At 56.9% G+C, this 140,422-nt stretch overlaps 1 protein-coding gene across 5 annotated transcripts; it reads right to left on the bottom strand.

The window, feature by feature from the left end:
* Window positions 1–55,079: 55,079 nt before the first annotated feature.
* Window positions 55,080–108,032, bottom strand: PCDH1 (protocadherin 1). Of its 5 annotated transcripts, none has more exons than XM_086851463.1 (6): window positions 107,870–108,032; window positions 99,949–100,763; window positions 96,226–98,418; window positions 80,315–80,534; window positions 57,628–57,670; window positions 55,080–55,889 (listed from the first exon to the last, which is right to left on the bottom strand). In XM_086851463.1, exons 2-5 carry the CDS (start codon window positions 100,744–100,746, stop codon window positions 57,645–57,647), a joined length of 3,237 nt encoding a protein of 1,078 aa, XP_086707589.1. In that variant the 5' UTR covers window positions 100,747–100,763; window positions 107,870–108,032; the 3' UTR covers window positions 55,080–55,889; window positions 57,628–57,644. The 5 variants fall into 5 exon arrangements, with proteins under 5 accessions (XP_086707589.1, XP_086707588.1, XP_086707587.1 ...); XM_086851462.1 differs by lacking the exon at window positions 107,870–108,032 and adding an exon at window positions 106,593–106,967; XM_086851461.1 differs by lacking the exon at window positions 57,628–57,670.
* Window positions 108,033–140,422: the final 32,390 nt, after the last annotated feature.

The following is a 140,422-nucleotide window of genomic DNA, read 5'->3' as shown; positions in this document are numbered from 1 at the left end:
GGCCTGGGATCGATGGCCCTGCGGTGCTGTTGTCCCTGTCCCTGTCCCCATCCCTTTCCTGTCCTGTCTCTGTCCCACTGCTCTGGCCCCACAGAGCTCCCTGGATGAGGGATCCCCATCTGGACCCCCAAGCAGTGACCTGGCCCTGGTTCAGCAGTGTCTCCTGCTGTGGTGCCAGGAAATAGCTCAGGGAAATGCTGAAATCTGGCTGGATTGGGAAATCCAAGGTGCTTCAGCCTTGGCGTGGCTGTGGGATGGGGACAGAGGGGTTGTGGATGGGGTGGGGACACGTGGGCTGTGATTCACCGGCCCTTGGGCCACGGGAAGAGGAACTCCCAGGGCTCCTGGAGCTCCTGGAGCCAGAGCAGGGTCAGCTCCTGATAGGAATCACTGCCCGGGGGGGGCAGTCCCACCTTGTTTTCCCTTCAGACTGGAGGGAAAGAGACAGAATTTCACAGCCTGGAAACCTCCCCTGTGCCCTGCATGGGGATCACAAGCTGGATCTTCCCATGGGAATAGAGGTGGCCAAACCCCAACCCCCCCCCCCCCAAATCCTGCTTTTGGTTGATTTTAATGGTGACACAAACTGTGGGACAGCTGCAGCCAGGGATTTGCAGCACAGAGTTCTTCTCACAGCAATGGCCTCTCTTTTTTTCCCGTTTCCCAACATTTAACAGCTGAATGTTCTCCTCGTGGCGGTGTTACCTGTGTGATGAATAATGCACACTGCTCCTGCTCTTTGTGACTGTATTCCCAAATCCCAGCTGCATCCTGTGCCTGCACTCAAACCTCCAACCAAATCTGCTGCTGGAATCATCTCCAGGGCCACCGCTGTGGCTGCAGCGTCCTGCTGGGAGTGTGCCCTAAAAAGGGGATTTTCTGTGCTCGCTGCTCCAACTTCCTCAACAAAAATTGCCCTCAGAACTCAAGAACTGAGTGTACAAGCTGCCAAAAGGAAAATTCCATGGATACAGGGGTGCAAAGAGGATTCGGCATCCCTGTAGAGTCTCTCCCTAAGACTGGAGAGCAGAGCTGGAAAAACCTGGCTCTTGGGAGGTGTTTATTTGTGCCTTCCTGGTAATGCTCCCCAAGTCCCCTGTGCTCCAGGCTCCTGCCTTGCAGGAGGAATTCTGTCATTCCCTGGATGTGCGGCCCCTGAGCCTGGCATTAGTCCCTGTGGCATTTTTCTCTCCTGATAAGTCAGCTCATGTCCTTGATTTTCACAGCAATATTTCAGAGAGGCTGAGCGGGGATTCAGCTGCTGTTCGTAGCAGAAGGAAAATAACCCCCAGTGCCATTTCAGGAAAATATTGATATGGCACTGAACAGGGGGAAGGGACTGTGAAATCCCAGCTGGAAATTGGGACTGTGAAATCCCAGCTGGAAATCGGGACTGCCCTCCCAGCACTGAGCTCTCAAATGCCCCCTCTGAAGAGCAGTGGGATAAAGATCCCAAATTCCTCATAGGATAAACCAGGAAAGAAATGAGCTGGCAATGCTGGGAGCTGAATTTTTCAGGGAAGCTGTGGCTGCCCCTGGACCCCTGGCAGTGTCCACAGCCAGGCTGGACAGGGCTTGGAGCAGCCTGGGATGGTGGAAGCTGTCCCTGCCCATAGCAGGGGTGGGATAGGATGGGATTTAAGAATTCCAAATCAGTCTGGGACTCCCTGATTCTATTCCATGACCTATCCCAGGTAGTTCCTGCAGCACTGTGCTCTAACCCTAATTAATAATTAATTAGTTAACCCTTAATCAGCAACTCCCATTCTCATTTCTCTTTTCCAGGTGGGTTTCCTTGTTTTGCCACAAGGAATTGGGACCCTTTGCTATTTTCCCTGCCTTTTTTTTAAGCCAGATTTTCAGCACCCTCCCCAAATTTTCACTCAGGCTGTGAACCAGCTGAGATGATGAGAGCCAGTCCCACTAATCTTCCCCCCAATTTTCCCACCTTTCCAGCACAATCCATTTCCTCCACGTCTGCAATCTCCACCCTCATCCGTGGCCAGGGCTCTCGTACTGTGCTGGAGATGGGAGATAGAGCACATCAAAGTCAGGATTTTCCCCTTTTCTTGCTGCTCTCTGCACAATTTATTATCAGGGAATTGTGCCAATCTCGTGCTGCCAGGGCTGGGAAGGCGCTGCTGCTGCTGCTGCTTCGGATTAATTCAATCCAGGTAAAGTTGTCTGGGCTGTGAATTGTCCCTTTCCTGGTGCCAAGTCTGCTTGGCCAGGTTATCACTCCTCAGGAGCCAGCTCCTCCCGAGGCTGGGAGGCACACATGGAAATATCCACTGCAGGTTTGCCTTGGAGAGGAGGGAAATTGGAAACTGGGGAGCTGGAGGAATGAGGAGGGAGCCCCTAAATGCAGCTCCTTGCTGGTGAAGAGCGGGCGAGCTCAGCTCTGTGAGAATCTCTCAGATTCTCAGTGCCCTGAATTCCAGTTTGTCCTGGTAAATTATTAATCCGGCAATAAAAACATTCCCCCTTTTCCAGGCCTCAAAGCTCCGCTCGGGGTCTCCCGTGGCTTTTATCCCCTGCTCCATCCCAGAGGAGGAATGGAGGTGATGGGATGGTCCCAGGGGAGACAAAGGGATGCATTTGTGTCCCTGAGCTGCCATATTCCATGTCCTGCATCCCAGAAAAAGCTGCCGAGGCGTAGCTGGGGTGTCCCAGCCATGTCACTGCCAGGGGGCAGCTGGAATTTGGGAGCAGCCAGCACACAGAGGTGCAAAGTGCCCCATGGGAATGTCACCTGGGGGGGCTGGGCTGACTCCCACACCTCCCGGTGAGGGCAAGAAATTCCCTGGATCTCAGAAACCAAGGCTTTCTCAGCCAGGTGCAGTGAAAGCCCCCTGGATCCGTCCCTTGGGAACAAGCAGCTCTGCATTTCTCTGCTGGGAAAATGGGGAATGCTGTGGGTTGAGTGAGAACAGCAGGAGTGGGGATGGCAAACACCATCAGGACCATGGAATGGCAGAGCAAGGAGAAGATGGACAGGGCTTGGAGCAGCCTGGGACAGTGGGAGGTGTCCCTGCCCATGGCAGAGGCAGAACAAGACGGGCTTGAAGTCCCTTCCAATCCAACCCATTCCATTATCCTGTAATTCCATGAACTTTGTTTGCCATTTGAAAGCAGAGCCAGGATTTCCCTGACTTCCCTCCCCAAGGATGGGACCTGCAGTGCACTTTGGCGTCCTCTTATCCCACACTCCGGCAGGGATTCGATGCTGGATTGTTTGTTGAGCCAGAAGCTCTGTGCGTGCTGCCTTCCTCCTCCCCTCCTCAGGTGTTCAGGTGTCCCTGTGCCCCTCCCTGCCCTCTGGCAGCTCAGCAGCAGCCCCTTTTCCACTTTTCCACCTTTCCACTTTTCCACCTTTCCACTTTTCCACTTTTCCGCTTTTCCAGCCCTTTGAGCCGCTTACCCCGCTCAGCGCCATGGCACCGACACCAGCGCTGGTGTCACCTCTGATCGTGGCCCCCATGTGTCCCCTCAGCACAGGAGGAGCCACTCCAGATCCAAATTGAATCAGGTAAACTTTGCTTCCTTAGAGATTTTGTACTCAAAGTGAGGGGAAATGGTTGAAGGATGGCAAGGAACACAGCATAAATTCCGGTCGCCATGTGACTGGGCCTCTGCTGGAATTCTGAATTGCACCATGGTGGCTTGGGAACCACTGTGGACACGATTTTCTGAACATGAGAGAATTTCAAGCTCTCAGGGGCTGATTGTTCCCAAGGGAAAGTTTTTGAGAACTTTTTCTCTCCCAAGGACTGTTTGTAAAAATAAGGTTTTACTTGCCCAAAACAAGGCACAGATATTCTGAGAGCGTTTCTCTCTTGTCCCTCCAATGGGATGAGGGAGGTGCTGTTCCTTCTACCAATCAAGATAACCTGTATCAGAACACCTTATAAAAAGGGTTGAAAACCCCCAAAACAAAGGCTTTTGCCTCATAAAAACCTCTGGCTGCTGCTTGTGTTATTGGAACCTTCGCTCTATACTTCGTGTCCTCTAGCGACAAACCACCACTCTGGCCAAGCTGCTTTCTCTAGCCCCTTGAAAAAATGATTTGGAATTCAAGCATGAGATCTGATTTTGCCCTGCTGCTAATGTCCACTAACCACTGCAGCTCAGCAGCAGCCACTTTTCCACTTTTCCACTTCTTTTCCACTTTTCCAGCGCTTTGTGGTTGCTTACCCCACTCGGTGCTGTGGCACTGACACCGGTGTCTGCTCCGATCGCAGCCCCCACGCGTTGCCTCAGCACAGGAGGAGGCAGCCAGGCAGAAAGCACAGCAGACGTCAGCCCTCCTCGTGTTTCCGGGCCAGAACATCACCTGGCATCACCAGAGACACGGGCAGCGCTGGGCGATCTCCTCCCTGGGAGCCCAAGGACAGCCCTGAGCCTCGAGGCAAGAGAGAGCTCGGGCGTTCCCGTCCTGCTGGCGCTCGGGAGGGAAAACACATTTCTCCAGAGCGTAAAAACATTTCTCCAGAGCATAAAAACATTTCTCCAGAGCGTAAAAACATTTCTCCAGAGCGTTAAAGCACCTGGGAGCAGAGCCCAGCCTGGTCCACGCGGTCCTGAGGAGATGGAATTGCTGCGAACTCTCCAGGCAGAGCTCGTCCCCTTGGCTGTGCCACCAGAGGTTGGGACAGCTTTTCACCAGCTCGCTTGGGGATGTCTCTGTCACTCAGAACTCCTCCTTCAGGAGAAGTTGTCCTCATTTTCCCACCTCTGGATAGTTCTCCTGGAGCCCCTTTAGCCCCTGGAAGGGGCTCTGAGGTCTCCCTGGAACCTTCCTATCGGGATTTTGAGAGACAGGAGCGTTGGGAGAAGTCTTAATTTATTATTTGTTTATATTTTCTTTTTATTATTTTAATGTTTTTATTTGTATAATATATTTATTATATCACTATTATATATGATTATATAGTTTATATATTCATTATTTTTATTATTTTATTCTGCAGCCTCATGAAGGAGTGAGTGCTTTCATTCACTGAACATTCCCAGTCAGTGCTCACAAGATTTTCTAGAGGGTATTTAGCCAATAATGCCACAAAATGATGTTTCGACTTTCACACCAAAAACTAATTATGTTGTTTCATATGACTTCTTAAATATTTTATATAGTGACAAACAAAACTACTTATTATACCTTAAACTTCTTCATACTTTAATAATTACTACTATATCCATATCTTAACTTTAAAGCCTTAAAAGTTCTTACAACTTAACCTAGTGTCTTTCTATTTAAACTCGCATTCTTACTTACGATATTAAGTCTGGAAGATTTCTCCAAGGCCTCAAGTCAAACCCTATATTAATATATATTTCTATTTCTATTTCTATTTCTATTTCTATTTCTATTTCTATTTCTATTTCTATTTCTATTTCTATATCTATCTATATTCATTATATATCTATCTATATATATATTTACAAACTATATATATTTAATATAGATATATAATATATAGAAATGCATTATAATACATTATATATAAAATATATAAAATATCATCTATATATGATATAAATATATATTTATATTATATTATATATATTTATATTATATATATTTATATATTTATATATTATATTATATTATATTATATTATATTATATTATATTATATTATATTATATTATTATATTATATTATATTATATTATATTATATTATATTATATTATATTATATTATATTATATTATATTATATTATATTATATTATATTATATTATATTATATTATATTAATACGAAAATAAATATTTTATATAATATATTTATATTTATATTGTATACAGTATAATATATCTATCTATCTATCTATATATATACATATCTATATATGAATATATATAAACTATATCTATATTTTATTTATAAACTATATCTATATATAAACTATATCTATATAAACTATGTCTATATCTATATTTTATCTACATTATATCTATATTTTATATATTTATCTACATTTTATATATCTATATTTTATTATCTATATTTTATTATCTATATTATTTTATATAATATATAAAATATATGTTATATATTATATATATATATTTAATATATTATGTATAATATAATAAACATTTATATTTACATTTACATTCATATTTATATTTGTATTTGTATTTGTATTTATATTTACATCTAAGCTTGCATATTTTGTGTTTGGAATTCCCACAGCTTCTCTCTCCAGGTGAGCATTCCCAGCTGTCCCAGCCTGGCTGCAGAGCAGAGGGGCTCCATCCCCGTGGCCTCCTCTGGAATCTCTCCAGCAGCTCCAGGGTCCTGTGCTGGGACCCCAGGGCTGGAGCTGGGCTCTCTCAAGGACAGAGCAGAGGGGATCAATCCCCTCCCTGAGCTGTTGGTTCTGCTCCGCGCTCCAGCGGGAACCCGCGGCTCTCTGGGATTCCGGGAGCCGCGAGGGGAAGGGCGGGAGGGCTGAGCTGGCGCACACCTGTAATGAGGATGATTGAAGGCTGAGTGCGGGATGATACAGAACAATATCAGTAAGTGGTTTTAGTGTCAGCAATCTTCAAACTCGCTGTCAAAGGGAACATTTAAACGATTTTCCTGCTACTCCAACGCATCCAGGTTATATTTATATCCGGAGAAGACTGGTGCTATAAATGTCAGCTTTGGAGAAGGGCTGGCTGCATCCATCAGAGCAGGAATTAGGAAGGAGGGAGGAATGATGTATCACTGCCAGCTGATGGACCTGTCTGCAAGGAAAATCCCTGAGGCCTGATCTGTGACAGGGAACGTCCCAGCCTGGGAATATCCCAGTGTTTGGGACATCCTCTGTTTGTGGGGACAGCAGGAAGGGCCCTGAGCCAGACAGAGCTTGGAGCTCCAGATGTCTGAAGTGTTCATCAAAGCCAGATTTTAACAAAACACAGGAGAATTGTATAAAATGGGGAGAGTCCTGTTTTGCTGGAGTGAGAATAAGAATAAAAGAGGTTGTAAAGAACCTTCCCGCTGCCCACTATCCAGGAATTCCTACTTTCTCCTAGTCTGGTTCTCAGGGTAGTTTCCAGTGGTTTCCAGCCACCCTTGTGGTGTTTTTTCCCTGACTCCAGCCTGGCTGGGAATCTGTTCCCTTTCCTTCCTCACCTCACTGCCCTCGGCCTGGCACTGCCCTTTGGAAAAGCCTGGTCCCGCTGCCATCCCTGCAGCTGGAGAGGGAACCTGGTCCTTCTCCATCCCAAGGGATTGGCTGCACCTTTAGGATCTTTCTCTGCAGGAAGTTCCTCTTTGGGCTGGAAGGATTTCCAAAGTCCTTCCCCTGGTCCTAAATCACCCCTCTCAGGAGTTCCCTTCTCCAGCCAGCTCCATCAGAGCTGGATTCCTGTTCTCCAAAAGTGGGGGAAGGTGGGAGACACCAGGGAATCTGTCAGAAAGGGAGGAAATCAGGAGCTGGAGCAGCGCAGGAGATGCAGAGGTTGCTAGGGTGGAGAGGCAGCACTTGCACTTTGTTATCCCAGCAGGAATGGCCTGGGAGCTGCTTTTGGGGGAGCCAGAGCAAGGAGAGGATGTGAGGTGTGAGGTGTGAGGGGAGGTGAGACACACCCAGGGAATTCCCAGAGCTCTCTGGATCCTGGGATGGCTGCGGGAAGTTTTTCAGAAGGTCCTTTATGACCTCTCAGGTAATGAGAGCTGCTCCTGCAGGAATTTGCTGTCATGGAGCTGAGCCAGTTGGGAAGGACATCCTGCAGCTCGGGGTTTGGACACCCCTCAGTGGGAAAGGTTGGATGCTTTTATCCCAAAGCCTTTCCCCAAGCCTCTGATGATTTCCTCATGATGAGCCTTTTCAGCAGAACCTGGGATTCCATCCCACCGGGAGCAGGGAGGGCACCTTTGGGAGATGCAAACATTGGAATTTAAGAATTGAGGGAGTTCAGGTCTCACTGGTGACCTCGGGAGGTGGAGACATCCCACCTCTGATGTCAACACCCCACCTCTGATGTCACCACCCCACCTCTGATGCCACCACCCCACCTCTGATGTCACCACCCCACCTCTGATGTCACCACCGCCCCCTGCTCCAGAGCCCTGAGCCAGCACACACCTTTCCCGGGTGCTTCAGCTGCTCAAAGAATGCCGTGTAATTTGCTTTTTCCCACTGTATCCCGTCCTGCCCACCCTTTTCCAGGCAGGACGAGGTTGGAATAAACGGCCTGGGGGCTGCTGCTGCCAGTCTGACAGAAATATGGTCATGTTTTCAAACAGGACACGGGGCAAAGTGGCCCTGGCAGGTGAAACAGCCGCACAGGCTCCTGCTAAATGTGAGGACTTGCCGAAATCCTGTTAATTGCAGGGCGGAAAATACAAAAAAACAAGGGAAAAACATTGACATTCCTGAGAACCTTCGGCATATCAGTGGGAAATTGTTCCCAGCTCGGTTCATGGGTTCTGCTGGCGAGTCCAGGAGCAGGGAAAGGTCAGCACTGCAGGGGTGGGAGGGCGTGAGGGGCTTCCAGTGGCAGCAGCAGCCTGGGAATGCCCCCAACCCTCCCCCATCCCTGCCTCCCTCCATGGATGCGCTCGTGCCTCCTGCTCCGAGCCATCTGCCCCTACAAAACGCTCTGGGAACGGAGCCCAGGCAATCCCTGGAGCCGTGGGAAGGGAAAAGTGAGGGCTGGGGCAAACGGCAGCGCTGCAGGAACCTCCCCTTCAGTGATTTCTGCCGGGGGAATCCACCTCTGCCCACATCCTGGGAATGCCAGCTGGATCCTGCCTCCACCCTGGTGCTGCTGGAATGGAGCAACCCCGCTCCCATCACAGCCAAACTGCCCCAGCACATCCCCTGTAGGGAAGTCAAGGATTGGGATCCCAGAATCCCAGGAGGGTTTGGAGTGGAAAAAGCCCTGCCGTGGGCAGGGACACCTTCCACTATCCCAGGGTGCTCCAAGCCCCGTCCAAAGCAGCCTTGGACACTTCCAGGGTCATGTGCTTGACAAAAAAAAAAAAAAAAAAGGAGGTGAAAGAGTAACTTGCTCAGTCTGGGGAATAAAACTTTGATTATTGGTTCAGGAATTAAAGCAAAATCAGAGCCAGAACCAGATATTGGTAAATTTAGAATTAAAAGATTTGTTTGAGGGAAGAGGCAGCACCAGGAGTTCTGTCAGGCCTTCAATGCTCCAAGTGGAAAAAGGCAGTGACACCTGTCCTTGGGCCAGGATGGATCAACTCTGCATCAATCTCAGGACAAATCACTTCAAAACCAGTTTTTAACGGCTGCTCCCCACACTTGGGCTGGCACTGCCCAGGTGGAGCAAGAGGGAAAAGGGATCTGAGCCAGGACCTGGCTCCTGCCCCTGCTCCAGCCCTGCTCAGGGGCAGCTTCTCCATGGAATTTGGCAGGGATGGAGAGCAGGGATGGAGGGCAGGGATGGAGGGCAGGGATGGAGGGCAGGGATGGAGCACAGGGATGGAGGCAGGGATGGAGGGCAGGGATGGGACACAGGGATGGAGCACAGGGATGGAGGCAGGGATGGAGGCAGGGATGGGACACAGGGATGGAGCACAGGGATGGAGCACAGGGATGGAGGCAGGGATGGAGGGCAGGGATGGAGGCAGGGATGGAGGCAGGGATGGGACACAGGGATGGAGGCAGGGATGGAGGGCAGGGATGGAGGCAGGGATGGAGGGCAGGGATGGAGGGCAGAGAGAATGGAGACCCGGCTCTGCTTTCCTACAGCACCGCGGAATCCGAGACGGCACCGAGAGGGGCGAAAGATTCCTGGAGCCTGGGAACGTCTGCACGGCATCAGATAGTGCTGAGGGTGGAGAGGGAGGCTTGGAACCAGAGCCTGGACACTCTCGCCTGGATTCGGTGGCGGCCAGGGTCAGGTTTCAGTGGCAAAAAGCAGAGGAATTGTCGCTGTCCCTTCAGGACACGCAGCTCCTGTGAAGCGGGGGGAAGCACCCCCCTTCCCTTCCCCAGCTCTCCGGGCACTGCCCAGGCACTGGGATATTTCCAGAGGTGTTTCCCACACCTCCACCCTGCCGTGCTCCTCCTGTGCTTGGCTTTTGGTGCTTCCCAGCCATCCCAACCGCTCCAGCAGCTCCAGGAGCTGCAGGGCGTCCCAATCCTGGTGCTGCAGGAGGAACGAACGGGCTCTGGGCTCACCCTCATCCCTCTGCTCCGACTGGGAGGGGAAGCTCAGCCCAGCTCCGTTCCCAGCTCCCAGGTGACTGCTGGATGCAACCAGGGTCCCACGGGATTTTCTTCTTTCACTGCTGGAACTTTGTCCTGCTCTTGGGGCTTTTGCCAGACAACCAGGGCACTTCCAGGGCGCTTCCAGGCCTCAGCACGGGAACACTGGAGGGATTAGTGCTTTCCCTGACCTGAGCCGCTCACCGAGTCTTATTTTTGTTAGGGAGAGAATGGATTAGGGAGTCCTATTTCTTGGTTGTAATCCTATTTCGAAAGATACTCGGAATCCTGTGGCCCTGAGCAGGGAGGACCTGCCTCCAGCTCCACTCCCAGCTGATTTCCCTGGCACCTCCACCCTCCTGGAGCTTTTGGCACCCACAGGTACCTGGAGTGTGTGGAAATGCCCTGGGAGAAGTCCCCGCACACCAGGGCTCAGCTCTGGAGATGTGTTTTTATTTCAAGTTCTGGTTCTGACACGCTCTGAGTAAGGAATGCTGGTGTTGAGGTATCTCCCAGCTTCCCAAAACCTCCTGGATTCAGGGATTTTTGTCTCCTTGTAAGTCCCACAGTGTTTTGTCCTGGTCCTTCCCTTCCAGCACTTGAAACATCAGAGGAGCGAAGTTGGAGCGCATCCCTCACCCCTCTCTGCTCCCCCTCCATCCCTCTCCAAATTCCTTCAAGCTTTTATCCCAAATTTCACTCCAGCACACTCACCCCATGGCGAGCTGGTTTCTGGAAGGACTCACATTTCCTGTCATCCGCTCTTTCCAAAGGGCTGGAAAAATTGGGAAATGAGGATGTCTTGTCAGCCACAGGAGAAGCCACAGCATTGCTGGGATTGCAGAGCATTCCATGGGGAGCAGCAGCGGTCCCAGGATTGTCCCACAGAACCTTTCCTGGCTTTTCCATCTCTTCTTCCATCTGCCTGGCAATTGGGAGCGTTCCCGTGCAGGGCAGGGAGTGCTGAGCCTTTGCAAAGCGTGGAGGCCATTCCTGAATCCCATAAATCTCCCTCTGGGCTCCAAGGCAGGTGTGAAATACAGGATGCTCCTCGTGTGTCCTGGAGCTGGGCAGGATTTACTCCACGCCAGGCTCTGGATGCACATTTCTTATCTCAGCCCCGAGATTTATGGAGTCCCTGAGATTTATTCTGCCTGTAAAACGCTGTTAAATGCAGGGCTGAGTTGTGCAATGGCCATTGTTTGGGAATGCTTTGTGCCTGCTGGCAGAAAAACGGGCACGGCCCTCCCTGAGCGGCTGCCAGGTGGGAAGAGGCACAGGAGGGATGTGAGGAGCCGGGTGCTGCTGCCAGAGGGGTGGAGAGGGGCTGGGATGCACCAGCGTCCCATCCTGGTCCTGCTGAGGAGGGATATGGGCGAGGGAAAACGGGGAAAGCACGGAGGGGATGGTGAAAATCCCAACGGGGCTGGGGATGCAACTCCATCCCTCCCTGCTCCTGCTGAAAGGAACACTTGGGCGAGGGGGTACTGAGCCAGAGAGGCTGAAAACTGGGGAAATCTGAGGAAAATGGATGGAGGGTGTGAGGGGATGGTGAAAATCCCAGTCCTGTGGTGCTGGGGCCGCACCACCGCCCTGCTCCTGCTGCAGAGAGACGCTAGGACAAGGGGATTCTGAGATAGACCAGAAAAGGGGGAATGCTGGGGAAAAGGGATGGAGGGACTGAGGGGCTTGTGGAAAGCTCAGCCCTGTGGCCGCTGGAGCTGTACCATCACCCTGCTCCTGCTGCGGAGGGACACTTGGGGAAAGGGATAATGAGCAGAGAAATGGGGGGTTCCGTGGAAGAGGGAACGAGAAACACGCCACGAACCCAGCCTGGTGCTGCATCAGCTCAATTCTGCCCTGCTCAGGGGGGATTCCCACCGGCCGAGGGCAGATGGGCAGCGGGAAGAGCTTCCCGAGGCTCCCCGGGCGCGGCTCAGCCCGGCTGGGGGAGGCGGCGCCGGCGCTGCCGGCAGAAAAGGCCCTTTTGATGGGAACGAGAAAAATGTTCGCTTTTGAAAAACCTGGAGTCGGGGAAGGAGCCTCGGGGTTACCATGGAAACTCAGGGCTGAGTGTGCCGCAGCAGGAGCCGCAGCCGCGGCGGCTCCGAGGGCTCGGGCACAGCCCGGGGCTCGCCGGGCGCATCCCGGAGCGCTCCGGGAAACCCACCGGGCAGCGCTGGGAAAAGGCATCGCCTGCCGGGAAGGGCTCGGTGGATGGGCCGGGAGGCAGAACCCGGCCGTGCTGAGCGGAGCAGGGGCCACCAGCCCCGCTGGAAACAAATCCTGCCGAGTGACAGCGCTTGGCTCCCGCTCCTATCTCCGGGAAGATCGATAGAACAAATTAGAGCGGGCAGAACAATGCGAGAGAGAGCCCTGCAAACCCCAATTACCCCAAAGCTAATGAATGCGTTTTTAAACAAACATTATGGCAGCGCTTCAAACAGCGCCAAGGCGGCCGCAGAAGTTTCACGAGGGCGGCGGAGCAATTCCTTTAGCCCGGGGCTTTGGGGTGGGAAGGATCCCAAAACAAGAGCAGGGAGGGAAAACAATTGCTCGATCCGAGCACAGCTGGGGGAAAGAGGGAGCTCTTTCCAGCGCACAGCACGGGGACTGTGCTCCCCCAGCATCCCGCAGGGCTGCAGATCAATAGTCCTGGAGAAAAACAGGGGACGGGGGAAGAAAAGGAGGAAAACGCACCGCAGCAGCTCGCTCAGCCCTTCTAGGAAGGAGCAGACAAAGGGATGTGAAGCTCAACCTTCCTGAAAGGACTCTGACCCGGAAAGCTGACCCCTGAACAAAACGGGATCCTTGGGAAAACAATGACACTGGAACACGGCACCGCCTGTTCCAGCTCCCATGCGGGAGCGCTGTCCCAGGCCGGGGCTAAGGAAAACACAGGAAGGCCGGTACCCCTGGACATCCCTGCACACCTCCTGGACATCATCCTGCCTGGAAACCCCCCTCAGCCACAACACCAGGAACATCCCTGCGGCAGGAGCACAATCCATTAAAGCCTAAATTGGATCCTGCCTGAGAAAAGGCAGCCACAGCATCTCCAGCTCCAGATGTTCAATGGGAGACCAGGGGAGGTGTTTGCCTGCCCCGGGGATTGGGGGAAGAAAGTGCCCCTTGAAGGAACTGGGAGAAGATCACCTGACAGCACTGAATCCCTGCATGGATCTGTCAGGCCTGGGATAAAAACAAAGAGGCTGAAGCCAGGCCCAGGGTGAGCATGGTGCAGGTACCAGGAGCTGGGCATTGTCAAGGAAATATTCACTGGGGATCCCGGAAAGCTTCCAGGCTCACAGCAGCCCGAAGGGGCTCCAGGAGAGCTGGAGTGGGACTGGGGACAAGAGATGGAGGGACAGGACACAGGGAATGGCTCCCAGTGCCAGAGGGCAGGGCTGGATGGGATATTGGTCAGGAATTGTTCTCTGTTAAGGTGGGCAGGCCCTGGCACAGGGTGCCCAGAGCAGCTGTGGCTGCCCCTGGATCCCTGGCAGTGCCCACGGCCAGGCTGGAGGGGGTTTGGAGAGCCTGGGACAGTGGGAGGTGTCCCTGCCATGGCAGGGGGTGGCACTGGATGGGCTTTAAGGTCCCTTCCACCCCAACCATTCCATGATCTTGTGATTTCCCCAGACTTTCCTGGCTCCTGCCATGTGATTCACAAACAATTCCCATGAGGGTTGTTGTGATTTTTGCTCAATCCAACTCAGGATTTTTCACCCAAGAATTTGTTGAGGCTTTTAGCACTGACACACTTTTCCAGACTGGGGGTGGAGTCTGTGGTTGGGGAAGGAGGATTCTGGAATTGCCCCACGTTGGTGGCCCAGGCCCTCAGCCAAAGTGCTCAGATGGCAGCAGAGCCCCTGCTGGGAGTCCTCTGTCCCTCCTTAACCCAGCAAGGCCTTGTTTATCCCTGGAAAAGCAGCTGGAGGATCTCCAGGAGGGATTTCACTACCCAGTGATGGGGGACTGGATTGGATGGACCCCAATCCTGCAGCCTGGATGAGATAGAACACAGCAGAATGCTGGATCCAGCCCCAATCCTGCAGCCTGGATGTGACAGGACATGGGGAATGCTGGATCCAGCCCCAATCCTGCAGCCTAAGCCTGAAGTCCCTGGAGCCAGTCCCTACTCAAACGGGGCCAGTATTGGAGACACCTCTGGCTCTTGGCTCTCCTTCCCTCCTGCTGGTCCTTGCCTATTGCAGGGGACCCCCAACCCCCAGAATCCCATTTTTGGGTCATGTCTCACTTCCAAGCTCCCTGCCAGGAGACCGAGGACAAGCCCCCAGCTCCAGGCACTGCCAGCACCCCCTGTGTCGGTGCAGCTTCTCCTTGCTCCCAAATCTGCTGTTCCCAGCCAGCCCTGGGGTCCCCATCCCTCCCATCCTTTCTCCAGCTCGGATCCACAGGGATGGGAGCAGGAAGGGAGAGAGGCAGCAGGAAGCCCCAGGAGGGAGGATTTGTGCCCTCGTGTGGGGGAGTGCAATCCCATGCTGTTCCTTGCCGGCTTTCTCAGCCTCTTGTTCATCTCCTTCCCTCCTGCTCCTGAGCGATGGCCCAGGCGGAGCAGGAAGCAGCTGGGGCCTGGATTACCTGGGACAATTCTGTGCCCTGACAAAGCTCTGGAAGGAGCAGGAAGGAAGCAGCACAATGGCCCAGGGCTGGAGGAAGGGTCCGTGCAGGAAGGCACCCCTCCCTCCTTCCCATCCCTGCTGTGCCTGGGGACCTTCTCCAAGCATCCCTTCCCTTGGATGGCAGCCATGCTGGAGGAGGAGGATGTGAACCTCCTGCTCCTCATTTCCCTGCGCTCCAGGTGCTGCAGATTCCAGCCCTGGAAGTCCAGGTGAGCAGCCTAGCCTCGGGGCTCCCCAAGGAGATGCTGTTCCAGCAGCTGATCCCGCAGGAAGCTCTTCGGCAGGGGCTGGGAGAGACTCGGGAGCCAGTGGTGGTGGTGGCCCATGTGTGGCACTGTCCCCTCTGTGCCACCCTGCCCTCAAGGGTGACAAGGGGGAAGCACAAAGCAGGATAAGCACCAGGGGAGCTTTGGATTGGATATTAGTGAAAATTTCTTCTCTGAAAAGTTTGTCCAGCACTGCAACCGGCTGCCCAGGGATTTAAAAGGAGTATGGATCTGGCACTCAGGGACACGGTCGGTGGTGGCCTTGGCAGTGCTGGGGGAACAGTTGTACTTGTTGATCTCCAAGGTTTTTCCCAACCTAACCAATTCCATGTCCCCCCATGCATCCGGGCTGGATTCCCGTTCCTGGCAGGTGCTGCAGCTCCTGTCAGTGTCCCTTCCCAGGTGGCCTCTCCCCCGTGCTCCATCTCATCCTCCCTCTTCTGTTCCTCCATGTCCCTCCCTGCTCCCATTTGTGCAGATCTCAGGGCTCCCTCTCTGCCTCCATGCCACCCCCAGGGGCCTCTCCCTCTGCTCTGCTCAGGTCGCTGCTCCTCAAACTCCCTCTCAAACACTGGCAAAGCCTCCTGAGGGAACTCCAGCCAGGGAGCCTGCTCACCTCGGCCCGGGTTCCCTCCTTCTCCTGCCTCCCCTCAGCCCCAGCAAGGTGGGAATTCAGGTGTTTGCCTGGATGGCTCCCAGCGAGGAGCATCAAACGGGAGCGGAGCACAAAAGGCACCTGGGGGGGAAAGAAAAGCTCCTGATGCATCTGTGAGAGCGCGGGGAAGGAGCAGGGAGCAGCAGGATTCCAGCAGCATCCACCCGCTCCGTGTCGGCACAAGCAGGCGCTGGGAAGAGACGGATCCAGGGGTGGTCTCCCAAGATCCGTGTGAGCAGTGCCTGCCCCGGCCTGCCCCTGCCTCAGGACACGGATTCAGCCCGTGGTGGAGCAGAGGAGCTGCTGCTGCTGCCTGTGGGAATCTCCAATTGCTTCCTGAAGCGTGCTTGGATAAATGGCACCGTGGGAATTCAGAGCGGGAGGCCGGGGACAAGCTCAGCGTGGCTCTCAAAGGCTTGGCTTCGCTGGGATCAGCGCCGGAGGACTCCAAGGACGTGTCATTATCCTCTGTAGAGAGCCAGCAGATATTTGCTGGGATTTGTCCATCCCTTCTGAGTCGCATTCCCCTGGGACAGCTCCGGCTGCCGTTTCCCGTTCGGAGCAGAGGACGAGCTGGGAGCAGACACGGATCAAACCCCCCTGCAGTGCCCTGGAGCCTTTGCCAGGGAAGGATGGCAGTGCCAGCTGCCCTCCCTGCCCCGTCACACCTTGCTGGGGTTTCGAATCTGAAATCCCAAGTGCTCACATCCAATTCCTCCTGCAGCACCCGCGGCCTGCGGAAGGGACCCTTCCAACGAAGCTCTGAGCCACTCAGCCGTGGTCACAGCAGAGGCCACTTCATTCCAGGACATCTGACCCTGTCCTTGACCTCCTCCAGCCCAGTGCCACCCCCAGCCCCTTCCCAGCTCTGCTTCCCACCCTCTTCTCCCCTCCCTTTGCTCCTGGATGGACCAGCTGCTCCTCCTCTCCTCTCCCACAGCCTCCCCCACAGCCTGCTCTGACATCCAAGCGTTATTTAATGTCTGTTTCACTGCCAGGAAATGCGGTTTGGTGGCTGGAGATGGGGAGGGAGAATCCCCACGGATCCCCGGCAGGAGCTCAGCCCCTTCCCCGGCGCTCCAGGGAGCGAGAGGCAGCCGTGGCTTGGAGCATCCTGCCTTCCAAGGGTTAATTCCTGCTGTGGAGTCCCTGATTTCTCCCTCAGGGCATTTCCCATCCCTCTCCAGGACTCGAGAGAGGAATCAGCACCCCCAAACCCCTCATCCCGATGCCCATGAGCTCAGCGTTCAGCAGAGGGAGGAGCAGGAGCAGCAATTTCCCCAGTCCAGGAGCCCTGGACGTGCAGGCAGATTAATTTAGCATGAACAAAACGCTCTTGCAACACAAATGCCCTGCAGCGACAGGGCCCAGGGCTGGGATTTGGTCGGGAGCAGGAATGCCGAGGCCGAGCGGCGCTGCCCTGGCTTTGGGAAGCAGGCAGGGATGCAGGAAAGGGTCACCCCGGGAGCCTGGGAGAGGGGCTGCAGGCGGTCCCTGGGGCGAGCAGAGCACGGAAATGGGAGGCAGGAGGAGAGGGATGCTGCCAAGAGCTGTCCCAGCATCCCTGCCACAAATCCCGGCGGGAGGATCAGGGTGCGGGCTCTGCCCCGGGGGACACCCTGCCAGGGGCACGTCCAGCTCAGGGGAGAGCGACACGGAATTCTCGCTTGTAGGGCAAAATCATTGCCAGCTGTGCCAGCCTTTCCTCCCAGCAGAGCTGCTCCATCCCTCTGCTCATCCTGGAGCCTCCTCTGGCCTGGCTCCAGCAGCTCCAGGTGCTCCCTGTGCTGGGCCCGGGGCTGGGGCAGCTCTGCAGGTGGGGTCTCACCTGAGCACAGGAACAGATGTTATCGAGGTTCCCTCTCTCTTCTCCAGGCTGAATAGGGTCCTTAAGCCACTTCCCATCACAGAGATGCTCCACAACAAATTCAATCCCATTTTTCCTATTGCCCAGGAGAGGAATTTCCTTTCTGACCCATCACAAGTTCATTTCCCTGTGAGACTCTGATGAGGGACATTGCCCAAAAGCCTTTTGAAAATCCCAGCAGATTCTCTCGAGCAGATCTCCTTGTGCCCAAAAAATAAAAAAAAAATAAAAGGAAATTTGGGAATGGAGCGACTCCAGCTGAATGGATTGGGGTGAAATGAGGTGCAGTGAAAAGGACTCGATCCCTTCAGTGAACATTCATGGACTCTGGATACACGATATCCTTCCCCAGACACCGAAGGAAATTTTTCCTACTGGAACCCATTTATTCATGTACCCAACAGCTCCATTTCTATTTTCCTGACACAAAGCCTGACCCACTGCTCTGTGAGACTCCACATCCCATTTAATCCTTAAAAAACCCCACACAACCCCCTCAGGCCACATTTGATCCCTTCCCTGCTTTGCCACCGAGCCCATTTCCAGCACTAGGTTTTCTATCAGGAGATGGGAAATATCATCTTTTCTTTCTGTGCCATTCTTTGGGTGAATCTCCCTGGTTCTGGCAATTAGTTCCTATTCATGCCATCAATTTGCTCTAAATTCCCTCTCCTAATGGCAATTCCATCTGAATCAATTCCTTTGATTTCCCTAAATCAACCTGCAGTGGTACCTGAGGCTCAGCCTGCCTCGGGGACCCCACCAGCCCCATTTTCTCCCACTTTCCCCTCTCTCCTTAATTTCCTTCCTGACTCTCCAGCTGAGTTCTCCCCCTCCCTCTCTTGCTGGGCCTGGGTTTGTCTCCTGCCAGCCCCAGTGTTTTCCTGGGATTTACAGCCTGGCTGTGTTCTCAATTAGCAGGTTCCTTCCAGCTTTTATGGCTTCCAAGTCACAACATTTCCGAGGCTGCGGCAACATATTGGGGACTGCACATGGAAAATAGGTATTAAAATAGGAATTAACTGCACCGAGATCTGCTCAGCCTCGAAATTCCCAGCTCCTGGGAAGGCTCCACCAGGTTTGGAGGCAGATGTGGCTTCAGACCACGCTCTCTAAATCACCTTTCCTGGAGCATCCCAGGGAACAAAAACCTTCCTGCCTTGGATGTCCTTCCAGCCCCTCCTGTGCTTTTGCCTCCTCCTCCTCCAGCTCCTTGGGAGTTGGGCAAGGCTGGAGAGCCCTGGTCAGATTTATCCCTTTCCCAGGACAAATTTCCTCCGGGATAAGCTGGAGAATGGTGGGAGCAGGAAGGGGTGAGGAATTCTTTTGTGGATGAAGGCAGCCCAGCTGCCTGCAGATGAAACATCCTGGAGCAAGGGATGGCTCCCAGGGGGGAGGTTTGGGATGTCAGGCTGGAATTTTGGGCGTCCAGGAGCCTCTTTCACAACCTCCCAGTGGGGCACTGCTGGGCTGGCTCCATGTGTGATCCCTGGGCTGGAAAATCAGGGCTGCTGTGGGGTGGGTTCAGCTTGGAAAGGCATCCCTGGGTCTCCGCACTCTGGGAATTCAGTGCTCACGGTGCACAGAACTCTGGATCTCCCTGCAGCCCCTGCCAGGGTCTCTCCCAGCTGCCAGGCTGATCCCGAGCACGGCTCTGCTCCCGCCTTTCTCTCTCCTCTCTCCCTGCCCGGCTTTATTAGTTCAGGAAATGAAGCCGAACATCCCTTAGGAAAAGCCTGGAAACTCTGCCTGACTCGCTCAGCTTCCCCCGCTGGAGACGAGGCCGGGCGAGGCTTGGTGGAGCGTTTGGAGCAGGAGATAAATGCCTGGGAAGAGAACTCTGCCTGTGAGACTCCATCCACAGCTGGGTGAGGCTGGAGCCCGCTGGTGCCCCTGGAATTGCAAAGCAAACAGGGTGGAAAGGTTGGGAAGCAGCAGAGGCTCAGCCGAGCTCGCTGCAGGGCTGTCCCCTGCCAGGACAGGTGGCTCAAGCAGTGACCACAAGAAATCACCCCCTTTTCTCCCTTCCAGCTCCACTTAAAGCCAAGCAGGACAAAATTCAGGAGCTGTGACCCTCAGCAAACCAATTAATGCCAAGGTCATACATAGAATTAGGGAAGCATCCACAGATGGGATTCCTGGGGAGAGGGGGTGAGGACGTGGCAGAAATGGGAATTCCCTCCTTGGCAGGGTGGGTGACGGGAGCACCGAGCTGGAGCTGTGGCTTGGCTGGAGCCATTTGGCCATCAGGAATGCGAGGGAATGTCTCCGGGTGTTCGCTCTGCTCCCAAGGCGTTCCAAAGAATAATAGCACTGATCTTGGAGGGATTTCAAGCAGCTGAAATTAGAATGAATGCTGTTTTTAATTTGGACTAACGAGCTTAAAGAGCAAAATGAAAGACTCCCAGCAATTTTGCAGAGTCAAGACACTTAACACGAAACTGGGGAACATCAGAATCTGATCTTTGCAATGTTTCCCATCTGATCCGCAGAAAGAGCAAACAAGCCCCAGTGTTTGAGTCAGATTAAATGGTTAATTATTACTGCTATTGTTGAACTCTGACAGTGTGGCAAATCAGTGATGGATGGCAGAGAAATAAAGCCAGGCTGGCTGGGAGCAGCCTGCAATGCTCGGGAGAGCTCAGCGAGCAGCGGGGACGGGCAGCGGCACAGCTGGGCTTGGCAGTGTCACCCCACCCCTCCTGAGGGCACGGGGACCTTCAGAAAGGGCCTGGCTGGAGGAGAGGATGGCACGGGGGAGGAGAATATAATAATTAATTATATCATTATAGAATTATTATATAATATAATTATGATAAAATTATAATTTTCTATCATTATATACTATTTTATACATATTGTTATATATTAAATATTTATTTATTATTGTATATACTATATACAATATATAGTATATATAATATTTATTATACATATATTTATATATTCATATATTTATATATTTATATATTATATATAATTACAATTATTATATAATTATATATTACATATGTTATATATACAATATTATATACACTATCTAATACATATATTATATAATATATTAACAATACATTATATATTAATCATAAATATTAATTACAGAAATATAAATAATATAAATAACATAGAAATAAATAAATATATAAATACAAATAAATAAAATAAATACATAAATATAGAGATAAGAATATAAGAATAATATAATAATATAAATAATACAATTAAGATAATAATATAAGAAAAACCCCAAACACGAGAAATACCCACATTTATTGGGATGGTCCCTGCTCTCTCTGAGGCTCAGAAACCCCCGAGGGATTTGCTGGACGCTGACATCATCCCCTGAGCAGCCTCTCTGGGGCTGAGTTAAAATTAAAGCACCTCCTGCCTTGCCATAACAGACTCCAAGGTTTGTTGAGAGAGCATCTGGCCAGATTATCTAAAAAAACAAAATAAAAAAAAAATGCAATTACAATAGCGGCGAGGTGCAGAAAGGAAAATAAATATCCCCAGCTGTGTGACAAAGGCTCTTGATGTGACAGCCCCCGTGCCAGCTCCTCATTTCTGGAGAGCCAGGTCTGTGCAGCTGCTGCTTGAGCTCCATCCCACAAGGGGGGAAATGAAGGGCTCTGAGGGCTTGGGAATGATGCTGCCCATGGAGGCGATGCCTTGGGAATGCTGACCTGGAGCAGAGGCTGGACAGAGATCAGGATAAAGCAGGGATTTACTGAAAGGCCTTAAAGGACACACCTTGGGCACTACAAGAGCCCAGCCAGGGCTGCACCCAAGATGGACCAAAAATGGTCACAAAATGCACAACTGCTCTCGAGGGCTCACATTTTTATCAGTTTTGGTCCATCTGCATATCGGGGTGAATTGTCCAGTCCCAGCTTCAGGTTATGGAGTCCCACCCTTCTTGTTTTCTCTCTCCAGCCCAGCGCTGTTTCTGCTCTGGGGCCTGGAACTTGTAACGATTGTCCTTGGTAGCAAGCTGGAAGGGAATTGTTTTGTCTGCCTGCTCTGTGCAGAGAGCTCACTGACACTCAATATGAAGCTCAGAGCTACAGCTCCAGGCTGGGCAGAATATGAGAAATATAAAAGATAAAACGTAAGGCATCAGAGGGAGCTCAAGTGCTGAGCCACAGTGTCACAGCATCACTCTCAACAGGATCATCCCCATGGATGATGGTCCCAGAGTGTTCCAGGGGGAAATTTAACTGTTCTTCCTCTGGAGCTGAGTTAAGCCTTTATTCATTAAGCCTACATTCAACCAGGGCTTGATGGTGCCTCTCACCACCTTCCAGTGGAGGTTTCTGGCTTAATTTGTTGCAAAGAAAACCTTTAAAATAAACCTCATTGTTTCAGGTGGACACCAGTGTTCCAAGGGTTTTCCAGCTTGCCAGGACAGAGGTGCTTGGGTGAGATGAACTTCCAGGTGTTTGGGGAGCTTGAATAACGTCCTGATCACATCCCAAAGGCTCCTCAGGATGTGGAAACCAGCCTGTGCCAGGCCAGGACATCCAAGGAATCCCCCCTGGCATTTTTGTCAGGATGGGGAGGAGGCACATCCCGATTTCTTATAACGAAGATCCCTCCCTTCCCTCCCAGCTCCATGCACATCCCTTGTCCTTCCCTCACTGCTGAACTCCCCCCTCTTCCAGACACTCCCCTGGATGCAGGGAGTGCCTGGGCATGGAGCAGAGGGAGGGATGTGCCCAGAGCTGGGGCCTTTCCCACCTTTGGAAGAGGCAGCTCCGAGTGGGGACTGCGCTGTTCCAACCTGAGGTGTTGCCAGGATGATGCAGAAGCGGCTCCATCCTCCCTGGCATCCCTCTCTCCCTCACTCCCAAGGCCTCCTCCAGCCAGGAGCAGGTTGGAGGAGCCTCCTTCCCGCCCACATCCCGCTGGGAGAAGCCATCAAGGTGGGGATGGGGAGCGGGGTGGGATCTGCCAGGCTCTCAAGGGCCAGCAGGGACTGAAACAATCCAATTTAGCCGGTGCTGCTCCCAGGGACATGAATAATGGGAAGTTGATGCTAAACCGGAGCCATAATTTTCATAGCAGTGCAAACAGATCCAAATTGTGATAAAAGGTTTTCATCTGCCGAGGCTTGGAGAGGCCCCCGTGTGCTGATTTACGGCGCTTCTTAACGTCGCATCTGACAGCGCTTTGCAAACAAAATGTTCTGCCCGAAATCCCAGACAGTGGCTCCGGGAGGCTGGGGGAGGGGAGGAGGGAGGCGAGGGGTGAGGGGGATGCTCCAGGTGTTTCCCGATTTTCCCACCAGAGGCCGTGGGAAGGCAGGAGGAAGGTGAGGCTGAAGGCAAAGCAGCCAGGCTTGGGAAGCTCCAAGGGAAGAATCCATCTCCTCCTGCCCACTTCCACGGGGGCTGCAGGTCCAAATGACAATTCCCATCCCAGAGGGGATGTCCCGAGTCATCAGGAGCAGGGAATTGGCTGCTCTGGCTGGGAGCATCCACGGCTTGGCAGGGCCTTCCCTGCCTCCTCGCCGTGTCCAACGGGAATTGTGCACTCAGCAGGTCTCCTTGGGAGACAGGCCCATGCTGGAATTCAGTCAGATGAATCCTTTCAACCTGGATCTCGGCTTTTCACTCCCCCCAGGCTCTGTGACCCAGCCCAGGAGGTTTTGTTGTGCCGCTCCTCGGCGTTTCCATCCCCTTTCCCTCCCCTCTGCCGCGGGCACATCAGCATCCCTGTGCCCCATCCCTGCCCTGCCGCCTTCCCCTGCTTCTCCTGACCGCACCCGGGAGCAGGGAGCCACATCCCTGCGGAAAACATCTCCAGAGGCCGGCAGGAGAGGTGTCCTTGGTGCCTGGGCAGGGCTCTGGGTGTGCTGCTCCAGCCGGGAAAAAGCCGGGAAGGGATGCGGGCAGGGATGCCGCGTTCCTGGGGAAGCGGGAGCTGCGGGCTGATGGATCACAGCCCCCGGGCGTCTGAGCACGCGGATCTGCTGCAGTTTGCACCAGTGGAAGCTTTCTCAGCCTGCTTGGCTCCCTTCCCGGAGATAATGAGCTGCAGTAATTGAGCCCGGAGGTCAGGAATGTGCGGCTCGCTGCTGCCAGAGAGGAGAGGGCACTGTCGTGCGCGCAGGGAAGCTTGGCAGGGGTGATGCCGTGTCTCCATGGATATTGGGATGTCGAGCGGCGCTGCAAGGAGCAGGAAATCTGGGAAGAGCGGTGCCAGGCGAACAGGGCCGGGGTGAGCACTCCGGTGGTGCCGCCCTGAGCGGAGCCAGCAGGACCCCGGGGGGCTCCGGGGTTTTGCAGGAGCTGTGCCCTGGCTGGAAAAGAGTGGGGGGATCCCTTTGGGACCCAGCTCCGGGCCGAGGTGGGATCTCATCCTGCTTTTCCCGTGTGGAAGCTGGGCCGGAGCTCTGCTGGTCACACTCAGGTTTGGCCATCACGTCACGCTGGGTGACAAAAGGTTTAACAGGACCTGGTGTGTGCAGGTGGGGAGGGAAGGGTGGGATTCCCACCTTCCAAATGCTGGGATCATCCTATTTCTCTTCTTCTCTTTCCCCTGGCTGGGGAACAGGAGCCCTGAGATGACAAAACCTGCACCAGGTTTAGGGGAGCCTAACAGGGCTGGGAGGCTGAGCTGGGAACACCTGGAAAACATTTCAGGCACTGGAGCTTTTAATAACCCTCCAAAATACAGGACAGAGGAAAAGCTGGGACAAGGAAAAGCTCAAGATGTGCCCTCAGACCCACAGGGGAACCGGTGGGCACACAGAGCTCACCCAGAGCTTCCCCCCTCCTCAGCAGGGAATGAAGAGACATTCCCCTGTCAATTCCCACTATAAACCACCCCAGTTAATATTAATTAACTATTAAAACAGTTAATTCCTGCTATAAACCACCCGAGGGCACATCCCACACCACTGCCAGCTGTGCTCTCACCCACAGGGTGTTGGGAGAGTGTCTTGGGGTCAGGTCCTGGAGTTTGGGTTTGGGCTGGGTGCGTGGGGATTTGTTTGTGCCACCCAGGGCGCTGCTGGCAGGAGGCTCAGCACACTCACTCCTTCTGTGCAGGATCATATTTACAGGAAAATGGACTAAATGAACCAGCCCGACCTTCTGGAGCTAAAAAAATAAGGTGGACTTTGTAGATAAAAAAAAAAAAAAAAAAAGCTAATGTTGCAAGAAGAAAAAAGAAAAATGTTCCTAACAAACAAAAAGGTGTCAAACCCAATAAAATGGCACTTGCAGCCTCTACCAATTAGATTAAAAAAGAGATCCATGCTTGCCTCGTGAGCAAAGTAAAACCACCAATCAAGAAATGCACGAACAAAGCAGAGCCACCAATTAAACAGTGCGTAACTATGTAAACCAAGGTAAGAAATAAATGTAAGCAATATTTAAAAACACAATAAACAGCTTCATTCACATTGAATCATACAAAATCCTTTGTTTTCTTCTCACTTCTTGGGGTGGAATTCACTATGGGAATTCCATATCCCACCCTCCTGCCAGCACAAGCAAGGAGATTTTGCTCCTTGGGTAGCCCTCAGGTGGCAAGGGAAGCCCCCGTGGCACTGGGGCACAGCCAGGAGCTGCTCTGGCACAAGAAACCTTTCTGAGTGCACACCAAAACCTGACATGGACATAGAAAACTCCCTAAAAAGGAGAAAAAAATCATTTGAAAATAACCTCACAGCCCTACATGGGAAGATCTGCAGTGGTTTGGGGTCCAAAAGAAGCCCAGGGATGAGCAGCAGAGGCTGTGGCTGATGGGTTTCCATCTGAGCTGGGCAGGGAGCTGGGAGCAGGGTGTGACTTCCAGAGCGGTTTTTGCTGCCGCTTGGTTGCTGCTTGGTGTGAGAATTCAGCCTTCATAAAGCACTGCTGGGTCCTTGATTAGAAAGAGTTCCTTTATCCCTGTGCCAAAGGAGCCAAACTTCACCATTCCCATCTCCCCCCTCCCGGGAATGCCTGTGGGTCACTGCTGTGCTCCGGAGCCTTTGAAAATCCTGCAATTCCAGCAGCCACACTGGGGCTTTCATTGCCGGGGTCACGGCTCCTACCAAGAGTTATTAGCGTGCCTTTCTCTGGCCCTGAAAGCTCTCTCCTAGAATGTTCCGTCTGTTTGTGTTTGGGAAGGATTTTCTATGGATTTCATGCTGCTGGGGGCTTTTTCTTGGGGGGAGTTTTCCCTGCAGTGGGGCTCACGGTGCCCTTTGGCTCTGCCCCTGCCCAGAGGGATCTCTGAGGGGCTCTGGGATGGGGGGATCTGAGAGGAAAAATAAAAATATCAGCAGCACTGATTTTCCCAGATTCCCAGGGGGATGGGTCATGGCTCCTCCCAGGAATATCAGGACAAACAGGCACCAATTCCAGCAGCCAGAAGACACAAAGTGCAGCCTGAGCCTTGTGCCAGGGGTGTTCCCATCCCTGCTGGGCTGTCAGGGCTCCCTCTCTGTGAGCTTTGTACCCAGGGCTGGAAATTCCTGCCCCAAAAGGAGGAGTATCCCTTGTCCCCCCAGGTTTTTCCCACTCTGCTTGGGACAGCCTCATCCCCTGGGAAAGCAGCTCCTGCTCCTTCTTCCCTCTGCTTTCCACAGCCAGAAGCTGATTCCTGCTCTCCCCTTTCCCCACCTCTGGCCCAGAAATCTCCCAGGATTCTGCAGCGAGGATGAGGCACCTGGTGGATCCAGGGAATCTCCAGGGGGACAATCCAGGTTTGCTGCCTCCTTCCAAGACTCAGTTGGTGCCATGGCAGCTGCACCTCCTGCGCTGTTGTCTGACCCACCTCCAGGCTCCACACCAAGTCCTGCCACATTCCCAGGAGGGATCCCTCTCCCTGCAGATCCCTGAGGGCACAGAGGGATGGTTTATGACCCAAAGAATGCAAGGTTTTCTCCTGGCTCAGCCAAATGTGTGATCCCGTCCAAGGGTGGCCCCAGGGACCTCGTCTAACCCATTTCCAGGTCTAACCCTCCTCTGATCCCTGTTAAATCCACATCCTCAGGCGTTCCTTGTGGCCATGAGTCCCTCCAGCTACGCCTCTGCTGTGCATAGGAAACTGATTCCTTTTATCTGCTTTAATTAGGAACCCTCTGCTTTCCTGCTCTGGCACTTCCCACTTGGAGAGAAGGGGAAAGGAGCCTGTTGATGGCAGCTGTGATGGACAGGTACCTGCACCACCTCCCCAGCCTGCACCTCCTCCCACAGCAATCCCAGGCATGGAATAACAGAATGGTTTGGGTTGGAAGGGAACTTAAAGCTCATCTCATTCCACCCCTGCCATGCCAGGGACACCTCCCACCATCCCAGGCTGCTGCAAACCCCATCCAGCCTGGTCTTGGGCACTTCCAGGGATCCAGGGGCAGCCCCAGCTGCTCTGGGCACCCTGTGCCAGGGCCTGCCCACCCTGCCAGGGAACAATTCCTGCCCAATATCCCGTCCAACTCTGCCATTCCCTGTGTCCTCTCCCTCCAGCCCTTGCGAATTGTCTGTCCATGTTTCCTGCAGGCCCTGCAAGGCCACACTGAGCTCACCCCAAAGCTTCTCCTCTGCAGGTGAACATTGCCAGCTGTGCCAGCCTTTCCTCCCAGCAGAGCTGCTCCATCCCTCTGCTCATCCTGGAGCCTCCTCTGGCCTGGCTCCAGCAGCTCCAGGTGCTCCCTGTGCTGGGCCCGGGGCTGGGGCAGCTCTGCAGGTGGGGTCTCACCTGAGCAGGACAATTCCTCTCCAGTTCCCTGCAGTACCTGGAGTGCAGCACCTCCCTCCCCTGATGCCAGCTGCTTCCCAGCATTCCCATATTCACACTCCCAGCTCGTTGTCCTTGCGCTCCTCTAGGCCAGAATTCTCTTCATTATCCATCTCCTGTCCCAGGTCACTGTTGCCCTTCCCCTGTGCGTGACCAACCAAGGCTTTCTCCCCCAGCTTTGTGTTCCACCACCAGGCAAAATCTGCCAGATCCTCCTGAGCGCAGGAGAAAACATTCCACCTTGGGAAGGCAGGCAGTGCCTCTGGAGAAAGGGATATGTGGGATGGGAGCGAGGGAGAGCTCATCCATTTAGCTCAGAGCCTGCAGGAAAATCAATCCTCTGGTGTTGAATTCCCCTCTCAGGTGTGGACACCGTGCCACAATTCCTGGAAAAGCTCCTGCCCTGCCTGGCTGTGCCCAGGGTGTGAGTGTCAGCAGGATGAGCTCAGACACCTGAGCTGAGATGTTCCCACTCGGCTCTGGGTGTCCGTGGCTCACTCCTCGCTGCTCATTCCTGTTTCATTCACACTCTGCAGAGGGAAATAAACTCCCAGGCACTGCACGTCTGATGGAGTCTGGCACACACCCTTGAGCTGCTGCTGGAGGAGCCCAGGGTGATTAACAGGGGTGAAGATCCCACCTCTGGCCTGATTAGTCTGACCTGTGTCTGGTTTCATCTTCTCAGGAAGACAATTCCACAAGGAGGGCCAGTGGCACAAAAAGCTGCAGTGCAAAGGCTGCGTCCGTGGGAGCTGGGAGCTCTTCTTCCTAAAATGAGAAGAAAGCAAAGAGCTGAAAAAAATCTGGGAGGGCTGGGAGGAGTTCAAGCCCTGTCTAGAGGCTTTCTAGGAGGCACAGAGCGATGCCCTCCAGCCAGGAAGGGTCAGAGCCAACTGCCTGGGCTCTGCCCAGGGCTCAGATGTTCTGGCAGAGTTTCAAGGGCAGCCTCCAAGTGCCCAAAGCTGGCTGGAAAATGGGCGAGGAGCTGACCCCCAGGAGAGGAGCCAGCACACCCCAGCCCCCCTGGGTAAGGGATGGGGGGCCTGGGGAGCTTCCTGGGGCCCAAACCTGGCGGCTGGCACAGCACAGGGCAGTGCTGAGCCTGGGTGAGGTGTGAAATCCCTGCTCTTCCACATCCCAAGGGAGCACAGGCTGCTCCCAACTGGCTGCAGGGACCCCCCTTCTCCTGCCACTGCTGTCACCTCCTGCAGCTGCTGCTCAGGGCCAGGTGCCCAAGGGAGCAGGCAGGGGATGAAGCAGGAGGGAAGGTGAACGAGGCAGGGACAGGGAGCCCACAGGAGGATGAGGCTGGCAGGGGGGTGAGGAAGGAGGGAAATGAGGGAGGGAAATGAGGCAATGCAGGGACATGAGGCAAACACAAGGATGGAGAGCGAGAGGATGGAGAGGCAGGGGATGAAGCAGATGGGATGAAAAGGTAAAGAATGAAGGAGACACAGGGATGAAGAAGGCAGGGAATGAAGCAGGCAGAGGATGAAGAGGCAGGGAATGAAGAATGTAGAGGATGAAGCAGGCAAGGAATGAAGCAGGCTGATTTTAGTCCAAGCAGCCAAGCCCTGCTGCTGCAGAGGTTTCCCTGGGCTGCTTTACCCAGGACTGGCCCAGATCCCTGTGTGGGACAGATGATGGCCTGCAGGGGCTGGAACTCACAGGAGGCCCAGGTGAGGAGCTCCAGCAGGACCCTGGGGAGCAGGGGGGCACAGAGGGGGGCACAGAGGGGGGCACAGAGGGTGGAGCCCAGCCATGCAGGGACACGGTGACACCCACGGGCTGTGCACACCCATGTCCCTCACGTCCCTCTCATTTGATTAATGGCCCCTCTGGACAGCTGGAGAAATTGTTGGACTCGGCAGCACAAGAGCAGAGATTGGCAATCATGTGAAAAATAAGGAAAAGGGTTCAGTGAAACCCTGGCACTGTGAAATGAATGGAATTAATTCAAAGGCAGGCAGGCCACGGTGTCACCAGCGTCACAGGCAGGCAGTGCCCTGCCCGGGGAGAGAGCAGAGCCTGGGAATGTGGGCATGGCCCCACGGCCATCCCATCCATCCAGGCTGGATGAATCAGGGAAGTGCCTGGAGCCACATCTGGCAGCTTGAACAGGGATGGGAATGGATGTGTGAGAAATGCCAAGGGCTGGGATGCAGAGCACGGGGACAGGGCAGTGCTGAGGCACAGCCTGAGGGAAAACAGCACCTGTGATGCTGCAGGGAGAGATGGGGGCATTGGGGACAACGAGAAACTGCCCAGATTTCATCCAATTCCACCTCTGGGTGACAGGGAAGGTTGGCAGGCGAGCCACGAGCAGGCTGTGTCCCCTGCAGGCGCTCCAGCAGCGGTGACACGGAGTGGGGATGTGCGTGGGCAGCGGGGTCAGGCTGTAGCCAAGAGCTGCTGTGACAATATTTGCTGCTGCTGCTGTGTTTGTCACCTCGGAGCAGCTCCAAGCTCCTGGCTGGGCACAAAATGATTCTGTTTCACGAGAACGGAGAGAAAAGCCCAGAGCAAAAAACCCATCGAGGGACAAAGGGGAGCTGTCAGCACTTTGAAAATGAAAAGGAAAGAAGCACCAAGCAGTTCCCAGGGTGACGGGTGGGCTCCTCCAGCAGGATCAGCAGGACAGCTGGAGGGATGCAGGGATCTAGGCAGGGATGGGGTGTGGTGGAGAGAGGGCTGGGAGAATCTCATGCTGGAGGATCCCTCCCATAAATCCTCCCAGTGCAGCCCAGCAGGGCCGGAGGGAGCACGGGAAGCTCCTGGGATGGTCCCAAAGATGCCTGCTTAGATATTTGAATCCCCTGTGGCAGCCGGTTGCTTTCCAGCCCTACCCATGAGGGTATCCAAACCCTTCACACCTCAGAGCTGCATGGATTTCATTTCCATCCAGGGGCGATGCCAAGGGATCACAGAGCTCCTCTGGCAGGATCAGAGCAGGGCAGGGTGATCCCCAGACTGTGGGATGGGATCCAAAGCACACCTGGGATGGCTCCATGCCGGCACTGCTCGTGGTGTCATTCCAGGTGGACTTGGGGATGCTCATAGGATGCTGGGATGGGGGGAAGGTCCCTCTGACCTGCTGGATCAGCTGGTTCCCATTTGGAAGTGGCAACGGGAGCACGAAGGAGTCAGCAGCAGAAGGATGAGCATATCAAGCTGAACATCCCGATTTTGCCGGCTGAGAAATGGGAAGTGACAAAAGCCGGGCTCCTCTTGCCGAGGCAGGAGATGTTCCTGGCACGGGCAGCCCACTCAGCATTCCTCGGGGACACATTCCCTGCTGCAGGCCCTGCCCTGGAGCTGCTGCCACCACGGCACAGGCAGCACCCGAGAATCCCTTTTCCCTCGCAGGGATTTGCTCCTGCAGCCACCGAGGCGTGGGATGTGTGCAGATCCCAGCGTCACTCCTGGGAAAGGCCCCACCGCTGACAGCACAGCGGGTTCCAGGTGCTCCACGTGCTCCACGCTCCAGGTTGTGCAGGAATTTTGTCTCCAGCCAGGAGCACTTGGTCTAGCTCTGGAAAAATGCAGCTGAAAACTCGAGAGATACCCAAGTCTTCCATAGAAACTCCAGAAGAGACAAGGATCTGCCTGGGATCTGGATGTGGAAGCTGAATTTTCCACTCTTATCCCACTCCTCCAGTCACTCATACTGGGATGTATTGATGCATTTGGAGGTTGCAGCTTCTGCTGCCAGGGAACAGGGACAGGAGGAGAGGGAACGGCCTCAGGCTGGGCCAGGGGAGGCTCAGGGTGGACAGCAGCAGGAATTTCCCCATGGAAAGGGAGCTCAGGGATTGGAAGTGCCCAGGGAGGTTTGGAGTGCCCATCCCTGGAGGTGTCCCAGGAAGGGCTGGAGGTGGCACTGAGTGCTCTGGGCTGGGGACAGGGTGGGGATGGGGCACAGCTGGGACTCCTTGGGCTGGGAGGGCTTTTCCAACCTCAGTGATCTTGGAATTCTGTGCTTCCCCATTCCCTATCCTTACATGATAGAGAGGAGGAGAAATGGCAGAGGATCCATGGATGGAGATGTGTTCCTGGAACAGGCAGGAGCTGCTCCCCATGAGCAGCCTCTGCTCTGGGGCTCCCTGTGATTCTTGACTTCAGGAGCTGCTCCAGTTAAAAGGCATTCCCAGGCTTTTATTGGGAAGATGTGGTGAATTCTTCCTGGCTGAAGAGCACAAACAAGGAATTGGTGTCCAAAATCCAGGCTCTGGGGAAAACTCCAGGAACTCCTCTGACCCTTTCACCCTCCAGTTCAAAGACCTGTGATGTTCTCAGCAGTTCAGGCTGCATTGGGAACTGACCAAAATTTCCACCTCGTTTGTTTATAATCAGCTCTGAGTTTTTTTATCCATGGAAGCTGGCAAGGGGACACGGTTGTTTATTCACCAGAGCTTTGCAAACATGGAGTGCAGGGGGAAGGGGCTGGGAGGCTGCAAATGCAGCTTCCTGATCCAAATGTTTGCTCTCCCTTTTCCCCCTGGGTCTGCACAGTGTGGAAAGAGGGTCAGGGAAAAGCGTCCCTGCTTTGGTCACATTCCCATCGGAAGCATCTGCTGCTAAACATATGGTGCGGAATAAAACCCATCCCAGAAACACAAACACAACCTTTTCCTTGGTTTCTGCCTCTCAGAAAATTCAGGAAGGGGTTCTGGGAAGAGGGGAGATGGCCTGTGGGATGTTGGTGGCACAGCAAGCTCAGAGTGGAGCTGCTTGCTGAGAGTGGGATCAGTGGAACTCTCCATGGATCCATCAGCTGAAGGTCAGGAGGGAGCTCTGAGCTATCCCAGCTGTGCCAGCTTCCCAGGAAAACAGAGCATGGGGAGATGGAAATGCTGGAATAAAGTTCCTTTGTACCTTTTGGGCAGGGGGTTCTGATTGCCGCTCAAACTTTGGCGTCCTTATCCATCACCAAGAGGTGGGAACATGTTTTCCATGGAAGCCTGGGCTGGAGTGTCCAGGGAAACAACTCTGCAGCCTCAGTGGCTCTGGCCTTGTGCTGCAGGTCCCTGGACTGGGAGCAGAGCCAGAGCTGCCCTCTCCTCCCTGTCCTTGGCCAGACACTGCTGTGCTGTGAGAGCCTGGACTGACAAAGGGAATGCCACACCTGGAACATCATATCCAGGGTATAAACTGCGGGAGTTACTGGGAAAGGGCTGATCTGGGGTCTGGAAGTGGGGCCTGGCATCAGTCAGGGCGTGGTGAGCTACTGTTTTGTGCATCACTGGGTTTTTGACAACATTACTATTACTATTACAATTACAATTACAATTACAATTACTATTACTATTACTATTACTATTACTATTACTATTACTATTACTATTACTATTTCTTACCATTACTATTTCTTACCATTACTATTTCTTACCATTACTATTTCTTACCATTATTATTTGCCATTACTGCTTTTTACTTTATTATCAAATATCAAACAGTTCTTATCCCAATACACAACTTTTATTTTGATTCTGCCCATTCCACCAGGGTGGGTCACACCTGGGAGGCTTCTCCAAGCTGTTCAACCTTGCCAGGCTGGATTCCCAATAATTCCCTTCTCCTACACCACGTGCCCACAGGAATTTTTCCCTGGGATGAAGAACTGACTGACCAGAAGCAAGGAAAAAACAAGATCTGGAGAAAAGACAACTTGAGACCTGACCTGAGCAAGGGGCCGGGCTTTAGGACAGACTTTAAAAGAAACTGTAATTAAAAGCACTGAAATAAATGGAAAAAGGGATTAAATCCCACATGGATTTACCAAAGGCACTCCATGGCAGGTTGGCTTTTTTTAGGAAAGTAGCTGCTTTCCCAGACAAAAGAATTCCAGGAGATCTCATCTTCCTGAACCTCAGCCAAGCATTTGATGTAAGGCACAGGAGAAATTATTAATTAAACTGGTGAGGATGGGGATTAATGGAGAAAGGGACCTGGGAAAGCTGGGAAATGCCTGGAGGGAAGGTGGCAATGGATGGAGCTAAACCAGCAAGCTCGGAGCTGCAGGCAGGCTGCTAATGGAGTTCCTCAAAGATCCATTTGGGCTCTGATTTTCCTTAATATTCCCACTAATGATCTTTGCTCAGAAGGTAGGAGGTTGCTGATAAAACCTGCTGGGGATTCAGAGGAGAAGCGGGTGATGGCAGCAGTGGAATATCAAACAGAAGAGCTCGGGTGACCTCAAAGGCTGCAGGAAGAGACCTGGAAGGGAATTCAAGAGTACAAATGTGGAGTCAGGGGCTCAGGAGCTGATCCAGTAAATGAAAGGCACAAGGAGCTGCTGGGGAGTCACTCAGAGAAGGACCATCAACTCTGTTTGGAGCAGAAGGGGAAAAGGGTGGTCAGCTGAGCTCCAGGAGCTCCTGGGGACAGAAATCCCTCAGCTCCAGGACCAGTCTCGCCACTTCTGCTCCCTCCAAGCCTCTCCCCCTTCCCACACTTGGAAGGATTTGGCCTCCCTGCCCACCAGGATTGCTCTGCCACCCCAGAGTGCTCCAGGCAGGGCATGGGGGAGAATCTTCTGAGCTGAGAGGTGACGTGGCACCAAGGAAAACAAGGATGGACAAGCCATGAGTCCTGGAATAACAGAGGGAAGAGGACAAGTTGCAGCAGTGCCTACTGAACATTTGTGTGGCTCTGGGAGGGCTCTGGGACCCCCAAGATCTCCAGCCCCATGGCCACACAGGGATGTGAACCCCGTCCTCCAGGTTTGCATGAATTCAGGAGGAATTTCTCCATGGAAAAGTCGGTCAGGCCTTGGAAGGGGCTGCCCAGGGAGGTTTGGAGTGCCCAACCCTGGATGTGTCCAAGGAAGGCCCGGATGTAGCACTGGGCTGGGGACAAGGTGGGGATTGGGCACAGCCTGGCCTCAATGATCCTGGAGGCCTTTTCCAACCTCAGTGGCTCTGGGATTCTGGGAATGAGCCAGCTGGACCAATGCTGTATCACTGCTCTCTTCCCTGCCTGCTGCCAGAGGCTTGGCACCGAGCTGGGCACAAGGGACGTCTATCACAACGTGTCACCTCCCCTGTGTCACCTGGCCCTGCTCCAAACCTCACATGACAAGGTGTCCTGTGTGCAGTGGCCAAATGCCCTCCCTGGCCTTCCACCTTCTGCTGAAGCCCCTGAAAGCCACGCATCCCTGACACCCCTTGCCCTGGGCTGGACCCTCAGAGACGTCCCCTCTCAGGCTGCGCTGGCATGCGGGGTGAGGTGACAAGGCTGATGTGTCACTGCTCCATGGAGCTGACAGCTCCAGAGATCCATCGGGGCTGGCAGGACATGCACGGCCCGCGCCGAGCGCGGCTCATCCCAGTGCCAGCTGCTCCTGCTTCCACTCCATCGCTCCTTGGAGCAGCTCCCCGGCGCTGGCAGCAGCTCCGTGGTCGGGAGCATGGGATGGCAGCTCCTGGAGGAGGCCTGGGCACGTGGCAGGGTGGTGACAGTGACAGGACATGGCCCCACGGCCAGGGCAGGGCAGAAGTTGGATGTGGGATGGAGGGAGAGGGAAATGTCAGGAGAGGGTTCCAGGTGCTCACAGGGTTATCTGGAGGGGATGGGTTAGAGGAAGGTGGGAAGAAGGTGTTCCTGGTTCCAGGAGATTTCCTGAAGAGAAGCCCAAGGCCTTCACCTCCTCCCTCCTTTCCTGGAGGACATTCACGCCATGTTTTCAGCTGGGAACAGCCCCACTGCCTCTCCAGTGATCCCAAACCGCCTTCAGCCACGTTCCAGCAAACCCACCTGGGCTGCCTGGGCCCTGCTCACAGGAGAGACGAGTTCTCCAAACATCCTGAGGGAACAGTTTGATCCTGAGGGATGCACATCAGCTGGAAAAGGGGTTCCAGGGATCTGCTGGGTCTCACCCTAAGTAGTCCTTAGGATCTTCCAGCTGCCAGCTCAGCAGAGCCGTCCCTGGTTACCCCAGGGAGAGCTGGGGAATAGGTGTGGACTGCAGGATGTATCCCTCGTGCCGAGGACAAACCACATCCCTGTCCCCTCCTGCAGCTTCCCTGGCACCCACCACTTCCATTCCCTGAGGGATTACCCAGCTGCTGCTGCACTTCAGCCTGTCCTCCACATCCTGCTGATATCCCAGCACCCAGAAATGGGAGCTGAGATCCTTGAAGCCTGGCTGGGGAGTCAATCCAACACAACCCCAGCTCCGTCACTTGCTGTGCATCCCAAGCGAGAAGAAGCAGGCAATAAAAAATTCCCAGTGACCTTGTTGTGCCTGGAGGAGCAGCTCTGCAGCTGGAGGGGAGGGATGTGCCCTGAGAATGGGGAAATGTGGAGGCCCAGGGGCCTATGACTAAAATCCCCATGCCCCAGTCTTGGAAAGGAGGGAACAAAGAGCCCCTTCCAAGGCTGGGATGAGAGAAGGCCTCTCTGATCTGCATGGTTATATGTTAATGCATTGTTATGTTTGTTCCCCCATTGCTTTGCCAAGTTCATGTCACCCTGTCCAGCCTCCGTTCACCCTCTTTGTCAGTTCTCTAGAACGCTCTCCCTTCCCTCAGTCCCCATTGGCCCCAGTTTGCTGCAGTGCTCCACCCCCATCATCCTATTGGTTCTCCTGATTCCCAGCCACGCCCCTGCATGATTTCCCCTATCCCTATTGGCCCTGTCTGTCCCAAATTTAACCCTGTGCCCTCAGCCCAGTTCTCTGTTCTGGTCCCTGAACCCATTGGAAGCTGTTCCCATCCCTGGACCCCTTTGTTGTTCCCTGTTCATGAGGAAATAACCTTTGGATCCCCGAAGGAGAACCCATCCTTGGTTATTTTAGCCGTGTGCTCCAGGCCCCGGAAGCACAGGTCACGCTCAAGGCCTGAGTTCTCTCAACAGGGAGAAGCTGGGAATGAGCCCTTCCAAGCCTTTCCAGCCCGTCCTGCCGAGCTGACTGTGTTTCCACAGCGTTAAATATTGATCTGTGGGCTGGGAGGCGCTTGGGATGATGTCTGTGCTGGAGCAGGGAAGGGACTGCCTGGAATGAAGCACGGCTTGGAGTGACACCAGCCTGTCACCACCCTGTGCTCACCCCTGGGCACAGAGACGTTGTTCCTCGGGGTCAAGCGAGCCGTGAGTCAGCCCTGAGCGGCGTTTTCCTGCTGCTTCCCTTGGGCTGCCCATGGAAATCCAGCCCTTTCCCTGCCTCTCTGGTACAGGATTCACTCTCCTCGTTGTTGGCTCATGCTGCTGCTCTCAGGGCATCCCAGTCCAAGGGCTGCTGATTCCTGCTTTTTTCCAGCTGGAAAAAAAAATCAATGGATACCCTGACACGCCAGTCTGGCCCCGCTGCGGGCTGCAGCCACGCTCCTGCCTGGTTCCAGAAATGGGATGATGCCTCTGGAATCCACCTCTGCTCCTGTGGGAATGCTGCGTGTGCCCCACAGCGCTGTGCTTATCCCATTCCCAGAGGATGCGCTGGAAGTGGGAATGGTGTCTCCTCAGCTTCACCAGCACGGCAGATTTACGAGTGCATTGATGGCCAGGAATGGAATTCCAGGATTTCCCATGGGATGTGGGCTCCTGGCTGGCTGCTGCCCAGGATCCTGGCCAGATCCATCGCTGGGGGGATGCAGGGAGCAGGGGGCAGGATGCTGCTGGGCTGGGACACAGCCCTGGCTCCCTCCTAGGCAGGGGCTGCGTTTTCCAGCTGCCAGCAATTTCCATGAAAAAACCTCATCAGTGCAGTCAAAACACGTTGGCTGAAACTGTGCAATTTTGAGGGGGAAGAAGAAAAAAAAGATACTTTAAGCGATATCTTGGTCAACAGATAGAAATCCTGGGGAGCCTGGAGGAAGAGATGTGGGAAATGGGGAATTTTAAAGGGAATTTTTGAGGGGCAGGAGAGCTTGTGAGAGTGGCTGAGCCCACAGAGGATTGAAGGCAAGGCATGGCGGTGACAATGTGGCCCAAACCTTGGTGTGGGGACAGGCTCTGCAGTTGTGAGGAGCTGTCACACATGGAAATTCCCAGCTTGGGAAAACAGGGAGAGATCTGACATGATCCTGAGCAAATCCCAGGAAAAAGGAGCCCCAGCTGCTGCCAGCCAGGCTTTGTTTTGCTCATTCCTGGCAATCTGCAAATACAATTTTGCTGTGACGGGTCCAGTTCCTGATAATATTTTTCTCTCCTAACTTGATTGTGCTCTGGAATGAAGTGGCCTGGGAGTTCATCAGTCCCATGACGCTGGAGCCGTCCTTGGCAGGCAGCTTTGGAGCCAGACTCGGAGCTTCCAGGGTGCTCAGCTTGGAAACAAAGGAGCTGCAGCACTAGTGAGATCCAAGGTGCTGCGAGCACATTTCTTGCTCAAGAGATCAGCATTTCATGGCCTGTCCCAAAAAATAAAAAAAAAAAAAAAAAAAAGGAAATTTTTTGCAGGTGGATTATTCCAGAGATTCCTCAGCATGTGGTCAACCATGGATGATGCTGTGGGTGCACCCAGAACAGCAGGGCTGAGCTGGATCCTGCAGGATGAGGGAGTGGAGCTCCAGAGCTCCTTCCCCTCTCCTGACCAGCTGAGAGATGGAATAAGATACCCAGAGCAGCTGGGGCTGCCCCTGGATCCCTGCAAGTGCCCAAGGCCAGGCTGGATGGGATTTGGAGCAACCTGGGATGGTGGAAGATGTCCCTGCTCATGGATCTGATCCTTAAAGTCCCTTCCAACCTAAGCCAGTCTGGGATTCCATGATCCAGTCATTGGCACAGCCCCGAATGCCTCCAGCACAGAGCATTCCTTGGAGCACACATCCTCCCTCAAACAATTTAGGATTTTATCTTTTATGGCGATTTTGCCCAAATCAAAGGGAAAAAAAAAACACCCACTAAAATATGTCTATTCCCATCTTATTTTATTTTAATAGGATTAAGTATCCTTGTGCTATCAAAATGTCTGTTTCAACATTTGCAGGCCGAGGAATTTCTCTCTCTGTTCCAAATGACATTTAGGAACAAAATTGAATCTAAGTGTTCCTTCTACTTGTGTTTGAAACAGTCCAAATTGCAGTGACGTATTTGGGCTTTGTTGACACGGAACATTTGGATTAATCCAAAAGAAACACTTCCCAAACTTCATCTCCAGAAAACACTCAGACTTTGATGGGCCTGTTTCATTTGCAAATGAAGGGAGAAAAAAAAAAAAAAAAAAGGGAGAAAAAGTCACATCCTCAGCATTTCCTGGGAAACTGCAGCTCCATTCCTTCCCCGTGGTCTCTGAGGATGTGGGATGTGCTCCAGGGAGGAACCAGCTGGATCCCAGCCATGGGATCATGGGCAGCTGGGGCTGCTGGTGCTGGGCAGGGCGGGGGGAAGTAGTGCAGGTGGCACTGGGCAGACTGGGACCGTGGGGCCTGGCGCTGGTGGCCCTGTCCCCAGCAGTGGGATCTCCCAGTCTGATCCAAGTCTGTTTTCAGCAGAAGCCCAGAGAAGTGCCCAAGGCCAGGCTGGACAGGGTTTGGAGCAGCCTGGGATAGTGGAACGTGTCCCTGCCATGGCAGGGGCTGGTATGAGTTTGAACATCCCATTCCATGATTCCATGAAGAGCTGTCCCACCCACCCTTCTCCCAGCCCTCAGACCCAGTTCCCACAAGCTTGGCCACCAGTGGACTACCACATGCCAAGTGAGGGGAAGCTTTGGATACAACTTCCAGCCAGCCCTGGAGCATGCCAGGAGCGTTTTCAGCAGCTGGAATCTTGTGACCTGCAGGGAACATCAGCCAGTGATGGATTCAGTGGATATCTCTGCTGCTGAGGGTCAGTCTCGGGGCTCCTCTCCCACTCCATGGGTGTTGTTTGCTTCTTTGTGCTCTCCATTCATCAGCTGTGAGCTCTGTGTGCCAGGGCACAGCTCCTTAGGAGAGATTTCACAGAATCCCAGGATCACCGAGGTTGAAAAAGCCTCCCAGCCCATGGAGTCCCAGCTGTGCCCCATCCCCACCCTGTCCCCAGCCCAGAGCACTCAGTGCCACCTCCAGCCCTTCCTGGGACACCTCCAGGGATGGGCAAACCTCCCTGGGCAGTTCCAGTCCCTGAGCTCCCTTTCCATGGGGAAATTCCTGCTGCTGTCCACCCTGAGCCTCCCCTGGCCCAGCCTGAGGCTGTTCCCTCTCCTCCTGTCCCTGTTCCCTGGCAGCACAGCCCGACCCCCCAGCTGTCCCCTCCTGGCAGGGACTTGTGCAGAGCCAGAAGGGCCCCCTGAGCCTCCTTTTCTCCAGGCTGAGCCCCTTTCCAGCTCCCTCAGCCTCTCCTGGGGCTCCAGCCCCTTCCCAGCTCCGTTCCCTGCCCTGGACACGCTCCAGCCCCTCCAGAGCTCTCTGGCCATGAGGGACCAGAACTGGACACAGCCCTCAGGGGCCTCAGCAGAGCCAGCACAGGGGACGGGCACTGTCCTGGCCCTGCTGTCACACTGGTTCTGATCCAGGCCAGGTGCCCACCTGGGCTCGCTTCTTCTCAAGTCTGATGCTGCTTTACCCACTCAGGCAGGGCTGGAATTTTGCTGGAATTAATAAACCATCAAGGCACAGACCCTGCACTGCATCCCCTGCCTGTCCCCCCATCCCTGGGCTGCAGGTGGGAGATGTCAGCAGGAGAGGGTGGCATTTTTGGGGTGGGATGAGAAGAGCCTGGCATATTCTCTCAACAATAGAGCAGCTTCCAGCGAGTCACCAAACATGGAGCAGGCAAAGAGCAGGCAGCAGAGCTGCTGGGAGCTGGGATGGGCTGGGACGTGATGTCCTGGAGACGGGGGGACCGTGACTCACTGCAACCTGCTGGAGGGGGGGAGGGAAGGCAGATGAACTCATGCTGCCAAAGAGGGGAAGGGGAATCAGATGGGTTTTACAAATATACCAGGGGAGTCTCAAATACTGGCAAGAAAGTAGGAGCCATTAATAAATTAGGAAGAAGATTAAATTAATGATGACTCTCAAATGGCTGAAGCACTGCAGAGCCTTCTAAAATCTGTCTTTAACCAAAAAAAAAAAAAAAAAATGAAAGGGAAGAGAAGAGGAGCTAAAGAGCTTCTGTGGACAATAAGAAAACAAAGGAAATCTTGTCAAATTGTCACATTTGAATCTTCAGGAAAGGCAGGTGAAGCTGAGCAGCTGAGCAGGGCTGGGGGCAGGCAGAGGGCCTGGGGTGGGACCAGGCTCCTGGAATAAAGCAGAGCCCCACAATAGAGCTGTTTAAGTTACAGAGGAGCAGGAAATTACCCGAGGGGCTGGGAAAAGGAAGTACAGCAGCCTGCATGAAAGGACAGCGATCCCAGCAGCGATAACAGCACGGCTCCATCTTCAACCCAACAATGGAGAGCCAGGGAGACTTCTGGAAAAGAAATGGAATGGGGCAGCATTCCAGGGGACTGTGGGGCCAGAGGGGACCAGCCCAGCACCTGCAGCCCCTGCAGGTGGGTTTGCCCCAGGACTTACCCACAGAATTCCTGCCCTCTTTCCACGCTGCCCAGGGAATTGGGGAGAAGGCTCTTCCTTCCCTTTTCCGCTGGAGCTGCCAGCTCGGTCCTGCTGCTTCCAGTAGAGCCATTCTGGGATTGGGAATCCATTGAGGCATCCAGACCATCAGAGGAGATTGTGGAAAGTCCTCGCTGGGTGCAGAGATGGGAACACACTTGTCGCTGTCCCCAGGAGCTGCTGGGTAGTTCTGGGATGGGAATGTTGGATGGGATTTTCCAGCTTGGAAGAAGCTGCAGCCTGGGGAGCTCTGACCTCAGGCTCCTCTGGGAATGAGCCAAGATCTCCCAAATCCCTGATCCAGATCCCACTTCTGACCTTCTGGGTCTCTGTAGGATCAGGGAAACCTGTCTGGATCAGCCCCACATCCTCATCTCCAGCAGGCTTCACATCATTCTGCATCATTTCCCCCACAAATACAAGAACCATCGCTGGGTTCAGCCCAGAGCAGCGATTTGGGCCAAGATTTGGCAGAGAGCAAGCCATGCAGGAGAGAACCCCAGGCAGAGCCCTGGCACAGGCCAGGAGAAGCCCTGCAGTGCCTGGAGCTCAGCTGGGCACAGTGGGATGCTGTGGCCCCAGCACGGAGAGAGGGGTGATTCCAAAGTGTCCCACGGCTCCTCTCCCCACCTGGCTGCTCTGGCAGCTGTTTCCTTCACCACCCATCACAGCACAGGGGATAAAGGCGTCTCAGGAGGTCCCCGTCTCACCCGAGGGTCTCGGTGCTGGCAGAGATGCTCCTGCAAGCAGAGGGGACACCACAGGATGTCCCCAAGTGTCCTCAGGGACCCAAGCACCCTGCAGGGTCACACCACACACTCCAGGGCTCCCAGGATCAGCATTCCCACTCAGATCCTGCAAATAAATGTGAATGAGAATGAATTTGAATTTGTGCCTGGGCACAGCTGGAGGCATCGCTGTCCCCACGAGAGAAAGGCACGAGGGAGATGCTGAAGGGGCTGAAGGGTGGGATTTAGAGGCAGATTAAATGAACTCAATCTGTCCAACTCTGCTGATCAATCATGCAGGCAGGAGCCGGATCACTGTCTCCGAGTGCCCAAGGGGTGGAAACAGAGGGAGGTGGAAATTGCTCACTGGAGTTGGGGGGCCAGGGGGGGATGGGGAAGACCAGGGCTGCTGACTCAGCTCTTCCTGCCCTCCATGGTGGTTCTTCAGGGGCAGGGATGGGGCTGAGCCCCATCCAAACCAACCTGGGCAGCAGGGAAAGCTCCTGGCCCATGGCTGCAGGTCAAGGAGCTCTGAGGAGACCATCTGGGATGAGGGGATAGAGCAGGGAAAACGTGGTGGGAAAACAAGGCTGTGCAAGGAGAGCAGAGGGGTGAGGGAGGCGGGATGGGACAGGTAAAATCTGCAAAGGTCAGACAGGTAAGAAGCTGCCAAGATTGGCAATTTCTTAAAAATCGGAATTTCTGTGCTGGTGCAGACCCCGATCTGGCACCGTGGTCCTCCTGTGGGATGTTCCATCAGCCCTGCAGGGAGCTGCTCCTGGGGATGTCTGAGCAGGAACTGTGCTGGAAGAGCCCAGGACAAGGGAATGGGCTCCCTCCACACAGAAATCCACACACAGGGATGGAGTTATTCCAATACCACAGGGATGGAGGTCACCCCAGTCCTGTCATCACCGGGATGTTATCCCAGGGGGCGCTGGGATTGGGACCCATCTCTCCAGGCATCACTCCCAGTCCAGGCACATCTCCAGCGCCACAGAGCTGCTCTGTGTTTCCCCTTCCCTGTCTGGAGCAGGAGTGGTGGCTTTAAGGTGTCCCCCCCTCAGTGTCCCCCCCTCAGCCCTGCTGTTTCCTGGGGCCTCTGGTAGAGCTGTGCCTCATTCAGGCTCTTTATCTGTTTTCATTTTCTATGCACACCTCTGGGGCACTGCTCAGATATAAAATAATCAAAATGACAGTCCCCAGATAAAGGCCACTTCTGTTAGGAACACACCAAGTTCTCATGGAAAAGCACACAAATGGCAGTTTATTTTCTACCTCAGCACCTTTTGGGTCTTGCAAGTGTTGCATCCAAAGGAAAATCTCCCGGTCAGCTCTTTCCCACCTGTGAAACGTGGTGCAGCGCATAAAGTTCAGAGGCAGGAGTGAATAACAGCGACTTTCATTAAGTGTCAAGTGAAAGCAGAGCCAGGCTGGAGCCTAATTCCAGTTGGGACCCGTTCAATAGCAAATTAACCTGCCAGTGATCTCCCAGGAGGCTACTGAGCAGAGCAGGAGGAATAATTTGAAACCAGGTTTGGAGAGCTAGGTAATATCTTTTTTATTAGATCAGCAGATAATTTGTAGCCAGATATTTATTCCGCGAGCCTCCGTGTGCATGAGGAGCCCTCTACCTCCACCTCTCCCTCCCAGATACATGAAAACCTCTCTGGATATTCCCATCACGGAGGCAAAACCCAAGCAGGGGGTCAGGGATGCCCTGGAAAGGGCACCAGGGGCACTTTTGGGTGCTGGTTTCTGGGCTCTCACCCTGGCCGTGCCTAGGCGAGGGGAGGCAGAGCGAGGATGGCCACGGGCATGGCTGAAAATGCTTTTTCCCCTTTTTCCCCCCCTTTTTCCCTGGATGCTGGCAGGGAGAGGCCGGGCAGGCGGGCAGTGCTGGAGCAGCATTACCTCACCAGCGCCGAGCCGCGTTGGCTGCAGCACCCGAGGAGGAGGAGGAGGAGGAGGAGGAGGAGGAGGAGGAGGAGGAGGAGGAGGAGGATGTTATCTCCTGGCAACCCCCGCGCCTGTCACATCCATCACGGCAGCGGATGCAGCACAGGACCCGCAGCTCTGGTGCCACGGGGGTCCTGCTGAGGAGGACTCCCATCCCTTGGAATAAAAGCCCTTGGAATGGGATTTTCTGGGGCTGTGGGTGACAAGGGTGGCAGCTCTGGGCTGGGATGAGGGCAAAAGGAGTGAGAGCAGTGTTGGGAAATCAGGCTGGAGGGAATGGGTCCTGCCCAAAACTGAGCTCTGGGGGATCCAGTGTCAGAAATCCCACCACCAAGGAGGGGCTGCTGTGACACTGAGGGCCCTTCCTGTGATTCCAGCTGTGATTTTGTCCATGCTGGACATGAAGAGCTGCCAGCACTGGATCCTCCAGGATCCCAGCAGATCCCATCTTCATGTGGAGCTGCCATCCCTCTCCTGCCACAGCCAGGCCACTCCGCTTTCCCAAATCTTCCAGCATGGCAGATTTTCACCTCTGGCCCCCAAAAGGAGCAGGATGAGGTGAAATATTTGTGCCCTCTCTGCTGGGGGATGCATCCATCCTCTGCCTTTAGCCAAAGATTCCTTCCTGAGCATCCATCCCTGGCTCTGAGCCCCCTCACGGGTGGTTGGGGACAGTGGGGCCACACAGGCAGGGACATCCCAGCAGGAGCAGCACGGATGTGTGGATGAGAGGCATGAAAAGCTGGGAACCAGCCTGGGGCTGCCAGCCACCGCTTCTCCTGGCTACAGGCAAGTTGCCTTCAGCCTCACCCAGTCCTCCAATACCAACATGTCCAGGGATTTCCACTGGAATGGGAATGGGAATGAGGCACCAGGCAGTGCTGGGGTGGACTGGAGGAGGAGCAGAGGGATGGGGGAGCAAGAGCAGAGAAGATCCAAGGGGATCCAAGGAGATGTTGGCTCCTCCGGAGCTGCTCTGAGCCATGGGCACCATTTGCAGCAGATTCAGCACCATCCTCGCCAGGACGGGGGCTGGAGGCATTCAGCATCCCCGGGATGCTCCTGGCAGCTCCCAGGGCAGGGATGGAGATGGAGCTGGAGAAGAGCCACGATGGCCCCGCACTCCCTGAGCATTCCACGCTCCCGGGCTCCCGCGGCAGTGTGGGAGAGGGGCTGGGAGGGAGGGGAGCGGGGAGGAGCGGGGGAGGGAGCGCATGATGAGGAATCCGGGAATGGGAGGTAGACAGAAAAACTAATCGGGGATGATTGAGGGAGAGCAGGAGGATGAGTGAAAGATTGAGACAGAGTGATAAAGAATATGTCAGACGGACAGGAAAACTAATAAAGAATAATAACAGCCCCTGGCCCTGCGCTGCACCCGTGCCTGCCTGGGGCTGTGAGGGGGGAGCCCAGGCTGGGTGTGACAGCCACCCCCTGCCCAGGGGACACATGGGAACATCCTCTGTGTCCCTCCCGGACACCTGGTCCTGCACAGAGCAGCTCTGGTAGCTCAGCCATGCACTCACAGCCCTGTCGGTGTCCCCAGGGGTGTGTGTGGGTGTGCAAACCTGGGTGGCACTGCCCCCACACTTGTCACTGTCCCCAGGCTGCTGTGGACACCTCCAATGCAGCCCAGAGGGGGGGTGAGGTGCTGAGGGAAGTTTGTGCTTGCCATGTGCATCCTGCTGGGTTAGGGGCACACACAGCTGGCCAGCCCAGCATGCAGGACCCCAGAGAGCCCTTCCCTTCCCTTCCCTTCCCTTCCCTTCCCTTCCCTTCCCTTCCCTTCCCTTCCCTTCCCTTCCCTTCCCTTCCCTTCCCTTCCCTTCCCTTCCCTTCCCTTCCCTTCCCTTCCCTTCCCTTCCCTTCCCTTCCCTTCCCTTCCCTTCCCTTCCCTTCCCTTCCCTTCCCTTCCCTTCCCTTCCCTTCCCTTCCCTTCCCTTCCCTTCCCTTCCCTTCCCTTCCCTTCCCTTCCCTTCCCTTCCCTTCCCTTCCCTTCCCTTCCCTTCCCTTCCTTCCCTTCCCTTCCCTTCCCTTCCCTTCCCTTCCCTTCCCTTCCCTTCCCTTCCCTTCCCTTCCCTTCCCTTCCCTTCCCTTCCCTTCCCTTCCCTTCCCTTCCCTTCCCTTCCCTTCCCTTCCCTTCCCTTCCCTTCCCTTCCCTTCCCTTCCCTTCCCTTCCCTTCCCTTCCCTTCCCTTCCCTTCCCTCCCCTTCCCTCCCCTTCCCTCCCCTCCCCTCCCCTCCCCTCCCCTCCCCTCCCCTCCCCTCCCCTCCCCTCCCCTCCCCTCCCCTCCCCTCCCCTCCCCTCCCCTCCCCTCCCCTCCCCTCCCCTCCCCTCCCCTCCCCTCCCCTCCCCTCCCCTCCCCTCCCCTCCCCTCCCCTCCCCTCCCCTCCCCTCCCCTCCCTCCCCTCCCCTCCCCTCCCCTCCCCTCCCCTCCCCTCCCCTCCCCTCCCCTCCCCTCCCCTCCCCTCCCCTCCCCTCCCCTCCCCTCCCCTCCCCTCCCCTCCCCTCCCCTCCCCTCCCCTCCCCTCCCCTCCCCTCCCCTCCCCTCCCCTCCCCTCCCCTCCCCTCCCCTCCCCTCCCCTCCCCTCCCCTCCCCTCCCCTCCCCTCCCCTCCCGTCTTGATCCCATCCCGTCTCCAGCATGACAGCACTGTGGGTTTTGGTGTGGGATTTGGTGTGGGATTTGTTGTTTCCTGCTGTTTCCCATGCAGGGTGAGGATCTCAAGGAGCTCACTTTTGCCTGGGTATGGGAGAACCAGCGCCCCAAAGGCTCAGGAGGAGGGAGGATTTCCCGTTCCATCTGTGACCTGTTTGGGATCCCAGCGTGTCCCCAAGGCTGCTGAGGGCTGGCAAGGTCCCATCTTCGGTCCTGCTGCCCTCAGCCCTGGCCGGTGGCTGTGCTGGAGCCGATTCCAGCATCCATCGGCTGCAGGCGGAGCCCTGGAACAGTGAGTGGGATTTGATCATCTCATCTCCTGCTCGTTTCAGCCATGAACATATTTCAGCAGCCGGGGAAAACAGCTCCTCCTCAGCTTTTCCTTGGAAATTGTCCTTCCCCACCTGCCTCACCCCAAGCAAAGACTTTTGGGGTGCAGAGGATGCCGTCACATTTGGGATGAGCTGGTCCGCACAGCCAGGGAGCTGTGCCATGGCAGACCCACCCTGGCAGCCAGAGAGGCCCTGGGAAAGGTGCCATCCTTTCCAGCAAGCTTGGAACGGGCTGGGATGTGCAGAGCTTTTCCCGGGAAAGGAATGCCATGTCCGGGGTATAAATTTGTGCTGATATGAATCCTGCAAGGATCCACACATGAGGGAGTGATAGATCTGCCCTAAGGGAGCTGGGACAGCTGGGATCTGTGTGTGGATGGAGGACCCGGACCTGGTGTGGCAGATCAGGAGAACCAGAACCAGGAGCAGAGCAGCGGTCAGGAGGGGATGGGAAGCATGGGGAGGGATTTGGGGTAGCGATAAAGGGGGTAAGAAGTCTCCATCCCTCCTGGCACTTTCCCAGTGCTTCCCCACATCCCTGCCCTGCACATCAACCCTTCCCAGCTCTCTGCAGATCCATCCCCGCTGTCCTGGCTCTGTTACAGCCAAGTCCCTCTGGCACAGAGCCCTCTGCTCTCTTCCAGGCTTTCCTTGAAGGCCTGGTGTTCCCGGGATGTGCCCTCAGGGTGAGTGCTCAGCAAGAGGGCAAGTGGCCTCTGTTATCCAGTCCCTAAGGGTCCCTTTGGAACCCCCCTGCTGTGTTTGGGTAGAAAGAACTCAGTTTTGGGGCTCTTCCTGGATTTTGATGGAGTTTCCCTGGGTGAAGGAGGTGCCACTGGGATGGGGTGGCAGCATGCAGGCAACGAGTTGGGAGTGGGCACAGCAGCCTTCCCTGATGGTTCTTCCAGATCAGATCCATGCAGGGAGACTGAGGAATGATTCAAGCCAGTTGATTCCAGAGACAAAGTTCTGGGACCACTTTCAGCTCTGCCTCATTCTGTAGGATCATAGAACATGGAATGGTTTGGAAGCAACCTTAAAAATCACTTTGTTCCACCCCTGCCATGGGCAGGGACACCTTCCACCATCCCAGGCTGGACCAAGCCCCTTTCAGCCTGGCCTTGGACACTTCCAGGGATCCAGGGGCAGCCCCAGCTGCTCTGGGCACCCTGAGGTCCTGCCCATCCTCCCAGGGAACAATTTCTTCCCTATATCCCATGTGTGGCAGTGCCAGAGGAACGGAAATCTCTGCCCTGTGCTTGCAGTATAACACCCCAGTGGGTTATGAGGGATTCCTCGATGTTATTACAACACTAATTAATCACTGGGCCTGATGGTTTTCCTATGGGATCCTTCCCAGAAAGCCAAGCTGAGCCTCGCGGGTCTGCAGTGTCCCTGCAGCGCTGGAGCTGTGACAAGGCTGCTGCAAAGAGGGAACTGAGGGGGGGTTGGATATCCAACCCCTTTTAAAACCTCCTTTTTTAAAGGCTTTGGGAAAGAATCTTCTTTCTCTGGAGTCAAACATTGCAATTTGGGGCTGTTTCAGGAATGCAGGTGGGACTCAGCTGTGTCCACAAAGAGATTGAAGTGCCGAGATGGGCGCAGGGAGCCCAGAGATCAGATCCACCGCCAGTGTTAATTTGGAGTTTTCCAAAGCTGCCTTTCCCCAGGAATGTGGGTGCTGGGATGTGATTGGCACCTGCTGGGCTGATGGACAGGCAGGAGGGAGCCGGGGAGGGAGGGCAGGCACAGTTCCCTCTCCGTGGAGCAGAGCGTGGCTCCCATTCCCGCTAATCCCATTAGGGCTGCTGGCATTAAACCCCCTGAGCCCTGCCTGCTCCAGGGGTGGCTGGGCCCTGCTGGGCCAGGCTCAGCTCGGGTGGATGGGCAGGAGAGCCCAGCCCAGGCAGCTGGGCCTCCTTGTGGGATTAAATCATGGTGCCAGGCCAGCCTGGGGGTCATACCGGGATAAAGGGTGTCCTGGCACTGGGAGAGGATGAGAGCAGGGCAGGGGTGGGGACAGGGTGGGGTGAGAGCTCCGGGGATAAGAGGATGGGGACAGCAGTGTGGGGGACGATCACCTGGCCCTGGAGACTGTCCCCGTGCTGGAGGATGACAGTTCCCTGCTGGCAGAGGAGCAGAGCTCCTGCCCGTGATGAGCTGCTGGTGGCAACACCCAGCCTCGTCCCCATCAATGTGGGAACAAATGGAGCCGTGCGTTCTGCTGGGGCTCCGGCTCCAGAGCCCCCCAGAGAGGGGGCTGGGCTGGCTCTAAATCTCCTAATCCCCTTCATCAGAGTGCCAGACAAGCAGAGACACCGAGCAAACTGCCTGGGGCTGGGCCCCCCTGCGTCCTCTGAGCTGCTGCAAATCCCAATCATCCTGCGGGCGATTACAGGGGCTTCTCCTGGAGCACAATATCCCATCTCCCCCAGAGGCCACCGCAACATATGCAGGGCCAGGCTCCAGGGCCACCGCGGGCTTGTCTCCCGCTCATCCTATTACCGGAGTGCCTGGCAGGGATGTGCGGGGCCGGGCAGCTCCCGGAGCCAGCGGGGGAAGGAGGGAGCGGCTCCCCCGAGCCTTGGTCCAGCTCCTCTGGCACTCCGGGCTCTCTTCCCAACCCCGATTCGGCCGCTGCCGCCCCTCTCCATGGTCCTGCGCTGGAGGTTTCGCAGCTGCCTGTGGGAATCGAGGAAATAAGACACATCTCGGGATAAAAAAAAAAAAGAAAAAGAAAAAAAGTGGTGTCAGCTCTTCAGTTCGTTTGGGAAGCTCTACACTGGCTCAGCAGTGATCCAGAGCCTTGCTGCCATGCCAGGAGGGATTTGTGGTCATCATCACGGCAGGAAGAGCTGTCCCGTTGCTCATCCAAGGAAAAATCCACCCTGCTGGGCACTCACTGCTCAGCCAACTCAGGGCAGGGCTCTGCTGCTCACTCTGGAATTGCTTGGCCCAGGAAGCACCACAGCATCTTTGAAATTCTTCAAGGATTCAGTGAGGACAGATCAGGCTGTTCTGAGGTTCCCACCTGGCTCCCTGTTTCCCAGAAATTCCCGTTCCTCTGGGAGCGAGGAACTTGGAGAAGGGAACCCACAAGCAGAGATGGTGATGGGGGTGAGGTCCTGAGGGTGCCCAGAGCAGCTGTGGCTGCCCCTGGATCCCTGGCAGTGCCCAAGGCCAGGCTGGATGGGGCTTGGAGCAGCCTGGGATGGAGGGAGGTGTCCCTGCCATGACAGGGGTGGAACTGGATGATCTCCAAGGTCCCTTCCTGAACCCTCCTGTGCTCCTGTGGCTACTGAAAACACAGCTTTAAACCTCCCAGTGCTTAGGGTTGAGCAAAATTCTTCTGGGAAAACCCTTGGGAAAGGCAGACCGGGAGGAAATGGTGCCACTGCACTGCTGGAGGCAGCAAGAAATCCCAAACCTCATCCCCATTACCATGCAAGCCCTGGAAACGACCCTGCCAGGTCTGTGCAGGCAGCTGGACAGCTGGGGCTGTGGGGTCAGGCCCTCAGGAGGCACAGGAATTAAATTTCCCGTCAAAATGGATGTCCCTGGCCTGGCACATTCCCAGCTCCTGCTGTAAGCCAGGACCCAATTAAACCAGATGTACCTGGAAAAGCCAGGTCACACCAGAGCTTTGGCACCAGCCCAGCCCCTGTCACATGCTGTCCCCACCAGCCACCCCTCACCCCTCTCTGCAGGAGCTCCAAAGCCAGGGAAGCCACCAAGGCCAGGAGCTTCCATCTCCACCTCCAGCCAGGAATGAATCCCCACAGATGGAGCAGGGATGCCGAGGCCACATCGCCCCGCTCCATGGAGCCCAGGCAGGTGGGACGATCCTGGCATGGAAGATTCCTGTTTCCCATCCCTCTGTGGGGCTCCCTGGGCACCAGATCCCATCCAGGGTGCCATCCCTGGGCACCATCCTGAGGCTGGTGCTGCTGCTGGGATCCCTGTGCCCAAGCCCCCGGCCGTGCTGGGCAGCTGCAGCATCCGCAGCCTCCGCAGGCCCCTTCCCAGCCGGTAATTGATGTGTGCTGCCATGGAAACCAGAGGGTTCCAGCCCGGCTGGATGCGAGCTCAGGGGTGTGCCGGAGGAGCGGGAAGGCTTCGTGTGCCAGTGTGGGGTGAGGGGAGAGCACAGGAACGGGGATGGGAGGCAAGGAGGGAATGAGGAGGGGAGGGAGTGTGTGGGATGGGTGGGAAAGGGCCAGAAGGGAGGGGAAGGAGGCACAGATGGGGTCAGGGAGGGATCTGGATATCCTGGGGTGGCTGAGGAGGAGGAGGGAGTGTGAAGAGCAACTGCAGGCATGGAATGGTCAGGACGGACAGGGAGGGTCTGGGATTGTCTCTGCTTAGGAAAAGACCCTTTGGTCACCTGTCCTGGGGGCAGGAGAGTGCTGGCAGCTCTGCCCTCTGTGCCAGCCTGACACCACCCTCAGCATCCGGATCCTCTTTCCTTGGGATGGCAGCAAAGGGCACTGGGCTCCCGGGATACCTGGAGACACGTCCCTGCTCCCAGCTGGCCTGGGCTGCCCTGGAGGCCAGCTGAGAGCCCCCAGCCCTCAGCACGAGGGGCAACCCCTCAGGAATGGGGGCATGGGATCCCCTCTCGTGGCCCTGCAGAGCTCTGGGGAGGGGATGACCTCAAAGGAGTCTCTGCAAAGGGCAGGGGAGGCTGAGCTTCATCTTCACATGGAAGCTCTTCCTCCCTGGAGTCCTCCAAGCTGGGAAGGAGTCTTTGCCTGATGGTCCAACCACAGAGCTGAGCAGGGAGAGGTGAAAGGCTGTGTGTGAGCCCAGCACAGCCCAGATGTGCCACACCTGTATGGAACACACCAGGGAGGGGAGAACTCTGAGCCAGGAAAGCTCCTGGTGCAGCTCGGGATCGTCGGGATCCTGTGCAAAGGGGCAGGGAAACTCCACAGCCACGGCTGGGGGAGCTCCCTGCAGCTGGGGTGGGAAGAGCCACGGATGTGCCCTGGTTTGGAGTGGCCCAGGTGTTTCCAAAGGGTCTGAAGTACCAAAAAAAACCCCAGCCATGCCTGGGAAAGGAGGTGGTGAAAGGGTGGCAAATGGAGCAAGTCTCCAAGGAGCGGTGGTGGAGGTGGGAGGGGGTCTGGAGAGCTTTGACGGGATTTTCCCTGATTCCCACCTTGGCCGGTGACAGGTGTGGGCGGCCTTGGGGCTGGAGGTGTTTTTCCATTGAAATGTTTGAGTTCCAATCATAGGATCAATCACAGAATCAAGGAATGGCTTGATTTGGAAGTGGCCTGAGAACTCATCCATGTCCCAGCCATGGACAGGGACAGCTTCCATCGGAGCAGGATGATCCAAACCCCATCCAACCCGGCCTTGAAGGAGCCTGGTCTGTGGGAAAGTGCTCAGGGGGCTTCTCCTCCTTGTCCTTGTGCAGGAACATCCTCAAGCTGGAAAACAGGGAGCCAAGAGCAGGGCAGGAAGGCAGGTAGATCCCAAAGGATGCTCGGGGGTGGGGGGGGGACGCGTGGGAAGAAGAAGCCAGGCCCAGGCAGCCGGGTTTTCACACTTTTATTGTAAAGCTTTAGGAAGGGCTAATTACAATGGAGTTGGTCATCTTGACAGCTCAGCAAACAAACGGAACAGGGGAGAACGGAAAGGGGGATCACGACGGTGTCATGCTCACGGCTCCGAACAGAAAGAAGTTACAAGGGAATCAATTTTGTGCTCACAGCGCCCGGGGAAAACCAAGCCCAAGGCCCAAAGGCTTCCCCGCACAGGGAAATGCATCACACATTGAGCAGTACAACCTTAGCAAGAGGCGTCGCCTTAGACATAGGGCACCATCTGAAAAATAGTGGGGGAACTTTACTCTGCCATAGGATTTCTCCTTTAGAAAAGCTACACCTGCATGTACATAAAACTGTACAAAAAACAAGGCATCACAAGCAAGGAAATGAAATCTCGTATAAATAGAACCAACACTGAAGAGCTACAAAGGGGTCGCTTAGATCCTTCCCACGCAGCCCGCCTGCTCCCTGGCTCCCACCTTTGGTTTTCCCCCTGGCTTGTCCTAGTGCAGTGTGAGATCCAGTGAACCCTCCTCCTCCTCCTCTTCCTCCTCCTCCTCTTCCTCCTCCTCCTCCTCGTCATCCTCCCTGTGCTTGTCTAGACTGGAGCCCGTGGGGAGCTGTCCTCCCCCCACGCGCACAGAGGCTTTATCCTTCTGGCTTATAATTGTGCAAATGAGCTTCTTCCCACAGCACCTCTTCCTCGCCCTCCCCCAGGACCGATCCTCAGTGACAAATCCCCTCAAACCCCTCTCCCAGGACTGATTCCCGGCACCTTCTCCTCCCCAGGGACCCATCCCCCTGCACCCCTGGCACCCCACTCCCGCCCCATTTCCCCCTCTGGCCTTCCCCGCACACCCACCAGTGCCCCGAGACCCCCAACCCTTCTGCACCCCCAGACCCCCGAGCCTGACCCCACTGTGCTCCCCTTCAAACCCCCACCAGCCCTCTGTGCACCCCCACAGGACTCGCCCCCCCCCAAATCCATCCCTCTGGGACCCCTCTGCACCCCCCCCTCCCCCCCGCACCGTGCTCGCACTGAGGACATCGCCAGCTGCTCCAGGAGACAACACAGCAATCCCAACCACAGGAATTCCAGCCTCGGGATCCCTCTGGAGACCCCAGCACAAGGCAGGGAGCCCACCCGCCGGGATGAGGTGGTCTCGGACAAGCGCCTCTCGGGCGTGGCTCTCCCGGGGGTCCCCAAGAGGGGCACTGGACACTGCCACTGCCTGAGCCCAGGGGAGGCGTGAGCAGCCGAGTCGGCAGTGGAGTCAAAGATCGTGGCCAACGCGGCCAAATTGCACATTCTGCCCAGTTTGGCCCTGAAACTACAGAGCTACAATAAAAACAACTTCAGGAGCGACACCTGCTCAGGCAGCCGGACCGGGGCAACGCGGCCCCGCAGGGCAGAGCAGGAATCCCGGCCGGGCGGGCGGCTGGGCATCCACCGGGAGCATCCCGCCCGCCTCCGGGGACGCGCGGCCGGGCGGCGGCAGCGGCGGGAGGCCGGGAGGAGGGTCCTGCCCCCTCCGGGTGGCACCGCCAGGTGCCGGGGCCGCGGGCGACGCGGGGTGGCAGCGGTGCCACCCGGGGAAGGCAGGGCTGGGGCACCAGGGACACGAGGGACACGAGGCGGCGGGTGCGAGCGGGCCGCCCTTCCTTTGTGGCCCGGGCCGGGCCGGCACCGCGTAGCCCTCGGGGAGCCGCCGCGTCCTGCCACCGCCCCGGCAGAGGGAGAGGAGCTGCTCAGAGCGGGGTGCTGGAGGGGGCCGGGCAGGGGGTCCCCACAGGCACTACAGCTATGGCCTGGCGCTGCGGGGTCCCTGTGCCCCCGGAACCCGGCAGAGCCCCGCGGGGACCGACGGCGCGGTGCGAGGTCCTGGCGTCCTGGCTCCCTCGGGAAGATGCCAGAGCTGGAGACGGGAAGCACAAGGGTGCAGCACGGCCCCTCCCGCGGCCCGGCGGGCGAGGACTGGGAAAAGCTCCCCAGGAATGAGGCGGACCCCTCCTGCCCAAAGCCAGGACTGCGCCCCAGCTGCCGAGGGAGCAGTGACAGAGCCAGGGGTCCCCCTCGGGGGAGCCCTGTGAGGGGCAGGGGCTCCTCTCCCCCCTGCACGGGAGCTGAGGACGCCGGGGCAGCGGGGACCTGCCGGGGACACCGGCGGACCTTTGACAATGGAAGAGAAAGCTGGACCCCGTGAGAGTGGCCCTGTGGCCTAAGGGCAGCGGGAGTCCAGCGGGCAGGGGCTCGGCGGCCCCCGCTGTGACCCTGAGACAAAGCTCCTCCTCACAAAGGCAATGGTGGCTTTACAGGCGGATGGGACGGAGGTCGAGGGCGCGGCACAGCCTGGCCTCGTGGGCATCCCCTGCCCCGGAGGAGGCCCGAGGCGATGGGCCGAGAGCCGGAGCCGCTGGCGACCTCCCTGCCAGCAGAGGCGGACTGAGGGCTTCTCCGGACCCAGCCGGTCCCTTCCTGGGGACATCCCCTCCCCGGACCCAGCCGGTCCCTTGACTGGGGGCTTCCCCGCCCTTCCTCCACCCGCCAGGCGCAGGGCCACCCCCGGGGACCCCCTCACACACCCCCAAAGCAGCCCCCACCTATGGCACAGGACAGTCCCTAGGGACCCTGCAGCTTGTGGGCACAGTGACAACGTTCAGAAAGAGATCCAGGCTGAAAAATAGCGAAGTCCCTACAGTCCGGCCAGGATGCTGCCCCTCTCCTCCAGCTCCCCAGCTGCTGTTTCAGGGACTGATCACATCTCTATTTACAATATAGAACACGAGTGCGGGCCGGACGCTGCGCTCCCAGGGGCTCTTCCACGCAGGAAACCATTCAAAGCTGGAACTTGCTCCCTGTGGTTTGTTATATTTTTCTCTCTCTCTTTTTTTTTTTTTTTTTTTTGTTTGTTTTTTTTTTCCTCTTTTTTCTGTTTTTTTTTTTCCTTTTTGTTTTCTCTTTAAACGTCTTTTTTTGTTGTTGTTGTTGTTGTTTCAAGGACAATAAAAAGTTGCGATCAGGCAGGACTTGAATGTCATTCCTATAAGATTCGTATTTACAGGAGTCTACAGCAAAGAGACAGGCAGCTGGCTCCCCGTGCTCGGGGACACTCCTCATCCTATGCCCCAGGAACTCCACCAGCTCTGCGTGGACCTTTGGTACGTAAGCCCTTCTCTCCCTTCTCCGTGCCCTCCGCACCAGGAGCCTGCCCAGCCCTCCCCGGCAGCAGTTCGGGATGCTCGGCAATCGGGGTTGGGATGCTTTTCATCCTCCCCACCCACCCCCAGCCCCGGGCAACAAGGGGTTAAAAAGGCGCTCCTCTCACCCCTGTCTCGCCCTGCCCTGCTCCCCGCAGAGCGCCCTGCCTGGAGAAGCGGCCGGAGCCATAAAGCATCATCGAAGTGGAAAATGTTCCTCTGGCCTCTGCTCCCTGCCCCCCCACGCCCAGCCTCACAGGTAGATCTCCCTCTTGGTGGTCTGGGCCGATGGGGTGGTGGCTGGCTGGAAGTCCGAGGTCTGGGTGAGAGGAATTTCCTCCATGGGAGAGTCCTTGCAGGGCTCATGGCTACTATTGGAGAAGGCACTGTACGTGGGGAGCAGGCGGAGGTTGGCCATTTTGGTGCTGCGCTCTTCCGACAGTCTGGGGCTGCCGTTCCCGACTTGCTCTTGACTCCCTCTGTCTTGGTAAGGCACAAAAGTGGAGAGTTTGAGGGCGTTCTTGGGCCTGCGGCTGGGGGAGGACTGGCCGGGCATCCAGCAGGTGTCGGAGTGGCCGAACTCTGTGCACTCCCGGGTGCAGGTCCCAGTCATGGCTACATCGGGCAGAGGCCGGAGATCTGCGGGGAACAAGGGACAGCGGTGTCACTCCCGGGAACCCCGCCTGGGGATGCAGGCATGGAGCGCAGGGGTGAGCGGCAGGCACTGGACCTGGACAGTCTCTGTCCTACCCACGTTGGCAGGGACAGCTGGACCCATGGACATCTGGGGAGCCGGACCCACAGACACCCCAGGAGCCGGACCCACGGACACACCGTGAGCTGGACCCATGGATACCCTGTGAGCTGAACTGGACCCACAGACACCCTGGGAGCTGGACCCATGGACACCCCAGGAGCTGGACCCACAGACAGCCAGGGAGCAAAGCAGAGCTGGGAGGGAAACCAGAGGCACAGAGAAACAGGAGGCAGAGCACAGGGCAGAGCTTCCCCAAGCCCCTTTGGAGACCAGGATCACAGAGGGAAGCTCCACAGCTTGGATTTGCACAGCAGGACACAGGCTGCCACACCAGGCTTGTGATCCCAGAAGTTTAGGTACCACCTGGAAGCTGCTAAGCTCCAGGAATTCCCACTGGGCACCACCCATGGCTTCACTGTGCAGAGCCAGAACTGCCCTGGGCTCAGTCCTGAGGCACAGCCATGTGTCCTGGGCAGCATCCTCGGGCATCCCTGCCCTGCTCCTACCAGGCATTCCAGGCCACATCCCAGCCTCCCCTGGCCCCCTCAGTGGGAGCCACAAACCCAGCCAGAAGTCCTGGTCTCTTGTGGAGCCTGAAATCCCCAAGCACACAGAGGCAAAGCCATGCCCATCCCCAGAGAGGCTGGAGATGCCATGGGGTGGCCTGTGGAGATGCCAGGGGTGCCCTGTGCACCAAACCCCTGGCCCTGAGGGAGCCCACTCGAGGGCACCACAGCTCAGCCAGGACTCTGAGCACCAGTTACACCAGTCCAGACTGGTGTCCTCACACACCAGCCACCCCCTGCCCCAGGTGTCCCTGAGCCTTGGCCAGGTGTCTTTGGCACAGGCAGCATCTGCCATGAGGCTTCTGAGGCTGGAATTTGCCACTTCCATGCAGAGCTGAGTGTCCCTCCAAGAGCCATCCCAGTCACGAGCCATTCCTTGATTCCTGTCCCAGTTTGGGACACCACACAGTGTCCTGGGACATGTCACTGCCTGCTGCCACAAGCAGACCCAGCCTGGTGCTGATGCTGGGGTGGAAGCAGGGGCTGTTCATGACCTTGGGGCTGCTCAGACTTCCAGATGTCCCTGTGGTTCCCAAAAATCCTCTCTGCATCTCAACCACCGTGGAGCTCTCTCCACTGATGCAGGGAGATGCTCAGGAGCTTTGGGGACCTGAGACATGTGGGGCCACCCCCTCCCCACTGGACACACACTGGTCCGCACGATTCCCTCATCCCAAAATCAGGGCAGACCCACAGGCACTCCCTGAGCCCTGGGAAGAAGCAAACCAGAGCACCACAGTGGGGTTTCTGCCCTGGCCAACACTTCCCGTTCGGGACTGCTACACACCCAGGTCACCCTGGCACAGCTTTCACACACAGGATGCAGGAGGAGGCTCCAGGCAATGCTGGGAATGCTTGACACCGGCATGGATGAAGGGACAAAGTCAGCAGCCAAGCATTGTGTGAGCACGTCTTGCCCTAAAACAGCCCCCAGTGACTGTCCCCAAAGGCAGGCCAGTTTCCCCCTGGGGCCTGCTCCCACATTCCATCCCTGGTGCCCACAGGAGCTCCCCTTGGAAGCTGGGATATGCTGGTGGGAGCCACACGGACATACCTGATGGCAGCCCCCCTTCACAGCCTGCTCCGCTCGGGGGACTCTGATGAGGGGCAGAAAAAGGACGACAGCGTCACATCAGTGCACAGCCCCGGCCTCCACACCCCCTTCAGCCTCTGACACCCCCTGTCCCCCTGGTCCCCTCCTCAGCCCCTCCTGGCCCTGCTCCAGCCTCTCAGAGGCCGCTTGGCCACCGCTGCTACTCCCTCACTCCTTGCTCCAGCTTTATCCTGATCCCAATCCTCCGTGGAGTCGCGGGACTCACATGGGGACGCTGGAAACCGCCGGGGTGGTGCCACCAGAAGCTGAGGGGTTGTGGCTGTGCACACACAGAGGGATACAGACATGGATACACGCATGGATACACGCACAGACACGCGCACGACACATCACAGCGGGATGCTCCTCACGGTGCGGGGGACAGCCATGCTCGCGCTGCAGGGACAAAAAACAGCAGCACAAAAGCAGCACAGGGCATGGGCAGCATGAAGGCACAGCTTGGCAGGACACGGCCGTGGGGCTGGCCCTGCTTCCCAGGGAATCGCCTCCATCCCTGCTCCAGGCAAGTGGAAGCAGAGAATGGAATCTGAATCCAGGAGGATCTGTCAGGTTTTCCTCTCAGAACCACAGGATGCTCCAGTGGCCACACAATGGCTCAGCCACTTTGTGGTCTTTCCCTTCTGTCCAACAGGAATTATTGCCATCCTTTCCTCACCAACTTTCCTCCTGGACATCCTTTCCTCTTCCAGAAGGGCCCTGGCACTCTGTGCTCCCAGGGGAGTGGACGGGAGCCATCCCCTCTTCCTGGGGCAGAAGGAGCTTTGCTGAGCCCACAGAGGGGACTGGCAGGGCTGAAATAAAATCTACCTCTGCAGGGAACAAAGCTACGGAGATTTCCTCGTGCCAGCAGCAGCTTGGGAATGGCAGGATCAAGCAGGAACGCTGTGTTCAGGGTTTTTTATTCTGCTTTTCCCATTGTCTGCTCCTGGCACTGAAGCCTTTTTCTAGCATTGTCCCCTTGCTTGGAGGAGCGGATTCTGTGCCATGAGCCCGGAACGGGGCAGGGTGGAATTCCTGAATAGCTGGGACTGAGGGAAAACACGACCCCATGGCCTAATTCCCAGCACATGCTGGTGGCTCAGGGACTCTGATGTGCCACCAAGCACAAATCCCTCTTTGATGGGAATTTTCCCCAATTTTGTGGGGTGGTGAGGACACAGGCCCACGCCTCGGGGTGCACAAAGGGTACTCTGGATCTCAGATCCCTCCTCCACCAAAAATGCACTTTTGTGCCTCTGAAGCGCTGGAATGTGACAACATTCTCAGGGGTTGAAGAGGACGGCCACATCCTCTCCGGTATCAATGTGTCCTGGCCATGCCAAGTAAAGCTTTGTGCAGCTGCCGTGTTTTCCCGAGCTTTGGCCCCATCCTGGTTATTCCAGGCCACCAGACTGTGCTTCCCAGGAAAGGAAGTGGTTGCTTGGGCATTCACAACCCTCACATCCTCCTGGCTCCCCCTTTCCTGCAGCTTTGCCTCTCTCTGGCATCCCCTTGTCAGCTGCCTCACGGCACTCTTCTCCTTAGGGATGAATCCAGAGCTGTAAAAGCTGGATCCCTTTGGTTTCTTGGGGGTCATGGCTGGGGTTTTACACCAGGACTCCCTCAGAGATGCCAGGTTGGCTCCTCTGGGAAGAGGCACAAATTGGTGGTGCTGCTAATTATTCCTGTCTCACTCTCTCCCCACCCAGAGCAGGAGCTGAGTTACTCCAAAACCTTCCTGGGGGATCCCAGCAAAGCCCTGGGGCACTTTGGGAGCAAGACAAAAGCTGCAGCCTCAGCCAGCAGCACTTCCATCTCCTGCAGGAGACAGGCCACGCCTGGGAGCTCCAAGCAGAGGCTGAGAGCCAGCCCCAAGCATGTTCTTTATTGCCACCTTCTGCAACATCCCCAGCCTGATCCCATGTCTTGCATCAGTGCAGGGAGAGCAGGGATAGATGATGCAGTCTTGTAAGGGAAGGGAAGTGCTGGAGCAGCTCTGGGAGGGGAGGCAGTGGGGCTGTGACACAGCAGAGCATGGCAAAGGATGCAGAGAAGTCCAGGAAAGGGAAGGAGGGAAGCACAGCATGCCAGCAGGGACTGGAGAGGCTCAGCAGCATGGGGAAATGGGGAACGGGAATGTGGAGAGAGCAGCTGGGAGGAAAACCAGATGCTTTCCCAGAGCTGGGATCAGAAAGAGCCTTCTTCCCTCCCTGTGGAGAGCTCATTGCAGCCAGCTGCCCTGAAAGCAGAGCCCCAAAACCCTGACCTGTGCTGGCCCTGGGGACAGAGGGATGGAGCCCATGCTTCACCCTGGGGTGCCAGGGGCTCCAAAGGTGTGTCCTCAGCCAGGGAAAGGGGCAGTGTTCCCAGGAAGGGCAGCATGGCCACTGTGCTGTGGACACCTGGAAATGTTCTCCCATTCCATTCCAAGCCCTCATGGCTCTGCAGACCCCTTGGGACGACAGAGGTGGCCTCCCATGACATCACCTCCCAGCAGCACTGTCCCCGCTCCCTGTGCAACATGAGCTCCCTTCCTGCCCCACAGCTCCTGGTAGTCGGCACCATTCCCTATTCCACCATTCCTGGTGCCGTTCTCCTCCAGGAGCCATTCCCAGGAATCCCCGCTGCCCATGGCAGAGCTGCTGGAAGGCCCCATCCTGCCGTGCCAATGTTCTCCACAGGTGCCACTCTCCCACAGTGCCACTCCCCACAGGTGTGTCCCCACAGGTGTGTCCCCACAGGTGTGTCCCCCACGGGAGTGTCCCCACAGGAGTGTCCCCCACGGTGTGCCTCCAAAGGCACAACTCTCCCGTGGCGCTGCTCCCTCCAGGTGCCATTTCCTGCAGCGCCATTCCTGGGAAGCGCCATCCCCCACGGCGCTGCTGCCTCCAGGTACGGGTCCCCCGGGGTGCCACGTCCTGCAGGTGCCATGTTCTGCGCTGCTGCCGCCTCCAGGTGCTGCCTCCCCCCGCTGCTGCCTTCCCTGCAGGCAGCGCTGCTGCAGTGCAGCCATTTCCTCCAGGTTCCATGTTTTACAGCGCTGCTCCCCTCAGATACCACTTCCCTGCGGAGCTGCTCCCTCCAGGCACTGGTGCTGCTGCTCCCCTCCCTAGGGAACAGCTGGGATTGTGCAGCCAAACATCCCATGTTCCTGTGCTGGCTGGCCCCATTGCAATCCCATTGCTATCCCATCCTGTCCTGTCCTGTCCTGTCCTGTCCTGTCCTGTCCTGTCCTGTCCTGTCCTGTCCTCTCCTCTCCTCTCCTCTCCTCTCCTCTCCTCTCCTCTCCTCTCCCATGGATCCCATCCCATGCCCTGGCCATCTCAGCAGGATCTTCCTGCAGGGAACAGGAGCTCCATGGCTCATTCCCAGCACGTTTTCCCCTCGCCAGGGCTATTGGCAGAGGGGAGCTGTGCTGCAGGTGGCTCCAGAACCAGGATCTCCTTCCCAAGGCTCAGAGACAAGGTCCCCAAATGAGGGGGCACAGCCAGTGCATTATCCCAGCAGGGAGTCATGGAATATCCTGAGCTGAAGGGACCCACCGGGATAACCCTATCCATCTCCTGGCCCTGCCCAGACCCCCCAGCAATCCCCCTGTGCATCCCTGTCCAAACGCTCCTGGAGCTCCGGCAGCCCCGGGGCCGTGCCCATTCCCTGGGAGCCTCTGGGGGAAGAACCTTTCCCTGCTCTCCATCCCAAACCTCCCCCTGCAGCCGCTCCCTCCTTCCCTGAGCTCTGCCCTCAGCTCCTCTGCTGCAGCTGAACCAGCCCAGTGCCCTCAGCCGCTCCTCGGATGGTCCCTGCAGACCCTTCCCCAGCCCCGGCTCCCTCCTTTGGGCTCTGCAGCAGCTGCGGATCTCTCTGATCTTGTGGCACCCAAAACTGTCTCAGAGCTCAAGGTGAGGCTGCCCCAGCCCAGGACAGAGCAGGACAATCCCTCCCTTATGCCCTGGGACACCCTTTGGATGCAGCATCCCTCTCACAGCTCCTCACCCTTGTCTGTCCCACATACCCACGTGGACAAGCCCAGAGCTCAGCGATGTCCCTGTGCAGGCCCTGTGGGAGCTGCTGGAGCTCTGCCCATCCCCACAGTGCTGCTGCAGGGATCCATGGGCATGGAAAGCTCGGGAGCTGGGAGCACAGCATGCACCCAGGGTCCCAAAGAGAACTGGGGACCACAGAGCACTGGGAAATGTCCAGGAGGGAGGCCACCAAGCAGTTGGATGGATGTAAATCAAGGAATAGGATGGATGTCCACGAAGCAATGGCAGCAAACCCTTGCAGGTCTCCTAAAGAGAACACGGATCACAGTCCACGTCAGACCCAGCTTTTCCCAGCTCGCTCACCCCCTCCCGGTGCAGACGCTTTGCAGGACCATTCCTAGCACTACAACACCCAGCCAGACGGCTGTGGGACCAATCCTAGCACTACAACACCCAGACAGATGGCTTTCCAAACTTCCCACCCTCGCTCCAGATGGTTTCCAGTATCGGAGCCCGACCCAGCGCTGCCCACCGAGGTGGTGACTGTGGCTCCGGCTCTGGGGGCAAGAACGAGCAACACCCGCTCTTCCAGCACATCCCCAGAGCTCTGCTGCCAGAGCACAGACAGGCTTCTCCTGGGCTCCGGAGTCAGGAGATGGAACACACACTCAGCATCACTCCCAGCCCCTCCTGCCCCGCTGGCTGTGCTGAGCATCAGCTCAGAGCAGCACAGACAAGTTCTTGTTGTGCTGTGGGGTGTGGGATGTGTTTTCCCTTTTCCTTGAAGGGCACAGGCTGACAGCCCCCAGCCCCTGGAGAATATCCCAGCACTCCAGAGCTGCAAACGGCTTCGCAGCCCCTGCTGAGGGCATCCAGCAATGGATGTGGACAGATGCACCCAGCAGGCTCCGCATGGCCGGCACAGCTGGGGCTGGGGCGCTTTGCCTGGCTCCCAGGGGATCTGTTCTTCCCTTGCCCAGCTCCCAGGGGACCTGTTGTTCCTTTTCCTGGCTCCTAGGGAATGTGCTTTCCCTTGCTCTGCTTGAAGGGGATCTGTTCTTCTTTTTCCCAGCTCCCAAGGGATGTGTTCTTCCCTTGCCGAGCTCCCAGCGGATCTGTTTCCCCTTTTCCCAGCTCCCAGGGGATGTTTTTCACCTTTTCCAGGCTCCCAGGGGATCTGTTTTCCTTTTCCCAGCTCCCAGGGGACCTGTTTTCCCTTTTCCCAGTTCCCAGGGGATCTGTTTTCCCTTTTCCCAGCTCCCAGGGGATCTGTTTTCCTTTTCCCAGCTCCCAGGGGACCTGTTTTCCGTTTTCCCAGCTCACAGGGGACCCGTTTCCCCTTTTCCCAGCTCCCAGGGGATCTGTTTCCCCTTTTCCCGGCTCCCAGGGGATGTGTTCTTCCCGGGGGTGCTGGAGCAGCCGCCTCCCTGCTGCGGTCACACCGCAGGCACTGCGTGCACAGTGTGGCACAGTGGCCACAGCAGCGGCAGGCAGAGCCCCCAGAGGGATGTTCCTGGACACTGAGCCCCTGCAGGGCTCAGCCACACACTGAGGGCTCCCAAAATCCCCATCCCTCCACAGCTTCCCTGCAATTCCCAGTGAAACAAATTCAACCCCTCTGTAACAGATTTTGGGCTCACGGTGCCACCCCCGTGATCTCCTAGCCCGGCACAGAGGGGCCTCAACCTCTGCTGGACTAGAAAAAGCAGAATTATTACATTAAACTGCTGAATAATTATGTTAAGAAGCACCTTAATAGGATTACAGAGTTCAAAGGTTAGGAAATGCCAAAATTAGGATTGTCCAGGCAGCCCTAATTCTCCTCCTGTGAAAGCGCTTTGTGATGCAGACCAGAGTCACACTCTGGTGGGAAATATTTCCCCTGGGGTTCCTTTGTGGATTCCAGGGAGAGGACAGAACCACCTGGGAGATTCAAGGGGGAAGAAGCTGCTTTGCCAGTGAGACTCTGCTCCAGAGGCTGCAGCAACTGGGGAAGGTACAAGGAAAAGCTCAAGAGATCACAGAAAATTCCTGCTCTAAAAAGGGACTGGAGGATGAGAGGGGTGTTGCTCACCTAGTGAGAAATGAAAGCAATTTTCTCTCCGCTTTCCAGAAATAAAATATCTGGGCACATTTCACTGGCACTTCTCAACATATTTGGGTACCTGGCACATACCCTCTATGAAAAATTGGGTCCTTGCAGCTAAAACTCTCAGCAGCCAAAAGCAAAGGCAAGGAACGAGCATTGATGGGCAATCCTCACTCACATTGCATGAAACAACCCAATCCAGCTCCAGAACAAAATCCTGGATTTCAACATCCCAACATTATCCTCTGGCCGTCCTACAGACGAGAGACATTCCACAAATATCCACCAGAAAGGCTGGGGAGCCCAAATGCGTCCATGGAATAACCAAACTCTCTTCCCTGCATTCGCTCCCGCAGCACCCAGGTGAGCAACAACACCTGAGGTTCCTTTAGGAGCACACAAAGCTCCTAAAAACATGGAATTTCGGGTAGTGGAGCTGCTCTCCTTCCTTCCCTGCCCCAGGAGCTGGGACAGGTGGGAGCACGGGCTAATGATGGTTATGTAAATCCCACGGGAGCAGGCACCACCTGCCATCCCCGGGGGCTGCCGGCTCATGCATGCCTTGGATGCGCATTCCTGCTGCCCAAATTCCTCCACGATCGCTCCTGCCTGCATTCCCACCGGTTCTGCTGATGGATGCACGGGATTCCGCCCCGGGGGTCTGTGGGGATGATCTGTCCCCACCTCCAGGCAGGGGCCCCCTGGGGACACGGGAATGGCTCCCAAAATTCCTTGGGGACACGGGAATGGCTCTCCCAGAGTTCCCTGGGGACACGGGAATGCCCATCCGAGAGCTCCCTGCCACACTCCGGGTGTCCTGTGCTGCCAGTGTCACCACAAGGGGCCAGGCCGCCAGACGCAGAGACACCAGTGTCACTCTGACACCCACTGACCTTCCCGGCCCCCAGGTGCCCTTCCCTCCCTGGCTGAGGGACAGGTGGTGGCCCTGGTGGCACCAGGCCCTGGGGAGCTGCCAGTCCATATTATCACGGCTTGGTGATAGACAGTGGTGCTCTTACCCCGTGTCCCCAAGGCCCCAGCTCTCAGAGCATCCCTGGTCGTGGTTGCAGAGGGGTGGAGACCTGAGCCGTGGCAGGACTGTGCCCTATGGGGCTGGGGACAGTCCTCCCACCCAGCAGGGGGATGTCACAGCAGCAAATGCTTCTTCCAGGAGGAAACTGAGCACATAATCCTTGAGCTTTGCCTGTGAAAGGCCAGCTCTGGGCTGGGGGGAGCACAAAGGGTCCCCTCCAGCCCCATCCCACCCAAACCATGGCACTGCACCATGGCATCCCTGGCACTGGCCTGGGCACCCTCCTCCTGCTGCATCCCAGCACTCACCCAGCACTTGCAAGGGTTAATCTGCCTCTCCAGAGCTTCTCAAAGCTAATTAGAAAGAGCCTGGGCAAGTGTGGTGGCAGACACCACTGCACTTATCTCCCCACTTCCGGGGCTCTGCCCTTATCATTTAATTAAAGCTGCATCCGTGCTTCCCTGGCTGGCAGCAGCTCATCACCGAGGGCACTGGAGCTTGAGGCAGCCTCTGCCAGCTCGCCAGGAGGAGCAGGAGAAGGGAGGGAACAGCCCCCAGGAAGGACAATCAGAGGGAGAGGAGGATAAAGGCAGAGCCCCTTTGTGCTGGCTGGGGACTGGGAAGGCAGTGAGGGACCCCTGTGTGCCACCCCTGTGCTGTGTGTGGGGACAGCTCTGCTCCAGGTGGAGCTGGGTGATGGCACAGCCTGGGAATGAGCCAAGGAAATGCTGTGGTGGAGGCACTTCAGGCTGGCTCCATCTCCCAGAACCCCTGAAGCAACTCTCCCACAGAATCCCAGGATCACCGAGGTTGGAAAAGCCTCCCAGCCCAAGGAGTCCCAGCTGTGCCCCATCCCCACCCTGTCCCCAGCCCAGAGCACTTAGTGCCACCTCCAGCCCTTCCTGGGACACCTCCAGGGATGGGCACTGCAAACCTCCCTGGGCACTTCCAATCCCTGAGCTCCCTTTCCATGGGGAAATTCCTGCTGCTGTCTACCCTGAGCCTCCCCTGGCCCAGCCTGAGGCCGTTCCCTCTCCTCCTGTCCCTGTTCCCTGGCAGCAGAGCCCGACCCCCCGGCTGTCCCCTCCTGCCAGGGACTTGTGCAGAGCCAGAAGGGCCCCCTGAGCCTCCTTTTCTCCAGGCTGAGCCCCTTTCCAGCTCCCTCAGCCTCTCCTGGGGCTCCAGCCCCTTCCCAGCTCCGTTCCCTGCCCTGGACACGCTCCAGCCCCTCCAGGGCTCTCTGGCCATGAGGGACCAGAACTGGACATGGCCCTCGAGGTGCCCCAGCAGAGCCAGCACAGGGGACGGGCACTGTCCTGGCCCTGCTGTCACACTGGTTCTGATCCAGGCCAGGTGCCCACAGCCTCCTTGCCCACCTGGACACACCTGGGCTCCCAGCAAGGCACCCTCAGGTGCACCCTGACCCCTGAGTCCCAGAGCAGAACCAGCCATGCTTGGTCCTCCCAGAGGAAAAGGACAATCCCTGCCATCCCAAAGAGAACTGGGGACCACAGAGTACTGGGAAATGTCCAGGAGGAAGGCCACCAAGGCACTGGATGGATGTAAACCAAGGGACAGGATGGATGTCCACAAAGAAATGGAAGGTGTGGTGGTTTCAGTTCGAAACCAGTTGTGCTGTGGGATGAGAGCAATCCACTTGCTCCATGTGGTGACATGGTGGATAGAGGGAAGAAAGAAAAAAAATTCATTAACCTCCCCCCGAGACATTTCACCATGATTACAATATAAACTTTCCTCTATCATTCTACTTTAACCTATGACCTAATATGTGCTTTGTCCTCTATTTCTCCTAAATGATCTTTATCTCACAGCTTTCATCAATTGCCTGCATTCTCCACTGGAAGATGCTCTCCAAAAGAGAACATGCATCACAGGATCATGGAACCACAGATGAGTTTGGGTTGGAAGGAACCTCGAAGCTCATCTTGCTCCCTGCCAAGGGCAGGGACAGCTTTCCTTATCCCAGGCTACTCCAAGCCCTGTCCAGCCTGCCCTTGGACACTTCCAGGGATCCAGGGGCAGCCACAGCTGCTCTGGGGCAACCTCAGGCAAAGATTTTTTTCCTGATATCCAATCTGAACCTCCTCCCTGTCAGTTATAATCCATTCCCCTGATGGATGCCTTGTCTGAAGGCCCCACACGGCAGTGTGGGCGCGGCTCCCCAGGGATGTGTTCTGCAGCACATTCAGTGCACATTTTGGGACAAGCAGCCCCCAAACACTGCTGGCAGCTCCCATGCCAAATTCCACACCTCCCTCCCAAAGCGTGGTTAAGCTAATGGATCTTGAAAGGAAGATTTTCACAATCACTTTGTTAGAAGGGCTGAGGCGGCACGGCTTGTTCTCCAGAACCAGCTGGAACAGCTCCGCTAAAACTTGGGAAAAAACAGAAAAAGAAATCAACCTGAGGGAAACCCAGCATGGAAAATTGAAGCTGCGGTGTTGGAAAGCAGCTGAGGCGATAAGCGATCGGAAAGGAGCCTGCACAACACAAAATGTCAGAGCCGGAGGCTGCGCAGTGCAGGGAATGATCCTCGCTGCAGGCTCCCGGAGCTGCTCCAAAGGCACAGCCTGGCTGGAGCTGGGGGTTGTGTGTGCCTGGCACGCCCTGGGCGCGAGGAACGGAGCCACGGGAGCAGCCCAGTGCCAGCCCTGCACTGGGAATGGGAGCACCAGCCTCAGAGGAGCTGGGAAAGGAGCTCAGCCAGAGAAAAGGAGGTTCAGGGGCACTTGGTGGCTCTGCCCAACTCCCTGACAGGAGAGGGCAGAAAGGGGAAATCAGGAGCTGCTCCCAGGGGACAAGGGCAGGGTGAGCGGCCTCAAGTTGCACCAAGAGAGGTTCAAGTTGGACATCAGGGAAAATATCTTTCCAGAAGGATGGTCATACCCTGGCAGAGCTGTCCAGGGCAGTGGTGAAGTCACCCTGGCAGGATTTCAAGGCTGTGTGGATGTGGCACTTGGGGACAGGGGCTAGTGGTGGTCTTGGCAGTGCTGGGGGAATGGCTGGGCTTGACCATCTCGGAGGCTTTTTCCAACCTTAATTCCACGATTCTGTGCAAAGGGTGGTGCCCTCCCCCACCTAATCACACAAGCCAGTATTAAGGGGCAATATTTGGATTATTTTTAATTCATTTTCAGCACGGCCAGTCCTCTCACCTCACCTACAGGCACGGGGGCACTCCAAGGAGCACCAGTCCATGTGTACAGGGATTTGGGAACACCGGCCTGGCTTTGTGAGTCCTCTCCAGTGTTTGCTCCTTGGTGGCTGCCTCTCATTGTTCCCGGGTATTATAAAGCTCTTGTGTCAAGGAGAAAAGAAGTGGCGTTCGCATGTCTGCCTTTGAACAAAACCATTGTTCAGCTCCATCAACAATTTAATAATCCTTCCCCGGCAGGACAATGGATGGGGGGAAATTGTTGGTGCAGGGGGGCCGGGAGCCACAGAGCCAAGTGCTGTTCCCGGCCTTTGAAGTCAGGGAGGTGTTTAGGTGACAAAAGGAATCGCAAGTTTATGAAAAGGGCTCATCTCAAGGAGGGGATCTGCAAACAAAGGCAAGCGAGACCACTCGGAGGGAAGCGGAGAAGGGAGAAGGAAGAGCCCTTGGAAGAGAGTCAAGCCAAACCCCAAGGAAGCCGGCGAGAGGAAATGACAGTGTGGATTTGCATGTGGACGCTTTGTTTCCTTGCCACAGATCTTTCCTGGGCTGCTTCCGAGGAAAGGGAGCACCCCCACGTCATTCCAGCTCTTTTACAGCCTGCCCTGCCCCTGCCTGAGCTGTCCTGAAGACACCGAGGGGGAAGGGGCAGATCCCTGCCAGAATTTTTGGCCGCTGTGAGAAGAACCAGGGGATGGGCACTGAAGGCAGGGTGAGACTCGTGGGCTGCGCTGAGGGGGAAATGTCTGTCCCTGATGGAGGCACACAGAGCCCTGGATCCCAAAGCCAGCCCTCGGGAGCCAAACCCACCTGAAATCCAAGATACAGCAGTCCTGGGAGCGTTAGAGCAGGGATACAGTCAGGGAACTTCTGAGGAATGATCCCACATCAAACGGGGCCGTTTCCCTGCTGATGGCTCCGAGATCCAGAGCCCGAACCCCTGGACTGCCCAGCCCCTTTCTCTGCAGTGCAGCCGTGCCACAAAGCAGCTGAAAACGCTCCTTATTGACGCCTCCAACGCCCACAGACTGCGAGGCTGAAAATCTGCAGTGGGGAGAGGTTTTGTGGCTGGCACGTGGCAGGAGCAGCACTGGTCACATCCTCCTGTGGTGCAGCCAAAATTCACCCCAAGGAATCAACCCTGCTGCATGAATTGGACCATTTTCCCTCCTGCTGTGATTGCCCACCAAGCACTGAAAGGATCTGCCACCCTAATGGCCAGGACTGGGGAGAAATTCCCTTCTCCTGGAAAAGCGGGAAGCATCTGGCTGCAGGAGCAAACACGAGATATGGGGAAGTTTAGGAATGGGGCATCCTGGTGATGGATCATTTGGGGGGAAAAAACCCCACAAAACCCCGATCCTGATGAATTTTGCTGTGCCCTGTGTTTGTTTTTAGGATGGCAGCAAGAAGCCCTTGCAGGAAAGCGGGGAAAAGAGAGATAATCGCTTCCGATAGGGAATATCAACATCCAGCTACCCCTGGGTGCTGCAGTTTACAGGCTGCTGGAGGAGAGATGCAATAAAGTTTGCACCACTCGAGGGAGGCCTGCCAGAGGCAGTCCTAAAGGCTGCCATGAATAAAACACGCTTGAAAGAGCCAGCAAGGATGACAAAATCCTAAAATCCAGGCGGGACAAGCGGGATACATCATCCCCCTGCACCACGTCAGAGACAGGTTGGCAAAGGGGATTTGCCCAGAGCACAGCACCAGGGAGCAGCAGGATGATCACGAGAAGATTTGGATTTCACGGTCCGACAGAGACGGATGAAAATTTCCAGAATCGGCCCAAGGGCATCATTTTGAGCGGTTATTTTTCCAAAGGGAGGAGACGGCAAGAGCAGGTCTGCTCCTCATGCGAAGGAAAATCCGTGTGCCCAGGTAGAGAGCTCCGAGGGATCCGCGATTGGAGAGGTCCAGGCCAGCAATTGACCCTTTGAAGGAAGCCGTACATCATCATTAAAGAGCTTCGCGTCCCGGGGGACCTGCGGGCAAAACAACCCCGGCGCTGCTGTCCCGGTGTGGGAGAAAAACAGGGCTCAGGGAATGACAAATGGAATGCGCGTGGGCGTCGGGGTTTACCTGCAACCCCAGCACGGGAAGGGCTCGGGATCTGCTCCTCAGGGAAGCTGATAGGGGAACAATAGCCTGCAAGTGGCATTGTTTGCAGGAAAGGCGAGATATTTGCCTTTCCTCACTGATGTTGCTGCATCTCTGTGGGGGCCCCTTCCTGCGTGGCTAATAAGCAGCAAGACGCCAGACGTGGAATACAAAAATTCCTTTGGCTTTGATTCGTTTTCTTTCTGGATAGAGTCAGCCTTACTTTTGTCAAGATCCCTGTTGTCTGGGTAATTTCATCTAGAGATCCTCAAGGAGTAGAGATCTCCACATCACTCCGAGTTTAATATCTCGGTTTGAGCTGGCATATATTCCAGCAATAATTTATACAGCTGAAGAAGGGGAGGGAAAAAAAAATAAAAATTACTTCTGTCTAATTGGCATTACACTAATTACCAGCAAAATACATCAGGCAAATATCACATCTCCTCACTCTCTGTCATTTTGCATTCCCTGCTCCATTTTCTCTTTCCTCGGCAGCGATAAAACAACACGACAGCCATTCCGACATCCCTGAGCAGGGATCACATCCTGACCCCCTCCTCCTTTTCCTCACGCCCAGGCAGGTTGTTCTAAGCCAGACACACACAGCTGATGGAAAACTGCTGTTCCCAGGAACCTGTGCATTCCAGCACCCTGCTCTTCCCTGCTGGATCCCTTCCTCAGCCTCTCCCGTGTTCCTTGTCCAGAGGGTTCACCCCTGGAAAAAAGAACATTTTTATACCTGAGCAATACAGAACACAGACTTCAGCTGAGTCACAGGTTTCACCCATGGGCCACCTGAGCTGATTTATTCCTGATTCACAGCATCCCTGCCAGTCCACCCCAAATTATTGGGAAAATGATGTTATTTTAGCCCAACAGCACCAGTCTTATGCTGGAGTAAGGTGTAAATCCAAGCATGTCCCAGAGTCCTCATCCTCCAGCTCATTCTGACGTGAGCTCCCTGCCAGACAAGAGCCCTGGAGCAGAGCACTTCAGAGGGATCCTTCCCTCTTCTTGTCCCCCAAGCCCAGTAATGATGTCTGGATGTTTGTTTTTTATGGATACAGCCCTGGAAGGAGCATCCAGGCAGGACTCGGTATCGGTGACACCCTGGGAAGTTCCATGCTTGCACCAGTGAGGTTCAGCCCTTCTTTTCCACGAGGATTGAGGCTGAAATGCCTCACAGGGATCATTTGGGAACCTTGTACCCTGTTCAGAGGCACAGCCCCCTCTCCATCCCACTGGGGACACCACACACACACGTCCCTGTGTGTCTCTCCTGGGAAAACGGAGCCTTCCGGCCACCAACACATAAACTTCCCCCCTTCCTGCTCTTTGGAAGCTTCTTGTCCTGCCCAGAGCTGCTGGAAAGGGAGCCCAGCTCCAGCCTCACTGGCCAGGAAACAAGGACTGAGCACCACGTGGCCACTGTTGTGTCCCTGAGCAAAGCGTGGCCGCCTCAGCTCCCGGGAAATGAGCCCTGGATGCTGGCAGGGAGCTGAGCTCTCAGAAAGGAGAGGCAAACGCAGGGGTTGCCACGGTTTGATAACCTCTGAGGCATGGCAGCCTATCCCTGGGATGGCTCGCCACATCCATGACTAATGGGAGATTTATGGAGTGTCCTCTCTGCCGGGGAAGCGGAGCACTGGCGTTCCAGCCACTTAACGGAGGGGACTTCAAATCAGGATGGATGAGAGCCCGTGGGAAGGAGACAGGAAGAGAGATTCTTTAATGGTGAGAGCACAAAGGATCAAATCCCGGGGAAGAGCCAACAACTGAGACTGACACCTGACCTGTCTCAACAGCAAAGCTCCCATTGATTTCACCGGGGACAGGGATGAATCCCTTATCCTCTATCTCCTGCCAGCGAGAGGGATTTTCCATGTGAGGGATCCACACCTGACCGATCCTTCAAACTCAGCCACCTGCTATTTTTATGAGAAAGGAACCGCGGTGTGGAGTCCACGAGAAGCTCAAATGGGAGACTTTGTAAGCTCCTCCGGCATTAAGTTTAAATCCCACGCTAATGCAGGTCCCTTGCACGGGCAGAGGCTCTGCCAGGCAGGTTTATGGAGACATTCTGGAGCATTGGGAGGCAGATAAAGGGGGAATAACTGCGGTAGATCACACAGGAGCTGGAAATGGCACGTCAAATTACTTCAAAAGGAGCTTTCTAAGGAAGCAGGTCTTTGAAAACAACAAATAGTCTGGGGCTGCTGAGGGATCCTGCCTGTCTGTTGCTTTTACATTCGGTGGCTTTTTCTGGTTTAGACGTGTTCTAAAGCTGAGTGCCAAGCTCAGAATCCCTGCCTTCTGCAAAATCCCGGCTTCCTGCAAGTTCAGCTCTTTGTGGAGCCACGGAGAAGGCAAGGTGGGATAACTGCTCTGTCTGGAGAGCAAAAATGGCCAAAAAACCGTGACCCAGCAAAACCTCAGCCTGGTCACTCCCCTGTCCAGCTGCCCATGGAGCTGTGCTGGGATAGCAGCACGGCACAGGGACCAAGAGGGACAGGAGGGACCTGCCTCTTCTGCTCCCAAAACACACAGTGGCTCAAGAGAAGTTATCACTCCCATTCCTGGCTGCCCTCACCTGTCCAAAGGAATGGCAGGTTCCAAGTTCAAGAGTGTGTTTTGAAATGGATTGACAAACACAAAAGAAGAAGCAGCTTCACCCAACCCTTCACTGCAAGGAAATGTCCTCCTGGAGAGGAACGTGGGACAAAGCAAAGGGCCCCACCCTCCCATTCCCATTGCGGATCTAAATTGGAAAACTCTTCCTGGAACGGGGTTTAACGAACTCGAGCTGAAGCCACGAATAGTTGGAGGCTGACGTAAACTATTTTTGGAAAATCGACTTTCTACCAAAGAAGGGATGTTGAGATTTGGCCCAGAGATAAGAATAGCTGTGCATGACCATTTGCATGGGCATTTGCATCGGAATTTGCAACCATTGCCAGGGAAAAGGAAAATGCCAAGTCCTGTGTGGGTTGGGTTCTCTGGTTTTTTTAATGTCGCTGGGGTCATGTTCTGCCAGGTGAGAACCCTTTCCCAGGCCTGCTGAGATGGAATGTGGTGGAAAATGTTCCCGCCTTGGGCTGGAGGAGTTCCATGACACACTTTGGCCTCCCTTGTCGGGGAGATGGGAAATCCTCCCTTCCCTGGGGCAGCAGAAGTCGCCTTCCCTCAACAAGCTCATTTATAATTCCAAGCTAAAAACTTCCATATTCCCATCTGTTTGTAGCTGATTCCCTTAAGGAAGGTCTCAAAGTTTGCCATGGAGCTCGCTGAGCCCAAGAGTGGTTCCAAGGAACGGGGTGAGTTTGGGGTCAGCAGCTCCCAGCGTGTTCCCCAGGCCCGGGGTCTCTGCAGGATTGCCCGGAAAATCGGCACAGTGAGGGCAGGGTCACCTCCCCGAGCTGTGCCCTCACCCTGCACAGGGACAGCAGCAGCCTGGGGAGCACTTCCAGATGGAGAGAGGAATAAAGATTAGGAAAAATGATAGAATTCTCTCCACCCAGTAAATTCAGAGCAGGATGAATGTGAAGGACGTAACACAAGCGAGAGGGCATTCGCAGATTTCCACCGGCTTGCCACAGGCAGGAAGAGAGAATGGAAGAGATCAAAAGGGAATGGAAGAGATCCCAGCCCAGCCTAGGACTAAGAACCAGCAGAAAACTCCCAAAATCCATCCTGAATGTAGCAGGAATGCACAGAGCTGTGGGGACCTAGATATCCTCCAAGAGAAGGCAGCTTCCTACTGAAATACGGAGTTTTTGTCTCTTGGGCGTTGGCTCTGAGTGACTGCACTGCCCAGACCTTTCACAACCACACCACGTGGGCCCAGGGACAGAAAGTGGGGGGAAAAAAAAAGCAACCAGAATCCAACAGGGGAATCTGGCTTTTTCAAGTAAGTCCTCTAAAGATGTCCAGGATCTGCCAAGGATCTTTGGAGAACTCGAGGACAACCTTATGTGTGTGCTACCACATAATCCTGTAAGGCAAGAGAGACAGATAAATTATTACAGCTATTTTGGACAGCGTCTGAAGTGAGGAACAGCCTTCTTAGAAGGTCTTGAGAGGATTAAAGACACTCTCTGGAGCTGGGAGCAATGTGCTTGCTCCTGGGGCAGGGGAACAGCCATCCCCTGTTTACCCCGGGCTCCTGGGGACAATTAAGGAAGGTGACCTGGCTGGCGTGGCAGGACAACTGCCCTGCCCTGAGCAGCTCTGGCGTAAGAGGTTGCCCAGACACAGCCGCTGGAAAACATGGAAAAACAAGGAAATAGGGCTGGAATCACAGCTCAAGCAGAAATGTTGAAACCAGGATGGGGTAATCCAGGGCCATTTGCAATCTGCTGAATGTCATCTGTCCTGATAAAAATCTTTTCCCAGCGGTGGTTAAGCAAACCAGGAGCCGGTTTTGGGGAGGAACCAACATTAAGTGTGGAAAAGAGAGAAGCTCCTGATTTCCTTAGCAGAAATGCAGGTGCTGAGGATCACTGAGGGACCCAGAGAGAATTTCCAGAGGCAGGTGAGGAGCAGGACATGGTCACAAGGAATGTGGACACCCTGAAACCAGGCAGCTGCTGCTCAGGACAAGAGGAATTCCAGGCCTGAAGTGCTAAAAATCAGTTACAAAAACCTCAAACCCACAATGTCTCAGCTAGGGAGGAGCCCAAGCAGCAGCCAGACCCAATCTGCTCAGCTGGGCAGATGTGTGACCTGCTGGGTCCCAGGCAGCAATGACCAGGAGTGGTACAGATCCCACAGGTCCCACATCCCAGACAAAGACCGCTGCAAAGCATTCCTCACAACCTCTGCAACAAAGCAGGAGTGCTGCATGGTACATTTGGAAAAAAAAAATCCCAAAAAACCCAACTCCACAGACTGTAAATGTGCCTGAAACTCTTTCTGCAAGACAAAAGGGACATTTAAAGATAATGCAGGAAAAAGAGAATAGGTTTTAAGATCTAGAGGAGTCTCTGTGCCAGGGAAGGAGACAGAATGCAATTTTTTTGTCCCATCTGTTGGCTGCGAGGAATTGAACAACAATCGCAGTGAGAACCTTAAAAAGCAGCTCATGACTGGCACTAAAGCAGAGGCAGGAGGCAGTGACTGCCCAGGGCTGCAAATCCATCCTCGTGGTGAGCAGGAAAAGAGGATGGTTGGCTCGGGAATACTCTGAGCCATCCACCTTCTCAAGGAGCTCAGAGCTGGGGGTGCTCAGCATCCAGGGAGAGTTCAGAGCCCCTTCCAGTGCCCAAAGGGGCTCCAGGAGAGCTGGAGAGGGACTGGGGACAAGGGATGGAGGGACAGGACACAGGGAATGGCAGAGTTGGATGGGATATTGGGCCGGAATTGTTCCCTGGCACAGGGTGCCCAGAGCAGCGGTGGCTGCCCCTGGATCCCTGACAGAGCCCAAGGCCAAGCTGGAGCAACCTGGGATAGGGAAAGGTGTCCTTGCCCATGGCAGGGGGTGGGACTGGATGGGTTGTAAGGTCATTTCTAAGCCAAACCATTCCATGATCCCGTGGCACTGCAGGGTGCTCACACAGCCAGGTGCAGCCATGTTTCCATGCCATGGTCACACTGTGAACACAAACACTCCCAGGCACATCCTCCCTGCACCTGCAGCTGCTGTGGATGTCACCAAGTGCTGCTGGGGGGCTGTGGGACATCACCTGGACACATCCACCCCACCAAAAGCCTGTGGGCAAATTGGAGACCACGCAGAGAGGAAAACGAGCCGAAGGAATGGAAGGCATGAACTATAATCAGAAATTAGCAAAGAGGAGGAAGGAAACTTCTCCCCAGACTGCCTCTGCAAGGGTTGCCAAAAAGCACCACACACATCCAAGATGTGCCAGATGTTGCTGCTGCCCAGGAATGAGGCTGCAGGTCTGTGGTGGTGGCAGGAGCAGATGGCAATGGCTGGGAGGAGCGCGAGGAAGGGTAGGAGGAGAGGAAGAGAGACCCAGCTGCCAAAATCTCTTGCCTTGGCTCTGCTCACAGGGAGGGACTTGACTCAGTTTTCTTTCAAAGAGATCTTTAAATGTTGAGTTGCCTGAATGGGATCTCCGAGTACGCACCAGGAGAGGGAATTCTAGTGTTGTGAGACTCAGAGTGGGAAGAAAAGGGAGGAGCTGAAGCAGACTGGTGTAGACTGGTGGAACTGGGGGCAGAGAGCACCTTCCACTGGGAGGGCTCACCTGGGCTCTCACACACAGAGTGGGAAATTCCCAAAGGGATGCTCATGGCAGAAATCATGGGCTGGGATTTCACGGCCGTGTCACACATGGCTAAGACAAGCTGCTCCTTCTGCCTTTGCAATGCATCCCTCTAAATCTTCCCTGAAACAAAGGAAAACCTGTCCTGGTGGGGTTTTATTGAGCCCAGCAGCCAGACCTGGGAAGCAACGGCTCCATCCATCCTCTCCAGCTGTGCCAAAGTGTTGGGAGGGTCTTGGATGGCACCGGGAAAAGGCTGGGCTTGGCAAAGCCCCAGTGATGAACCAGGCAGGAGGGTTTGAAACCAGCTCTGCCACAAAGTCCCAAAATCAAGCTCTATTCCTGCCTCGGACGTCAGCAGCAGCCTGGGCTCTGCCATCTGGGAGCAGCCGGATTCCTGTCTCGTGCCTCTGGAACACCAGGATCCCGACACGGCAGCGGGAGGAGCTGCCAGCTCATCCAGGGTCACCCAGAGCAAGCAGCCACCTCCGAAAAATGTAAATTGCAATTTCCTATTTCATTCCCCACCTATGGTGGAATTTCTTCCCTGGAACTGTGAGGATAAACTCATCAACATCTTGGAATTGCAGATCCTATGGCACGGAGAGTGTTGGGAAAGTTCATGAGGTGATTGTTTATTCCATACCCCGAGCAGGGCTGTAACTGCATGCATTAAAAATGGCACGGGATCCCCACTCTAAATAACAGCCATAAAACAGATTTTTGGGGGTGGAAAAACATGAATTAGAAATGCCTCATCAAATAAATCACAATCTCAGATACGTTTGCACCACACAGGGACAGAGGGAAAACAGGCTCCGTGTAACAATTCCTAAATTGCACATATTTGGTCCTGAAATCCTGTTAAATTCCCTCAATGGCTGATGGAGAGTGACTGGCACTGTCCCCATCCAAGCCCTGCATGCATTATGGCAGGGCAGAGCCTCCACGGAGCACCAGCATTCCCAGGCTCCTTCCAACCAAAGCAAATCTGGGATCCGTGGAGGGAGCAGATGTCTTTGGGAAAAGCACCGGGTGGCCAAGTGGGAGACTGAGCTTCGTTCCCAGCTCAGCAAGCCCCACCAAGGTGGGGAACGGTGCAGGGAAATGTTGGGAAGGAAACAGTGGGCAGTGAGGGAAGAGAGCAGGGATGAAAAACGCCTGGGATGACTGAGGAGCTGCCACGTCAGTGCCAAGCTCCTGGAGAAGTCTTCACCAGAACCAGCGTGATTCCTCCTGCAAAGGGCCTGGCTCAGCCCCTGCAATACAGCATTTTACTGCAGTCTGCACAGCAGAAAGGGTCCAAAAAAGGAGGACACTGAGATGTGTGTTAATCAAATGAAGAACCATCTACAAAGAAAAGGCATGGATCTGTCTTCCAGTTGAAAAGCTATAAATAGCCTTGCATACTTGCTTATCAGATTGGTTCGGCTGCAGGGATAATCTCCTGGAGAAAGCAATGGAAGCCCTGTTATGTTGGATATTTATAACCAGATGAAAGCTGAGAAAACGCACAGTCGTGTCAGCCTCGCGCTTGTGCCGCGGGATGGGGGTGTGGGATCCAGCACGTCTCCACAGTTTACCAGAAGGTCAAGAACAGCTTAGTCTGCCCAGCTTCCCAAAAACCCAAGATCTGATCTCTCTGAGGGGCTGATGCTGCTGATGAAGCCAAGGCAAGGACACAGTGAGACAGTCCCCGAAAGATCATGATGGTCCCACATCACTGGAGAGTCCTTGCAGGAAACAAGTCACCGTCCTTCTCTGGACAAACAAGGTCTGGTTGGAAGCACAGATGTGGATGTGCCACATCTCAGGCAGGGGACGGAGCAAACACAGCTCTGGTGAGCTGGTCAAACAGCCCCAGTGCCTCCTAATCCCCAGATCACCCATCCTAGCACCAGGGTCCCCTCACAGTCTGCTCAGAGGATCACGACACTGGCCCCAGCTCCTGAGGTCCCCTCTGCACTGCCGTGCCAGATTATCTGCAGAGCAGCAGGACCAGCTCAGGATAACGCTGGTGGATTCCCGAGAGCCTTGACCTGCCATGGTCCCTGCACCCAATACAGGTCAGCACAGATGCTGGGGCCGCTGGAGCTCGTTTCCCAACCACTGCCATGGGAAGGGAGCCAAGACAGAACATTCTGGGGGATGGAGAGCGGAGCAGGGTTGTGGTCATTCCCTGGGAGCCTCTGCAGTGTCTGTACCACGCATGGATCTGGTGGTGGATGGGCGTGGGGTGATTCCTGCTCTCCTGGGAGGTGAACACACAGGGCACCTTGTGCCAAGACAGGGAGCTGGTTTATAGGGCAGGTTTGTGATGCTCTGGGCAGGGAGCCATTTCTGGGGGCTCCAGGCAATGTCCCTTGGCCTTCCTCAGCTCTGCTCATCCCTGTCAGGCACACAATGAATATTCCAAGGACTATCCCGAGACAACCCTCCCTGCCCTGCACCTTCCAGGTGCTCCTCTCTCTCCCATCTTTCTACTTTTAGCCCTGCTTCTCCCTCATCATTTCTGAGTTTCCTGTCACATTCCAAGGCTCAACCTTTCCTCTTCCAGGTCCATCAGCCCCACTAGCTCGCCGTATCCATCAGCTCATCCACTGCTTCCCACCTTTCCAGCCTCTCTTCCAAGAACTCAGGGAAGCCCTGTACTGTTACCCTGTGCCCAGGGCTCCAGGAACTGCTCCAAACTGCTCATCCTGGGTGACTGACTGGCACTTTTGGGGAGAAAGTGATCTGCACAACACTCGTGGACAGGAGGTGCAACAGGTGGATTTGGGAAGTCTACCATGCCTTGCTCCAATGGCTGTAACACAGAGAACTCCAGTGCTACTCCAGGAATAACCTGGGAATTGAGAAGAGATGTTCCACTAGACCGGTCCATTTCCACAACAGACGAACCCAGCAGATTTACAGCTCCCTAAAAACCATCTGAACACCGCTCAGCCATCTTCTCACTACACACACACCTGTCCCAAAGTCAAGGCTGCTCCCAGAAACAGGAGGAGACTTCAGGAGAACCCTCTACCACCTCCTCCTCTTCCCTCCCAGGAGATTCTTTGACCCTGCCACCTCCACAGCCACCTCCCCTGGGGACACGAGCACAGAAGGCAGCAGGTACAGGAGAGAAGATGTTATGTGCACAGCCAGAGCCAAATCCAAGGAAGCAACGGGAGCTGGCTGGAGAAGACAGCTGGGGGGGTGGGCTGCAGCCAGGCGGGGCAGCACAGAGGCAGCACGAGCAGCACGACCATGGGTGAAGCTGCATCGGGGTAGGGGGAAGCAGCTCTCCGGCGATGACACCACAGACACCTCCAGGAGTTCTCAGGGAAAGCTGGACCCTGCCGGGAGGTGACCTGAGGGGCACGGTGAAGGGACACGTCGCTCTGGGGTTTGCCACCACCACCACCACGCTCGATGAGCCTCCACTCTGTGGATCTCCTCAGCCCAGACTGTGCCACTAAACCTGCTCTGCCCTCTGTGCCCTGGAACCTCCCAAAGCTCCGACCCCAAACACATGTGAGGAGCTCCAGCGCACCCCAACCCCCATGAGGGTCCCCCCATGGGACCCCTGACTGCAGCATACAAGCTCCCCATGGGCTGGGATACAGCCCCTCTGCTCGCCCCTGTGCTTCCATCTTGGACCTCCCTCTCTGGCCCTCTCTCTCTGTCGTTCCAAACCCACCTGTCCCCTGCCACACCCACCTGCTTCCTGCCACACCCATCTGCACACCCACCTGCTTCCTACCACACCCATCTCCTGCCATACCCATCTTCTGCCACACCCACCTGTCTCCTTGACTCCTCACATCCCACAGCTCGCCCAGACACCCCTCCCTCACCCACCTCTCCCCCCCACCACTCCTTGCTGTCTCTTGCTCTGAGCTTCACCTCTTCTCTATCGTCCCATCCCCAGCGAGCCCAGCGGGTCCCAGCTGAGCTCCACATCACCCACACCAGGGACATGGGTCATGGAGGACCAGGAGCCTTGGGGACAGGTCCCAGGGGAGGGGACAGGCGCAAGGGGTGGGCACGTACCGTTCTCAGGGTGCTCCATCTCCCCGATGCTGCCATCAGGCGTGGTGCGCTCATAGTGGTCCTCGGGCAGGGCCAGGGGCCCGATGCGGGGCCCCGACGAAGATTTGCTGCTGGGGGTCTCAGATTCCTCCAGCCCACTGTCGTAGTAGCTGTGCTGGGAGGGGTCCTGCAGGTCCTGGGCCTGGCTGGCTGCAGAGAACGTCACTCGGCGATGAGGTAACTGCAGACAAGAGAGAAGCTGTTGCATCACCCATCCTGCAGGTGAAGGTGAAGGCAAAGGGTGGGGCCATCCATCCTGACCCTGTCCTCAGCCCCCAGAGCCAGCCTGAGAGACTCAACGCCAGGCTCCATCCCAGCCAAGAGCTCCCCAGCACATGTAGGGAGCACACTTTGCACAGTCCCTGTGCTCCCCCAGCCCATCGCTCCCTCCAGGGCTCTGTCCCAGCCTCCCATGGCAGGACAGCTCTGGAAAGGTCCTCCCATCATCACAGCCTCCTGAATCACTGTCTCCACCCTTGAACGGGGGGGTCCCCGCTCGGCAGGTTCCCGACACAACCCCAGAGCCTCGTGTGGCTCCAAATATTCCAGAACCCTTCTGATGGCATTGCTGGCCAGCGCAGAGCCACAGCGACATCCTCCCTCTCCTGCCAGCCCCTGGCCTGACCCCAGCTCCCATCCTCAGGATTCTCCACCCAGGGTCACCACCAGCGCCGCTTTTGTGTGCTCGTTAAGCGTTTCAAAGACCCCACCTCACACTTTCCCTCCCCAGCTCTGCCTCATGCTCAGGAGCAGCTCCCTGCCAGCAGCCATTAAGCCACAATCATTATCCCGCTCCAAATCCTTCCACCAAATCCTTCCACCAAATCCTTCTTTGGCGTGATTACCGAGGAGTGGAGAGGGTAGCACGAGTTCAAGGGGCAAGAGTGGGGAATGAAACAAAACCACCGAGAGCAAGAAAAAGCCACCACAATATTTCTCCACCAGAAACGCGGGCAGAAGGCCAAGACGGGAATTATTTGTTGGGGATCTGAAGGTGATGAGGCGAGAGAGGAGCCAACACATCGCTTAGGCTGAATACCTTTTTTTGTGCTGGTGTCTTTACTACAAATCAGTGGCAATCAGGCGTCCCACACACAGCGAGCACCGGCCAGGAAGGGGAAGGAATTGAGACGAACAGAGGGAAGGAACACAGAGGGAGCATTTAGATGAGCTGCTTTAAGGTTGGTTGGACCTGATTAAATTCACCACAGATGCTTAGAGACCTGATTTAAGTAACTTCAGAGCTGTTAGGTCTGCTTTTTTTTTTTCTTTTTTTTTCTTCCCCACGACTCATTTTTTTCTTTTTTCCTGAGGAATTTGTAGAGAACCAGGGAGCTTCCAGAAGACTGGCAGCGAGCTAAAATAGCACCTGTCTTTAATGATGAGAAAAAAGAAGAGCTGGAGAATTATAAAACAGTTAGCTTAATTTCAGTTCCTGGAAAAATACTGAAGCAGATAAAAGAACTCTTTGTAAGTACCTACAAGATAACAAGGAAATGAGTAACAGCCACTGTAGGTTTGTCACAAACAAACATGTCAAGCCATTGAACTCCTTCCTTTGAAAAGACAGCAGGCCTCGTGGAGGAAGGAGGAGCAGTAAATGTTCTAGCTCGACTTGAAGACGTTTTTTTTTTGACACTGTTTTAGCTGATTTTCTCATAAGTAATGCAAGCAAACAGCGGAGGTGCAGCACGGTACATCCCTGCCTGGGTAATGTGGGTGCAAATCATTTAGAAAGTGTTATTCCCAAAGGAATTACTGCAGGCGGCCTTTTCAGCTGGATCATGGATCAAATTAAAGCTCCAAGTTGTGCCCCAAGTCCATTGCTGGGCTGTGTTTTCATTAACTGCTGGCATGACAGATGTGGGATGGATCTGTCACATCTGCTCCCTGGGGAGGAGTAATCACAGCTGGCTGAGGATCACTGCACATCACAGGCTGAGGATCCGCCCATGGTGCCAACCTCCCACCCAAAAATGCATCTATACTGGGATGTGTGAACAGGCTGGGATGTGCCAGCTCTGTGCCATGAGGCTGAGCTGGGCACCAGTTTTGAGGAGAGGTGTCCCACTTCAGCAGAGAAGAACAGACAAGCAGTTGTTAGAAACCATGACAAAATATTAAAAAAAAAAGAGAGAGAAATTGGTTAAGGGAAGAGAAGGTTAAGCGTAGCAAAGGCTGGAAAGAAAAAGCACTGGCAGATAAGAAGGAGTGAACCTCTACCTGCAGCAGGGAAGAGTGGGTTAATCTCTATGGCAAAAAACCCACAGCGGCAGCTCTGGCCACGTGCAATCACAGCATCATGGCAGGGTTTGATCTGAAAGGGCCCTAAAGCTCATCTCAAGCCATGGGCAGGCACCTTCCACTGCCCCAGGTGGCACCAAGCCCTGTCCAGCCTGGCCTTGGCCATTTCCAGGATGGGGCACAGGCACCCTGTGCCAGCGGGCTGCCAGAGCAGAGGGTGCAAGCCCTGTCATTAAGGCACAGGTGAGCCCCTCTCGGGAGGGCTCTGGAGGAGCTGAGCACAAGGCAGCGCTGCCCAGGTGCCAACGACCCTCTGGAACCCCCTTCCAGCCCGCAGGGATTGTGTAGAGCCTGGCACTCCCCCTGCACCCTGCCCACCCAGCCGAAACCAGTTTCCTGCCTTGCCACAGCCCATCCCGAGCTCCGGGCTCCTGCTTTCCCTCCGTGCTCGCACCAGCCCAGCCAGACGAGCCAGGCTCCTCGAGGTGCTGTGATAACACGAATAAACAACCTCCCAAAGCCAGCTTGTGACAGCCACCATCCCCCCCCACCCCCGAACAGCAGCGATTTTACCTGAAAAACAGCTCCTTTAAATGTCACCTCCTGCCAGGCAGCCCTCGAAAGGGCTCCTCACACTGCAGGGCTCCCAAGCCCTGTCCCCTGCAGCCCCACAGGGCACGGGGAGTGCCCCCCTCCCTCTGTGCCCAGCCCCACCAGTGGCTGGCCTGGGAAGCTCTCCACCCGCACAGCCCCACTCTGGAATCGTAGAAAGGCACGGAATCAATTTGTCTGGCCCCGACTGGCAGAAATTGGTTTTGGTGTGACCTTTCTGCAGGAGGTTAAAGAGCCTTTGAGCAGGCAGCGGCCTCTGCACAAGGAGCTGCTTGTGCAGGGCAATGGAGGCACGCTGGAGCCTTCTGTTTGAGGAGTCAGACACAGCAGGTCCGAGTCACAACCTGCAAACAGCAAATCTGTTTGGGGGCCTCATCTTTTCTTGCCCCAGTTTTTCCCTGTTCCTCATCAGAGGAGACCTTTGTAGGTGCCATCTCACAGGGCTTCTTCCATCGCCTTCCTGCCCCTCCAACCTCATGAGTTTTTCCACCTGAGGTCCGTGCCAGCCTCTTAACCCCGTGCTACTCATGCAGCGTGGCGCTTGAATCCATTTTCGGTGCTTCCTGGGATATCAGCCAGCATTCCCCATTCCTCCACACTCAGCTCCGCGCCGGGCTGCGTTAAAATGCACTTTGTTTAAATGGGCCCAGTTTACCAAGCAATCGGGATTGCTCTGCATGACTGCTCCATCCTCAGCACCATCTCCCACTCCACCAATCTCCGTGGCAGCCACGGGTTTATCAGCAGTGATTTTAGATTGCCTTCCAGACCATTGATTACGGCGGTGAATGGCAGCGGGCACAGCGCCGCTGCCGAGGAGCAGCTCCAGGAGAACCTCGCTCCACGAGGAATTCCAGCCAAGCTTCCTTTCTCTAAGCTCTGGATAAACCAGATCTGCCTCACAATGCCGTGCTGAGAATCCCAGAATCCCAGGTTGGAAAAGCCCTCCAAGGTCATTGAGTCCCAGCTGTGCCCGATCCCCAGCCTGGAGCACTCAGTGCCACCTCCAGGTGTTCCTTGAACGCCTCCAGGGATGGGCACTCCAAACCTCCCTGGGCAGCTCCTCCCAATGCCTGACCACCTTTTCCATGGAGAAATTCCTGCTGCTGTCCAGCCTCAGAGCAGCGCATGCAAAATAATAAAGATAATAACAAGGATAATGACAAAATCCTCATTTATCAGCTGGGTGCATCCATCAGTCTCCAGCTGCTGTGTACCCAACACAAACCAGATCTGCCTCTCCAGCCCCACAGGAATGCCTGGAGCAGCCCTTGTTCCTCACAGAGGCCTAAGGAAAGGTTTAAAAGCTGGACCTGTCACGTAATGCCAGTGCCCAGTGTCCCCTGCCATCAACCACAGTGACTGACGTCAGTGCTATTTCCATCAGCCATTCCCTGCTTTAGCCATTAATCCAGTTGTTCCCTGGGGCTGCCGAGGACAGTGAGCATTGCACAGCCCCAGCTCTTCCAGCTGCTCATGGCATCACTGCCCTCCCAGACCTGCCCATCCTGGGCTCCCCAGCTCCACGGACACCTCTGGAGCAGAGAGATCCCACTCCTTGGTACAAATTATTCCATTCAATTATGTCAAATATCTCTATTTTGAATGCCTTTGCAGGTTCCCAACACATGGGCAGGTCCCACATCCTACGTTGTTATGTCTCAGCCCAAATTACTCCAACTATTTAGTCAATACTTTGGCATTTTTCTCCATAATTAACAATTTTGCAATCTCCACTTGGAGTTGACAGTTCCTGAATTCCACTTCTTCCCAGCGCATTTTTTAAAGTACTTATTGTGTTGACTTTGTAATAATTGATTTTCCCCCAATGTCTTTGGCTTTGCTTGTTAATTTTCTATACTCCAGAACGACTAATTTCTCCTAATTGCTGTAACTCCCTCCTTTTACCCCCAGTATTTATTGATTTCCTACTTCCAACTGCTGGCACTGTGCTGGAATGGGTTTTGGGGCAGAGCTGTCTATTTTCTCAGCTGAGAAATTGTGGCTTTGTACTAAAAAAAATGCATTTTTAGGGCTCTCCAGTGCTCTCTGTGATATTGCTGATGGGGGATACCTGTGCCAGCTCCACATCTGAGGGACAAACAGAGCCCCTGACCCCCTCTTCCCACAGGGATGTTCATCCCTGGGAAAATCCTGCAGGTTCCCAGCATCCACAGCTCAGGGATTCTTCCCGAGGAGGAACCATTGGCAGCTCTCCCTCCGATGACCCCCATCCTCTGGGAAGTGCTCTCCTGCTTTTTTGAGTCCGTGCCTGCTCCTGCCTCCACGGATTCCGGCAGCAATGAACTCCTGGCCCATGTGCTCACTGGAAAAGCTCTTCCCTTTGCTCCTGCCTCTGCTGCCTGCTCATTTTGCCTTGAACTTCTCCTGCCTGTAGGGTTGTGAGGGAACAGCAGTAATTGCTCCTCACTCTGCCCCTTTCCAATTCCACAAATCCAGGCTGCATCCTGCTCTGTGTCTGTTCCTGCAGATGCCAGGCAGGTCTGGCCAGTCCTGCTGCCCTTCCCTGTGCCCCTTCCAGTCCTGCTGCCCTTCCCTGTGCCCCTTCCAGTCCTGCTGCCCTTCCCTGTGCCCCTTCCAGTCCTGCTGCCCTTCCCTGTGCCCCTTCCAGCTCTTCCCCAGTTTTCCAGCCACAGGGAAGCCATGCCCAAACCCCTGGCTCCAGTTTTGGGGCTTGTCTGGCAGTAGCAGGAACTTGTTTTGGTGAGGAATTTTTGTGGGCTGTCCCCAACCTGCCCAGTCCTGGCTGCACATCCCAAACTTCCCAACGCCAATCCCTGACTGTGCTGATTCCTTCTGCCATGAGGTCATGTTAGGAAAAAATATACTGGGAAAAATTTCTTCATGGAAAGGGTGGTAGGGCATTGGAAAGAGGGTGGTGGAATCATCGTCCCTGGAGGTGTTCACTGGGAACACTGGGCTGGCTGACATCAAATCTGGATGACCTTGGAGGTTTTTTCCAGCCTTAATGATCCTGTGAGGATTCCCACTCATGGATGCTGGATGGGACTAAAGGGACCCCACACTCCTCAGCCCCTCTGCTCGCTCCTGCCTCATTCAAACATCTCCAGCTCCCACCAGGACCTGCACCGAGCTGGTTCTCCTTACTTAACCCAGGGAAAACAAACTCAGCCCAAGTGACAGCAGTGCCAGGAGGGAACAGGGATTTGGGATGTCACCATGTCCCCACACCAGTGCCTGTGCAGAGGGCAGGGACTGAGCAGCAGGAGAAATTCCATTGTTCACAAAGGAAACCATAAAATCCGCCCCAGGCACCCTTTTCCTGCTGGCAGGGAGGGAGGGAAGGGAGCCACCAGTGGGGAAAATCCAACCCTTGTTAACTGGCTCGCTGCTGATCCCAAGGCGGGATCCTTGGCTCCCAGGCTCCTCTGGCAGCTCCTGTGCCTCCCCACATGCCAGAAGCCTCCTTTCAGGCAGCTGCCAAAGGAGCTGCTTCCCCAACAGCTGCCACAATGCAGCAACTCACAGGGCCGGGAGTGAAAGGCAATGTCAGAGCCAGCGCCCGGAATATCAAAATAAGTGACAAGGGAGCCATTGTGAGCTGGGAGTTACTCAACTTCGGATGGATTCGTGAACCCCTCTCCTTTACAAACCAACCTGGACCAGTGCATCATCCCAGGATTTGGAGAGGAAGAGAGAAAGATAAACCCAGGGACTGGGCTTAGAATGACCCAGAGCCATCTTTCCATGGATGGAGACTTGGGAATTATTTGCTTTGCCTGGTGAGGAGCGGGGCTCCAGTACAGTGCAGCACAGCATTCGGAGCAGGAGGCTGAGGGGAATATTATGTCCATGGAAACCAGGGCAGGCCTCGAGGAAAGCTGGAGCTGAATTGCCAAAACCATTCAGGGCAACACTCAAGCTGCAGGAAACAGGGGACAGGCTCAGCTCGTCACTGAGCCGACCATTTTACAGCTCCTCTGAGCCACCAGAGCTTCTCCTGTCGTGCTGGGGTGAGGATGGAGCTGAGACAGCTCTTCCCATCCTTTTCCATGACCCTCCAGCAGCACATTGTGTGGCCACTGTACTGATTTTTTTGGGTTCTTTGATTTTGTTTATTCAAAACACTCATTCAGGCCCTCCCAAGATTTTGTCTCTGAAGGTGGTGTCTCCCAAGGAACACTGACAGTTCTGGAGCACAGTTAAAGGCCCAAATTTGTGATCTACCAGTCTGACTTCACTGGGGTCACCTCCACCACAGCCACTGGGGTCCCGCTGGACACATCAGCCATGGGGTGACAGCTCTGCTCCATGATGCTCACGGGGGTCTCGTCCCTGTGTCCATCCCCAGCTCCCAAAAACCCTTCAGCTCTTTCACTGCTGACAAAGCAGAGGGAGGAATCCACAACCAGAGGAAAAACATGCAGGAATCCATGGAATCCCACCTCCCAAACCCAGGTATTATCCCAAAAAAGGCACCTGCTCCCCCTCCCGAGTGGCTGCTCAGCTGACAATTAGCCAGTGCTGACCTTGCAGTCAGCAGAGCCAGTCTCCAAGTCCTGCCGAAATAATGATAGCAGAGCAGCCAGCCTCAAATGGACATCAGCTCCCGAGGCACTATTTAATGAATAAATCCAGGAAAAATGCGGGCTGACTCCACATAGGTGCCCCGAAGCCTCCTGAAATTTGCATGATGCTCAAAGAAGCCGCCAAAGCCCGGTGCCAACCTGCCTGGTCAGATCGAATTTATCTAACTCAGAGCAAGATCTAACGCAATTAGAAACCCATTTAGGCAGCCTGGGGACAGAGCCTGCCTAACCCTCAGCCTATCCCAGCTCTGAGCTCATCCAGGAGGTGCCATCTGGCTTTTCCTTGGGTGAAATGAAGATGGGCAAGGAAAATACGGAAATAAATCATCAGAAGGGCGAATGGTAAAATCGAAAGGGGTCATAATCTTTATGGAATGATGTCTAAATTGGCCTGGCCTTGCTGTCCTGGAATGTCTGTCACCATCCAACTGATAATGGAGCTATTCTGGAGATGGTTGGTGTGGAGTGGAAATTGCCCTGGACGCAGCAGGAGGCCTCATAATCACGTTAAAACCATCTGAAGATCCCAAGGAAGGAAAAAGCTTACGGGACTGGGAGCAACACTTGAATAAAACCCTCGAGGAACCCAACAGCTGCAGAGTGGGAAAATAATGCTGGGGAAATAATGAGCTAATCTGGCTCCCAGTTGCACCCAGTGGAGCTGACAGGAAGTGTTGAAGGCTCTGGGGAGTTCAGGGGGTGCAAAGCTGTAGACTCAGGACTCTATTAAAAAACATGGAGATAACAGGAATGCTTCCACTGAAGCCTTTCCATGGAAAACCTGTCAATTTGCTGAAATCAGATCATTATTCAAGTGAGCTCCTTGTTCCAGGAGCATGAGGGGCGTGGGGGGAGATCTTTGCTGACACGTGAAAATGAAAAAATGATGCTCTTGCAAAGGTACCTTTCACTTCAGGACTCCAGCCAAGTATTAATTATGGAGCTCAACTCAAAAAGGTCAGGCAGGATCACTCCTTTAGAAATTACTAGAAAAAAATAATATTAATATATAATATGCATTCTGATTGACTTGGGAAATAGGGGAAAAACTGTCAATTCTTCCTGATTTGCTTTCAAATTGGAAATTTTCCTCTGAGGGTAAACCTGTTTTGCAACCAGCTCCATTTCCACAGGCGAAGGGCAGCAGCTCTCCCTGATTGCCCAAGGAATTGTGCCTGTTCCAGAGGTCTGGGCACCCACACACTGCCGAGACGGGCAGAGCCCTCGCTTCAGTGGTCTGCACCTCCTGATGAACGGAGATACCGGTGAGACAAATCTTCCTTTGGAGACATCAAACAGGTAGGACAAGTCATAGGGAGGCTTCTTAGGGCCACTTATCTTGCCTGCACTGCTCCCATTCCCATTCCCACTGGCGCAGGACCCCTGGGATGGATGAGCTCCTCAAATCCCAGGATTGCTGTCACATCCTCGGCCAAACCAGATCCTGGCTCCAGAAAAATTTCCAGCAAAGGTTTCTGAGCTCTCTGGGCAAGAGATGGTCCCTAAGAAACTGTGATCTACTTGAAATCCATGGAGAAAAAAAACCCACCCAAGCTCCTCCAAGCACTTGCAGAGCCTGGAATCACAACACCCCTAAAGGTCTCACCCAGCCTGAATGAGAACGAAGGGCTCTTCAAGCATCTGAAACGCAGGTTTTGCTTTCCACGGGGCTCAAGTGCTTTTGATGAGCAGGAAGATGAATGGATGAGTGTGAGAGGAACATCACACATCGCTCCAGCAGGACACTTCCAGCAGGATCTGAGCCACGAGGTGCCCCCCCAGCAGGGCCAGATCTCTGCCGGAGCCTCCCCGGCAGCTGCTCCTGAGCACTGGGGAGCGGGGAGGATGTGAGAACCAGGCCACGTGGGAGCAAAATAGCTGCAGGCTTTCAGGTTGCTCAGGCCTTTCAAGATGTCTCCGAGGAGCTGAATCAGGGCATGCTGCTCCGAGAGCTCCGGAGCAGGATCAGTTCTCAGGGAGAGAGGTGGGGATTCGCTGCCCTCCCCAAAGAATGGCTCCGAACTTTGATGGAACGTGCCAGGATCCCTGTGCCACGTGCAGATAGGAGATCAGAGCGGGTGTTTTGCAAGCGAGGAGCAGCTCAGAAGGATGTTTACATCCTGGGAAAGGGGCATCTTCAGGGATCTCTGGGCAGGAGCCACAGAAGGATGGAAGGGATGAGGTGGTGGAGCTTTCTCCTGCTCTCCAGGCAGGTCACAACCCACGCTCCTGCCACAAACCCACCCACGCTTCCCTGCAAGCAGCCGAAGGGCTGAGGCAGTAAACAGCCTCCACCACACAAGGCATTGATGCAAAACAACCAGGAATGTTTTTTAAGGGATCTGGGGGAGGTGTTTTCTTTCTGGTCCTCTGCCTGACCTCCTCTTGCTCTCGAGAAGGTTGGGTTGGGAGTCACACTGGGAAAAGAAGCCTTTACTACAGGTAGGATATCGAAACCAGGTCCTCAAAGGTGCAGAGACCTCCAGAAAAGTTCAGAAAGTCAGAGAATAGAATCGTAGAATGGTTTGAGTTGGAAGGAACCTTAAAGCCCATCCCATTCCACCCTCTGCCATGGCACCTCCCACCATCCCAGGCTGCTCCAAGCCCTGTCCAGCCTGGCCTTGGGCACTGCCAGGGATCCAGGGGCAGCCCCAGCTGCTCTGGGCACCCTGTGCCAGGGTCTCCCACCCTCCCAGGGAAGAATTCCTGCCCAATATCCCATCTAAATCTCTCCTCTTTTAGTTTAACAGAGATCCTCTTGTCCTGTCACTCTCTGCCTGTGTAAAATCTCTCTCCATCTTTTTTTGGGGCTCTTCTTGAAGTACAGAAAGGGTCAGGACAAAAGACAAGGTCAAGGAAGGACCTGTTGGGGGGAAGCTGAGTGAGGCTGAGTGGCAGGGCTGACTGCAGAGGTGAAGCCAAGGCTGAGCTTCACCCAGGTTGGACTGCTGGATGCTGCAGGCACAAGCAGAGGTGACAAGGAAAGGGACACCAAGATGCCAGGGGTGACCTCCTCACCACTGTTCAGTACTCCTGTGCCTCAGCCAAGCTGTCTGTGCTTTCTGGGGTGCTGAATGATCAGGGCACTGCAGGAAGAGCCTCTCTGGAATAATCTCCCCTGACCATCTTGGTTTCTCCCAGGAGCAGGGCTGGGTTGTGCAATGGCAGCACAGCCATGCCCTGGGGATGGGCCGTGCCCAGGGCTCCTGGCAGGTGCTCTCACAGGACAGGGGTGTGGGGGTGAGGGTGGAGGGGCAGGAAGGTAATTTGGGCCTGGCACAGGGCTCAGCATTCCAAAGGATGTGCCAACCAGTGGGAGATTTACCAGGGCACCACGGGGGCTGTGTCTAACACCCCACAAGCCATGAAGGGGCTCTTTGTGACCTGTCCTGGCACAAGGGGATTCAGTCTGGGGGTCCTGGCTGAGCACCAGAGCACAGCAGCCACCCCCTTGCTGTTGTCCCACAGCTCCCAGTGAAGTCTGACACAATTCCAGCCACTCTGTGCCCTTTGCTCCAGGCATTCCTTAGCCCTTCCTCCCTCCACAACAGCCTGTCCTACATCCTGCACCCTCTTATTACCCCAGCCTCCTTCCATCCCATCCCAGAACATCCCAGCTCTGTCCTCACCCCACCCTCCACCCCCTCCAGCTGCATCCCACCCTCTGTGCTTCCCCACACCCACAGCCTCTGGGTGCTCTGTGGGCTGAGGGGCCTCCGAGTGCCTGGGGACACGCGGGGACCTCGGGGACACACACAGAGACCTCGGGGACACTCCCTGCCACAGCCCCAGGTTCTTCCCCAGGATTTGGGTGCCGGGTGAAGCAGCCTGCAGGGCTGGGCCCCGCTCCAGGGAACAGCACTGCAGCTGAGAGCCCGGCCGAGCGAGCAGAGCAGTGCTGGGAATATCAATCAGGGAGCCTTGGAGCGGGCGGCTTCACACACAGCCAGGGCTTTCATCCCCCAGGATCCACAGCTCGGCCGGCAGAGCCAGCCAGGGGCTCAGCCCTGCGCTGGGAGGGCTCAGCATCCCTCTGTACTGGGGCCAGCACGGTCAGGAGAGACTGGGGAAAGCCAGGGAGAAGGGAGAGATCAGGAGAGAGGGTGGAGAGGAGCAGACACACTTGTGAAATAAGTGGGAAGATTTGTGGGGGGAAAAGGAGGAGTTCCCCAGATCCAGGCCAGGAAAGGCCAATGCTGGCTCCAAGGGCATCAGGCAGGGGAGAGGCTGAGGCTGGGAGAAGGGAGAGGAAGAGGAGGGCAGGGAGGAATGGCAAGATTGGAGCTGGGCAGTGCTGGAAGTGGACAGCCCCAGGCATGGAGCACAGGCTGGGTGAGCCTTCAAGGGAGAAAGGACGAGGTCCCCAGCGCTGGTGGGGCTCGGGACTGGCAGGCAGGAGAGACCCAGTGACCTCCTCGATGGTTTAGGGACAGTATCCATTATCTCCTTGCAGACGCTGCCTACAAAGCTGTCACCTGGCCAAGGCTGCCCACCCTGCTGTCACCTGCTGTCACTGTGTCCGTCCCACTGCCACCCTCCCCACAACACAGCCTGTGCACAGCCCTGCACCCCTCTCCCTGAGGCTGTGCACCCCCTGTGCCACCTCCTGCCACAGTCCAGGCTGCACAGTCCCCACTGCCTCCTCCTTGGGGATGGGAGCTGTACCCTGCCCCGTGCCACCTTCCCCCTGGGGGAGATTCCAGCTGCAACCCTACATGCCCTACCCCTGACACGCAGCCTGTACACGTGTTCCTGCCACCCCATGTCACAGGGTGACACCTCCGTGCCACCTGCACAGGGTGCTGGCGCTGTCACCTCCTCCTGCAGCACAGCCTGCGCACACCCACGCTTCCTCTGGCTGCACAGCCAGCCTGTACCAGGGGGTTGCTCTTCTTCCGCAGCTGAAGCTCCTCATTTTGAGGTCCCAGGTACCCTCGGTGCTCTCACTCCCTGCCATCAACCCCAGTCCCCAGCCAGGAGCCACCGCACCTTCCTGCCTTGCCCATGGTGCCCTCAGCGTCCTCAGCAATGCCCCAGCACAGTGCACGACCCACTCCCCACCCTGTCCTGTGCTCTCCCGGCGCCCCCAGGCACCCCAGTGATGCTCACAAGCTGCTGTGCTTTGACACAGCCACTCTTCCCAGCAGACCCAGGGATCTGCAGCCCCTCAACACCTCTCTCACTCAATCTCAGCCTGGCGGAGCCAAATCGGACCCAAGCCCAGTCGATCGCAGGAGCAGGGGCTGATTCGCAGTGCGGAGGAACAGCTCCCAGCACAGCGTGTCTCTGAAACTGGGGAAAAGCAGGGCAGGTCCCCCATGAACCCTCAGCTCCATCTGCAGCTCCTTGCTGGATCCATTTATCAGCTCATTCCACGTGAACGACCTTGAGAAAACCCACTGACCCAGGACAGTGGGAGACTTTCCCAGACATCTGCCAGCACCTAAACCTGCAATTTATGGAGACTCTGAGCTAAATCCTCAAACAAGACGATTTCATTTCTGTCCATTACAGCTACAATATTCCTCTCCTCCCCTCCCGCAGAGAGTAATTAATGCTGCACCGCGCTCCGAGCCCGCGGGCAGGTGCAGGAACCTCTGCTGAGCTCGCTCACGTTCACACTGCTCCAGCCGCCTTCCCGGGTGGTGGGGGGCTGTAAGGACCCGGGGCACTTCTTGGGAAAGGATGTGGACTATCCCCTCCCGGTAAAAAAGGATGGAGCCTGGGAGCCAGGCAGAAGAAAGAGCCGCTCCCCACGCCAGAGCTGAGTTCTCACCCCAGGTTCATCAAAGAGCTGCCGAGGACGAGGAAGGAAGGGAAACTTCTCTCAGAAAGTTCCCAAAGGGAAGCAGATAGCAGGGCTGAGCCAAGCCCCCAGACTGCCCTGCCCAGCCCTGCGGGGAGCAGTTATTGAGGTGGTTGCCGGTGTCTCCTTTCCTCCTCTGCAGCCATCGCATCTCCCCGCGGGTCCCAGCCCTGCCTGCCCAGGAGGCCCAGACACTTCCTGGATGGTTCAAGATAAAACCTTATGCTGTTAGCAAAACAAACGAGGAGGCTGTGAGAGCCAAGGCTGGCACAGGGCTCAAACCACCGAAGCCAGAACCACTGGTTTCCCCGGCTGATCTAATCTCTCCCAGCGTCAGAGCTCCTCGGCCCCGGCAGCCTGGTGAGGCCACAGGAGGCCCTGGGGAAGAGGTGAACTGGTGTGACAGGAGCAGGGATGGGTGCCCTAGTTTGGAAGAAAAACCAGGAGAAACAGGAGCGGGTGGCCAGGGAGGGGGCACCTGAGACAGGATAGTGGGATGGTGGGAGAGGGGTGTTGGACTCTTCCTGCCTACCAGGATCCATCTTTTATCCAGACTTGCTGTAGGCAAGACCCTGAGCGAGCCCCATGGCATTGGCATCACCCCCATCCATCCTGCCAGGAGATCCCATACAGGGCAGAGCCATCTGCGTGGGGAGCAGGACCACCCGACTCCAGCAAGCCTTCCTGAGAGGATGTCTCCTTCCCATCACCTCCCAGGGTGGGGGAGCACCGGGATCCGGGCGCTGCTGACATGCCAAGGCTCCATCTGCAACCGCGTGTGCCCTCATTGCAGCACTGCGGCGGGCGGGAGCCGGCGGCTGCCAGCCTGCGCCAGCGGGATTTGGGTCAGGCTAGCCAGGCACAGGGATCTGCTCGGCCACACTCTGGCTGTGGGACGTGGGTGTGGCTCAAGAGGATGTGGGCATCAACCAGAAACTTTGAGGGAGGATGTTGGTGTGAAATGAAACGAAAGCTGGGCGGGCTGGGCCGTGGCTCAGATTGTGTCCACATCCACCTGTGTGTCTGTGTGTGTGTGTGTGTGTGTGTGTGTGTGTGTGCAGGTGTTGGGAACCCTGTCCTGCAAGAACATCTTCAGAGGGCCAGGAAGTGACTGGACATGGGACGTGTCAGCCTGGGGATGAAGGGTCAGCACCAGGAGGCCTCTGGACTGACCACACAGGGGTGTGGGGGAGGGTTTGTGGAGATGGTCGGCCCACGTGAGCATCACTTCTGGCCTCCACAGGGCCTGAGTGCTCCAGTGTCCAAGGGCATGGAAAACAGGCCTGGGGAATTGCTGGGAGTGAGAGCCTCCTCAGGGCCAGCAGGGAAAATAAGGCACAACCGGTCAAAAATAGAAAACTTTATTGAAGTCAAATCCAACAGGGCAGCTGAGCTCAGCCCCACGGCAGGAGCCCAGCCTGCCGCTAACTGGGGTACAAAGAAGGGGGCAGGGGTCTCATTGGGCACAGGGGCTACAGCATGGGTGGGAGTGGGTGGTCCTCACCCACGGGGCCCCAGGAAGAAGACAAAGCCACAGCTACTCACTCCCCCTCTCCCTCCCTGGCTGGTTAAGGATAGAAGTGCCAAAGCAGAAATGTGGTGCAAGCTCCTAAGTGGCCAGACAGCCCAAGATAGAAGGTCCTGCAAGCTCCGCACTCAGCCCATGGCCTCACGGCTCAGCTCCAAGCTCCAGTGCACACCAGCGAGCAGCCAAGACCTACCTCCGCCCTGCCCCGCACGCAGAGACCCGCCCCCGGTGACACCAAGAGCAGTGACCCGACTGCAGCAGACACCCCAGTGCCCCTCTCCTTCAGCCCCAGCACAGCCCCAGCCCTGCCACGTGGACGGGCCATTCCCGTGCCACCAGGATCTGCAGAGCCTCTCCCGCAGAGCCACAGCTGCGGACCCAGTGATCATGCTAAGGGAAGCCTGGATTTCACCGCACCGTTTGTGGCAGAGGGCCCGAGCCTGGGGGAAGCCGAAGCCTGAGCCTGGGAAAAAGGCAGAGCTCTGCTCCTCCACCCAGCTCCACCTGCCCGGGCAGCCGCAGCGGGTGCACAGCTCCCTCTGAGGCGCCCTGGTGCAGGGAAGGTGGCAGGTTCAGCCACACCAGCAGAGCTGGGCTGGCAACAGCGAGTCCAGAGCCTTCCCAACTGCGCCCTGGAGCAGGGCAGGGCTGGAACCCAGCTGTGGCAGGAGCAGGACCAGTCCCTCCTCCCCATGAGCCAGCCCAAGCAGAGGGAAGGATGGGAAGGTGGGCATGGCCCCCCTCAGTGCTCTTAGAGTGGTCTCCAAAGGGCACGCAGGAGGGTGGCATTCCCTGCCTGGAGCCCCACATGCAGAGCCACACACATGCAGCACCCTTCGCGTCACCGTCACCCAGGCAGCGCCACCAGGACCCAGCCCCGGGCGCTCTGACAAGGGCTCGGACAGTTTTTGGCCTCCCCCCACACCGTCCCCATCCCCTCCTTGCACCATGCCCAGGCTCTGTGGCTCGGCTCCGGGGTAGTCCAGCGCCAGCCCCCTGGGCCACACATGCAGGGCTGGGGGCCAGTCCATGCTCACTCCCACACCTCTGTCCAGATGGCTCCCCGGTGCAGTGGGGGGGCCGCTGCCGGCCTCAGGATGAGCTCTCCTACCTGCTTGTTGGTGTATTTCTGGGGGTTGGTGCGGTAGCTGTAGTCCGAGTATTGCTCGGAGCCCGTCGAGTTGTTGTCCCCGGTGCCAACAAAGGTGTTGGTGGCCGGCAGGTCTTGCACCACTTGGTGCTTCTTGGAGGCGGAGGGTGACTGAGGCTGCAGCTGGATGGAGGGCAGCGGCGAGTTGGAGCGGTAGTGGCGGCCCAGGTCAGGGCTGCCTGGAGGGTAGTTCAGGGGCAGGTGGATCCGGGGGCTGTCGCTGACGGAGTCGTTCATGAGGTTGAACTTGAGCGATTTCTGCAGCCCTGTCTCCTCCTCATCCTCTGTGGGCTTGGGCGGTTTGGGAGACTTGCTCTTCTTCACCTTGCTCTTGCTCTTCCCGCTCTTGCTGGCCTGCTTGGGTGCATACAGGTCCTTGGTCTCCTTCTTGCCTGCCTGGTAGCCACTCTTGGCCTCACGCTGCCGGCAGTAGCGCACCAGGACCACCAGCACGATGACCAGGGTGACGGCCACGATGCCGGCGATGACCCCGAAGAGGATGTTGCTCCGCTGTTTGCTGCGCTCGTACTCGGGGTCGCCGGCAATGTCGATGTCCAGCGGGGTGTCCAGGCTGTGCCCCACCAGCGTGTCCAGCAGCGTGCGGTTGGCCAGCGTCTCGTTGACGTAGAAGTGCACCAGAGCCGTACCGTGCCGCGAGGGCTTGCCCTTGTCATTGACACGCACAACCAGGCGGTGCAGGCCATGGTGCTTGCGCAGGATCTCCTTCTCCAGAGTGATGTCTCCGCTCTGCGGGGAGATCTGGAAGAGCTCAAAGGGGTTTCCTCCTGTGATGCTGTAGATCAGCTCGGCATTGATGCCCGAGTCGATGTCCTCTGCCTTGACCTTGCTCACCTGCTGGCCGGGGCTGGTGTGGGGCAGGATGTGCTTGTAGGTGGCGTTGGAGGGGGAAGTGATGAAGGGGGCATTGTCATTCTCATCCAAGACATTGATGGTCACCCCCACATAGGCAGACCTGGGTGGATCCCCACCGTCCACCGCCTTGAGTCGGAAGGTGTAGGTGCTCTGCTGCTCCCGGTCAAAAGAGATGCTGGAGAGGATGGTGCCAGTGCCATTTTGGATGACAAAATCCCCGTTGTCTTGCTCCACCGACAGCTGGATCCGGGCATTTTCTCCTTTGTCAGCATCGATGACCGTCACCATGCCCACGGGGCTGAGGGGCGGCATGTTCTCCATCACTGAGAAGTTGTAGCCGCTCAGCATGAACTTGGGGTCGTTGTCATTCCTGTCCATGACGTTGATGGCCACGGACGCTGTGCCCTGCTTGCTGGGGCTGCCCTTATCTTCTGCCACCACCAAGAACTCATAGCGTTCTCGCTGCTCTCGGTCCAGCACCGCCTTCACCCGGATCTCCCCGGAGTCAGGGTCAATGGTGAAAGAGCCCTTGGAAGAGGGGTCTGTCACCAGGGAATAAACCAGCTTGGCGTTGGAGCCACTGTCAGCATCAGTGGCGCTCACCTCCATGACCAGCTCATCGGGCTCGTTGTTCTCAGGGAAGGCCACCTCAGTGAAGCTCTGGCTGAAGACAGGGGCGTTGTCATTGACGTCCATCACCTGCACCTTCAAGGAGTTGGTGCTGGAGAGGGGCGGGTTCCCCGAGTCCACGGCCACAATCTCAATCGTGTACTCCTTCACCGACTCGTAGTCCAGTGGCGTGGTGGTCTGCAGAAAGTATTTCTTCTTGCTGTCACTCCCTGTCTCACTGGCCTGGCGCAGCTGGAATGGGACGTCACCGGCCACCACGCAGGTCACCACTGCGTTTTCACCCTCATCTCGGTCGGACACCTGCACCAGAGCCACTGCTGTCTCTACTGGCACGTCCTCCGAGATGTTGGCCATGCCATCCTGGTGGGTGACCAATCCTATGCCCCGAATCTCTATGGAGGGTGCGTTGTCATTCATGTCCTTGATGGTGACCACCACCTGCGTGCGGGCACTCTTGGGGTTGGCTCCCTTGTCCTTGGCCATGACGGAGAACTTGAGGGTGCCGATGTCCTCACGGTCGATGGGGCCCTGCACGGTGATGAGCCCCGTGGCGCGGTCCAGGCGCAGCAGCCGCCGCACCATGTCTGAGGCCTGGTGGAAGGAGTAGTCGATCTCGGCATTGGAACCCTGGTCCGAATCGTTGGCTTTCACCTGGAGGACAGAGGGACAATTGGTGAGCAGGATAAAGGCACAGTGGAGCCAGCCCCTCCGTGGCCTTCCCTGGGGACAGCTGTGGGGGGAAAACCAGGATTTCCTCTTCTGGGGCCAAGGACTGTGGGGCAAAGAGCCTGGGACCGGCAGAGCAGCTGGGAGCCGCCCTCAGGCAGGGAGGCTTTTGCCTTGCTCTTCCGGAGAAACCGGCTGGGCCGGTTGGCTGCGCTCCCCTCCCGGCCAGCTCCAGCACGAAGGCACTCCGGAACCATGGAACCGTGCCGCTGAGACCCAGCCAGCAGCAGGGAGGGACAGCTCCAGCCGTGCCCCCGAGGAGGGGCTGGAGCAGCTGCCTGGCTCAGGTGAGGGTGAGGAGGGAGGCAACACTGCTGCAGGAACGGAGCTGCAGCAGCTCCATCGCGGCGTCTGGGGATGCAGCCAAGCAGGGATTGGGGCTGCCTGAGCCCTGCACAGCACCGTCCATCCCTGCCCGCCCGCCAGGAGCCCTGCATCCCCATAAACCTGCCTCTATGCCTATTATTTGCTTTCTAAAGAAGATGAGGTTTGTCTAACATTTGCCTCCCTAATCGGCTCTCTGAGCAGCCTCTTCTCTGCACCATTTGCTGCTCCGCCGTTATCTTGCTCAGCAGATTTGGATGGAGAACGAAAGTTGTTAAATGTAAATTCCACCTTTTACCTCCACTCACAAAACAGGCGGAAGTCATTTTCCCCCTGAAAGATAAAAGCTGAGCAATGGCAGCAGCGGCGTCTCAGCCCATTCTCCTCCCGGCCATGCAGCTCCCTTATCTGCTTCCAACTCCCATTCTCTTAAACAGTGAAAAATGAATTCTTAAAAAATTCACATCAGAATTAGCAGGCAGATGAGAGCTGGCCGCGCTCCGCTTATTAAGATGGCAGCTGCAGATAAACAGATGTCGACTACTATCATCTCAATGCCCCCTCCAAGCCAAATCCACCAAGATCCAGCCCCCTGGGCTCTCCGGGCCAGTTTGCAGCGCTGCCCGAGACGAGGCAGAGCCCTCGCTCGTTGTAGACAGCAGGGCACCTCCAGAGCCAGCCCCGCGCACGGGCAGCAGGGATGCTCCCTGTCTCCACCTCCTGAGTTTCCACGGAGCGGCCAAGGGAATGCAACTTATGAAAGGGTCTGTGTCTTGTGTGCGGGCAGCACTGGGACCGCGCTGGCCCCAAGCCAGGTTCCCGGTGGCCCTCAGGTCCCAGCCCTCCCAGTAACCCGGAACCCTGTTCCCTGCAGCGCTGCTGCTGCCGCCCCTCATCTCTGTCCTGCAGCCCCACTCTGGCTGCGCCTTCCGGCACATCCTCTCCAGCTTCGCTCAAGCAGATGTGACATGCCAGGGACCTGCCTGCCTGCTGGCCCTGGGTGACACTGTGGGCTCCTCCATCCGACCCTCCCTCCTCCCTGGAAGAACCACGACCATACTGATGCTCCTGGGTTGTCCCTGCAGCCAGGCGGGAGGGGAAAGGGTGAGGAGAAGAGTTCCCCGCACTCACCTGGAGGACAGAGTGCCCCACTGGGCTGTTTTCAGAGAGCTCTGCCTCGTACAGGGCCTTCTCGAACTTGGGCGCGTTGTCGTTCATGTCCAGGATGGTGATGCGGAGCAGGGCACTGCTCGCCCGCGGGGGGTTTCCCCCATCCTGCACCTTGATGGTCAGATCGTAGGAGTCCCACTGCTCCCTGTCCAGGTTCCCCATGACGATCAGCTGAGGCTGCTTCTCATCCTGGTCCTCGGCCACCTGCAGCCCAAAGAGCTCCTGCGCCTCCGGACCAGCCATCAGCTCGTAGGAGGCAACGCCGTTGGGGCCTGAGTCCCGGTCCATGGCCAGGGGGATGGAGAAGAGCGTCCCGATGTTGGTGTTTTCGGGGATGGAGAGGGTGAGGACGGGTGAGGCGAAGTTGGGGGTGTTGTCATTGATATCGAGCACCTCGATCTGCCCCTCGAGCAGGCGCGGGCTGCTGTTGGCGTTCAGGTTAGTGATGGACACCTCGAACTCCAGGAAGCAGGGCTCTCCGGGGAGGAGGTGCTGGCACTCCCGCAGGTTCTCCCGGTCGATGGAGGTCTCTGTAGTGTAGATGTCCCCCGTCTTGCCATCCACACGGAGGTAAGGGGCCCCCACTTCCAGCTTGTAGAGGTGCCCCATGTCCGGTAAGCCGTAGTCGGAGGCCAGGCTCCCTATGAGGCTGTTGGGGGGTTGTTCCTCCTGTACTTTGTAGATGGCACGTGTCCCCGAGGCCAGGGCTGGGAGCTGGCAGAGGAGCCACAGGCCGAGGCAGGATGCCAGTGGGTTCATCCTGCGCTGCAGGGGAGCTGGAGGAGACATAGACACCGGAGGTTAGGGACCGGCCCACTTCCCTGGCTTATCCCACTGCGCCATGTGGTACTGTACATGGTCCTGGCACGGCTCCCGAAGGGAAGGGGCTGCTGGGGCTGGCTCCTGGCAGCCTCCAGTGCCCCGAAGGACCCGTCCCAGCTTGTAAGGTTCCTGCAACGCCCTGCTGGAGTGAGTAACCCTGTCATTGAAACCTCAGCCCTGTCACTTGCAGGAAGCCACTCCTGCCACTGTCCACCCTCTTCGTCACCACACCAACTGTAATTAGACCCAACGAGGCACAGTAACAGGGTGGACTGCAGGCAGCCTGCTGCCAACAACCCGATGGGAGCCGGCCAGACTCTGAGACAGCTTCTCACCACCCAAACACTGGAGCATTGTGTGCCACCAGTGCAGGGGCACTGCCTGCCACACACGGTAGGGACACAAGGGCACTGCACGCAGCTGCCAGCACTGCAGGAACGGGAGCACCAAACGGGGACCTCTGCCTGTTCTGCAGGGATGTGGGGCTGACACCCACCTGGCACTGCAGGGATGTGGGGCTGACACCAATCCAGCACGGCAGGGATGTGGGACACTGCACAGATGCAGGGATGAGGGACACAGGGCACTGCAGGAATGCAGGGCTGCCACCCATGTAGGCATGGAGAGCCGTGGATCGCTGCAGGGATGCTGGGCTGCCATGCACCCAGCACTGCAGGGACACGGGGCACTGTCAGCCCACATCTCCCTGCCATCCATCACTGCCTGCACTGCAGGAACAGTAGCAGCCATCACTTCGGGAACACAGGACACTGCAGGAATGCAGGACTGCCGCCCATCCAGCACTGCAGGAACACGATCCAGGGATGCCACCCATCCAGCACTGCGGGGCTGCAGGGCGCTGCAGGGCCATGGGGTGCTGCGGAGATGTAGGGCTGTCACCCCTCCAGCACTGCAGGGCCGCGGGGCAGGGCCGTGGCAGGGACAGAGCAGCACTGCCCTCACTGCACTGCCAGCACTGTGGCACTGCCAGCCTCGCACTGCGAGGAACTGAGGCACCGCCCACCTGGCACTGCAGGGATGCCCTGAGCACCGTCCCTCCCACACTGCCTGTGGAGCACTGCCAGCCCCGGTGCCCCAAGCAGGCGGAGGGACACCGGGTCCCTGCCCGGGCTGCGCTGCAGTGCAGGAACCCCCCGGGCAGCCCCCGGCAGTGCCCAGCCCCGGCGCACTGCAACGGCAGCACAGCATCCCCCTCGCTGCACAGTCACTAGGCAACCCCACACCCTGCACCAGCAGCTCCTGTTCCCTTCCTCACTGCAGACACACTGTTCCTTCCTGTTCCCTCCCACTCCAGTCTGGGACATGGCACGCACTGGGTGCCCACCCCGCGCCAGTGCCCACCCCTCTGCTGCAGCGGAGGTGCCGGGAGTGCTGCCCCCCTGCATTGCAGAGACACCCCTGCACCCCTGCACCGCTGCCCCCACCACTGGCTCCTCTTCCCTGTGCCCACACACTGCCCAGGCCGTGCCAGGCACACTGCCAGCACCACAGGCTGTCCCCTCCTGTGTCAAGCCTGCCACCAAGCCCCTGTCAGGTGTTGTGCTTGGCCACCAGCTTTCCTGTTCCCTGATTTCCGTTCTAAGAACACATTTTCCTCCTCCAGGGTCCAGAAGCACCCACATGGCTTCTGCTGAGCTGTGAGCATAAAGGGGTTCAAAACAGATCACTGACACTCAAAAACCCAGGGATTGGATGCCCTAAAATGAACAGCCACAAACACCTGTCAAGGCCCCACAGCATCACCCTGCTCTCGCCGCTCCCATCTCTCCATACTCTGCACTCAAGGATAAGCAAATGCTCCATGGGCAAGTGCCCCATCACCATCCCCCTCCGTGGTGCCACACAGCAAGCGCCCAGTTCCTGGTTAGCCTGGCATTGTACAGATCATCAGCAAGTGGAACACCCTGCCCTGTCCTCCTTGGCACTTCCCACAAGCCAACAGCTCCCAGTCCCTCCACCCCTCTGGATGTGGGGACATGGAAGAGATGAGCTCTGCCTCCGCAGAGAAAATACATCTCGGTGCCTGGAGAGGGGACTGTGGCCCTGAAGCCAAGCTTGCCTCTGCTCCCTTGTCCTGACACTTCCTTTGTGCAGAGCAGAGCCATTCCCAGCTGCTGAGGCCATGCAGAACAGCCCACATTGGTTCTGGGATGTGTGACTCCAGGAGGAAGGGATGAGGAGAGCAAGACCTCTTCCATCCCTGGCCCAGGCTGAGGATGGAGGAGGTCAGGAGCCGAGCAGAACCACAACAGATCTCTGCATCAGCGTGGGCAGTGTGTGCACGTGTGTGTGTGTGTGTGTGTGTGTGTGTGTGTGTGTCTGTACTGGGTGTGCACTGTGAGCATTCCAGGGCTGTGCACCCGCCTGGAGCACGGCTCCCGCAGGAAAAGGCACACACATCACTCCCGTGCCCTAGCAGGGCACGCAGGTGTGTCACACGGGGTGAGCAGCACATCCCTGCCCGCTCTGGGCCCGTGCCCCAGGTGTGAGCTGGCGCTCCTGCACGTGCGTGTGCCCCGCACGACGCGTGTGCCCGCGTGTGCGCATGGCCCCGGCGCCGCTGCCTGCGGATGTGTGTGATGTCACCCATGCAGGGGCACCGGCACCTGGGTCACACTCGTGTCTGCCACACCCCCGGGGTGCGCTCACACCAGACCCCCCACATCCAGCTGCCTCCAGGGGAAGCTGAACCTGCCCCGAGCTCAGTCAGCCCTGCGCTCCCACTGAGGATGGCTGTGGGTGAGGACAGGGAAGATGGGCAGCTCCAGCTGTTGGGAAAGGGCTCCTGGAGGATGCCCGGGCTGGGAGAGGTGCCGTTCCTGCTACTGGGCTGTTTGCACTGGGCTGTTTGCACTGGGCTGGGCCCTGGCTGCTGGTGACGTAGCCACATCCTGGCTAAGCCTTGGTGTGAGGTGAAAGATCGCAGGGAGAGGGGAAAGTCTCAAGGCAGCGCTGATGCCTTGCACAGCTGAGGGAGCTGGGAGGGAGGGCCCAGCAGCTGGAAATGCCAGGAGCCCTGTGCCAGCCTGGAGGAGGAAGGGTGTCACCCTAAGGTGCCCAGCACCCAGGATTTCTGCTCCAAAACCAAGGCTGGAGTGTGAAGCCAAGACCCATTCCTGCAGGTGAAGGAAGGAAGCCTGCAGAGCAGGGAGGTGGGAGGAGGAGAGGGGCTGAGAGCCTGAGGGACAGTGCTGCAAGGCACAAGGGGCCCTGGGCTCGGCAGGATAAGGAATCAGCAGGGTCGGGAATCCTGCTCGGGCACCCAGGGGTGCAAATGACACAGCGCAGACGTGAGAGCTCAGAGCTGGGCGTGAGGAGGAGGAGGAGGAAGATGAGGAAGAGGAAGCCTCCACAAGCACGTCTGTGCAGGAGACACAGGCTTCCCAGGGGCCAGTCCAAGGCACTAGGCTATTTTCCCATGGGATCTAAGGACCATCCCACACTTTCTTCTTTGGTGCCAGGCACCTTTTTCCAACCTGCTGGCAAAGCACAGAGCACTTAAAAATAAAAACCCCTCCCAAAACAACTATTCCTCCGCACACACAATTCTCCCTACGGGGAGAGTGTGAGAGACACTGAACCACATGAGAGAGGCGTTAGTCACGCTGCTTAATGCATGACTGGGAAGCTCTCGGAGGACAGTGGCATGCAAAATCCGACAGAATTCAGCCATCCCCACCAAAAAAAAACCAACAAAAAAACCAACAGAAAACAAGCCTTAATGAGAGAGAGGTTATAAAGCGCCGCGAATTTAAGCAACTGCTTGAACAAGCCTGTGCTCCCTGTGATTCCCACAGCCTCCTGGCCCCGTTCCACGGGAGGCAGCACCGCTTCGGGAATGGGCACCAAAGTCCAGCCTCTCCTTGCTCCCAACGGCTGATTGCGTGGCTCGGAGCCACGGCTTACAAGTCTGTCCAAACCCTGCACTGAGCACACAAGTGCTAATCCTCCCCCCCACGCTCCCCCCAGCCCTGCTCCGACACCGGGAGCTGGAGCAACATCCCAGCAAGCAGCAAACAGCTCATCCCAGCTCCACGCCGAGATCAGGGATCGTGTCAGCCGAGAAAACGGCCACCGATGGTCAGTCCTGCGCCGAAGCACGGATGGGCTGAATCCTGGGTATTCCGTAGCACGTCCCAGGATTTGCTCCAGCTCCGGCTGCCACTGCGGCTGCTCGGCGTTTCTGCAGGCTGGGCCCGAGCGCCCAGAGCCAGAGCACCCCGCGAGGGGGAACCCCACTGGCCTGGCAACAGCATCACCCCAAAATCATCCCTGAGGAGCTGGGCTGTGATGAAAAGCCGGCAGAGCCCAGGGCCCTCCCTTCTCTTGCTGCGTTCTCCACATCCCTTCCAACTCTAGCAGCCAGCGAGGCAGAGACCTGTCAGAGCCTCCCTGGAGTGGCACCCCCATCCTCCCACCCGTGGGTCCCCCACAGCCACTCCGGGCTCCTGTCCCCCTCTCCCTCCACCATCCCACCCTCCACCCCGGCTGGAGAGGGGCCCTGGGGGAAGACAAAAATGCCGTGGGCCTGAAACACCCCGGCAGGGCCGCTGGGAGCTGGGCACAGCGGGAGCGGCTCCGCTCCGGGGATGCAGCCGGGAGGGTTGGGAGGACCTTGGGGAAGGGGGACAGGGTCCCCTCCGGCCTCGCAGAGCGCCGGGGGAGCCGCTGCTGCGGCTGGGAGGGAGGATGGAGGCCGGGCTCCTCTGCCGGCCGCCGCGGCCGAGGCTCCCCGGTCCCCGCGGCGCTGCCCGTGTTGAGGCTCCGGCTGCCGCCGGCTCCGGCTGCGGGCACGGAGGGGAGAGGAGCCCCCGCTCCCCCAGGCGGCTCCGCCAGCCCCGCGCACACGCTCAGAGACACGCGCACACACACACGGACACACACGGACACACGCACGCAGACACCAGTGAAAAAAAACCACGGGAGCCGCTCCGCCGACACCGACTTCGCGCTCAGCCGCGCGTACCGGGGAACGGGGATCCTCCGCGGCGCAGGCACGCACAGCCCGCCGGCACACTCAGAGCCCGCCGGCACACTCAGAGCCCGCCGGCACACTCAGAGCCGGCTGACACACTCAGAGCCGGCTGACACACTCAGAGCCCGCTGACACACTCAGAGCCCGCTGACACACTCACCCACACCCGCACACCCTGTCACACGCACACAGCTCCGCACACGGACACGCGCACCCCACTCGCGTCCCCGCACGCCGGGGTGACACGCACCCCACGCGGACACCCCGCCACGGCCCCCGCCAGCCCCCCGCTCCCCGCCGCTCTGCCTCACGCACAGCCCCGCTCCCAGCCGCCTCACCCGCAACTTCTCCCACGCACCCCGCGGGCGCACACACCCAGGGCTGGACGAGGGACACACACCCAGGGCCAGCCCCACGCGGAAAAATAAACACCCCGAAACACGCGCGCACCCCCCCGGCCACAGCCGCCCTCCCGCAACCACCGCCCGCCCTGCGCTGCGCTGTGCGGGGCTGGCCGCGCTCCGCTCCGCACAACAAGTGGCAGCGCCGGGCGGGACCGGGGACAAGCGGGAGCCGCCCCGCTGGCCGCGGAGCCCCGCGCAGCCCGGCGCGGAGGGGAGCGGAGGGATGCGGGATGCTCGGGAGCGGGATGCTCGCCAGCGCCGCTCCCGCCGCCGCCCGGCTCCGTGCTCCCGCTCAGCACCGAGCTCCGGTGCGGGGCATCCCGCACCCCCCCGCGGCTCTGCCTGGCTGCGGGCGAGGGTCCCGGCCCCGCTGCAGCTCTTACTTGGATGGTGCCGGCTCTGCGCTGCGTGCCGAGCCCCTGCGCGCTGGTCCCGCGGCGTTTCCATCGCCTCCTTCCCGCCGGGACCGGGCTCCCCCCACCCCCCTGGCTCCTCTCGAGCGTTATCCACGGATGAAAATCAAACGGAAAAAAAAAAAAAAAAAAAAAAAGATAAATTAAAAAAAAAAAAAAAAGAAAGAAGGAAAAAAAAATTAAAAAAAGGGGGGAGGGGGGGCAAAAAAATATATAAATGTCCCGTGGGAACCGCCCCCCTCCCCTGGCCGGGGCTGCGGCTCCTCCGGCGGAGCGGCGGCTCAGGCTGGAGGCAGCCCCGGTGGGCAGCTCGGTCCGTGCCCGCCTCCGTCCCTCGGTGTGTGTGAGGATGTGCAGGGGAAGCGCAGCGCAGGCACGGCCCCTTCCCCCCCCCCCGCCTGCTGCTGCCTCCGCCTCTCGCCGCCACCACCACGGGGAGGTGGAGCTCCGGCTCCTTATCAGATCCCGAGCCTGGCCGGGCTGCCGGGACGAGCGGGCAGCGGCTGCTGGGCAGAGCCGCCCGGCTCCGGGCTGCCGGCACCGCGCCCAGCGCCGTGCCCGTGGCGAGCGGGGGTCACCGCGGCCCCCCGGACCCCCTCACCCCGGGGACCCCTCCGCTCCCCGCCCGCACACGTGCGGCTCGGCTCTCCCTTTTCGCTCGTCTCTCGGTGCTTTTAATAATTGAATCTCTCGTTTATTCTCCCAGCCGGCGCTTCACAGCCCCACAACCTCATCGCACAGGGCCAGGGACCCGAGCCAGCGCAGCCGGGAGGGTCCCTCCGTGGGACCGAGCTCACCGGGGGCTGTGCCCAGCCCTCCCCGGCCCCGCAGGCCAGCAGGGCTGCGGGCAGGCTGCAAAGCTCCTCTGCTGGCTGCGCTGGTGGGGCTGGAGTGGCCGCCGTGCCCTGCCGTCACACCTGGGTGAATCACGGGTTTATTTATTGCGGGGTGTTCGGGGCGCAGCGGGCGCGGAGAACCCGCGGCTCCCAAAAGCACCCGCGAGCTCCCAGCGCACCCGGTGACGCCTTCACAAGCTGCTCCCCCTCAGCTGGCTCCTCACCCCGGCACCTCGGCTGGCCGAGCAAAGTCCCCCGGGGGCCTGCGGACAGCGTGCTTCGGCGCTGCCGCTTCCCTCGCTGCCTCCGCCGCCTCCGCGCTCCCTGCCAGGGGCTGGAGCTGCAGCCCGACCCTGCCAAAAACCCTCAGCACCCTCCGAGGGTCGCGCAGCCCGTGGCGCTGCCCCTCACCCGCCTTCCGGGCCGGCTGCGGCGCGGATTTCTCGCCAGGATGCTGGAAAGTCCTTCCCGCTCCGCCGCAGCGAGGATGGGAGCGCGTCTCCCCGCTGAGCTACGCCAACCTGTTGCGCAGCGCCCTTCGCTGCACACATGCTCAGCTCGGCTGCATGACTGCACCATCTAGAGGCTGCGCCTGCCTGCTCGGAGCAGCCCGGCTCCATCTCACCCCCTAAATCACTTCTTTTTCCCCCAAAAATTGCAGTGTTTTTCTCCCAAATCTCCCCGCTTTCCCCCGGCGACAAGCGGGCTCAGCCCGTGGCAGGGCTGCATCCCACCAGGCAGGAAAAGGGGGATGGAGAGTCATCCCTGAGGGTGGAAAGCCCAGCTCTCCTCCCAGACTTTCAGCTCCTCCGTGTCCGTGTGCGGGTTTTTGGGGGTTTTTTTTCAAGTGTCAATTCACATGAAGCCAATTTAGCAGAAGATGTGAAGTGAGAAGCCAGGGAAGGTCACAGCCCACCTTTGGGGCAGGGAGAGGAGCTGTGGGGTTTGTCAGGCTGTGCCCTGCTGATCCAGCATGAGCAGAGCAGGGAGAGGGGACGAAATTCTCTGGAGACAAGGGGAGATTTGATGAGATTTGATGATGAGTAACTGGCAGCCTTCCTTGGAGGGACGGAGAGCTGGAGCAAAGGGAGAAACCGAGGGAGTGACCCCGTGGATCTGAGGTTGCCCGTGGAGCAGGGACAGCAAACTTTAGAGATTGCTGGGGACCAAAGGTTTGCATTTCACAAGAGTCTCGGGGCGGTCGATCAGCAGCGGCGCGGGGAGTGCTGGGGACCTGGGCATGTACGTGGATCACTGGGTGCCGCTGATTTTTGGGACACTGGTGACTGTCACCTCAGCCTCTGCTGGGATACATTTCTGAGGGACAGCTCCAGGCTCTAGGAATGCAGGGGGAAAGTGTCCTGGCATCAGGAGCTACCTCTGTGCAGCCCAGAGGAGCAGCCTGGCAGAGCCCTCCACAGTGCCAGCAGCACCAGTGGCCCGGGGGGCTGGGGGGACACCATGTCCAGGCCACTGCTGGCCTGGCATCCCAGGGCTGCCTCATCCATCTCTGCCTTCCTCCTCCCCACTGCCTTTGAAAGCCCCTCCCAGAGCGCTCCTTGCCCTCTGACAACACAGGAAGCTTTGCCATTCCCTGCACTTCCTTCTCCGGGGTGTCATTGTAGAATCCAAGAATGGTTTGGCTTGGAAAGGACCACAACAACCGTCTCATTCCACCCTCATCTAGCTGGGACACCTTGCACTATCCCAGAGTGCTCCAAGCCCCATCCAGCCTTGTCCCAAACACTTCCAGGGATGGAGTACCCACAGCTTCTCTGGGTAACCTGTGTCTCACCACCCTCACAGGGAAGAATTCCATCCTAATATGTACCAGTTCCAGATGAGTCACCCACCCTCACCTTGTCTTCACCATTCGCAGAAAGCAGAGCCAGTCTGAGCAACAAGAAACCCTCAGGCTGCAGCTCTGTCTGCAGAGTTATTCCGTGAGACCCTGCAGGGCTGGCAGTGCCACCGCCCCCGGAGCTGCTGCTGGAGGCTCTGGCTTGCCCCAAGCTCTGGGTCCCCCGTGCTGGGATGCTCCAGGTGCCCCGTGCTGGGCTGCTCTGGCATCACACAGAGGCAGCTGCTTCGTGGTGCCGGTGGGGCCTTGTCAGAAGAACAAAGCCTGCGAGGGAAGAGCATCCAGCTAAATCTCCGGGAAAGCGAGAAGAAAGGGAAACACGGAGAGCAAATGAACCTTACAAGAGAATAAATACCCCCTCCCCAACACACGCGCACACGCAGCAACCTGGCTGCCGTCTGCTGCAAGGAGTTCAAAGGCTCCTCTGTTCTCTCTCTCATCAGCTCTGGGCTCCGCAGGAGAAGCAGCAGCTCGGATTTGGGCAGCAAATGCTAATAACACAGATGTTCTGACAATCCGCTTGTTTCTACAATTAAAAACAAAAAGATCCTCAAAACCCAAATGCGAGGAAATGAGCACATTAAAGAACTTCTCCTCCGCTCGCCTCCTGCGTCACCGAGGGCTGCAGGTTTGCGGGGGAAGGAGCTGGGTGGGTGCAGCCCCATCCGGAGCGTCGGTGGGATGATGTGGGAGCAGCGCATCCCTCAGACCACGCCGAAGCTCCGGCCACGGGATGCGGGCAGCCAACCCCAGCTGGGATCCACGGAGGAGCCGGAGGGCTCGGATGTTCACCGCCTGTCTTGCCTGTGGGATGCTCGCTGCCAAATTATTGGGAGATTGTTTTTATTACTGTTTTAACTCTTTTTTTAACCTTGTTTTTCTCTTGGCTGCTCTTTCACTCACTCATTAATTTTGGTATTTTTCTCACGGTATATAACCCCTGTCACGGCTGCCATGGCAACAGGAGGGAATGTGCTCAGCGCTAAAATATCCTCTCAAAAATAACAAAAATAAGACAACAGAGGCAGCTTCTGTGGGCTGCTGCAAATGCAGATCTGGCCTGGCTTTGTGGTGACGGAGGATGAAAGATCCTGCAAGCCGGGGAAGCCCCTGAGCCCTGGTCCTCCCACAGCGCTCAGCCCACCCCACATCCCAGGGCATGCAGGCTGCCCAGCTGGGAGCTCCTTCTGGAATGGACACTGGGGCTGAGCATCTCCAGTCTCCTCATCCAGCCTTGAAAGCTCCTCCCCTTCCTCAGGGACCTTTCCTCAGGGATTACTGTCTTCTGTCCCTCAGCTCCACATGGTTTCCATCATTGCCACACTGGAAGCTCCTTCTCTGATGGACATTGGAGCATCTTCAGTCTCCTCATCCAGCCCTGAAAGCTCCTCCCCATCCTCAGGACCACTGTCCCTTGTCCTTCAAGGCCACATTGCCACACTGGAGGCTCCTCTTGGGATGGACATTGGAGCTGAGCATCTCCAATCTCCTCATCCAGCCCTGAAAGCTCTCCCATTCCTCTGGGACCATTGTCCCTTGTCCCTCCTCCCCTTTCGTCAGGGACCATTCCTCAAGGATCACTGTCTCCTGTCCCTCAGTTCTATATGGTTTCCACAATTGTCATGCTGGAAGCTCCTCCTGGGATGGTCCTTGGGACTGAGCATGACAGAAAGCTCCCCCCCTTCCTCAGGGACCTTTCCTGAGGGAAAGACATTGGGTCTGAGCATCTCCAGTCTTCTCATTCAGCCCTCAAAGCTCTCCTGTTCCTCAGGGACCATTGTCCCTCAGCTCCACATGGTTTCCACCATTGCCTCAATGGAAGTTCCTCCTGGGATGGACCTTGGGGCTGAGCATCACAGAAAGCTCCTCCCCTTCCTGAGGGAATGCCGTTCCCTAGAGGATGAGGAGGAAAAGTGGATCTAGGCTTGGAGAAGGTGGTGAGGGCATTGCTCAGGGGGCCTTGCTGGTGTCCCATGGGTTCCCATCCACACGTGGTATCCCTGGGACAAGTCCCACCTGGTGCTGTGATGTCTCCAGAGCGGGGAGCTGCAGCCAGCGTTGGTGGCAGGGCCAGCAGGGTTGTCACCCAGCCCTGCTGTCTCTGTGTGACAGGATCACCGGGCTGGGACAGAGAGGCACTTGTGTTGATAGAGCACACTCGGATCTCTCCGAGGCATTTGACTTCCTTCCACCTGACATTTTGATTAAAACTTGCATTAGAAGGAATTAACAGGGCACAGATGAGATGGATTCAAACTGCTTCCCTGGCAGATCTCCGAGGGGGCTGCTAATGGGGAGAGAGCAGAAAGGAGCATTATTCCCACCTCCCTCCCCCGGGGCCCCGCGCTTCGTCCGCTGCTATGAAACATTTTTATCATTGATGGAGATGAAGAGATGAAATCTTTGCTGGGAAAGCTGGAAAATGACACCCAGAGTGATGAGACAGAAAGGGAAGAGCATGTTTTCACCGGGTTAAGTGGTCAGGGGGTATTTGACTGCAGATATCCGGAATATATCTGGGACTGAAGTTTGGATTTGAAGCCCTCAGGCTGGATCTTGGAAAGCAGTGACTCTGGACATGCCCATACAGGCTGGGGAGAGAAACCCTGGCTTTTAACCAGCAGCCAAAGGATCTCGTTTAAGCCCTCCCAGGAATATCTGCCTCGTCCAGCGATGCAGATTTGTCTGCAAAAGAGTAATTAGGGATCATTGTGTACTGGTGTGTGGGGGCTGAAAACCAGTGACTAGCGCCCTGCTGGAGCTCTTTGTCTGGCACCCACACTCGGGGATGTCGGGGGAACACTGGGAGAGCTGGAAGGAGCACCACAGATCCAACCACAGGCTGGAAAAGCCAGGCCTAGGGGTGTGATGCTGCTAAAACTCTGTTATCAGGTGATCTGAGCACCTGGCCTGCTTCCTCCCACATGCAAAACAGAGCGGGGAACCCTTAAATCCCACAGCAAGGAGTAACAAGAGCAGGGCTGGAGCTGAAGAGAGGCAGATTCAGCCTTGGATTGAAATCCAGCATCCAAGTGGTGAAAGCATTTGAAGGCTGGAGGAGCTTTTCTCGGGGAGATGATGGGCTCACAGCACTGCTGCAGCTTTTGTCACCAGATTAGATCTCCCTTTAAAAAAAGAAACCATTTAATCCTGGGAGCAGCTCTGAGGCCGAGGCGAGGACGAGCTGGGGTGAGTGACCTCCCTGGCCCGATCCTCCACCTCATCCCTTCTCTCCACAGGCCGTCAGGAGCAGAATGTCTGCAGTGCCCTGCAATTATTCAAGCACTGATTAATCAATCCCCTGCTCCAGGGTTCAGGAAGGTTTCTCCAGTCCCCACCCATCCTCTGCGGCACCAGAGATCTCTTCAAGAAGAAGCAGCAGCTCCCCAAAATGAAACCCTGGTGGCTGATTGAGCTTTGGTGCTCAGTGCCCGAGCTGATCCTGGGATTCAGACTGGAGAGGAGCTTCCCAGGAAACCTGTGGGATGTCCCAAAAGCTTCTCCAGGTTGGGAGCCACCCCCAAGGGGAGGCTCCTGTTGTTCCCAGCACCCTTCCCATGCCAGTGGTGTGGGCTGTGGTGGCCTCCCTCCCACTCCCTGCCTCTGTCACCCTCCTTATTCCCAAAATACTCGAATTCCTGCTCCTGGGTATAAGGAAGGAGTGAGTGGGGCTGTACATGAAGAGTGGGGTCACAGAATCATGGAATCAGAGCACGGTTTGGGTTGGAAGTAGCGTTAAAACTCACCTTAATCCAAACCTGGGATGTCACCCACTAAATCACATCGTTCAGGCCCCCTCTGCTGTCCCCAGCCCGGCTCTCCATGACCTGGCAGGAGCAGCTTTGGGGACACCCTGGCCAGGACTCTGGGGGTTCCTGTACTGCTGCTGCCAGAGCTGCAGAGTGTCCAGCAGAGCTGGGGAGAGGCTGGAGAGCAGCAGGAAGGGGGAAACTCTCAGGAAGTGCAGCCTTGCAAGGAATGAGCCGAGTTTCTCACGCCGCTTCTCTGAGCCGGCCTCGCCTCCTCCGGGGATCTGCTGCTCATTCCTCCTTCAAAGGAGAATTACACCCATTTCCTGCTTTTGTTAGGGCCCGACGGTCTCCTGCCTGAAATCCCAGCTCCAGCTGCTGCTGGGAGATGGGTCAGCCCTGGAGATAAGCAAGCAGGCACCGGGGAAGGGAGCTTTCCACATCCTCCCGACCGCAGCTGTTGGGGAGCCGTGACCTCCCTCCACGGGATCCTGCGGTCCAAGGGAGCAGGAGGAGACTCAGGGAGAGGAGACCAGACCTGCCCTGCCCTGCCCGTGACTGGCACGGGGATGGGACACAGAAACCTCTGCTCAGGCTGGGGCTTGCCTGTGGAAATCTGGGCTGGGCAGGAGAGGAGCTGCTCCGGGCATGGAGAAAGGGAGAGGCTCATCCTTCATCCCTGGCGAGGAGGGACTTGGGGCCCACGGACAGCCGGGTTCTGTAGGCTCAGGGACAGATGGGGAGCAGGGGGAGGGTCCTGGGTGGCAAGAGCAGGTCAGGGAGTGTGGTGGGGACAGCCAGGCCGTGCTGGGACAGGGACAGGGACAGGGACAGGGACAGGGACAGGGACAGGGACAGGGACAGACTGAGAGCAGGGTTGGTGTGTGGGGACAGCAGAGGAGAGGGAGCCAAGGTGCCATGGGCACCAGCAGGGCAGGAACAGGCAGCCCTGGCACTGGGATGGGGCAGAGCAGGGAATGGGAATGCACTGAGGGCAGGCTCAGGGGGGAGGTCACTGTCCCTCTGGAGCTGGCACGGGGCCAGTGAGGGGCTGCAGTGGGCAGTGGTGGCAGCAGTGATGGACCCGAGTGACCTCTGCGGGGTTGTGTTTGCTCCGAGGGGGTAATCCTCCCCCTTTATCTCCGCTCTGTGTTTGCTCTGCAATATCCTGGAGCCAGCGCTTCTCAGGGCAAAATCCAGAGGCGCTGGAGTGAGGATTGAAGGGGAGTGCAGGGCTAAACGAGCAGCAGACAAGCTGGGGTCCAGGGGAAGGGCCAGCCAAGATCAGATACAGCACATCCTGAGGGAGAGAATGAGCCTCAGTGGGATGACTGGAGGTCTGGAGCGGGGGATCCCGCTGGGGATCTTCCCTTGGGGTTGGGGCACAGTGCCGGTGCTGACCCTGCCATGCAGTGGGTGGAATACTGGGGATGGGATCACTCCCAGCTGTGCCCAGGTGCCAGGGCGATGGCACAGAGCTCACAGCACCTCCTGCTCCCCCCTGGGCCCGAGCATGGCCTCCCCAGGCTGACATCCAGTGTGCACCTTCACTCCTGCCGAGGGACAAAGTCTGTCCCCAGGGACAGCAGCTTCGCTGTGCTGTGTCATGCAGGCCAGTGCACCCTGCCCAGAGTGGGAAGCAGGGAAAGGTGGCAGGGCTGAGTGAGAAGGGGTGAGGCATCTTTGGGGAAGGATCCTGAGGAACTGGGAGCAAGCAGGGAGAGCAGACTTTGCCCATCCTGGTAAACAAACAGCATGGATCACTCCAAAGCCATCCCTGACTCCACCATCCCTAACAGACGCAACCTGCAGGGCCCTGAACTTTCGTGTATTTATTTTAGGACAAAAGCATTAAAGGGAAAATATCAAACAACAAATAATCTCCACGCACGCCAGCTCACTGGGCGTTCTCTGCTCCCCAGGGCAGGCTGGCAGCTACAGCCTGTGTTGCTGAGGGCCACATCACGTGCCCACACCTGCCTGTCCCCAAGCCCACTGGCCCTTCCACACCCACCTCTTATCCAGCACCTCAAACCACACCAGCCTGGGTGGGTTCCTCCAGAGGGGCAGTTTTTCTTCAGTCTCATTTGCTGCACTGGCCCTTGAATTCCTTTTTCCCTTGTAAAAGGGTCCTGTGAGTCCTGGAGGATTTGAGCAGCCCCTTGCAGTGCAGGGTGTGAACATCTCCACATCTCCACAGAACCGTCTCTCCCATCCCTTTTGCCTTTCATGGCAAACAATGAAAGGAGCCGGGTGGGAACGAGCCGGAACAGCTCGGTGCTGGTGGGCTCTGCATGAGGGGCAGCTTCCAGCCTGGAGGGTGGCTCCTGTGGCCAAAGTGTCCAGCCCAGGGCACTCCCAGGCCACTGCCCACTGCTCACCAGCAGCCCGGCATCCCCAGGAGCTGCAGCTCAGCAGCGATCGCTGGCGCTCACAAACAGCCTTGTTTCATCTCCAGAGGAAACTCTTCAAAGCCACCCAAGCACTTTGATTTCGGAAAGGTTCTCATTCCTGTGAAGATAAGAAAAGCTCCCTTGGCACGGTGCAAGGGCCCCCAGGAGGGACTGCAGCCCACATGCCTGGGAGCCTGGCAGCTGAGAGAGCTGAGCAGGCAAACGAGTGCGTGGCCACCAGCAGCATCACTGGTGGCCCGGCACAGCACAGGACTGGGCCCTGCTGCCATGGGACTGGGCCCTGCCCCCTGCCAGGGGATGTGGTGGGGTGACCTGGAGAGAAGCTGGTTGAGGTCTGGGGAATAGGGTGGGCACCTCCAGGTGCTCAGGACTGGGAGGTGGCTCCTTCCAACATTCCTGACACAGCCTCTTGTGGGGACGATGGGTTGGTGGCCCGGATGCTGCTCCCAGCTCTGCCCAGGGGCTTGGTCGGGAATCAGGTGGGATGTGTCTGGATGTGGGAGCAGTGAAGTGAGGAAGCACCAGAGGAATGGACTGCGAGCAGGGAGTTTTGGGTCCAAGAGCCATGCAGGGGCTGGAGAGGGTATGGAGCAGGCTCTTGGGACAGTCTGGGAATCATGGGGACAGTCTCACCGTGGGGGTGGATGTTCTTCCTGTCACCCCTCTCATGGCCAGAGCCTGGCTCAGTCATCTCCAAAGAGACTTTGAGCTGCAGGATGTGGAGGCCAAGAAGCAGAAGCCCTTTTGGTGTCTGGGTCTTCTCCACAGCAAGGAATAAAACCAATGAGACAATTTGGAGGGGAGATTTGGATGATGAGATCCCATCGTTATGGGATAATGAGATCCCTGAGCCACCTCAGCTTGGGGTCCCTGGCAAAACCCCCATGAGCTGCCCCAAAAGCCTTCAGAAAATCATGACTGAGTGTGGAGATGGCACAGGGGTGGTCCCAGGGGGCTGCACCCTTTGGAAGGAACTGCAGGAAAGTGCACCCATAGTTTCCTCCTCCAGCAAACCCCACTGAGCTGTGCCTGGCGTGGAGCCAAGGCGGGAGGTGCCGCCAGGGTCGGGGGGGCTGTGCCAGGCACACCAAGTGACAGGGAGGAGGAGCAGGGGAAGGAAAATTTATTTTATGGATTATTTTATGAATGGCAATTATAGTGTTTTGAGTTGTTTTGTATTGGTGGCGGCGTATTTTTGAAGTGGTAATTGGTGTTTGGGTTTGTTGGTGGTTTTTTTTTAGAAGTTTTATTATAGGTGGGTTTTTTTGATTGTTGAATTGTTTGATGGTTTTTGTTTTTATAGTTGTTATTTTAAATTTAAATATTTGATATCTGGTATTTAAAATTTTAAATATTTGAGGCTTTTTGTGTTTTTGAAACATTTGTTTTGGAGGAAGTTTACATTTAAAATGTACGGGGTTTGGGGGTTAGTTATAATAGGGTGTTTTAAATTTCTTTTTGGTTAGGTTTATGTTAGCTTTTATTAAAGCAAAATTTAATTTTGTGATGTGTAACTTAATTTTAAAATGTGATTTTTTTTGTTATGTCAGTAATAGAAATTGATTTTGCTTTTATATGTTTTGATGGGATTAATGCATATTGTGTATTAGTGTTGATTAAGGTTTTATATTTTTGTGGTTCTGATGGGGTTTTTTTTTGGTTGCTGCCACGCCAGCCCTGTCAGCCCTGCAGGGACACCAGCAGCACACCCACTCAGGGTTTCCATCCCCTCCCAGGGCGGGTGCAGGTGCCTCAAGAGGCTCCTGGGTGGTTTCTTAGCAGGTGAAAGATGCAGTCCCCAAGCTGGGAACTTTCCCTTCCCCTTCCCTGCCCTACTTTTGCTCTGTGTGACCCCACACCTGCCCTGGGAGGCTGCAGACAGGCCCAGCTCAAAGCGGGGGCGGTGGATCTGGGGGCTCTGTTGGGTTTGAGGATCCCATTGGCAGAGCAGGAATGAACTGGAGACACGCCGGGACTGATGGAAGGAGCACGGGAGAGCCTGGGAGACCTGTCCTACTTTTCCAACAGCGAAGAGCCAGGGCAGGGGTCCCTCCTGATTTCCCTTCTCAGGCCCCTGGGCTGATGCTGAGGGAGCTGCCGTGGCTCCAAAGCTCCAGAGGAAGGTGCACGAACGCCCCGGGGCACCAGGCAGGCAGAGGAAGCCCCGGAGGGAAGCGCTTGCTCTCCTTCCTGAACAGCCTGGGGCAGAAACGCTCCCCTGTGCCCTCTCCAAACAACAGGGAGCTCCAAAGCACTGGGGCACATAAAGAGAGGCACCAGCCATTCCAAGGGTGCCTTTCAGGGAGCTTTGTCACCAAAAATATCACAGAAAAGTCTTTCTCAGCTGTTTTTTGGGGTTTTTTTTGAGTCAGGTATTTAAAATACCCTGTGGACCTTTCTGTGCCATTCCACCTCTTTAGGGAAGTGCGAGGGGAGGAAGCAAATCCCATAATTGAGTTTTGATTTGCAATCCTGTTGGTAGCAGGATGAAAATAAACCCTGTGCAGGCAGCACCCCTAGCCCTGCAGGGACACCCTGGTGCCTCAGGGCACTGCCAGGGACCTGGGCACTGCAGGGATGGCTTTAATTTCCTTCTGTCTCAGCCAGGTTTTCTAAGGCAATGAGGCGATTTCAGCTCCTGGCTGGTGCCACCGATGTGAGGGAGCTCTGCAGGATTTAGATCCCAGAATCAGAATGGTTTAGGTTGGAAAAACCTCCAAAGGCCATCGAGTCCAGCAGTTAACCCAGCACCAGGGTGTTTGCCATGAAATCACGTCCCCAACTGCCACGTCTGCACCTTTTGTAGAACCATGGAGTCACAGAATTATTTGGGTTGGAAGAGACCTTAAACAGCACCTCAAGCTCCCCTGAGCTCTCAGGGTGGGTTCTGGGAGCTTGGCAGGGCCTAAACCCATCTAAAACTGGGTCCTGCTGGTCCTGAGCTCTTCTGAGAGGGACCTGCAGCACTCAGGGTGGATTTCAGGAGCTTGGCAGGGCCTAAATCCTGCTAAAACTGGGTCCTGCTGGTCCTGAGCTCTGCTGGGAGGGACATAGAGCTCTCAGGGTGGGTTCCATGAGCTTGGCAGGGCCTAAACCTTGCTAAAACTGGGTCCTGCTGGCCCTGAGCTCTGCTCACAGCTCTCCGTGCTGCCAACCCCTCCATCCCAGCCCCAAACCGTGCCTGCTGTTGCACGGGCACGACTCATGTGTCCATGGGGGGAAGCAGCCCCAGGAATAACCCAGCCTGGAAACCGGGAGCTCGTTTGAAGTGCTGGATACGGCAGCTCAGGAGCCCCTGCTCGCCAAGATTCCTAATTACGCTTCTGCATAATTGTTCCAAGCGTTTGCTCACGCTGAAGCAAAGCTTATTGGTTTGTGAGCCCGAGCACACCCCGGGGCCTGCTTTCAAATGTAGGCCCAGCCTTTAGTGCCCCCGGTGCCACAGTTGGAGGATGTGAATCCGTGTGTTATTGCTGAAAGCTCCGCCACCGCCTTTGGAGCTCTTGGAGGACTCCAGATGTGTCATCTGGGCCAGGGGATTTGCTGTCTTTTGTGCATTCCGGCCCGGTGGCTGTGAATCCTCCATCTCTGCCTTTGCTTCCCTGCCTGAGGAGGAGGAGGATGAGTTCAGGAACTCTGCTCCTGCGTGAGGTTGTCCCAGTGTTTGGCTGTGTATTCCCAAATCTCCATTCCCTGTGCTCCCTGTGCTCCCAGCCAGCTCTGCTTCCCAATTTCCATCCTGCGTTTTACCCCTGGCGTTCTCTGCCCCTCTCTGTTGGCTCTCTGTGGCTTCATCCCTATTTTCTCCACAGCATTTGGCTCCCTGTCACGAATCAGAGCAATATCAACCTTCCCTGTTTCTCTTCCTAATATTCCCAAAGCTCCACTAAGCAGTCTCCAGCCCTGGTTCCATCACATCCCAATCCCTGACCTGGGATTCAGCTATCCCCATGTCCCAGGAAACGTGGCACAGGGAGAGCTGCTCTTCCTTTGACCCCATGGCATGGCGTCCTGGCTCCGTGTCTCTGGGACTGCCTTGTGGGAGTCACAGCACGCCTGGGAGGCAGGATCAGAGCCAAACTTAGGGCAGGGACTGAGATTAAATCCAGCTCTGGCTCCTGCCAGGCTTTATAGGGCAGTTGGATGGGGCTTGGAGCATCCTGGTCTCTGCCCATAGCAGAGAATGAGAAGAGCTTTCATTTCCAGCCCAAACCAGTCCATGATTCCATGATTCCGGGAGAACCTTTCCCATTTCCTTAAGCCTTTGTGGAGGGGTGGGAAGTGCTGGGCTCCAGTTTGCTCTGCCAGCAGGCAGGAGCCCCTGCAGGGTGCACACGCTTCCTCTGACGTCTCAGGTTGCTGGGATTTTGGGAGCCATCCCTGACAGTGACTGCATGGGAGACACAGAAAACTGGGAATGTGTCTCCACCAAAGCCCCAGGGAGCTTTGGGAATGTGGTTTCAAAGCCACCCATGACTGGTCCCAGTTGAACTACTGGGAACAGGGACATGTGACACCCAAAGAGCTCCTTCCACAAGCCCCAGATCCTGGGGCTGCTGTCCCCGTGGGGATGAGGGAAGGATTCCTTCTGTTAGAGCCGTGGAGGTTCCTGAGCAAACAGGAGGAAGAAGTTTGGGGCTCCAAGCAGCAGAACCTCCAATGGGGCAGCAGCACCAAGGGAGAAATGTGCCCACAGCAACCACTTCCTCCTGCTCCAGGGATGCTTCCCGCTGCTTGATTGGTGATCCACTTATCCAGGCTGGAGCTCCCAGTGCTCCCCTCCATGGACAAAGCCCCTGGAGTGACTCCAAAGCTGCTGATTTCCCCAGAGGAGCCCTGAACTCCTCGGCCAGGACACAGCCACCCTTCTGCTGGGCATCTGCAGGCAGGATCTGTCCCAGGACAAGGCGAGGTCCCTGGGGAGCTCCCAGGTGTGGCTGTGCCGTGGTGTTGCTCAGGAAGGGGAGAAGGGAAGAACAGCAGCAGCAGCCCTGCGCAGTTATGCAGTAATATCCAAATCTGCTTACTGTCTGCCGCTGTGATTGAAGGAGTTTCTGTAATAATGTATTAGCTAAAGCTTCCAGATTATCCCAAAAACATCAGCTTTAACAAAGGGGTAATGCCTCTTTAATCCCCGCATGATCCCGGTTCCCAGTCTCTGCAGGACATTAATTCACGGCTAATACACAGACTCCAGGCAGGCTGCTAATGTGGGCTGCAGCCCAGCGGGGCCAGCCGGCCACTGCTTTGTTCCTCCTGCTCCTGGGAATGCCGGAATCTCCAGCCTGGCCCTTCTTCCTGAGCAGAGCTCCCGGATTTGGCCGCTGCGGTTGGTCTGGGAGCGATACGGGATGTTGCTGACTTTCCCGCTCTGTGGGACAGCCCGGCACTGGACGCTGGGTGTGGAATGTGTTCCTCACCCCCACATCCCTGGGGGAGGTGTAAAGGACACCCTGGAGCAGGTAGCCCAAAGGAGCTGTGGCTGTTTCACCCGTGGAAGTGCCCAAGGTCAGATTGGACGGGGCTCGGAGCAGCCTGGGAGAGTAGAACCCCATGGCAGGGGCTGGAATGAGATCATCCTTAAGGTTTTTTCCAACCCAACCCATTTTGTGAGTCTGGGATTCTGTGAAAATCAGCTGTGGTTCTGTTGCACCTGGCAAACACCTTCCTGGTGGGAAATGCCAGGGTCAGGGGTGATGAGACCACCAGGATCTCAGCACGGCTTCACCCTGGGCCAGAGCAGCTGGTCTGGGGGCAACACGATGGAGCTGGGCCAGGGCAGGCTCAGGCTGGATTTTGGGAGAAGTTTCTTCCCCCAGAGGTGCTGGGCACTGCCCAGGCTCCCCAGGGAATGGGCACGGCCCCGAGGCTGCTGGAGCTCCAGGAGTGTTTGGACAGCGCTGCCAGGGATGCCCAGGGGGGATTGCTGGGGGAGGTCTGTGCAGGGCCAGGGGCTGGACTTTAGGGATCTTGGGGTCATTTCCAGCTCAGGACTCTGTGGGATTTGGAAAAGGACACTTCAGGCTCCTGAGAGCCCAGCAAAGGGCAGCCCTGCAGAACCAAAACTCAGGGGTGTGTGTGGCCAGACTTGGAAACAGGAGCTGGATGGACAAACAGCAGATGAGGAGCAGGCCATGCCTGTCCCCTTCAGCAGGACCTCAAGAGCCACTTTGTCCCACTGACAGGTGCAAATTGCTGCTGTCACCCTGGTTTGCTGCAGCTGAGCCTCCCCTCCCACTGTCCCCAGCTCAGACGTGCACAGGGTGAGGATGGATCAAGGAGAGGTTCCCTGTGGAGCTGCCTCTCCGCTTTCTCCTTCTGCACCCCATTCCCATCTCCCCCAGGCCCCATTCCACAAGGAGCTGGAACCAAAACTGATGTGCACGGTCTGAAATCTGCTGTGTCCAAGAGATTTCGGCCTTCAAAACTCTGGTGGCAACCTCTGCTTTGTTTCAGCCAGCTCTGCAGAAAGCTCCTTGTCTCTCTGGCTCGGAAGGGATTCCCTCCATCCTGCTTGGGGTGGGCACATGGAAATGTTTGGTGGTGGGAGGGAACCCTGGAGTTTTGAGTTCTGGGACAAGGCCAAGGGTACAAAGCACAAAACAAAGATCTGAGAGCAAGCCCAGCACGGCAGAGAAGGCCTCAGAGCTTGTGGCTGTCCCACACCGGTGGGATCCCTGGCCAGGAGAGCTTTCATCCCGCTGGCTGTTCCCTCACAAAGCCAAGACATCCACAGGTCTGGAGTCTTATCTCAGAGCTACCTGAGGACGTCACAAATTGTCATCCGGAGGTGTCTGTCCTCCCCACCGCCTATAAAGGGCCGAGAGAGCGTGGGCTCCACGGGGAGGCAGTTTGAGCTACGAGGAACTCGTCCCACCCCATCTGCTGAGGCCGGTCGCCATCTGGGCGAGGACCTGAGCGCAGTTCAGCCACAACCTTTGGGCTGCCTTTTCTCAGCTTCCTCTTTTGATGTGGAAATCCGGCAGCTACCTCAAAGAGCTGCTCCATGGCAGAATTCAGCAGCAGGTGCCTCTCGCAGAGTGCTCCTCTCTCCCCAATTACCTTTCTGGTCTCCACGGTTACGGTACCAGCCGGCTCGGGGAGGATTCTCTGCCTGCTCGTTCCTCGCCTGCGGGGCATCACTGCAGCCCCGGTGCCAGTCCTGCCCTTGGGTCACAACAACACCACAGACTCTCCAGGGTGAGGCAGAGTGATGGAATTGTCCAGTGGGAAAGGCCTGGGGGTGCTGGTGGCAGCAGCTGGACACGAGCCCAGGTGTGTCCAGGTGGGCAAGGAGGCCGTGGGCACCTGGCCTGGATCAGAACCAGTGTGACAGCAGGGCCAGGACAGTGCCTGTCCCCTGTGCTGGCCCTGCTGGGGCCCCTGAGGGCTGTGTCCAGTTCTGGTCCCTCATGGCCAGAGAGCCCTGGAGGGGCTGGAGCGTGTCCAGGGCAGGGAACGGAGCTGGGAAGGGGCTGGAGCCCCAGGAGAGGCTGAGGGAGCTGGAAAGGGGCTCAGCCTGGAGAAAAGGAGGCTCAGGGGGCCCTTCTGGCTCTGCACAAGTCCCTGGCAGGAGGGGACAGCCGGGGGGTCGGGCTGTGATGCCAGGGAACAGGGACAGGAGGAGAGGGAACGGCCTCAGGCTGAGCCAGGGGAGGCTCAGGGTGGATATCAGGGAAAATTTCTTCACTGGAAGAGTGGTCAGGCACTGGAACAGGTGCCCAGGGAGCTGGTGGAGTGCCCATCCCTGCAGAGCTCAAAACCATGCAGGTGTGGCACTTGGGGACGTGGGGCAGTTGTGTCCTGGGCAGTGCAGGGGGAATGGTTGGATTGGAGGATCTTGGAGAGCTTTTCCAACCTTGATGATTTCGTGATTCTGTGGCCTTCCCTGACTGCCCTGGGGACATCAGGCACCTGTGCTGGCCATTCCCCCATTTGTGCCACCCCGCTGTGTGCCAAGGGCCACTGGGGCAGGGACCGAGCTCCTGAGGGGACACGCAGACGGATCCATGTGCGGGTGTCAGCTCCCATCCTCGTCCCTTGGACATGCACAGGCCGGAGCTCGGTGATTTAACCCTCAGCTCTCCTCGGGCACGGTGAGGGCTCTGGGGTGGAGCCTCTGCTGCAGCCGGCAGTGAGGCACCAGCCAGGAGCCCTTACTGGTTATACTGGGAGCCTGGTGGAGCCGAAACCAGCCCTCCCACAGTGTCTGGGCTGCAGTGAGTCAGTCACCCCTGGCTGCTCTCTGCCATGTGGGACTGCACAGGCGGCTGCTGCAGGTCCCTTCCCAGGGGCTTTTCCACGGCCGGGCATTCCCAGAGCCGTGTCACTGCAGGGAAGAGGCGCACGGACACAGCGAGACACACCTGTGACACAGATGTGTGCAAGGGATGGGCTTGGAGCCACCTGGGATGGTGGGAAGTGTTCCCTGCCCATGGCATGGGTGGAATGGGATGGGCTTTAAGGTCCCTCCCAAGCCAGACCTTTCCATGATTCCATGATGTTATCACGGGATGAGCCACAGAGGGTCTGGGGCAGCAATCCAGCAGGAGCAGCCTCCTGTGCAGCCCTGGGAAAAGTCACCAAGGTTCATTCTGGCAGCTGCTTCTCCAGGCTCTGTTCTGTCCCATTCCCACTGAGCAGTTCCCACAAGAGGGAATAAAGCCGGGAATTCTCCCCCTGCCTCTGCTCCAGGTTCCCAACACCAGCACGAGGAGCTGGCCCGGTGCCAGCTGCTGGAATTCTGGCCCTGCCGTGCCACACCTCGGAACGCTGGTGGGGAATCAGCCCCTGCAGGGACGTGGGAGCAGCACCTGTGGATCCAAAGTGTGACATCCACGGAGCGGATGAGGCTGGAATCACCACCCCCCTCCCCCAGCTTGTCCCCCGCACTGTGCGGGCACAACATTCCTGCTCCTTCCCAGCACCCAGCAGGGCTCTCCCCCGCGCCAGGGAATGCGTGATCCTTGCAGGGAGGATCCCATGTGCCAGGGAGGCTCGGGCAGGCAGCCTCAGGAGCTTTGGAAAAGGCACCTGACAGGTTGGGTAGCATTTTCCTGCAGGGCATCGTTTCACAGCTACAAGGTGTTTGCTCCATGGAGATTCGTGTGCAGGCACGGAGGAGCAGGACAGGCCGGGAGCCTGGGAATACCAGGGGCTGAGTCAAGGCACTGGCATGAGAAAAAATGAGTCCAATTTGGGCATGGGCACATGGAGGGGAGAAGGAGGAAGGAGGCAGCTCCCATGGGCAGGACACGCAAATGCTTCCACACAGAGCCCGAGCATGGCTTCCATGGATTTACCTGTGCTGCCCAGGTTGGGTGAGGCCCTGGGCAACCTGGGCTAGCGGGTGGCATCCCTGCCATGGCACTGAGGTGGTTTTCAAGGTCCTTTCCAACCCAAATCATTCCAGGATTCTGTGATTTGTGATCCTGGAAGTTCACCTGGGCTTTACCTACAGCTTATGAGCAGCTCATTGGGTCTCCTGTATTTCAGCCATGCAGCTTCCCTCTGACCTGGGCAGAGCCCTGGGCTCAGGATGAGGGGGGAAAACCCATGGGGCCACCCCAACAGCCAGGGATTTTGGGGTCGGGATGGTGCCCTGAGCCCGTGTGAGCTCCGTGCCTCCGCTCGTGCCGCCTGCCACCCCAACTCCCAGTACTGCCACGACAAATAAATGCCACACACCGCCCACAGCCAGAGGGAGGGGAGAGCTAAAAATACCCTCCCCTCACGGCTGCCAGCAAAGCCCAGCGAGGCCACCTGCCAGCGGGGAGCCAGAGCCACCCCGAGCAGAGCCGGGCACCCTCCTCACGCTCAGGAATAGGAACAATTCCTGCAGCGTGACCTGGTGCTGCTGGAATGGGCTCCTTGGAGCCGGGATGGGTGCCCAGGCAGCTCAGCCCAGCTGGCAGCTCCCCACGCTGCCTCCAGACACAGTGGGAGACACAGATCCTGGGGAGACAGGCGAGGAAAACCCCAGAGGGGGGTGACATCCTTCTCTGCCTCCTCCCCCGGGAACAGCAGAATTGCCAGACCACAGGGAAAGGCATCCTGGAGCTGCTGGCAGAGGGGTGGGGGACAGTGCTGGGGACAGGGGACGTGTCTGGTGGGACAGGGGCATTGAGGAGTTGCTGTGGGGGTGGGACAGGGACATGGGAGCAGCCTGCTCCGCTCTGGAGAGAGGGATGAGGAGGGTGGGAGATGCTCCTGAGCCTCCATCACCCTGCACGAGGCATCCCCCATTCTGGGGGGTGGTGGCACCTTCCCATCAGTGTCCTGTCCCAGCAGGAGGGCTCGGGCAGCTGGCCCAGGTGTCCTGCAGGCTCAGCTCCTCCCCTGAGCAGCACTCATGGAAGTGCCCGTGACAAGCAAGGTTTGCTCCCCCTTTGGAGGGATGTTCCACATGGACGGAAATTCCCCGATCTCTGGCCTCAGGAGCTGTGGGAAGCTGCTCCCTTCAGCTCCCCTTGCTCAGGACAGCCCCTGGGAGCTCAGGGACAGGATGTGACGGGGAGCAATGGGCCTCGTGCTGCCTCTCATCCCCCAAAACGAAAACCGGAGACCCTGGAGGACACATTACAGTGTAAAGAGTAAAAACTAGAAAACATCTCGCAGCTCCCTGCCTGCCTGGCTCTGCAGAGATCTTCCCACTCAGCCCCAATCCAGAGCCATGGAAAAGGAGCAAACCAGAAGAGCTTTGTCTCTGTTCCAACCCTTCGGAGATTTGAAACTTGACAACAGCTCAGGAGGAGATTTTCACCCTGTTTTTACAGATTATCAGTGCGCGAAAATGATGCCACACGCCATGCCAGACCCATGGAGCAAACCTGCTCCCTGTGCCCAGGGGAAAAACTCCTCCCATTCCCACAGCCAGCAGCCCCCAGGCTGAGTGTGTGTCCTGTCAGTGCCAGAGCACCCACAGCCCCCTCAGCATCCCCTGCAGCACCCACAGCCCCCTGCAGCAGCACCCCATGAGCAGGACCCACCCCCCCATGCAGAGCTGCCTCCAGCTCTGGGGTCTCCAGAAGGACCTGGGGCTTCTGGATGAGTGCAGAGGAGACCACGGAGCTGCTCCCAGGGCTGGAGCCCCTCTGCCACGGAGCCAGGCTGGGAGAGCTGGGAATGCTCACCTGGAGAGGAGAAGGCTCCAGGGAGAGCTCAGAGTCCCTTCCAGAGCCCAAAGGGGCTCCAGGAGAGCTGGAGAGGGACTGGGGACAAGGGATGGAGGGACAGGACACAGGGAATAGCTCCCAGTGGCAGAGGGCAGGGCTGGATGGGATATTGGGCAGGAATTGTTCCCTGGCAGGGTGGGCAGGCCCTGGCACAGGGTGCCCAGAGCAGCTGGGGCTGCCCCTGGATCCCTGGAAGTGCCCAAGTTCAGGCTGGACAGGGTTTGGAGCAGCCTGGGATGGTGGGAGGTGTCCATGCCATGGCAGGGGGTGACATGAGATGAGATTTAAGGACTTTTCCATCCAAATCATTCCATGATTCCATGACCCAGAGTCTCCTGAGAGCTGCAGAGTCTCTTGCTCTGGATGGCTTTGCTTGGGCTGCTCTGCACCCCAAATGTGACCCCTCCTCCGTGGATTCAGGCTTTCCTGCCCTGATCCCGTGTTTGCCAAATCTGGGGGTCCCCAGGAGCTCACCCCACCCCCAGCAGGACGGGCAGATTTCCCAGGGGAATCCAAGCCGGGAGGATCCCACATTTCCCACTGAGAAGGAATTTATCCAAAGGGAGAAAATCCAGGTAAGACCCTGAGCCCGTGGCAATCCTCAAGGCACCCGAAGCCGCTGCAGAGGAGCTGCATTGCACAGGACTGAGTCATCCACTCCTCTTGCTGCCTCATGTCGGATATAATGGACACGAGGGGAAAAAAAAACAGGATTGCGTTTTCTCTTCTTCCACCAGCCACGATCCTGAAGTGTGGCACGGTGGGGACCTGGCTGGCTCCTTCTGGGGCACAGCTGGACCCTGAAAAGCCTGGAAAGGTCTCCCCTGGCCGTGTGGAGGTTTTCCCATGGGCAGGAAGCAGGCCAGATGCTTCCCACCGGGATCTTCCCTGGGATTGGGGTGCCTGCAATCAGTGGGCGCCCCACGGCAGGATCTGAGCTGTTCCTTTGGCATGTTTGTTCCTGGGGTTGAATAGCCGGGGTTAGGAAAGGCTCTGATTCACCAGGTGGGCTCATTCGAGGGCAGTTTCCTGTCCCTGCTCCCTGCCCCACCCTCTGCCGGCGCTGCCGGACCGGTTGTGCCGCTGCTGGAGCGGGACGAACACCCCTCAGGGCTCCTCCGGTGCCAGGGGGCATTTCCAGCCCCACAAGCTCACCCCACAGTGCCCAGCTCGTGGCAGGTCCCCTCCACCCCTGAAGCCACCCCGGAACGCTGTGGGAATGCGTCCCTGTGGATGTGGAGCCCGGCAGAGCTGCTGCTCCCAGCTGGGCCACCTTTCTCATCAGCGGGCTGGAAATAAATCCCCAATCTCGCTGCTGATATTCGCAGCTGACACACGAGCCTGGCAGGGCAGTAAATAGCGATGAGGAGCCAGCAGCCTTCAGCCCAGGCTGATCCAAGCATCCCTATTTCATCCCCCAGCTGAGAGTTCGAACTGGGAACAAGCAGTGCCGGCTGTTCCTGCCAAACCGAGCCTGGGCTTTGGAGAAGAAATATGCAGGAGCAGTAGGAAGTGAGGTTCAGCATCCCTGCAAACCTTAGGGAAGGGGAGAGCTGCTGCTGGGGGCTGAGAAAGCCCAAGGTGGGCTGGAACTCCCGAGAAAGGCACATAAATGTGTCTGGGAGGAACAGGAACAGTGAGGGGGGTGTTGATGCTGGTAGAACCCTGGGAAAATAAATGCTCCCATTTGCAGGGAATTCCCATTTCCCCCAGGAATAAACAGTCCAACTGTTCTGGGAGCTGTTCCCCTGGCCGTGGGGAGGCTGTGGAGCAGAGAGCTCGGGGAGAGATCCAGGAGGAAGGGATACTGCAAAGGGAAAAGGGAAAAGGGAAAAGGGAAAAGGAGTGGTTTTTTTCTCCCAACTGACTCATGTCTGCATTGCCGTGAGTCAGCATGGCAGGATCACCTGCCCAGGGCAGCCTCTGGATAGAAATGATCTTTAAGGCTCCCTCCCGAACCACCCTGGGATTCCATGGCCGTGCAGGGAGGGATGGGGCGGCTCTGCCCCTCCAGGTGCTCCGGCTGCCTGGGGCAGGGTGCAAACCCCGCTGGGGTGTCCTGCCAGCTCAGGGGGACAGTCCCACACCCCCTTAGTGCCACAGCCCGGGGCTCAGATCCCCACCCAGGAACCAATCCTGCCCAAAAATAACCCTTTTTCTATTGTGTATTTGAACTGGCTCAGCTCTGCCAGGAAATTCCTCCAGTCCAGCGCTGTCCCAACCACTGCCCAGTTGTCCCAGTTGTCCCAGTATAACCAGGGCAGCAGTGGGGACAGTCCCCCCCAGCACAGGGGACACACAGAATGCCAGGAGCTCCCGGCACTGGTGTCCCCTGCGCTGGGGGTGAGCAGCACGTCCCCGCTCGCTGTCGCAGGGTGCCGAGGGTGACAAACCTCCCCTCCGCCCTCCCGGGAGCGAGAGGAGCGCCCGGATCCACGCAGGAGAGCGCAGGGAGCGGGATTTGCATCTGCCGAGGCGCCCGAGCTGGGCACAGCCCCAAACCCGACTGCGGCTCCCACCTCACCCTCCCTCCCTCTGGAATTCTGCCTCGCTTTCCCACCCTGCTATCCTCCCTCACTGGCTTCCCACGCCCTCCCACGCCAGCCGGCTCCCGGGGCTGCATCCCGGCAGGAGCATCCTCCTCCTCCTCCTCCTTTTTCCTCCTCCTCCTCCTCCTCCCCAGGCAGTGGCAGCTCCCACCCCGCTACCAGGAAAGCGCAGAGTGCTGGGATCCCTGCCAGAGCCCGGCTCCTGCGCTTCAGCTTCCAGCGAAATGCCAGGAACGTGATCTCCGGAGCCTGCCAGGTGACGGGAGGGACCCGCAGCGCTGGCATTGGGGTGGCTCAGGTGGGCCACGCCGGGCCCCTTCGCTTTTGGGGCGCTCACATGGTCCGCTGAGCGCTCCCCCTCCGCCCCTGCCTGATCCAAAACCCTCTGGAGCCTCCCGAGCGTCGGAGATGCTCACAAAAATCAAACCCGCGGTGGGCACAGGTCGGGGATGCCGAGGGAAGCTTTGGGGGGAGTGGGAAGGACCCTACGGAGCCTGAAGGGAGCTGAGATCTCCAGGAACTCCAGGAGAGTTTCCCGCTCCTCCCCTGGGCAAACCGAGGTGGGAAATCACCGGGATCGTGGGCACACCCAGACCCCATCCCCACATTCCCACTGCCCCGTTCTCCCTGCTGTGAGCCCAGGGAAGCCATCGGGAAGGGGATGCTGTGCCTGAGGCTGCCATGGGGACACCTGTGGATCCATGGAGGAGGCAGCAGCAGGAAGGAAGCAGAGAAGAACTTTATTCCATTTTTTTTTTTCCCCTTTTCCTCACCATTCCTTGTGTTTTTCCCCCATCCCAGCGGTGCCCACTGCCCCTGCAGGGACTGCAGGCTCCCTGTGAGCTGCACAAAGCAGCTGTGCTCCTGCTGTGTGACACTGCCATGCCAGCTGCCAGGGACATTTGGATGATGTCCCCTCCCAACCCTGGCACCAGCATCCCCATCGGGCAGCTCTGTGAGCCCACGGGACACCCAGCACCATCAGGGATGGTCCCTGGGAAGAGCAGGGATGGGCATGGATCACCCCTGGGTGTCCCTGGCAGTGTGTGCCCTCTCCAGCAGGGTATCCTACTGTCCAGAAAACATCTAAAAAGCAGGAAAAATACTGCAAAATGTCCCGTTTTCAAAAATGGCACTGCAAAAGGCAAGGGACGTGAAGTCTCTGCTTTTCAACCTCCTTCCTCCTGCTGGGAGCTGGGGAAATCTGATGTGACCCTTGCACGTGGAGAGGGATTAAAAGCCAGGCACACCTTGCTGGCAGTGCCCAAAAAGGCTCTGCCACCCCTCCAGAGGCCAGAGGAGACCAAATCCTGCCCTGTGGCCATTCCTTGGGTACAACCTGAGTACCCAAGGTCTTGAGTGGCCACACTGCTGCTGCCATGAGCTGGTGACTCTGGCTTGGGGCCAGAGTTTATTGCCAGGGCTGTGTCACCCTCTGCCTGCTGTGGGACACAGAGGCCACCTGATCCCCATGGCACGTGTCCCCTGATCTTTGTCACTCCTGGTAAGAGCAGCACTGGCAGCACCCGCTGTTCCCTGAGGATTTGTCCTGGCTGTGCTGTGGGAGAAGGGATGGCACCTGCAGCATTCCCGGCCACCCCACATGGGTGGGACACATGGGCCCGAGTATTTTTATCCTCCCCAAGTGTGTGTGAGTCACTCATTTGCCTCTCCTCCACATCAATCCATTCCAGCACAGCGCCAGCTCAGAGGGAGTGAGCAGGGGAAAAAGATTTCAAACCCAGCTCTCCTCACGGGCTGGAGGAGGGGAAGGGATGGGAACAATCCCTGCTCATCCCCCAACCCAGCCCTCCCTCTGCTGCAATCCCCAGTGCTAGCCCAGAGCTGCAAATCCCCTCTCCCCCAGCGTGGTCAGTCCCAGAACTGCCTGCTCCTCTCCCAAAGAGTTGGTTGGGAATGGGCTGGCACTCAGCAGGAGCCAGGAACCAGCACATGGTCAGGGAAGACCTGATGTCCCAGTTTTCTGAAGGTCTGAGTGTGGCCGTGCCCAAAGCAGCATTGATACATTTCCTTTGTAAAGAAAATTTCCTTGGGTTCAAATTCTCCTTCTGCAAATGCCCGTGGCTGGCACGTGGGAGCTGGGGGTGCACTGCCCTCGGCTCCATCCCCGGAATGGCTGACAGGACAAGGGGAATGGCTTCAAAGTGACAGAGAGTAGGGTTAGGTGGGATATTGGGATAAAATTCCTCCCTGGCAGGGTGGGCAGGCCCTGGCACAGGGTGCCCAGAGCAGCTGGGGCTGCCCCTGGATCCCTGGCAGTGCCCAAGGCCAGGCTGGACAGGGTTTGGAGCAGCCTGGGATGGTGGGAGGTGTCCCTGCCATGGCAGGGGTGGGATGGGATGAGCTTTAAGGTCCCTTCAACCCAAACCATCCCATGATTCCATGACTGCCACCACCAGGCAAGGTCAGCTCTGGGTGTGAGGGGGGAGAAGCTGGACCTGAGAGAAGGGCTGTGTGTCCATCCGAGCTGACATGGACAGGTGTGACATTGGGATCTCGGAGCAGAACCCTGGGGGCTGCTCCCCTCCCTGCAGCCCCCTGAGCTCTGCAGCTTTGGGCAGGGAGCCTCAGCCATGAGGAGCTGCAGGATGAGGGACCCCCTGCACCCCCTGGCTCCATTCTCGGCTGGGGCTTTGCCAGGAGTGGATCCAAGTCCTCGTGGCCAGATTGGGTCAGGGAGCTGGGCTGCAGCACAGTGGGGAAAGCAGAGAAATGGGATGAGCACTGGGATGTGGGACTGGCAAGTGTCCCTGGCACTGCCACCACGGTGCAGGGCTGCTGCCAGTGCCCCCAGCTCTGGATCAACCAGAGACTCAGGGCTGACAGCTCCAGCCGCTGGTCCTTGGCAAATCCAACCGCTGGTCCTTGGCAAATCCAGCTCCTGGTCCTTGGTGATTCCAGCTCCTGGTCCTTGGTGATTCCAGCCTCTAACCTTGGTGGTATTTGCAATTTTAGCTTCACTCCTGCACTGCAGAGGTGAGGGCTGTTCTCTGCTCCTGCTCCCAGCCTGAAGGGGCTGGATCCAAGTGGCCTGAACCCTCCAGAGGGGCTGAATCCCACCAGGGGTTGGGTGAAGTTGTTTTTTGCAGCTCTGTGTGTGGCCCTGATGACCTGGGCATGGACCCATGAGGGACCAGCAGCCCTCAGAGATGGGAGCACAATTTTGGGGCATCTCTGGAGCCCTCCAAGCCCTCCAGCCCCACTTTTGGCCGTGTTTGCTGCACGGCACCAGCGAAACAACCCCGCATCCCGCAGCACCCCCCTCTTTCCTAATCGCCCTAATCCCTTGAAACAAAGCCTTAATCCCGGGGAGCTCAGCGAGGCAGAGCGGGGTTCCTGCGCCGTGCCACGGCTAAACAGTGCTCTAATCCCAGAGCAAACTGCTCTAATCCTGGAGCACGGCTCCCTGCCCCCCTCCTGCCCGCGGATCTGTAACCGATCGGCACCGATGGACCCTCGCTGTCACCAGGGAGGGGACAGGAGCTTGTGGGGGGCACTGGGGGAGGGCAGCAGGGCTGGGCAGGCTATGGCTGAGCCCTCTCTGTGCCGGACTTGGCAAGGGCCACGCTGGGCTCCTGCCCACGCCATCGATTGGCCTCAGCAATATTTAAAGCTCGCGTTTAATTTCCAAATGCAGAGGAGCGGTTTCCACTCATCTGGCTGGCTGTGAGCGGTTCCAGCTCTGCGGGGCTCTGGGAAGAAGGGCAGGGAGGGGGGACAGAAGGCCTGCAGGGGTCATGGCGGGGTCAGGAGCCCAAAGAGGATCCCTGCTGCTGTGGCCGGGCTGGCTGTGCCCGCCTGGGCTGGGACGCGAGCGGTGCCGGGAGCTGCAGAGCCCGAGCCGGCCAAGCCAGCCCTGCCTGGCAGGATGCCCGTGGGGCCATTTCGGAGCACCAGAGGATGGGGAGGGCTCTGCAAGCGGGAATCGCCTCCCTCTCCCCTGCAGATGGGAGGAGGAGGGTTCCCCCGGGCCTTTGAACCCTCCTCTGCCGCTGCTCAGCTCATCCTGCAGCACCAGGGAGCACCGGGCAGCGCTGGATCCTGGATCCGCAGCACCCAGGGCTCCTCATCCTCATCCTCATCCTCATCCTCATCCTCATCCTCATCCTCATCCTCATCCTCATCCTCATCCTCATCCTCATCCCCATCCCCATCCCCATCCTCATCCTCATCCTCATCCCCATCCCCATCCCCATCCCCATCCTCATCCTCATCCCCATCCCCATCCCCATCCCCATCTCCATCCCCATCCTCATCCCCATCCTCATCCCCGTCCCCATCCCCATCCCCATCCCCATCCTCATCCCCATCCCCATCCCCATCCCCATCCTCCCAACCCCCCCTGCAGGGAGCTCACTCCCGTGAGGTTTCCCCCGAGCTGCACATTCCCAGCTCAGCGTCCTCCCCAGTGCCTGTGGATGCGGATCCCAGCTCCCAGCCCGTCCAGGGAAAGTGGTTTTATCCCACTGGAACACTCCCCTGGGAGCAGTGTCATAGCTGGGGCCTGGCTGGCTGAAGCTTCTCCCCTCAGAGCCTTTGAAGCCCGCACACGCCGTTAAAACACTGCCTGAAATATTTATCGAGTCAATTTTCAACTCACATCAGCTCCGTGCTTACTAAGGGAAAAAAAAAAAAAAAAAAAAAAGAAATGAAATAAAATAATAAAAACTGAAATAACAATAATAAAAAATAATAAAAATATTTTAAAATAAAATAAAATAATAAAAAGTAAACAAATTGAATTAAAATAAAATAAAAATAATAAAAATAAATAGAATTCAAATAAAATAAATTTAAAAAATAAATAAAATAAATGGAATTAAAATAAAATACTAAAAATAATAAAAATTATTAAAAAATAAAATAAAATAAAATAAAATAAAATAAAATAAAATAAAATAAAATAAAATAAAATAAAATAAAATAAAATAAAATAAAATAAAATAAAATAAAATAAAATAAAATATTCCCTCTCATTTTCCCTGAATCCCTGAAATGGAAATCGAGGCAGGTGGACGGGGTGCCACTCCTTCCCTCTGGATGCAGGACACTCCCACGCTGCCAGCTCCCCGTGGCCTCGTTGGGCTGTGCCCTGTCCCTGTCTCCGCTTTCTCGCTGGGTCCCTCCGCAGGAGCGCAGCCTTTGTGTGGCTGCCGGAGCAGCGGGGAAGGGGAGGGGGAGATTGGCAGTGCAAATGGAGCTGTGGCTGTTTGAACATCCCCAGCAGAAGAGCCATTAGCGCTAATAACAGAGCACAGGGCACTTCCCATCCGCAGCCTCGGAGCACTTTGCACCGAGCCATTTCCCCCCAGCTCCTCACCCCGCGGCTGCGGGATGCCAGGGATGCTCCTTCACTGCTCTTCCACCACCGGAACGGGAAGGAAAAGGGCTGGGATCCATCTCTGTGCCCCACACCTCCGCTAGAGAGGGTTCTTGGCTCGCCCTCTCCTTGGAGGACTTTCTGTCACCTCCAAAGGGTCTCTCGGGGACTCTGGGGTTGGGGATGGGTCGCGGGGTTCATCCTACCAAGTCTTTGCCTCATCTCCTAGGCCTGTGGAGCAGAGGGAGTGCAGGGACACCTGCCCAGCGATGCCATCAGAGCCTGGCAGTGACCAGAATCTCATCCCAGCCAGAGCCAGGAGACCCGGGCAGAGGGGGAGGGACGGGCAGGGAGCTGCTGTGCTGGGAGCTTTCCTCTCAGTGGCAGGGGGATGTGGAAAGGCTTTCCAGGCAAACCCCAGCGCTCTGAAGCTGAGCTGTTGCTGTAAGAGCACCGCAGCGGGGCTGGGAGAGCAGCTCCGACAGGCTCTGGCGATAAGCAGGAATTAGAAATGCATTAGGAGCCGCTTCAAAGCCCTCCCCGATCGGAGCTGCGGTGTCTGATGTCACAGATGCTCGGTGCTGAGGCAGGAGGAGGAGGCTGGCACAGGGCTCTGCCCGCCCCGTGCCCCCAGGGCCATCCCAGAGCCATCCTGCTTGGGAAAAGGGGCTGGATGTGGGAAAGGCGGGTGGAAATCCCATCCCGGGAGCCAGCCCGGCTGTGTGAGAGGGGCTGGGTGGGAGCAGCATTTGGGATTTTCCCATCTCTCCCCCCCTCCGTGCCTCAGGAGAAGGGACCTGCTCTCTGCTGCAGCCTCGGGGCACAAACCCTGTGTGATCCCAGCAGATCCCGCCTGTCCAGGGAGCACCTGCACATTCCTGCTCCCAGGAAACGCCTCGCTCTCCCAACCAGGATGGCTCCTGGGATGGAATTTCCACCTGCCCTTCCGGATCCAGCCCCTCTCTCCCAGCCGGATCCCAGTGGGCACTGGGAGAGGCTCCTTGTGCTGCAGCCCCTGGAAGAGGAGGTGTTCATCTGGCTCCATCACCTCTTTGGAACATCCCAGATCCATTGGGGATGTTCCCCCACCCTCCTCCGAGCAGGACATTCACCCCAGCTCTGTTTTCTAAACCAGGGCAGCCAGTCTGAGTCCCGGGGGGCCAGGGAGCAGCTCTGGGATCCCAGCCAAGGATATTTCCACCGGAAAATCCTGTAAGGGAGAGATGTCAGCCCCCAGGCCCCATCCTGCCGATCTCTCCTGCGTGAAGGAGGCAGAGGAAGGGTGCAGCGTTGGGGTGCAGGGGTTAACTCTGGGGTGCAGCTCCTCCTGCCAGCCCCAGGGCCCCTTTCCACGCTGTTTATTTTTATCCTGCTCTTGATGGATCCGTGCGCGGCGTCGATGCTGCCAGAAGATTTCCCCCGCCCAGTTCCATCACACAGCAATTTAAGGTTAGCCCTGCCTGCCAGAATGAGTCAAAAGCTTTTAAAAAGCCTATAAAGCAGGCATCTATCTTGCCCTGGTTTGATTCCACTCCTTTGTTTATGGCTGAGGTCACCGGCTCGTGTCTCAGGGAGGAATCCAGGTCACCGCTGGCGGTGACGTGGGGCGAGGGAGGCACTCCCTGCCTGCCTCAGACACCTCTGCTCCTGCGTGGAGTCCACGTGGTGGGCTCGCCTCTGGATGCTCACACAGCGCCCGGCTGCTGGGAGCAGCAGGGAGCCCCAAAACCTCCGCCCCAGGGGGGACAATTCCCCTGGAGGAGCTCGGTGAGACAGGAAGCCAAGGAAGGATTCCAGGGAGCGGGAGGCTCATCCCCATCAGGGTCACCTGGCGATGCTGGGGGTGCCCGCCTGGCGGGTTTTGGGTGGCACAGGGGGGTTTTTGTCCCCAAACCAGCGCTGTCTCTGCTGCCAGGGCAGATGTTGGCTGCAGCTGGATGCTCCTCCAGCCGGCTGGTGGAAGGCACAGGGACACCCACGGTGCTCCCAGCCCCTCAGGCAGTGGCTTAGGATCAGCACAGCCAAAGCGTATCCCTTAATCCTCCTCCCAGCCCGGCAGTTGCCATGGAGAGCGCTACGGAGCACTTCTTGTCACCCCCTGCCCTGCCTGAGACCCTCCTCCCAGCCCTCCCTCTCGCAATTTCCCCGTTCCAGGTGCAAATCCTGATGGTTTCCCCAGTGCAGCATCTCTGGGAAAGCTTTCCAGCCTGGCTTTCCCCGTCCTCCCGGCTGGGACAGCCCACACCCGTCTGTGCTTCTGCCAAACCTGCCAAAGGCATCCCACCTCCCTGATCCCAGCTCCCACCCCCCGATCCCACCTCCTGCCAGCCCGCCTCGTGTCCCCTCGCTGCTCCCAGGGATGGGGACCGTGGCCCCTTGGAGAGGGGTGACAGCTGTGGCTCCCCCGTGGGGAGGCAGTGACAGCTCCCAGCCCGCGGTGCTGCAGAATTCCCAGGTTTTCCATAAATCCCCGGTTACACGGCCTGGGCACACCCATCTGGGCAGCCAGGAGGACACGGGGCATCCCAGGCTGCTGCTCCCGGCTCCTTCTGCTCACTGCCAGCCCCTGCCAAGCCACGCTGGGGTGGTTTCTCTTTTTTGGAGAGTTATTTTTAAGGCAGCTGCGCTGGGACTGGGGCTGGCACCGAGGATCCGCGGTTGGAGCGGGGAAGGAGCAGGAGGACGGGCCAGATCCCTTCATCCGGCATCCCTGCTGATTCCAGGGCAGCCCAGCTCGCCCGGCAGCCCGGGGAGGGCAGCAGGGGAGGGGAGGGCACCGGGAGGAGGAGAGGACACATGGCCACGCGTCACCTCCGTGTCACCTCCGGTGACCCCCGGGCTGCGGAGCAGCTCCGCCTGCGCCTGGCCGGCTGCTCCCGGGGGACGATGCAGCAAAGCGGGGCCAGCAGCGCTCAGCCCGGCCCGGGAGGAGGTGCGGGGGGATGAGGAGCAGGAGGAGCAGCAGGGAATGTCCTCTGAGGTCCGGGTGCTGCTGGCACCCTCACAGATGGGGCGATGTGGGGCTTTGGGCTGGGACACGGGGGAGTTTCTGTGACTCCCACCCAGGCTGGCAGCTCAGGGGTGGGTGGTCTGTGCTCTCGTAGGGGTGTGGACCCCAAAATCCAGCCCAGCCCCATGAATTTGGTCTCTCTGGTCCCACCAAGGGAACAGGGGAAGCCACAGCTGCCCCCCAGACCATGGAGATGTGACCAAGCCAGCTCTTCCCTCCCCCAGCCTGTTCCTTCACCCTGGAAGTGCCAGAAACTCCCTGGGAATGAGCTGGTTCTTCCCCAAAACCCCACACAGGTCCCAGCTGGCCGGGATGCAGCAGGATGGGAAGCTGGTGCTGGAGTGAGCGGAGCATCCTCCCAGCTCCTGGGAAGCTGCTGCTTCCCACCTCAGGAGGGACATTTCCCTGCCTCAGGTAACCCCAACAAACGGCCTTTTACTCAAGGTTTCACAGGATGAGACATCCTAGGAGGATAAATCCCTCCCCGGGGATGCAGCCGCCCGGAAGCTGCACTCTGGTGCAGATGTGGTCACAGATCCAGCTGTTTGCTGTGCCCCACTCCCTCTGGAACATCCTGAGGCTGTGGGCGAACTGCCTGCATGCCCCTTCCCACCCTCCCCTCCTCTCCACGTAGTCCTGGAAATTTTCAGGGGGTTGGGGGCGATTTGGAGGGTTTGGGGGTACTTTGGGGGCAATTTGGGGGTACCAAAGCCAATTTTGAAGGGTTTGGGGCTGCTTTTGGGGGCTTTTGGGGATGCTGAAGCTGATTTTGGTGGGTTTTGGGGTGATTTTGAGGGTTCTCGATTCGGGGCGATTCTTGATTCCCCAGGGAAAGCAAGTGGGAAATCATTGGCCCCATGAGCTGCTTTTGAAAGAAATTCTGCCCAGAATTAGCTCCCAGAAGTGTCTGTCCAGAGCAGGCAGTGCTGGGGATGGAGCTCAGAAGGGAACAACGGCTGCTCCTGCTCCAGCCCAGCGTCAGGAACCGGGCCTGGAGCTCTGGTGGTTCCCTTGTGCCATGGGCAGTGCTGGGCACCTCTGCCCATGCCCTGGGCCAGGCTCTGCTCCAACACCGGGATCAGAGGGGTTCCTGATCCAGCTGGGCGCTGCAGGGTATCCCCGCTCCCTGGATATTCCTGCCTCTCATATCAGGCGGGGTCAGCCCAGGGCTGCCGTTCCTATTGTGTGGGGATGTGGATTTTCTACCCCTGCTCCTCCCTGCAGGGAGCCAGCAGGGTCTGGGTGTTCATCCCAGCACAGATGGGCAGCTCCAGGCTCAGGAGGGGCTTTGGCCTGCTGCAGGGTCCGGTTTGAGCCAGAACCCGTGATTTTGGACAACGATGGATAAGCAATGCTAGCACAAGGGCCTGAAGGGCTCAGCTGCCTGTCTGTTGGCACCTGGGAACAGCAGGGTCCAGCCTGGGATCCTCCCTTTGACCCCAGCAAAGGGCTGGGTTTTACCTTGTCCCTTTGTCACGATGAGCCGCAGCACCCTGAGGAGTCACAGAGGGGGTCAGAGGTGCCTGGGGTCTTGGCAGGGTGACCCAACCCCTTGTGACACGTGAGGTGACATGGATGTCACCTTCCCCTGCAGCCTCCTGCTTCTGGGTGTCTTCCCTAAGCGCTCACTGCCCTCCCTGACACCCCACAGCCTGACATCCTTCAAAAACCCCAAAAATTGCAGTGGGGCTCCTCCACTTGGCTCAGCGCCCTAGTGATGGTGGCACTGCTGGGAGGTCCCTGCCACCGCCACCCTCAGGGTCCCCGCTGCCCTGGGACCCCCCAGCAGCCCCATCCCAGCCAGGGGCTCCTCTGGAGAGGGCACAGAGCAGGGCTGGCAGGAAGAGCGGGGGCTGGCGGTGCCCACGTGCCCACCCATTTGTCTGTAATTAAAAGTTGTGTGTAGAGATTTCCTGTGACACGTCCCGCGAGTCCAGCTGCAGACACGGTGCCGTTGGAAGCAGGAGATGCTAATGAGTGCTTGTGCATATTAAATACCTTGTTTACACTGAGACAACAGCCGGTGGAGCTGGGGGAAGGAGGGGAGCTGGCTGGGATCTTCACCGAGCCTTTCTGCCCCTCAGGAGCTGCTGGGCCTGGCTTAGGCCGGGCTCTGGCTGCAGGGGCAGTGCAGGGCTCTCAGCAGCGATGTCACCACGCTGTCCCAAGTGCCCTGAGTGTCACTTAAGTCTGCCCAGGGTGTGGTGCTGAGGCTCAGGGGGAGTTTGGAGGAACAAGCTGCCCACCCTGCCTGAGGCCTGCAAAAGGGCTGGTCTCACCTAAAACTCCGGGGGCCTGGGGGAACTGGGAGGGAGGAGAAGGCAGCAGGGTCAGGGGTACAGCAGGAGCCACCCTGCCCAGGCAGTGCCCAGGTCCTCAGTGCCTGGTGGCTCTGTTTGCTCGAGGGGCAGGAAAAGTCCCCCAACCCTCTGCTGTGGCAGGGCAGGATCCCACCCTGCCCAGGGGGACAGCTCTGGCTCTGGGATGTGGCTGGAGTGGGGTTTGCTGGCACAACCTGCCCTTCCCCAGCAGTGTGGGGCTGAGGTGAGAGCTCGGGGCTGTCCTGCCTGATGGTGGCCTTGGGCTGCTGCAGGGACACAGTCCCTGTCCCCTTCCCTCACTGCCCTGCTGAGCCAGCAGGAACCCCCAGCCCAGGGCCCTTCAAGGCTCCAGGAGAGCCCTCATGTCCCTCAAAATCCAGACTCGGGGGGGGCACAAGGGCGGCAGCTCCAGCCCTGGTGCTCCCCAGGCTTGCCAGGCTGGGGCACAGCTCCCAGCAGGGTGGGAATCAGGCAGCTCCCTCCACCTGCATTCAAAGAGCTGCACAATCTCCAGGAAAGAGCTCCAAGGACATCAAACATCCCCC

The sequence above is a fragment of the Cyanistes caeruleus genome, chromosome 15 (genome assembly GCF_971803275.1).
Source record: "Cyanistes caeruleus chromosome 15, bCyaCae1.hap1.1, whole genome shotgun sequence".
Lineage (NCBI taxonomy): Eukaryota > Metazoa > Chordata > Aves > Passeriformes > Paridae > Cyanistes > Cyanistes caeruleus.
The sequence above is the reverse complement of the archived record's forward strand: the minus strand, read 5'-3'. Positions and strand labels throughout refer to the sequence as shown.

Excerpts from the sequence above, each read along its gene's own strand:
- PCDH1 (XM_086851460.1), bottom strand. The coding sequence starts at position 106,656 with ATGGAAACGCCGCGGGACCAGCGCGCAGGGGCTCGGCACGCAGCGCAG. Across the intron at positions 100,764-106,592 it reads GCAGAGCCGGCACCATCCAA|CTCCCCTGCAGCGCAGGATG; the intron begins GTAAGAGCTGCA and ends TGTCTCCTCCAG. Across the intron at positions 80,535-96,225 it reads AGAAATACACCAACAAGCAG|TTACCTCATCGCCGAGTGAC; the intron begins GTAGGAGAGCTC and ends TCTTGTCTGCAG.